Below are 144,179 nucleotides of genomic sequence, written 5' to 3' on the forward strand. Positions count from 1 at the left end.
TATTACTATGATGTTTACAAAATGATTGTTTTCTAAATCTGTTATTTTTTCTATATTTATTACTTGGCATACTTATATAAGGAATAACTTTTCCTTTATTCCCATTTGCTAATTTAGTAAACTTGTGGATTCTTACTTAATTCAATGAATTATAATCCATTGATCTCATCTTTTAATTTGATCTTCAAATGTTCCAGATTTGGCTGTTGGGAGCCCACTCAAAAGCTCCTATGAACTTTTGCCATGGCCATTATGGTTGGAACATTTCTTAAATTTCTGGCACAATGAGATGTTCCAGTATCGCCTTTTACTTTATCTGCCCCGACAGTGGAATCAGTAAATTCTTCAAGGAGCCCTGGTTCTGTTTTGTGTAGAATGGCATTTAGAAACTAGATTAGGAAGATCTGGACACTAAGTATGCTCATCTTGCTACTGGAGGCCACTGGGCTCAGAGGGGCAGGGGAACACAGGACTACCTCTATCTCTAAACCTAGCCTAGGACTTCATACTATACTCCCAAATCTTATCTAACATTAGCAGGCTCATTTTGCTTTTTCTCTTTTCTATATTTGCAAGTCCCTTCTGTAAGTGAGACATTATCCTCAGTACACCTACTCATTTGCCCAGGGTTAGATCCAGAGAAAGCAATTTTGAATTGCTAATCCAACCGCTATGAAACAAAACAAAACAAAACAAAACAAAAACCTACTAACCACTGTTCAGTATTTGTTAGAAGATTTTTGTCTTTCAACTGAGGGTTTGTAGTCAAAACCCTGTATTCAGTAGTGGATATTTTTTCCCCTTCTGGGTACTTACATTATTCACTTGAAATATAGTTAGGCCTCATTTGTTTCTGTTTGTATTCTATTTTAGGTTTCATTCCCTTCCATGTTTGTTAGTTTAACATCATCATCATCACCATCACCATCTTGGGTGAGCATATAAAGCATCAACATGATTTCAAAACTTAACATTACATAAAAAAACTGTATTGAGAGGAGTGTTACTTCCCCTTTTCCACCCTGCCCACCTTGTTAATATACCCTCATTAGTTTCTGGTTCATTGTTCTCAAGTTGAGTTTTGTAAATATACATAAAGACCTTAATATTATTTTCTCTTCTTTTTTACACAAAAGTAGCATACTACATATATAGTCTTCTACACTTTGCTTTTTTAGGTTGACAACAAAGATATCCTGGAAATCACTCCATATCACATATTCTTTAGTTTTTATTTTCAGCGGGATGGTGTACCATTGTGTGAATATATTCTAGTTTATTCTATGAATCTCCTATGTGAGTTTTCCCCCAATATTTTCCAATTACAAACAGTTATATACCTTGTTCACATGTATTTTTGTACTAGTGAGGGTGTATCTTCAAGGTAATTTTAGATGTGGGCAAAATGTAAACTCACTTGTGGTTTTGTTAGATACTGTCAAATTCTCCCATAAGACAGGACATTCTCTCCAGCCATGTATGAGAGTGCCTTTTTTCCTTGTGGCTTTGTCAAGAGAATGTGCTGTCAAGCTTTGTAATTTTTACCCAATCTAGTCTTTGAGAAATGATATGTCAGTATAGTTATAATTTGCATTTTTCTTATAATGTCAGAAGTTGGCCATCTTTTCATATGTTTAAAGGTCATCTAAAAATCTGTGTTTGTGAATTGTGACTTTTGCTTATTTTTTATTGGTTTTCTGATCTTATCACTCTCAATTTTAGAGTTCTTTATATATTTGGGATGGATTGTCGCTCTTTATCTTTGATACCTGTTAGTCATAGTTATTTTAAAATCAGTGTGAATCTGTGGGACTATATTATTGACTTAAATTCTTTTGGGTTTTGGCCATTTGTTTCTCTTTCTTAACAGGCCTGGTAGTTTTTGATTGAATGTCAAACTTTGTGTTTAAAAAGTTGTAGAGACTCTGAATGGTGTTATTTTCCTGCAGAGATGACCTTGTGTTCTGCTGGCTAACAGATGATACTTGGGTAGATAACCTTGATCAAGGCTGGCCAATTTAGGCTTGGCCCTCACTCAATGGAAGTAGACCTTTCTGGGTTGAAACTGAAAGTCTGGGGTCTTTACCTTCCTCCTTGGCAATCCTCAGCACAATGAGACTCCTGTTTTTCCCCTAGATGTTTAGCCTTTGTAGCAGTTGCTTTCTGCTGGTTTCTCTGTCGTATCAGAGCCTGTACAGTTTAGGAGTCAGCAAATGCCTTGAGGGGAATTTGCACTATAAGGCTGATTTCCCTGCAGCTCACTCTTCTCCAGGACTTTGGACTTTCAATTTTTGTCAGTGTTTCCAACACAGCAAGACCACTGCAAGCTTTAGGTTGCTGTTATCTCTTCAGCCTTTATTCCCCACACAGTGAGTTGGCAAATAACCCTGATGAAAAACAGCAGTGGCCAACGCAAGGCTCGCTTCAGTGTGCCCCCCTGTCCCCAGGGAGGCAGCCTGTAAAGTCCTGCTGCCTTGATTATTTCCTCATACCTTCAAAGAGCTCTTCTTTTACATTTTGTCTAGCTCTTATAGTTCTCAAACAGAAGGGTTATTCTGATCCTAGTTATTCCGTCATTGCTGGTAGCAGTAGTCATCTTTCCACTTAGCACATTTCATTAAATTTGTATGGAAATAAGAGAACACAGTCAAATTGACAAAGCATTTTGAAATTGACAAGGAAATTGGCTACTGCTGGGGAGGGTATAAATTCGTACCACCTTTCTGAGGGGCATTCATTTATATCAAAATCCTTAATAATTTATTTGCCCTTTGACCCAGTAATTTTGCTTCTAGGAATTTATTTTAAGGAAATAATCATAGGTGTGTGTGAAGGTTTGTTTACAAAGAAAGATTCCAATCCCATTCAACAGAATTGGAATCAAAATCTTCTATATGTGACATTAGAGAGTTGTATAAATTGTGGTGCTTCAATACAGTGAAATATAATGGAATTCAACATTACAAATGATGTAGGAGAATATTTAAATATATTAATAATCTATTGTTAGGCACAAGAGATTACAAAACAACATGTATTGTATGGTCCAATATAAGAATATTTATACAGATATATAAATGTAAGACTAAAATAATGCACATGGTAGTGTTAACAGCTGGTGTTATTGGATTGCTGTCTCTTTTTCCCCTGTGTTTATGCATATTTTAAAAATTTTCCATAGGACATTATTTTTGTTCCAAAAAAATTAATATATGTAAAAGAAAACTTATAGTCAATAGGTCCAGTTGATAATGTTGTCTAGCAAACATTTTATTTTTGTTTTGGCCTTCTGAGCTCTATCTTTATGTGGTTAGTAGTGTTACAGATTTTGTCAGAATCAGTACCCTCTTTGAAAATACTTTGCAGAACAGAAGACCTCTATACAAATATGCTTTAAATTCCCACTAGTCAAATTCTAACAAAGGCTTCACTGGTTTCTGTCAGTGTGTGCCAGAGCCTTTTTAGTACAGAGTCCTTTCAAAAGTAAATAGGTTTGTGATAAGGACCTGGCTTATCAGGGACGATTTATTTCTTAAATTTTTTTATCCTTTGTTGCCCTTGTATTTGAAGGTACCCTTCAGGGCAGCAATCACCAACGATGGCCTCTTGGGTTTGGAGGATGCTTCCTAGGAATGTCCGTTCCTTGACTACATCATCAGAGAACCAGCGAATTGAGGATTTTTATCGTCACATTGAGGCCTATGGGTACTTCTTGCCCATCCAGACAAGGTGTCAGGACAATGACCAGTACGGTCATGTGAACAATGCTGTGTACTACAGCTACTTCGACACTATTATCAACCACTACCTGATCAGGTAGGCTTGGGTTCTGCAGCCTCACATCCTCATGTCAACCTCTGACGTGCCCTCAGTTGGGAGTTCATGCAGAGCATTTTGGGAAGAGATTCTCGCCATTTTCCTTTGCTAGCGCTCCTCTTTTGTGGAGTCAACTGAAAGTCAGATTATTCCAGAGGCAAACAGGAAGATTGACCTGTTGGTGAGGAAAGTGTTGCCCTGATGCTCCTGCAGTCTCAGGTGTTATTGTATCTTGGTCCTTTGGACTAAACTGTCAGCAAATGTGCAGTCTTTGAATCTCAAATAAGCATCTACACAACAAACCGTGTAATATTCAGACCCTGAAGAACTTGAGCAGATATAACCTCTGTCCTCAGGGCCTTTGTACGAGAAATGCAGCTGCTTCCCCCACTGAGGGAACCTAAGGGGGAAGAAGGAGAGTAAAGATGTTCGTTATAGTCGCTGAATGCCCTCAAGACACGATTGCCATTTCATAGGTATGTTTGCAAGATTGGCTAGTATATATTTGGTTAATATAATTTTTTATGTGAAACATTGCATTGTCTAGACATATCTGCATAAATCCTAGCTTCATCTTGCATTATCTATGTAGTTTTGATCAAATTATTTAACCTCATTGAGTCCTCAGTAAAAATAACTCACGTTTATTATGAGCTTTCTCTGTGTCTGGCACTGTGAAGCACTTTACATAGATTTTTGTATTTCATCCCAAGATAACTCAATGAGAGAGTAGCATATTGTCAGTGCACTGTACGGGCCTCCTGCCTATACCCTTTTGGGGCACACTGGCTGGACTGGCAATTGTCAGCTCCAACATTTAGTTGCCTAAGGACTGGCTGTAGGCACCAGAGCTCCTTTTGCAGCCAGGCCAGCAGTGCAAGGTATTAATGCCTTCTAGAAGCGGCCTTCAGTCACTGATGGAAGGTGGTGTATAAATACTCCAGCTTCCTCACCTCTTAAACATCTTTGATCACTTTATACAGATTCCTAGGCTTCCCTAGTGGGATTAAGCTCCGGTTCCCAGGTTGGTACCTTTGAAAAAGGGAGAGAGAGAAAATTTAAATAATGTAAAACCTACTACTTTAGCCATTGTAAAGTGTACAGATTTAGTGGCTTTTAGTATATGTGTATTCACAATATTATGCAACCATCACCACTATCTAATTTTAGAACATTTTTATCACCACCCAAAAAGAACCCCCATACTTATTGGCAGTCACTCTCAATTTCCTTTCCTTCTGTCCCTTAGCAACATGAATCTATTTTCTGTCTCTATAGATTTACCAATTCTGGACACTTTATATAAATGTCATCATACAATATGTGGTTTTCTGTGCCTGGCTTCTTTCACTTAGCATGATGTTTTCAAGACTGATTCAAGTTGTAGCATCTGTCAATACTTTGTTCCTCTTTATGGCTGGATGATAATCCATTATATGGATATACCAATTTTGCTTATTTACCAATTGATGTTTATTTGGATTGTTTTCCCTTTTAACCTATTATGAATAATGCTGGTAGGAATATTTGTGTACAAGTTTTTATATGGGCATGTTTTAAGTTCTTTTGGGCATATACCAAGAACCAAATTGCTGGGCCATATGTTAATTCTACATTTAACTTGTTGAAGAACCATCAAACTGTTTTCCACAGTGGCTGTGCTGTTTATATTCCACCAGCAACGTGTGAGGGTTGCAAGCTCTCCACTTCCTCACCAACATGTGTTATTATCTTTTCAATTGCAGCCATGCTTGTGTGTGGGAAGTGGTATCTCATTTAAGTTTTGATGATGACTAATGATGTTGAACATCTTTCCATGTGCTTGTTGGCCTTTGGTATATCGACTTTGGAAAAATATCTAATTAGATTCTTTTTATAGTGCTTTTTTCAATTTTATTGAGAAATAATTAACATACATCATTGTACAAGTTTTAGGAATAATGGTTTGATTTCTGTATATTATGAAATGATTATCCCAGTAGGTTCAGCTAACATCCATCATTTCATATGGATACAATATAAAGATAAGTAATTCTTCTTGTGATAAGAATTCTTAGGATTTACTCTCTTAACAACTTGTTTGTATATCATATGTATATCATAGCAGCGTTAACAATATTAATCATGTTGTACATTACATCCCTAGTACTTATTTATCTCATAAATGGAAATTTGTACTTTTTGACCACCTTTCTCCAATGCCCCCTCCCTACCTTCTGCCTCTTGTAACCACGTCTGATCCCTTTTTCTATGAGGCTTTTTTTTTTTTTTAAGATTCCATATGTAAGTGAGACCACACAGTATTTGTCTGTTTCTGTCTAACTTATTTCACCTAGAGCACAATGACTTCAAGGTCCATTCATGCTGTTGCTAATAGTCAGATTTCCTAATTTTTCATTGCTGAATACTATCCCTATATATGATCTAGCAATTCCATTTCTGGGAACATATCCAAAGAAAATGAAAACACTAATTCAAAAAAAAAATCTGCTCACATATAACCAAGACATGTAAACAACCTAAATGTTCATCAATGGATAAATGTATAAAGAAGATAAATGTGCGTGTGTGTGTGTGTGTGTGTTTGTATCTCTTGGCTATATGGAGGCAGATATCTTTTTTAAAAATGTTGAAGTCTTTATTGTATTTTTCTGTTACCATTTATTCCCCTAACACCTCCCCACCCCCAGCAGTCACTGCGCTGTTGTTCGTGTCCATGTAAATACCTTACAGCTCTCACTCACGTAGCAGATTTGCTGTGTTTGGGGACTTAAACATCTTTTTTCAAAAGGATATGTAGAGAACAACTTCCACTTTGAGAGTGCTTGGTTCTCCCCTGGGGGATATGTTATCCTGAATCTTCACACTAATTTTAGGTTGTATGCACCTGTCAGTAATTCCTCCAGAAGTAGCTTACATTTGCTTACCTGTGAATAATAAACTGTCTTTTCAGCACTCATTTTAGCTTTTAGCAGAATGTGTGCTTTATACCTTGAAATCCACAGGAAGGAGTAAAAACAGCATTTGAGGCTCATTGTAATTTCACATCATTTGTTACAGAGGGAAACTTAATAGTGAATTTTCCAACTCACTCCAAGGCCACTCAATCTTTTTTAGAAAGGAGTCTTACAACTCCTTTGGATTCACTCCTAAGAATCATTTCAATGCAGCTGGGACCTAGTGGTATGTCTTAGTCACTTTGGGCAGCTCTAGCGGAGTATCACAGACTGGGTGGCTTAAACAGCAGAAATTTATTTTTTGTAGTTCGGTAGTCTGTGAAGACGAGCTTAGTATACCAGCATGGTTGAGTTCTGTTGAGGGCCCTCTTCCTGGTGTGCAGACAGCTGCCTTTTTGCTGTATCCTCACATGCCCAAGAGAACAGACTCCGGTCTCATTCTCTTCTTATAAGAACATTAGTCCCATCCTGGGGGGCTCCAGCCTCATAACCCCATCTAAACCTAGTTAGTTCCCAAAGGCTCCACCTCCATTGGGATTTATGGTTTCAACGTATGAATTTTGGGGGAACACAGACATGTAGCTCATAGCATGCTTTTGTGGCTTTTGAATGTCTCCCATTCGTGAATGGAACTTCTGGAAAGATGATCTGCAAAAACTGATAGTTGGGTCTTTTATGCAGTGGAGATTGTGGGGGTACAGAAAGGGGTTGGCAGCAACATTTCCTACCAGAATTGTGTCCTGTCTCATGTAAAAATCTCCAGGTATATTTGGAGACACATGGACTCCGAAATTGTGAAAATACCCTGGCAGTTGTGGTCAAGGACTTCCTAGTCGTGACGAAAAGTGAGTTTACCTTTATACTTTTACTAAGAGATGTGAGGATAGTTTAATAGGTTGCTCAGTGGCTGTCAGAAGCGAAGCCAGGACCACATAAAGGTGTGGGAACGCAGGGAAACCAGCCTCATTTCGCCTGTCACTGTGAGGATGTGCAGCTGGTCAAGCCCAAGCAATGCATCCCAGCCAGGCTTGCACGCCCTCCTCCTTCCCCCTGGCTTTCTAAGGATGAGCAGTGCTGTGCATGTGCCAAAAACCCATGGGATAATCAATGAGGAAAATCCTCATCTAGAACTTTCCTTCTCTGAGCAGGGTTTTCTCCAGGAGAGGGGACCAGGTCGCTGAGGAGGGCCTGGCAGGGGAGGATGAGAAAGACAGCACAAGAGACCGCAGCCTGCCCAAAGTTCCCATCACTTTGACACGAGGGAGGGGTTAAGTCATTCTTGAACAGTTTATCGCTCATCAGTTGCAATTAAATATGTTTATATTAAATTATGTTCTGTAATTAATGTAAAATCCTTTAGACTATGCTGTTATTAGAACCAGATGCTGAAGTACCAACAATATTTCAACATGGCTGTGCTGCCTCGCCAGCTGTCTGACTGTAATTACTTTAATCTCAGCTTGTTATCTAATTATCACCTTTGTAAAGGGAAAAGTACTCTCTAATGCTTACTGATTGTTTCAGATGACGATGAAGAGCAGAGAACAGCTGTCAGAGATCGGGGGCCCTACTTATCACAATGAAGGAACTTATCCTGAAGCCTACGCAGGGCCAAACTGCTGAGAAAAGATGTCCCAGGTGGGGACAGGGGACTGGCCAGTGAGGGGAGACAGTTGGTGTGATGGTTAAGGGTGGGGCCCTTTGAATAAACTGTCAGGTGACACCTGCCTCCTGCAGTGATGGCTGGGGGGACAAGTTGCTTAATTGTGTTAAGACTCAGTCACCACACCTGTAACATGGAAACAGTAATAGCACCAGAATTTCTCTCAGAGGACTGTTGTGAAGATCGAATGAGATTATGCATATAAAGCCCTCAGCACAGTGCTTGATGAAATAACTATTCTTCCTTTAGGAAAAAAATCAGTGTTGGTTTTCTGCATTCCCATGACCAGTTCGTTTTCCACATTATGTTCAAGTTCTGTCCTTTTGGGATTGAAATTTACCTTTCCATTGCTTATTCAAAAATGGTTTCCCAAACCAGTCAAGGGTATAAATAAGTATTCTTAGGGAAATCTTGAAGCTCTTAAAAGGAAGAAGCTGTTTTGGGAATATCTTTCAGTGCTTTATGCAGGCATTTGCATATCAACAGTTGCTGTGGTACCTGTAGTTTAAAGCCAGTTCCCTTAGGATGTTTATTAAGCTTTTAATATCCTGCCATGCTTTACCTCTCAGGGGCTGTACCCCATCAGAGGGGCGCTGGCACCAGTCTCCTTGCCCTGAAATAGCATATCTTTCTCACCCATTAGACTGTGAGTCCCTCAAGGGCAGGACAGCACCTTAGTTATTTATATATCCTGAGTACTATATCGCCTTGTTTGGCACATATCTCATCCTCTGTTCCTTGAAAGAACTAAACAAAGTCACTCATTCTTGGGCCACACTGGATCACCCAAGGATTTCCTTTCCCAACAGTGTGAACAAGCACCGCCTCCTGAGGCCGTGTGGCAGGTCTCGGTCTCCAGGATTTCCTGCCACATGTTACTGTGTCCTTATATCAGGAAACTTGAAAGTAGGCCAAGGGGGAGACATGTCAGAGCACCTGAGGGGTCTGACTGTGATGGTGACGAGTCAGCTGTGTCTGGTTTAGCAGCAAACAGACGCAGGAGGCTGGAGCTGGCACACCCTGAGCTGCACCGCCTGAGGAGGGCAAAGCAGAGGGTCTTTAATGTCGGAACTGCCCAGGTGCAAAGAGGGTTGCTTTATGAGAGGGGTTCCCACCATTCATCACAAATGCATAGCTGTCACAAACTCCACAAAACTCTCTTCCATAGAAGGAATGACAAACCAGCCTCTGGAGTCACTCTTGGTTAGAGCATCTTTGGCTATTGAAGGAAATATCCTAGAATGAGAGAAATGATCCAGCAACAGAGACCTTAAAGGAATCTTTGCCTCTAGCCTCATCTCCCATCACTTCCCTTTAGTTTCTTCCTCTCCTGCGATAAACTCCCTATGGTTTCTGGCAAGCAGCCTGCTGATTCTCAGCTCTGTGCCTTTGGTTCAACTGTTGCCTTTACTTGGAATGCCCTTAGTTCTGTTCAGCAGTCGGACGCTTCCTAGCTTTTTCTGATCTTCCCAATCACCACCTCTCAAATAGAATATGTGCCCCTTCTCTGTATTCCCATAGGATCCTGTATTTTCTATATCAGAGGCCCACAAGCATTTTCAGTAAACAGCCAAGTACTAATATCATAGGCTTGATGGGCCATGGGTTTCTGTTGCAACTACTCAGCTCTGCTGTTGTAGCAGAAAAGCAGCCATAGACAACATGTACATGAATATGTGGCTGTGTTCCAATAAAACTTTATTGTCGTTCCCTGCTTATTTTACTTTCTCTGTGCTCTCGTATTTTTATAGCTTGATCACTGTTCTGGCTCTTAATTATGGATTATTAATGCATCATTACTGATTTTGTCCTCTTGTAATGGCATGTCACCCTAATTTGAACTCTGCAAGCTAAAACCTGTAGTGTCTTAGCCTTGATTTGCCCCCCAAAGCAGAGCTGGGACAAGGTCTTGCATACAGGTAGTTTGTTTTAGAAATTCATCCCCAGGAGCAAGACTGGGGGGCTGGAAGGAATGAAGTAGAAGGAAAGCCAACCCAAGTTTACTGAGGCTGATCAACAGTGGGCAGCAGCAGCTGAGTTCCCCTGGGGATCCCCAAGGAGCCATGTAAAATGGACCTCAATGCTCTCTGTCCAAAGGACAGAAATGGGGGGCATATATTCGCTGGCTGCATCCCTCACTGGTCAACATGTTGCCCCATGAGGTGTTAGCCCCCTCTCTTCCACATGTGTGCATATGTCAGAGTCACCGAACAGATTCCTGCAACCTCCCGTGAGGTTGGGGCCGAAAGAAACTCTCCACGCTGCCCAGGCAAGGTGCTGCCAGGCCACTCCTGAGTGCGGCCGGCTGCTGCAGCAATGGCTGGAAGACAAAAGGGACTTCTGAGGATATGAGGCAGCCTAGCAGAGGCGTCCAATGGGCTTAACATTTGTTGCTGTTGCTTAGCACGGTGAATTGCATATGCTGGGAAGCAATGGTTTTAATCCTGCCTGGTTCTGCTCCTTACTCACTGTGTCGTCTCAGGTAAACTACTTAGCTCTTCTGATCGCCATTCCCTCATCTCTGAAGGGGCGATAATCGCACTTACTTCAGAGGCTTGTGTGAGGTACGAAGCCCATGGGAAGCGCCCATGTCATGTGCTCAGCAGATGTTAGATATTAATAGGCACTTAGTAAATACTAAAGAATGTTGAACAGCGTGGCCTTTTGTAAGTTAATGCTTCTATCTTTGCTTATTTTTTTTAAAAACAAAATATATTATTTCTGAGTTGAACTTGAAATACCTTACCACATAAGATGTATTTAAATAAATATTTTTCACTAGAAATAGAAAGTAAGACGGAAAAAGCCACAAAACGCCAGCCTAATACTGCAGCTGCAACTGAAGATGGCAGTAATTGCTGAACTTCCTGACACCTAGGGAAACAAGGGAACAAGACGAGCTGCATAATTCACACTACCTGATGAAAGAAAACGTTATTTTTCCCCAGAGAATCAGACTTTTTTCTCTCAAATTCTAAAAGGAATTTAAAGGAGGCTTGAACAACAAAACCAGAAGAATATAAGGAGCCTGGAAAGAGGGGCCTTGTCTGTTTTGGACTTGACCAGCACTTGGCACATGTGGGTTGCTCAGTGACTAGAAACTAATAGAACCTGTTGTAGGGAGCAGATTTTCTCTCCTGAGAGTCAGCATCCTGCATCTGGTGACTGGTATGAAAGAGTGACTCAACTGGTAAGGTTGGGCGCCAGTGTGGAGAGCGGAGGTGAGCGGGCCTGCCCCTGGGGGCAGGTTGCTTGGGTAGCAGCGGGCAGTAGATATTACGGCTGCCCTGCTTGCTCACAGTGCTGGTGACCTTCCCTCCCCCCTCCCCCAACCTGCCTCTGCCACTTCTCCCCTTGTCCCCCCACCTCTAGCTAAATGAGCAGACTCTTCCCGCAGCTTCCCCAAGGGGGCAGGTGAGAATGGGCTTCCTGTGGCCTCAGCCAGTGTGAGGATTTCCCTGCTGGCATGGCCTTAAGCTGTCCCAGTCGGGCAGGCCTCCCACAGGCTGTGTGTTCAGTTTTGCTGCCCAGCGCAGCATTGGAGACCCCAGGCAGGGCCATACTCCCTTTTCAGTACATTTGCATCTCGGGGCTTCCGTTTATGTTATGATGACTCCATCAGTCTGAAGGCCTCACTTAAAATATTATGATCTGTCTTTTTAAGCCCAAAGAAATCTCATTATAAATAAAATAATCTCATTTGCGGGTGTGTTCTATAACCCACGGGCTCGGAAATGTTCTCGGATACTGCATGCCTGGGAAGTCGGGCTGTCAGATTAATACATTGTGTGAAAATTGGGGCCGGAGGTCACCAGTCTCCTGATATACAAATCTCCCTCTGAGAATCTCATTTCATTCAGACTATCAGTTAGATTAGAAATGCCCTAATTATCCCACTGAAATTAAATTACTTTATGTTAGGGTGATATAATGAATAACCATAAAAAGGATATATACAACCAATCATCGTATTAGTCACAGCAAGACCAGACCATACACTAAACAGACCTTGCTGATTATTGTCAGTAAGTCCCTGTCACACAGAAGTAGGGAGAGGGAAAGAGGAAAAAGGAGAGAGGTTAGTGTCTGTTCACCCCTGGCTGTTCTTGTGTTTTTCCTGGACAGTTAGGATTCCTGCTGTGTTTCTTGCTGAGTTTCTCTCTAAAGGTGCCACCTCTGGTCTTTAAAAGTGAAAGAGCTATGAAGGATCCACTGCGCTCTTGACCTTGTTCACCCCCATGGCATTGGGAAGCCTCATCACTTAGAGGGTAGGACCAGGCATCCATTGCCTTCACCGCCACCACCACCACTACTATTACTACTACCACTACTAAGCTTGGTCTTGGACCTCCCAGCTGCCAGAACTGTGAGAAATAAATATCTGTTGCTTAAGTCACCCAGGCTATGATATTCTGTGGTAACAGCCTGAATTAAGGCAGAACACAATGTACGTTAACACTTAAATCATTAAGTCATCGCATAGGGTGAGCCCTGTTTTCACATAAGTTGAGCCTGTGTTCAGAGAGTTTGGTCCTTTGGGTAGCCAGCTCTTTTCCTCATCTCCAATACACAAGCACGTAAGTACTGACCAGAGATTAAATTTTTAAATTATCATCATTTTTAAGAGCACATGCCTGAACTTCTCTCTTAGGCAGAAGTTATGTAGATATATGGGGTCTGTCCGGGAAAAGTCCAGCCATTGTTAATAAAATGAGAACAGTTTATGTGACATCATGTAACCTGGCAGCCAAGGAGAGTGGACAGGAGTGCTCATGCATGAACAATGACAACTTCACTGTACTGGTCAGTGGGGGCAATAGATGCCATTGAGTGAGCATGTGTACTGTGAGGACATTGCATTCAAAATGACTGAGTGCGTAGAGTTACCAATCTGCATCAAATTTTGTGTTAAGCTTGGACATTCTCCCATGAAAACTATCTGCATGATTCAGGAGGCTCCAGCTATGGGCCACTGGTGATTGGCAGCTTCATCACAACAACACGCCCACTCATGCATCTCATGCAGAATTTTTTGGTGAAACAGTGTATCACCCTGGTGACTCAGCCCTCCTACAACCCAGATTTGGTGCCCTGTGATTTCTGGCTCTTCCCAAAACTAAAATCACCTTTGAAGGTGAAGAGATATCAGACTGTCCATAAGATTCAGGAAAATATGGCAGGGCAGCTGACAGCGACTGGGAGAACTATGTGGGGTCCCATGGTGCCTACTTTGAAGGGGGCTGAGCATTGTTGACCTATGTACCGTGTTTCTTGTATTTCTATCCTCTTCAATAAATGCCTCCGTTTTTCACTTTATGTGGATGGATACCTTCTGGACAGACCTCATAGTTGGAAAGAGATCGCCAGGTGTGCGCTGATGACCCCATTTATTGGAGTCAGTACCTTGTTATTCTCAGTGTTGTCTGTGTTGATGGGTAGTTTCCCAAAGAGGTGAAGGGATATGCTGCCTGGTTTACCAATTTACTGCCCATGTGACAATATGACACCTTAAAAGTTGTACTACTACATACTGCTGCGGTGGAAAGAGTTTGGGGGTGGGAGACTGGCGCCCTGGATTCCTGAGTTGGCTGTGATACTGCCCTTGTGATTGTCAGTGACTCAGGCCACTGCCAGGCAGACAAGGCCCTCAACACCTGCCTTCCTTGATGGGTTTTTGACAAACAGCTCATGGCCCCCTTCTTATGGCCACTGTGCTGCAGCCAGAGAGACATTTTCTAATGGCGTGATACCACCTTCCTACCCTCATTCCTAATAACAACTTTCCCTTGGTATCCATTTGCATTTCAAATAAAGACAAAACTCCTTTGCATGTCCTGCAAAACCCTAGAGGGTATGGCCCTTTTTCAGGCTCCCTGGGTGCTGTGCTCCCCTACGCCCTCTAAACTTAATGTGCACCAGCCCTTTTTCCAGTCCTCACCACACCCCAGCCCGGCAGGGCTCCGCACTGTGCTCTCTGCCTTGAGGGGCCCGCCCTCCCATGCTTAACTCTTCCTTACCTTTGGAGTTCTCAGCGGAAAGATCATTTCCTCTGGATGACTTCTGAATGTCCTGACCAGGTCTCATTCCCCTCTCCCGGACCCTCTCTGTACCGCCACAGTATATAGCATTGTCAGAGTTGCAGATTTTTATTTGTTGGAATAATTATTTGAAATGTATTTCAGTCTCCATCATTTGATTGTAATCACCATGAGAGCCATGTGACTTCGCTTACTGTTGTATCCCAGGGCCTGGCCCATAGTAGGTGCTAGGACATTTTCTTACGTCCACGAATGAATCATTTGGGCTGTCTGGAAATTAGTCAATCAGGCTTAATGCCGAAATGATTCCTGTTTGATTCAGAACTGTAGACAACTGACAATTTGGAAGTGTGATTCCGGTATATTCTGGAAGGGCGCACCCAGAAATCTAAGGTGGTCAGTGAAAACAGTGTGACAGTATTTCTTTGTCAGCTTGACTTCATCATTTCTACTGGAAAGCCTAATAGAGCTCGGGAACCCCATGGTCTTGCAAGGCCTTTTATTTAAAATGTTTGTACCTGGGCAATCCATGTGCAGCTAACATCCCCTAGGAGCCCGACTCTGGTAGGAGGCATGGATGGCAGGTAAACAGCCTGGTTTGGGGAAGGAGAAGACTACTGATCACTTAACGGTGACTCAGTGCACTGAGCTCCCTAATGCCCTTCCCATGTCTGTGAAGGTCGATATGTGAAAGTCGAGGAAAGTTCGGCAGCCCCTGGAGAGCTTCATCCTCTTATGATTCACTGCATGTGGCCGCCTCTCAGCTCTGAACAGAGTGAGGTATGAAGTCATTTCCAAAGCAGCGTCTATGAAATTCCATTACACGGTGCTTTTCAATTTAAGGGGAAAGACCTTTGCGGAAACTAATTTGCAGTTGCTTTAATCACGGAGCTCAGAGACAGCACATCGCTGCAACTAAAAGGGCTCACTGGTTTGCAGATGGCCCCCGCCCCCTCAGCACCTGGATTCCTTCTGCGGTTGTTGCACATCCCCTAATTTTTGCAATTTTTGAGACAAAAAGGAAGTAATTATATTCCGTCTTCCTGGTGAATGTGAATGTGTTGGAATCAGAACCCATTTGAAAATGCTCGGAGTTAAAGCGAATGGGATGCATTCTAGGAAGGGGATCATATCGGGGTGGTTTCCTCTTTCCTGCCAGCCTCTCCTGCCTCCTGGGGACTGTCTTTTGGTTTCCCTCGCTCCCTTATTCACTGATACCGCTAGGATTGTTCTTGACCTGGAGGACAGGCAGGAACCATAGAAGGTGAAAAGGATTTGATTAGGAGTCAGTAAACCGAGGTCTAGTCTCAGTTCTCTTGTTTACCAAATTTAGTCCCTTAGGAAATTCACACTTACCTTAAAGATCACTTGGTGCCTGGAGGGGGGTGGGAAGATGGGGTGACAGCATGTGAGATATGCCCAAAGGTAAGGGGTTGTGAGGGAGTCGGTGATACCTATTTTTCCAAGGTTATTATTGAAGAGCTGTTGCGCAAGTCAAAAGACTTCCTTGCTGACCCAAATCTTCCCAAGTGACTTTCCCAGCTGCTTGAAATTTGGCAAGGGGAGGGAGGAGTTTGAAGTTTTGTGTGTCCTGGAATCTCCTATGAAAATAGAAAAATTCCAGAAAGAATCAGACACTAAATAATCCATTTTTAGTCGTCAACATCGAGCAGAGACTTGTTTGTCAGATAACGATTGGCTTCCTGGGAAGAAGAATAGAGAGAATGAGATATGGTGACAGGTGATTTCATAAGATGGAAATTTTGTGGGGTATTGGGGGAACTGGAGGCTGTTTGAGTAGCTTTATAATGTTGTCCTGACATTGTGTTCAACACAGACTTGAGTAAGTAAACAAGGTACAAGGGTGAAGGATAACACATCAGGTACTGGATTAAGTATTTCATTTGTTAGTGACTACTAGTCACTCTGTTTGGCTGTCAGGAACTGAACATGCTTCATATGACTGCAGGAAACCTCTGCACCACAACACACACATTAGAGGAGCTGCAAATGCCAGATACTGGTTTTCTTTTCTTTTCTTTTTAAAGATTTTATTTATTTATTTTTAGACAGAGGGGAAGGGAGGGAGAAAGAGAGGAAAAGAACAATCAATGTGTGGTTGCCTCTTGTGCATCCCCTGCTGGGGACTCAGCCTGCAACCCAGGCATTTGCCCTGACTGGGAATCGAACCAGTGACCCTTTTGTTTGCAGGCCAGTGCTTAATCCACTGAGCCACACCAGCAAGGATGAAAACTGGTTTTCCAGTCCTCCTTTGCAGCTAGGATGCTAGCTCATGATTGAGGCTTTGCCAATGCACCTGCGCCCAGCCATGACTCAGCAGCGGCTGATGTGTTGAGGTAGGGACTGTGCAGAATCTAATCTGGCAAGAGGGGAGGACCTACCGGCAGCTGTATTCTGCTTGAGATGGTAGCCATGATAATGACTCCATGACAGTCAACATCCAGAGTGTGTCTAGGGGTAGTGGCTGTGACAGAGGTTTCTTTGGGGGATGGGCTCTGTGATGTGATTTCAGGTGTTTTTCCTGGCAACATGGGCTTTAAGCCTGTTCTCCGGCCCTTCCAGAGATTTGTGGGCTCTCCAGAATCCTTTTAACAAATCCCCTTTCTTCCTCAATCAGCCAGACTTCATTTTTGTGGATTGCAATGGAAAATTCTGATTATCACAAATAATATACTTAAGTCCTCACAACAACCCTGTGAGGTAATGCTCTCCTTACATTTCAGGATAATGTAACTGGAATGTAGGTAGAGGAGTCAAGCAAGGCTGAGTAGCACAGCAGATATATTAAAATAAGACCACTGGACTCCAGCATCTGGGCTCTTTCTCCAGCACAAGGAGAGTGTGAGGGATGCTGAGGAAAACCTCGCAGTATTGCCTGCTGAGAGGATTGGGGTGTGACCTGACTAAACCAGTGCAGGAGAAAGGAGTACTGGTCAACCAAGGCCCTGTGCTACCCCTACTAATATATGTGAAGTTCTTTTTAAACTACAGAGGGGGCCATAAAAAAATATGGTATGACCCCACCAGAGCAGTAACTACAATAACAATGACAACGATGGGGTCTGGCTGGGGGATTAAAGGCCCCAGTTATTCCATGGCACATTCCACAGGTGCTGTGAAACAGCCAGTATTTTCTGATTCTTCTCTGACCATGTTTTGCAAAAGAACTGCCTCTTTTGCTTGGCTCACAGTCACAATCTTGTTTTTGAAGATTTGGGGCATCGTTTTACTGCTATAGGGGTTCCTTCCTCCCCAACTCACCCCAAAAACCCTCTCAAAACTCTGAAATTAAACACACACATGGTGAACTTTATGACTGCGATCAAGTATACCACGGTGAGTTGTAAGCAGGTGGGTGCCAAACTGCCACAGCATCAATGAGGGACTCCACTTATTAATTTGGTATTTTACTTGCTCATGTGCTTCTGTAGTAAAAAATTTTTCCTTGAACTTTTTCAATAAGCCGATTCAGGAAGGCATTCATCTTGGAGTGTGTTTCATGATAAAATAACTAACAGTCACAGAGAACATACTTGCTTTTCCTTCACTTTCCATTAGAAATTGAATCCACAGGGTTCATTTAGCACATAGGGTTTATTTAAAAAGAAAGGTCCACTCAGTGGCTAATGGAAAAGCCTGGTTGACGTCTGTGAAATATGCGGGCCAAGCACGCAGCTGAGTGTTTAGGTTGATGGAAGGTTCACAGCTTCTGGCCAGTCATGTGGTGTGGACTCTTGGTTATGCCCCCTACCCTGTGCCTGTGACCAGGTGCCTGAATTTCTTAGAAATATAAAGTTAAGGACAAAAAGTACAAGAGTACAATAGTTTAAAGAGTCGCCTTGGAAAGAACATTTCCTGCAGCAAAGAAGATGGGAGGAGAACAATGTACCGCTGCTATTTTCTGCTTCTCTAGTCCTTTTTCTTAGTCCCGCTGTCACCAGCAAGGGACGCGTAATGGATGAAAAGTGGTGAAGGTTTTGCTGCATTTCTGATATGCTTTGTGAGTGTTTTAATTGTGAGGAAGGAGTCTGACTAGGATGAGAAACCTGTGAAGTGAGAAGATCCTTGTTTTTGTAATGGGGAGCGGTTACAAGCGCAGGTTCTGGAGCAGACTGCCTGGGTTGGAATCATGGCCTACGGGGTAAAGGACTTATGCCTCAGTTCCCTCAACTGAAAAAGGGATTAATAATTGTACTAATCTTAGGGGATTCTCATGCACAGCACATAGAGTAATGCCTGGTGCATACATAGTGCTAAAAAAAGTGTCAGCTGTTGTTGTTATTATTAGCATCATTTCTGTTGTGCTCCGCAGAGAGAGCCAGCCCTCCCCCTTTCCCCGTCACACATCGCTCCTCTGCTCCTCTCATTGGTTTGAGAGGTTCCCTAATAAAATTCCCATTCCTCTATGACAGGAGCCCCTTCTCTAACAATTCCTAAAGGGAGTAGGATACAACAGAAGTACTTGGATTTTGAGAAGGCGAAGAGCTGGTGAGAGAATGAGTGGCTGATGTCACCCCCTGACCTGGGCCAGTTTGCTCCATCGTTTAGAATTTGGGGTCCTCTCCTTCCTCCGGGTGCCTCCATCCACGTGGGAGCAGGAATGCATTACTCTAGCATTCCTGGGGATTCCCTAAGTTTACCTTTCCTGTTGCTTCTCTTTGCATTTGAGGTGTGTGTTCCATTTGTCAAAGGTCTTTCACTGTATGATGTCGCTGGAGCCTCATAAAGACCCCATGAGGTAAGAAGGCAGACATTATCATTCCCTTTGAGGTAACTGAGACCCAAAGAGGTTAAGTAGTGACCAGGGGCACATGGGTAATTAACTACAGAACCTAAACCAGAATTTAAGTCTCTTTCTACTCTTCTACTTAGGTTTCCAAAGAATGGGAGCCATTGTGCTGTACTGAAGTGACCCCCAATGTGGTCCCATATTCCTTTGAGCCCTGGCCAACTTTATTCTGAACAAACTCTGCCTTTCAACGGGCAAAATGCCCTTCCTAGAGAGTTTGCTGTGTGCTTACATGCTAACCTTGGCTTTGTAGGGAAAGAAATGATCAAATATTTTCATAATCAGCATGCTTCAAGCTTCTTGAGTCTAGAAAATAATGTCACGTGGAGGTTCAGAACACTGATTCTGGTGTCAGGGGATCTAGTTTCCAATCCTAGACCTGTCAATGTGCTGTGTCACTCTGTGTAATTTGTTTAGCACCTCTAGGTTTCCATTTCCTTATCTCTAGAATGGGGATAAGAATGAATAGTCCTACCTCCTAGGTTCCCTCTGAGCATTAAATGAGGTGGGGATTATAAGAGAGATAGGAGCAGATCAGGAAGCAGTGGTGTCATAGAGGATAGTTTCCTCAAGGGAAGGAGACTGAGCGGGAACTCTGCTGCAAGGCCAAGGAGGCAAAGACTGGGTTTCTTGACATGAAGTCACTGGAGACATTGACTAGGACTCCGCACTGTTAGAGCATTAACTCCTATGGGAGGTCAGGGGTTTTTGAAAAGTAAATGCCAACTGAAGAGATAGAACATAGACAGCTCTTCTAAGAAACGTTCTTGTGAAGTGTTTAAGAGACAGTTTAAAAGTAATGAGTGGTGTGTGATTGGGGAGATCTTAGGGTTTTTTGTTTTTGTTTTTGTTTATCATTAAGATGGGAAAGGCACCCATATGTTTAGATACTGCTGTGGACACAGTTGAGTGTGAGAGGTTGACTTATAAAAGAGAAGGGATGACTGAAAATGAGTGTTCCCTGAAGGGTAGGAGGGAAAGGGGCCCAAAGCTCTGATGGGAATTCTGGCCAGGACAGGAGGGGTCCCCACAGGGAAGGCAGGAGCAGGCAGGGCACTGATGTCACCCAACAAAGTTAGGCAGTAGAAGCTGAGAGAGGTCCCATAAGCTGGGTTCCTTTTCTCTTTGAGATAGATGATCAAGTTGTCTGCTGAGTGTGTGGGGTGAGGTGGACAGGAGAGGTCAGAGGTTGGAGGACAGTGGAGGACATTTAAATATCAAGGTTGGAGACCAAGAGTGTGAGTTAGATACTGGCTAGGCTGCTGTTACAGGAGACTCCCAAATGCCGTGACTTAAACAAGAGAAAGGTTTATTTCCCTCTCACACAGCAGTCCAGGTGGGGGGTCTGGGATGGACAGGGGAGCTGGGCAGTCTTGAGGGGAGAGCCAGAGCCAGATCATGCAGGGGTTTGCTGGCCTAGTGAGGGGCTTTGGATTTCATTTTAAGGGATTGAAGGTATTGAAAGATGCAGAAGAAGGCAGTGGGTGGACATCATGAAGGGAGTGGGGAGGGCACCAGGGAACCCGTGTCCTCCTCTCTAGAAAGCTGAGAAAGCTGGTGAAGTGGAAAGGGGCCGAGGTCCCTGGACCACCAGGCAGCTGTGGGCCCCCGCTTGCATGTTCCCAGGCATCTGGACCTGTTAATAGGCAGAGACAGGAGAGAGTTTGACTTCATTCTGTGTCCTAAAGTTCTTCTTGCTTTTTGGTCATTTAATCGCCCAAGTTGCTTTATATTTTGTATTAGGTCATCTACATAAGCACATGTGGCTGTGCACACACATGCACACTCATGTACACACACAAACTAATTGGGGCACAAGCTCTGGAATCAGGTAGACTTGGGTTTACACCCCAGTGGCTGCTCCCACTCGCTAGGTGTCTTTGAGAAAGGAATGAACCTATTGCATCCTCCATTTCCTTCTCTATAATATGTGACTAGGATATATGAATAGAATATCCTTCATAGATTTGTTGTGAAGATCACATTAGAGACAGCATGTAAAGCACAGTTCTTGGTGTAGAGTAAGTGCTCAATATATTAAAGCTACCATTATTACCAAGCTTAATAAGTAAATAGCTATCATCATCATCACCACCACTTTACCTTTTACCAAGAAATTTACTTTATCTATTAAAACAAACTACCCAAACATCTCAAAAGGTACATTTGCATTTCAAAAAATTTATTTGGAGCCAGCTTTTCTTTTCTTCTCCAGGCCTGGACCAGGCAGTCTGGAGTCTGCAGAGGAAGTTATTGGGGATGCTTTTCAATGGGAAACCACCTGTCCACCCTTTTGTGTTCTCCTCAGAGAAATCTGTTGTCCTGGGAAGTCTTTTCTTTAGATAGCAACTTGGCTGCTAAAATGAAGCCAGGCTTCTTTGTGTGTAAGCGTGCGCTGGTTCCAGGGCTCAGCGTGGGGGTGGAACAGCTTGCCATTAGCAGGTGATGGTGGAATGTCCCGCTGGCGGCCCCTTCTCCTCCTCTCAGAGCCATGTGAAGCTGTACCGTCTGTGTGTGATCACTTCCACATGTGTGTACATGTGTGCGTTCTCAACACACTCTCCCAAGGATCTGATCTCAAATTTGCTTCCCACCTAGAGAGGCCCTGCAGCTCTGTATCACAGAGAGAATCACCCCCTTCCTGGACCACCTTTCAAGGGTTAGGATGTCCCAGTTCTACCTGAAAAGGGCATACCCCCCCCACCCTGTGCCATTTCCTTCTCTATGAAATGGATACCTGGCTCCACAAACAGCAAGTCATTGATGAGAGCCATTTTCTAGTCTCAGTTGTGCATTAAACGGCTGAGTAGCATTGCCTAAGTCATTTCACTTTGATGGTCTAATGGCTGGAAGTTGTGGGGAACTCAGAAGTCCTTTCTCACTCTGAGGTTTTGTGATTTTACCAGCAGCTCCTAGACTAAAGGTCTTGGTTCTTTTGGCCATTGCCTGTCCCTCCTGAATTATGTTTCTCTCTAGCAATATCATTTCTGCCTGTGTAGTCACATGGTCCACTATCTCCCATCTTTAAAACATTTTTCAAGTCAGGTCCCATGTGTCTGTCCTTAATGTTGGAATTATGGGGGAAGAGAAGTTCTATTTCCGTTGGAGTCATGACGAACTCCCAGCCTGTGGCTATTGGTGGCCATCTTGCTTCTGTAACGGAAAGCTCACCTCTGAATAAGGCCAGGTCCAAGGGAAGTGAGCAAAGCCAAGAGCTCAAGGGAGGTGATTCCTGCTAACATTGTTGAGTACCCAGGTACAGCCTTGCCTGAAGCTATCTACATTTAGACATCTTAGTTACATGAACTGTTTTCTTCTGCTTTATTTGCTTGTTTAAGCCACTGTGGGTTTTCTGTCAGACTGTTCCTTCCAGCTGGCTAAATGGATCACCCTGGATCTGTAACAGTAGGGATTTAGGGCTGCTTTAAGGAAGAACTTCCAGATAACACTGTAAGACTCCAATCTAATGTGGGGATACAAATGCATTCAAGCCACGTCTGTTGAGGGCTGGCTACAGACTAAACCAAATTAATCCTCATGGGATTGGCCCTGTTAAGGTAGCAACTGATGTCCCCATTTTAAAGGGCAAGATTGAGACCCAGAGAAGGGAGGAAAGTGTTCCATTGTGAGGAAGTGAGGAGCCAGACTACACATGCAAATTCTGCCGATCGTACTTGGAGAACCACTTGATGTGGCTTGTCTACAGGACAGAGCTAAAGCACCAGCCACGCCCAGCATACTGGGTGCCTGAGACCTGATGACTGCCATGTGGAAGTTAGAAGACTCACAGAAGCAAGTAGCACTGAAGGAAGGCAGGTCACCACTCATCCTTCTGGCTGCCCCATGCCCAGCACCCCTTTCTCTTTGCTTGGCAATTACAGAGTCATGCTCACGTGATCACAAGGGCCGTCCCCCATCCACAGGCTGGTATTTGGAGCTGCTACAGGGAAGGCCAAGAGTCTTTGCCTCCCCCTACCTGGGGACATCTTCCTTCGGGTCTTGGGAGACCCCACTCCCCACTTGCACACCAGAGATCTTTTCCAGAACATGCAGAGACCCTCACCCAGTTTGGAATGGGATGTATCCATCGCTATCCTTTCCACATCTCCCTTGCAGCTCAGCTCACACACTCCTTTCTCTGCACTGCGGCCTCCTGTGGCTGCCATAGGAGAATGAGCAGACAATAAGTCAAATGCTCAGCACTTGAAGGATGGGTGAGGCAAGATGTGACAGTTGGAATCTTAGACTTCAGGCTGAAGAGGCTGCAGAAGCCCCCAGGGTCCAGAAGCAGTGCTTGGGCCAACATGATTCCCCAGGTTTTTTGATGGATGGAGGCTTCTGACCACAGAGGGTGGGGGCAGATGGCCAGGCCCCTGAGCTGTCCTGAAGGCCCACTGTGTGCAGGCTCAGAGTGCACAGAGAAGAAAGGACAGTGGCCTGCCTTTGGGGTGTTCACAAATTAAAAAACAACAAGCCAAATAGATGGCCAGAGCACCATAGCTCATGAGCTGATTTCATGGGTGAGGGATGGGGGACAGAGGCAGAGAACCAAGTCTGTTGGGGAACTAGTTAAGGACAGTGAATTTTCAACTGAGACTTGAATGCTATATCAGTTACATATGTGTTTGACAAAAGTAACAGAAAACCCTACTAAGAGTGGCTGAAACTACAAATGCATTTAACATTTGATGTTGAAAGATGATGTGAGACACGAGAGGTCTGGTGGTAGTCTGGTGGCCCAAGGATGTCATCAGTGACTAAGACTCCACCTATACCTCTACTGCACTGTTAACAGAATGTCGGTGTTATTCCCTCATGGTTGCACAATGGCTGTTTCCACTTCAGGCATCACATCTCCACAGTTAGCACTCAAGCAAGAAGCAAGGGGTCACCTTCTTCAATGCCCATCTCGTTCTTTTCAGGAAGGAAAATCTCTCACAGAAGCCCCCATAGACTTCCTCTAATATCTCATTGGTCAAAACTGGGCCACAAGTTCTTGCCTCAACCAATCACTAGTGGAGGGAATATGGTTCCATAATGGGCTTAGACGGACCAGATGATTCCTTCAATTTAAGCATTCACAGGAAGAAGACAATGTGCTGTGTGAGCAACCAACACCATTCTGCCATAAAGGAGAAATGCAAGGTAGCTGAGGGTTCAATGTCAAGGGACCAGAAGAGCAAGAGGAGCAGAACATTTAAAGCACAGAGTTATAGAAGACAATACAGGTACTTGGGATTGCTGGTGGTTCATTACTGCAGGAACACAGGACAGGTGGAGAAAGGTGGGCAGGCTGTAGGCAAAGGGCGCTACAGAGAGACTGAGCAAGAGAGTGAATACAGGAGCAGATGGAGAATCACAGGTGTGTAGAGGTCCTCTGTATTTTATGAACCAAGCAGAGCCATTTATGATAGGCAGTAATGTTGTTAATACTCTGGGAAACCTCTGTTAAAATGATTATAATTGACAGGAAAGAGTATACATGACTTTAATTAATGACCTTAATTAATGAATTTGCTAATGGCAGCTACCTGTTCCTAGGTATTAGAACATGCACACACTCAGCCCAGTTCTTCAGACAGCGGTGATGTCACCTTGGTGACACCTGCACCTTGCCTCTTCCTCCTGCCCTCGGCCCAGTCTTCTGGCCCACGCTCCACCCCGCCCCTCTGCTCCCCGCCCTCCACCACCCACCCGCGCCCCCTGGCTGAAACAACCCAGCACTTTGTGTTGTAATTTAAACAAGATGCCCTCCCCTCTGAGGGTTAGGGTGAGGGTGAGGGTGACTATGTCCCAGTTTGCAGAGGAGAAAACAGAGGCTAGAAGTGGACAAGGGGCTTGCCAGTGAGTTGTCGGGGTGGGATTTGAACCCAGAGCCCATCTTTCCCAATCCACCATGCTAACCTATGACTTCAGAGGGGAACATCCCTTCTGACTCAGCCCAGATATTTGCTAATCCTGAGCTTCCTCATGCCCTCATGCCTCCTCTCCATTTCCTGTGGTCAAACCCAGGATTCAGGGCCCCTTCCCGAGGGGCCAAGGGGAAAGGCCCAACTCCTGCATTACAGCCAGGAAACAAAGCTGCCTAGTGTTATCCTGTTGAGGTCCTCTTGGTCAGAACACAGGCCACAGGACCGAGAGTTGCCTCTGGGTCTTTCTGCAAATGTTAGGTAGTGTGAGTATAGGTAGTGTGAGTATAGGAACATAAGGTAACATAAGGTCTGCCTTTCTGCCCTGCAGTCTGGCTCGTATCCCTTTTTCTTCAGAATGACAGTTGCTGCTGTTGGGAGTTACTGTGATAATTTTCTTTATTTTCCATCTAGTTCTTCTGATTAAGTCCAAGTACTACATCTCTACATACTTCTCAAACCAGAGGATGCACAGCCCCAACTCTGTGCAGGGAGGATGCAAAACAAGAGTATCCAATACATCTTTCGGAAGCATCAAGCTTATTGCAAGATTTGGAAGAGAACTTAGTACTTGAATAAGAACTGTTCCCCTCCCACAAACACGGAAGACAAGAAGAGCAGGGGACGGGAGTAGGGCCTCAGAAAAACAGTCCAGTCACCAAAGTTTCCCCTAAGTGGGGGCCGAGCGGCAACCTGCAGTGAGGGCGGCCTTTCCTGTTGTCTCTCGGGGGGCTCAGACTGTCTCCCAGGCTCACTGGGTATTTGGGGTACAGTGCTTCTAACAGCCACGGAGATAGATGCCAGCTACCCTCCTGATGTGAATCCTGTGCAGAGCATGCCGCAGCAGTCTGCACACCCCATTGTCTGGGGGACTGTGTCCTCTTGCCCAGGGGTCCTTGCACACATAGTGTGAGCATTATGTTCTCCTCCCTCCAGAAACTCTTTGGTTACAGCCTCTGGCTGATCTTCCCGCACCATGTACCTGGCCCACCTGGAGCTCAGCATCTTCAAGTTCAACATTTAACATCCAAGGAGTCCAGTTTGACCTCCCCAGCGTCACTGAGGATAGCCCCACCTTGGCTGTCCATAACTTAAATTGGCTCTACACTGTTCCATTTGCCATGCCACTTCTTGGACAGCCTAAGGCAGAGCTTTTTCAAAATGAGTCCAAGAACCTCCGTGCCACCCTCTGCCAGCCCCGGGGATCCACTGCTGCTGGTGCTGTGGGTAGAGGGGGAGCCCTCAGGGCCACACCGGGGGCTGGGCTAGGGGTGTCACCCTTGGTTTCAAGCTTGCTGATGGATTGGCAGGCTCTTTTGCCTTTTGTCCTGACTCCTGGTCCTCAGGCTGCTGATCTGCCTGGCAGAACCTGGAGGGCCCTGGCTGAACCTCCTGAGCTGGGGTGGGACTCTGGCAACTGGGGTCAGGGGAACAGAAGGGCCTTACCAAGACGGCACGGTACTCCACTTCGGGTTTCTTGGTGCTCAGGATGCTACTGTGGCCGTCACGCTGTTACGCCTCTTGACTATTAATAAGTCCTGGATCTGATCCCACTTCAACACCAGGTTCACCATCTCCTCTGCCACCCAGAGATCCTTGTTGTCACAGGGTGGCTCACCGTAAGGCCCCAGTGTCTCCTCCTGACCCATGTTTAGCCCTGGGTCTCTCATGATTTGTTTTAAAGTCCTTCTGTCTCTGGGGAGGAGGGTCATCAATTTCTTTAAGTTGTTTTTGTATTCTAAAGATAAAAAAAAAAAAGGCTCATGGTATTTCCTGCTCAGTATCCACTACCACAACTCCCAGAAGTCCTTTCTCATGACAGGCAGGGTCCCAGTGACCATCTCGTATAGAATCACTCCCAGCCTCCATGGAGCTACAGCAGGGCCATCATGTTTTGGGCCCAGGAAGAGTTCTGGGGTGACAGAAGAGATGGTGATACAAAATGTGTTGAGTTTATTGCTGGTAAACTGAGGGCGGAGTCTAAAGTCTACAACATTGATGTTCATATGAGCCTCAGAGGGCACATTCTCTGGGTTTAGGTCCTTGTGGGTGATTCCCTTATGGGTGCAATATTGTGTACCAGCTGCCAGGAACATAGGAACATGGTTCTTGTCTCAGTCTTGGTCACGCAGCCCTGGTCCTGCAGCTAATCAAACGTGTCCCTTTCACTGACATTGTTTCCTTGGGGTCATTCACCTCAAATAACTTAATTATATTTGGGTGATTCGACACCTTCACGGGTGGACTTCAAGAGCAGAAGTCTCCAGAGGCGGAAGGTGTTACTGAAAAACCCAAATTTGGCTGCTGGCTGCTAGGAAGCCAGTACCTGAGAGACAAGTGTCAGGTGGAAAGGGAAAGTTCAGGAACCCAGAACTCTGGAAAGATGGCAGACTAATGTCCGAAGGCCATCTCTGAAGTTCCAGACCAAACAGAAGAGTTTTAAAAGGGAGGTAGGGGAGGGGAGAATTCCAGGGGACTGAAAGAGAAGACTGTTCTTCTTTAGTCACAGATGACACTATTTCACATGAGACTCCTGGGTGTCAACAGCTGGTGACAGCTACCTTGAAGACATTCTTCTGCAAAACAACCCCGTAGTATAGTTAGTTTGTTGGTATAGTCAGTATAGTTAGCATAGTTAGCATTGTTGCTATTATCATTTGTGTAGTTAGTGAGTCACCTTACGGCCCTCTTTGATCATGAGAAGCCCACGTTGGCCATCTTGAGCTTCCGAACACAGCAAGGAGGGCAGCTTCACCAAGGTGAGGGATGGGGTGGCACATTTTGACAGGCACAGTGGTGGCTGTCAGTCATTAATCAGCAGGACTTCTCTGTAGCCAAGCCCCTTGTGATTTTAATGCCCCTAATATTTTTGGCAGCTATAATTAAACAATTCTTAGTTAGGCTCAACTCCTTTTCTCAAGGATGTAGTCATAAGTTGCTGATGTTATGTATCTTTGTCAAGCAGGTGGAGATAACTTGATGGTGCTTTATGAGGTCAGTGCAAGAAATGAACCAGTCATAGCTGGGGACAAACCACAGTGGTTTTCTCAATTTTTGGTCTCCAGGCCCCTTTACTCTGAAAAACAAGGATCCTAAAGAGCTTATGTTTATGTGGAATATTGAAGACCAATATTTACTGTATTGGAAATTAAAATCTATAGGATGCTTAACAATAAAAACATTTTCATATCACCTTTTACCACATATCTTTTTCAATAAACATTCTGAATGCTTTTGTTACACACACAGTTTTATAGGGGCAGGAGTTCTGAGGAAAACAGGAAAATGATGTGAAGGCTAGGAGCTGCACAGCAGTCTTACTCCCTCCAGGTGTTGGCCCAGGAGATGCTCTGAGGTGACACCAGCTTTTGTTCCTTCTCCCTGCTTATAATGGTTAATTTTGTGTCAACATGGCTGGACCATAGTGCCCAGATATCTGGTCAAACATTATCCTGGGTGTTTCTGTGAGGGATTTTAGATGAGATTTACATGAAAACAGAGGACTTCCAGTAAAGCAGAGTTCCCTCCGTAATGTAAGTGGGCCCCATCTAATCAGTTAAAGGTCAAACAAAAATAGAACCAAAGACTGACCACTCCTGAGCAAGAGGGAATTCTGCAGCAGACAGCACTCAACATCGGCTATTCCTGGGTCTCTAGTCCGACTACTTTTGGACGTGAACTACAGCTCTTTTCTGAGTCTCCAGGCTGTTAACCTCGCCCATCAGATTTTGGACTCACCAAAACTCCACAATCACATGGACCAATTCTCTTAAAATTTCTATATTTATCTAATCTCTTGTTGGTTTTGTTTTTATGGAAAACTCTAATATACTACTCTGCCCCATCCTGTTCATATGTATCCTTCTCCTTGGTTCTGGTTTTTTTTTTGTTTATTGTTTTTTAATCCTGACCTTGAGGATGTGTGTACTGATTGATTTTTTTTTTTTTAAGAGAGAGAGGAAGAGGTGGGATTGGGGGGTGAGAAAGAGAAAGGAAAGAGATATGAGAGAGAAACATCAATCTGTTGCCTCCCGTAAGTGCTCTGATCAGGGATTGAACCCACAATCTAGGTATGTGCCCTGATCAGGGATCAAACCTGCAACCTTTTGGTATACAGGATGGTGCTCCAACCATCTGAGCCACCCAGCTAGGGCTCTGGTTCTGTTTTTTTTCTCTTCTCATTAAACTTGTTTCCTAATGACCATGTAATTCAGGGGAACAATGGCCTGTCAAGCTCATACCAAGGCATGAGAGAGAGACAGATGTGAGTTCCCTCTCACATGGGGTTTGCCTATAGAAGAGGAAGAGGGTGATGCTTAACACAAACACCAAGAATGGACACTCTCAGGCATCAGTGGGGATATCACTTCACTTCATCAGAACGCTAGATCTGGCAATAGGCACAGCGCTAGAGAAGAGCAAGCCTGCAGTGAGACAAACATGAAAACCTCACCTGCACGGTCGAGCCTGCTGGAATGATGTCAAGGAAAAGAAAAGACTTTGGTGTCCGATGGACTCAGACTTAAATCCTGGATCCACTGCTTACTTGTGTGTCTTTGGGCAGATCCCTTAAGTTCTCTGAAACTTCATTTCCTCCTCTGTAAATTGAGGCTTTAATTCAGCCAAGGACTGCTACGAACAGCAAGTGAATGAACACGTGTGAACTGCCTAGCCTGTGTGGTAGGAGCTAAATCAGTGCTAGCTTCTTTATCCTCTTAGATTTACTTGGGCATAGACAGGGGCAGTGAGAGTTAAACCTGGAAGAGAAATTGCAGGAACCGTGATACAAAGTGCATCTTTCTGCCGGGGCCCCCGTGTTCCAGGTTTGCAGGTGTGCGTGTTCATGGCTCTCACTCGCCTCCTGCCATTGCTTCAGGGCACGGACAGGAGCCTTGCAGGCTCTGAGGGAGACCCTTTTGCTCTGCTCTCGATCCCAGACATCACCTGTGTCTCGTCTGCCTTGATCAGAGAAAGGCTGGGTCTAAGGTGTCCTTCCTTCTGTATTTCCCTTGGGGAAGTGGCAGAGACTTCATGAGAATGAAGATTCTACAAAAATGTCAGGAACAAAAAAAAAGGTGCTGGAACCTTGCCCTTCTGTCCTACTTGAAGACACTCAATTTATGGCAGTTGTCCTAACTGATAGCCTTTGAGCAATTTCATTTTGCTCTAGGTGAATCCTTCTCTCTAATTTAAAACTATCAGGCTGTACTTTCAAAAGGAAATTTGCTTTATGCAAGTATCTGGGAAAGTGTAAAGATTTCCCGCTGTGTATTCTGCCTGGTTTCACATTCTTCCAAAACCCACTTTGATTCACAAATGGAGAAACTAGCCTTATCCCAGACCTGTGTTTTCAGCACACCAGCTAAAAAAAAAAAAAAAAATAGAAAAACTACATTGCCTGAGGCTGTGCGGGATTTACAAAGTCTCTGATGCTGTTTTAGTGAGAGGCTGCTGTGATCCCTGGTACTGCTAGGGACCGTGGGGAGGGACAGAAGGAAAGAAGAGTTAAGACATGGCAACCTGATCTCAAGAAGGAAGTTGTTCCCCCCTCTCTATATCTCACCTTTCACCCAGGGCACCCCAGGACCAAGGTGGCTATCTAAGGTATAGTCCATACTGGGACACTTCCAAGAATAAAAGTAGATGGATGCTATTAATAATTGTTTCAGGACTACAGACATAAATGGAGAGATCTGGCCCCCTTACTTAGTGTTAAGGGCCAGCTAGGTGCTTAATAAAGCCTGAATAGGGTAAGTGAATGAAGACCTGATCTCTCTAAGTACTTACATTGGTTGGAATCTAACAAAAATGAGGTGGGGATGGAGTGGAAGGACTAGGACTTGATCTAAACATCAGCCAGACCAGCATCACAGATAGACAGACTCCTCTCCTTACCAATCACAACATGATGCCTCTGGGCCAAGTCAGCCAAACGGCAGCAGAACTGGAATAAATTGCTCCCCAGTTCTGCTCATTAAACAATGAGGATGATTAAAAAGAGCAGGGAGCTTTTGTTGAGCTAAATAAGAGAAGAAACTTTTTGTGCCAGTGTCTTCTAGAAGCATTGGCCATTAGGACCCCATTCCAAAGTCCACCAGCCAAAAATTTCCAACAAGTTTGATGATGCTGTAAACTCAAGACAAGTTTCACGAGTGGCTGAGCATTTCTCCCCCGTTTTTGGATAACAGTTTTTATAAGTGATATTTTGCTTCACAGTCTTGTCCATCCATCAATCCTTGTCCATCCTTCTGTTGCCTTCCCAAGTCAGCAGTGCCTCCTCCCAGCCCACCTGGCACCAGATGTTCTGACAGCCACCAATGTGTGTCCCACGTCCTCCGAGTGGCAGAATGGGAAATCTCAGGCGACATTCACCTGGAAGCGCTTAGCCCTCAACAGCTGCAGCCCCTTGATTACCTTGCCCGCCTCGGCAGCTCTGTGCCGCCACTGTATCAATTGCTTGTCAATTCGGTTTAGCCATGACTTTGACTGACTGGATTGAGGGGAGTGGAAGTGGGGTGTAGGCGAATGGTTAAAATTAATTGCTACATAAGAAAAAATTGAAAGATAATTATTCCTGCTTTCCTGTCAGTGCTCGAGGGTAGATGACCTCATTAACTTGCAGCTTGTACACAATTCAATTACTAGGAGATGGAAAATACATTTTTAATTACCTCGGTGGCCTGTGTACCATTCATCTCCATTTGCACAGCTTTTTTTTTTTTTTTTTTAAACTGTTGTGCTCTGAAGTAGTACCATCTTAGGAAGGTTGTCATAAAAGCCAGTTCCTGGCTCCTATTATTCCTGTTTAAGGTGGGATATTAAATGTGTGAGATTAACCCTTAGATGCCAGGTGAGATGCCAGGCGACCCTTGCCGTGGTAATGTGTTTTTAATTAACTTGTTATGTTAGAAAATCCCCAGCTCCTTCCCAGTGAGAATTTATGAGGATAAAATTATGTCTATGGTTTTCAGTCATTGAAAGGAGAAATTAAGAGCTGCGGAAAGCATGGAAATCAGGAAGGCGGGCCAATCCCAAAATCCAGGTGGATCCCGAAGGAGAATTCTCGTCCTATATTGATGTCTATTATTTCACTCATTGAATAAAATGATGACTTATTTATCTGAAGTGCATTGCTTGGCATACTTTTTTTCTTTTTTAATTCCAGGCAGAACTTAGAAAACTGTCTAAGCTGTGGATGGTTTTGCAGCAGTCTCTGTTACTGATCTCAGGATCAGTTGTGTTCTGGAGAGGAGCTGTCACATCTCTGCTTCTCAGTCTCCTGTCCCCAGAGTGCTCTGGCATGCATTTCCAAAAACTCTGGCATAAGATAGATGTAATACCCCCCCCCCAGATAATGTCATACATGTTGGACCTGCTCCCATGACAAACAGCCATACAACTACTGGGCGGTTGTTCTTTCCCTCTACAAAGACAGAACTTAAAGAGTTTAGTCTTATTATACTCATAAAGTGCCTTTAGTTTATATATTTGGATAGTTAGGCACCATATTTGTAAAGGCAGCTTATTTATTAGTGTGAACACCATGGATATTTTCCATTAATCATGATTGTCATTCATGTGCTTTGTATAATAGGACTAGCAAGTATATGTAGTATATTTTGAAAATTTTGGATGACTTTTTGAATTGACTTGCCATTCCATCTCTTTGGCTGTAGTATTGCAACCAAAACTTGGTCTTGAACCATATAGAAAATACCTAAATAACACAGTGAGACAGATGTTAATTCTGCCAATGCCAATTGTGTAAAGGAGATCCTTTCTTCCTCTCTACCACCTTCTCTTTAGGCATTCATACATGAGCTCAAGAACATACTATTGTATCCCTTGCCCAGCAAGAGTTTAGCCAGACATCCTATTTTCATGGAACTCAAGATCAAGCCGAGCAGACTGTAAATCAGTAACTAACAATGTCACATGATAGGTGCAACACTGTTTTCCATGCAATTAAGAAGGGACTCTGATGAACTTCTCCCAGGTGTTTGGAAGATTTTCTGCTCCAACTGGGCTTGTTTTGTTTCTAGCTCATGGTGCAGAGGAGTGTTTCTAATTCTATTGAATGGCCCGTGGTTATGTCTCTGAAAGATGGGTCCAGAGTTCAAGTGACCTTAAGAAGTTGAAAATTGGGACCTGTAGTTATGAGAAGGGGCCAGGTCTGAAGTGTCACTCCCCTGGAGGTGCTTTGGAATCACTGAGCACCTTGAATGGAGGAGTTGTATAGGTTGTCCATAGTTTTATACAGAGGTGTGCTTTAAAGGCTTAAGAATTAATTTTGCAGGTAAAAAAAAAAGTTTATTTTAAATTTTACTGACATAAAAGATGTATAGTTAACAACTCACAATTAATATTGATATATGCAACACATTTTATTGTAAATCTTATGTAGTCAGCTAATTATCCCAGAACGCTTTAAGTTGATTTTTGCTGAACTCTTGTATCGGTAGCCAACCTGCGGCTGCAACCCAACCATAATTTAACAAAATCAGACTTTAAATAAATGCATGATTACAACTTGATTCAGTAGTTTCCCATGTCATTGATGAATAAGTACAAAATCCAACGTGAATGACCCAGCGAAGACTTATATCAGAAATTTAATCATTTGTCAATGATGAGAGATACTTCTTTAGAGAGGAAGATAATAGTTTTCAGGTACTGGAAGACTTTCCTCAATTTTTTGTGCTATTGACAGCTACAAAGATGGCACAGTTTAAATTTAGTCTATATTATTAACATTTTCTTTATCCCCTCCTTAAATCTAGCCAATCAACAAAACAAGAAACCAAGCCCTGATTTGTAGCATTTGATTTCTGTGCTGTAAACAGTCCCATTATAGCCAATTTCAAACTATCAACAAGATGTCATGGAATGCAGAGTTGGAAAGAGACGTGCAGCATCATACCATTCTATAGTATTTCTACCACACAGATATAAGAGCGTAGTTGGGAAAACGCAATAAATTAATTAGGAAGTGACGGTTTTTGAGTACTATATTTATTACCTTTTAAAAATATAATTTGATTGTCATAGGTGCTACCTATTACCTCATATGTAACAACTTCCTGGATGGTGGTTTTCATTCTAGACCCAGGACATTTTGGAAAACCTCTTGCAATGCCTATACATTCTCTATAAATATTAACAGACTGGTTTCTTAGCAGTACAGAATTGTATATAAAGACTGAAAGCTTTGGAATGAGGCCAGAGTTTGAAACCTGGTCATTAGGGATTGGGCTAGTGACTTAAATCTCTGGGCCTCTGTTTCCTTGTCTGTGAAATGGAAATAATGGTACCTAACCACAGTCATTGAAGGTAATTATTACATGAGGTAATTTGAAGGACGGCACAGAGCCCTGTGTGGAGACAATGTGTAATAAATGGCAGCTCTCGCAATTAACACTGAATAACAGCCTACACATATTAGTTATGAATTGCACTCAACACTTTTTCCCCATTAAATGAAATAGTGGTGAGGAATGGAGGGGTTGGAGGCACATGCTCTGGTGGGTGGGAACCATGTGAGGATCGCCTGTGCTTTCTGGTACCCAGCCTTGAATTCTGTGCCTATGAACCAGCACAAGTCACAGCCAGTGCACACGTGTTCTAGGTCTTGGCATGGGGTGGAAGGAACATTTAAAATTGACTTGTTTTATTTCAAAAGTAACAACTCTTTGTTATTGAAACCTTAGAAAGTAGAGATAAACCAAAGTCACCAGTAGTTCTACATTCATCAATAATCAACAACCTTTATGAACTTTGATGTGTTCATAGATCAATTTTTTCTTTTGTAAGAATTAAATAATGTGACACAACACTATCATTTCTTTTACTTAACAACATCATGAGCATAGTTCATGTTAGTAAGTATTCCTCCAACACTAATTTTAATAGCTGTCTATTGTGTGATTCTAGAAGGTATGTTAATATGTTTACCAAGGGCCCTACTATTAGACATTTATGTTATTATAATATTTTCTGCAGTCAGATATCTATTCTCCAGAAGGAGAATTTTTAAGGTTGAAAGAAAGGTACATTTTACATTTCATGTTAAGAAAAAAAACAACACCTCACCTCTGTTCATTTGAAGGCTCTTCTGGCCTTGTCTTCTGTAGAGGAGGTGGAATTTCAGACTCAGTGGGGCTTTAGCTTCCATTCAGCTTCCTCAGTGATAGAGTCAAGAATTGAACCCTGCTTGGCATGGGGCTGCCTTTTGCCTGATTTGCTCCACAGTGCGGCCGGCCTGGCCTGCGTGTGCTGCTGGGTACTGCCTCATGGGAGTTCTCTCAGCAGCCATGATGCCTGCAAGGTCTTACCTGAAGAGCTGATGCTGCAGTAAACCCTTTCGTCTTGACAGCTTTTTGTCCAGATGTGAACCAGAGTATAAGTAGGTAAGCTTTCCTGTTTGTATACCTAGGTTCCACCCTGAGGAAATAGATTACCTAACCCTGAGGTTGTGATTCTTTCCTTTGATCATTTACTTTTTTTTTTTTTAGATACCTGCAATAAGTAGATAATGCTGAGGAAATATAAAAAGACAGGACCCTGGCCCTCATCCATTCTTGTTGCTAGCCTGAGATGTGCATAATCAAATTAAAATTAAAAATGGGAAGCTCACATGGGGAAATAAATTTGACTTGACAATCATTCAGAACGTTTGGTTTTTAATTTGTTTCAGAAAAATAAACCCATTCTATTCTCAGTGCTTTAGAGCTTCCTCTGGCTTGATACTGCTTTTTTTGAGGAACAGAGGATCTGGGAAGAAAATCATGGTACCTTTCAGGATTCTGAGAGAACCAGCAGGTTTTTATGAGTTTTCAGATGGCGGGATAGCAACCATTAATTGAATTGTGTGTCCAGGTCTGTGCCGGGAACTTACTATACATGGTTGCATTTCATGTCATTCTTGCAACAACTGCTGTCCTCGGTGCTATTTTCTGTCTTAATAGATGAAGAAACTGAGTTAGAATGAGGTAAGACAGAGGGTGAGTGCATTCACTCATTTCACAGATGTTCCTTTCCCAAGCATCCTCACTTTTTAGGCTCTGAGTGAGCAGTGGTTGATGGGACAGGCCCCATTCCCCTACCCTTCTGAAGCACACAGAATAGAGTCCACGGGCAGACCTCTGGCAGAACCAAGAGTGGAATCTGGCTTTGCGCATATAGGACCAATCCCAATGAAACCCCATAGACTAGATTTAAAAAATCATCAGACTGGCCAGAATGGCATTAGCTTGCTCATGGTCTCTGCCAATGCCATGGAATTACAATCTAAACCCACCATGAGTGGCTCCCATAATACCCCATAAAGTGTGGGGACACATTATTGCTTATTGACAAGTGAATGGAAAGGCTGGTGTGAGTTTGCTGCCAAATGTCAATTGCCTAAAATCCAAATTTGCATTAGCATGGGTTTGTGATTATGAAGCTTCACTGTAATTTATCTAAGATTATGAGCAGTTTTCAGAGAAATACAGTCTAGTCAAATGTGTTATTTCTAACAATGCATTATTGTTGTAAGTGTATTCCCCAAATCTCTTTTTTAAATTTTCCTATGGCTGTAGTCTGGAGTTCTTTAACATCAGCTCTATTGCCACTTTAGGCATGATAGTTCTTATGATGGCCAGGTTGTTGCCTTAGGGCAACACATCCTGGTCTATTGGGCACATCCCTGGTCTATACCCTCTAGATGCCATTGGCACATCCCCAGTTGTGACAACCACAAATGTCTCCAGAAACTCTCAAATGTTCCCTGGGGAGGCCAAATCTCCCCTGGTGCCTAGGGTTGAGAACAATTTCTCTAGCCCTAAGGTACTTTGCATTATGAGAAGTTTAGTCAACCAGCAGACGTTTATTGGGTTATCCCATGCTCTGCACAAGGCAGTGGACTAGAAGGCGCTAAGCCCACAACATGATTAAGGCTGTGCTGGGAGGCAGGACTCGTGTGTGAGGGCAGTGAAGGAAACTGGAGATCAGAGAGGGCCCAGGGAGGGAGCAGCACCTGCTGAGGGCGGCATCAGGTGGGTGAGTGTAGTTGGGCCTTGAAGGGTACTGGCAGAGGGCCAAGAACACAGGCAGGAATGCTCATGGCCTCTTTGGGCTGCAGGAGCATTTTGTGTAAAGCACAAGTAGAAGGGAAACAGGTAGGCTGGGATCGGCGAGTCTTGAACGGCTGCACACACTGGAGGGAACAGAGTCTGAGGGGCTCTCGTGGGTAACGGGGGCTTCCTGTCATGATGTGGGGTCTATAAGTGGGTCTTAATGGATCATAACCACTTAAAAAAGAAAGAAACCACTTCCCATTAAAAGGTAGCTCTTAAAATAATGAGAAGAAATGAACAATACCTCAGTACTAGGTACTATACAAATGCTTTTAGCTGGGTTGTCTCCATCCCTCTCTAGAAAGCTGGTATATTTAAAAATAATGTTGACAATAGAGTTGGCTGTGTTCTAAGCACTTTATATATATCAACTCAATTGGTTCTCACAAAGATTCAATGACGCAGATATCTATTATGCTTTCCATTTACAGGAGGCAAAAAAATAAGGCACAGGAGGTTAAGTCATTCATCGCCCAATGTCACACAACTGATAAGTGGTGGAGCAGGGATTTGAACTCAAGTGATCTGGCTCCTAACCACCTTATGGTGTCTTATGGTGCTGGAGATGCAAAGAGGACTTCATGCTAGGCTCTGGAGTCAAAGAGCTGAGAGAGCACCAGGGGAGGCAAAAAAGCAATGAAGGGGTTACAAAACTCAAAGAGGGAGCAATTCGTTCAGCCTGGAGCGGGCAGCGGGCGGTTTGGTAGTGTCTGTCCCAGAGATGGTGCCGTGAACTGGATTTAGAAGAATGAGGAGCACACCAAACTGGAGTGTGGGGAGCAGACTTCAGGCGAGGCCTCACCACGAACAGACATGCAAGTGCCACTGGGGTAGAAAGCAAGAGCAGGGTGCAGACAGGAATTGTTGAAGATGAGGAAGAGGGTGGGAAGTATCTCTGGGCCAGACTGTGGTGTTAAGGAGGCAGGGAGACCTGGCCCCACTGTGCTTTCAGGACGCAGGGTGGGGAGAGACGGAAGGGAGACGAGATGGGAGCCATTATAATGGCCCAGACAAAGGATGGCGGAGGGGGCGTTCTGGTGCTGGGCACAGAGAAGAGGCCATAAAACAGCCATTGAGGACATGCGCCTTATGGAGGCTGGTGACTGTGGATGCACAGGAAGAAGCAATGCTGGGGAGACGGTGGGTCTCAACCCTCACCTGGTTGACTGCCTGCCGGTGCCCCCAGCCTGCCTCGTTCCTATTCAGGGCGCTGATGTCTCACAGCGGTCACTGACAGGACCCACGCCCACCTGGCTCTGTGTCCAGTGCAGAGCCGCAAAGCAGCTTTGTTAGATCACCAGGGGAAAATGGGTTCTGTTTTCATTTCACACATCAAACTTACGGTCTTAGGAAGGCTAGATTTGAGCCTGTGGTCAACCAAGGAGTCAGAGACAGCTTCCCTAGTACAATGAGGGCAGCCATTCAGGACTGGCCCCACTTGGCCCCTCACAAGGCCCCAAGGGAAGGCTTTCAAGAGGACTCTATTGGGGGAAAAAACGAAGTGGAGGTGGGGCGAGGGAGATGTTAAAAATCAGAAACAAAAAATCTCCGGCACAACTCCAGCCACGGCTGTGGAGTTGCCAGGAGGCCAGGTGCTGCTGCTGGAAGCAGGCTTTCCACTTGGCATTGCCCTCCGTCCCGCGGCCGCTCCTGGGCTGGTCCCACAGGGCCAGGCCTCCCCCAGCCGGCACTGTAGCCACAGCGCAGAGAGGCTCACTCAGGTGGTCTCAGAGTGAGAGACAGACAGACATCAGTCAGAAGGGCCCAGGGAGAGGCTTTCTCCTGGCTCAGGGAGTGGTGGGCAACAGGCCTGATCTGTTTCTCCTGGTGTTTCATTTCCTGGTTTCTAAATGTCCTGAGGAGAAACAAAGGTTTTCTCCTGCCCAATTCTGTGCGTGCTTCCCAGGGAAGAAACACGTGCCTGGCGCGTAATGAGGACTCAATAGGTGGCAGCTGTTATTATGGGAGGTTAGCCCTGGGTATTATGAGAACACTGGTGACAAGCCCCTGATTTGAGCTTTGCCCAGAAGAGGGGACACCAGATCTGAATCTTAAAAGATAAGTAGGAACGAGTGAGGCAAGAGAGAGGTGACCTGAAAGCCTCAGCTTGGGGAAAGCTCTGGTTAAAATGCCGCCTTGGAAGCTTGTCTGCCATCAGTGTTAACACTGTGTTTCACGATGGACATCATTAAACATCCTCCAAAGGGTCCTGGGAGTTACGCTTTGCCTTCTGGGGGCTGCAGCATTTGTAAAATAATAAAAGGACTCAACCGCCACAAAAGCAATAAGCTTTGTGGTGGTATTCTGGCTTGTAATTTGCGTTAGACATAATTACATTTCCTAAACATGAAAAGAAATAGTTGTGATCTGCAGAGAGGAGGCCCTAACACACAAAGGCAGGTCTCTCTTGGTTCCCTGACCCATTAAGTGACAATTACAGTACCTGTGTTAAACATCATCTAAGTGAAGCAACTGGCCCCAGCTCGGGGCTGTTAATGCTCGAAATAATGGCATTTCCTCCCTCAGTTGCATAAATGTCAGCATTTATGATTTTAAATAATAGCACATAAAAGCTCTGAAGTATTTGCGGTCTTCCTTTGTCATACCAATTTAGACTCTCAAGTCCTTTCCCTCTTTTATTTTTCCTCTAAGTAACTGTTGACCCACTAAAACAAATGGGAGTAGAAATGACTGCATAGAGCACAGAATTCAGAATAATGGGACTTAATCAAGAATGTAATTTTTTCATATAAAAGTAGTCCAGAGATAGGCAGGCATGGCTGGCATGCCAGCGACCCAGGCGTCTGCCATCCTCTCGCATGACCACCCTCCTAACGTCACCTATGATTTAGGGAAGTTGATGGAACTTCAGCCGTCATGGCAGCAAGGGGGCGGGGGAAGGGCAGAAGGGCCAGTGGCGTCAGCTTCCTCGAAGGGTTTCCTAGGGTCCCTGCACAACACTTTTGTGTGTATCTCTTTATTAGTCTCAGGCCACACCATCTGCAAGGGAGGCTGGCAAATGGAGGCATTGAGCTGAGTGACTGTCACCCAGCATAACGTTGGGGCTCTGTTACCGAAGAAGGAAAGAGTGGGTGCTGGATGGTGGTCGGCCGTAGCCCAGAAAGATAAGAGAGCCCTGAAATCCGGGGATCATATTTGCAATGAGGAGTGGGAATAGCTGTCAAGCCCCATGGTCAGGTTTTTAAAAAATAGTTAAAAATAACTCCTACTGTCATTTACTTTTAAAATAATTTCATTGATAGAAAATTCTAAACTGCAGATTAGCAGGAAAATTACAAGGAAAAGCACCATGACTTCATTACATAGTAATAACTATTGTGAATGAATATTTGGTAAGTACCCTTCCAGAACTTTCCCTGTACACTCACACAGATAACATATAAATATTTTTAAATAAAATGGGATTACACTATAGAAACATATATTCTATACTCTTTTGATTTAATAAGATAGGATGAGCATTTTTTCTTCTGGTATTCCATTGAATAGATACCATAATTCCATTAACTCATCGGTCTATTGTTGAGCATGTTTCCACCTTTTTACTAGATAATACTGTAGTGAATGTCTGTGTAGCTGAATCTCTGAACACATTCATGATTATTTATTTGGCTTAAAGACTTAAATAAGTTGAGCGTCCTGAGAACACACACATTTTAGAGACTTTAGGTGAATATGCCAAACTGTCCACAGGGAGTTCCTCCCCAGCAGGACTGAGGGGAGCCTTTAGGATGGTCAGTTCAGATAATCAGGGTGGACACCTTGCCTTTGTGTCTACGATGAGGAGCTGACAGCTTTGGTAGCATTAACGGCTTTAGCCCCAAACCATTCATTCCTTCTAATGGCAATGAAGCATGCATACATTTATTCTGTAAAACACAAACAAAAAAACAAACAAAAAACAAGTGCAGTAGAGAGGGGAGTGAGTAAATGGGGGGATCAGAGTGTGAACACCCAAAGCACTGACAGAATAACATTGGCCTCTTCTGTCAGATGGTTTGGGAATGCGATGTGCCCAAAAAAATAAACCCAAAAGGGAGACTGAAATCTGAGAATCTGGGCTGTGCCTGTGAGCAGCTTTGCTTGCATTGACCTCAGCCATTGGTGGAAGAAACTTCCCTATGAACATATTTGGCTTAAAATATTTACGTCTGAAGCTTGTGGATTAGAGGAAGGGAAGCTCGCCGGGGTCACCGAGACGTTAAGACGCTATCTCCTCTTTGACAGGGACGGACTCCAACCTAGTCCAGCCTGGTGCCAGTCTGTGAGCCCACCATGGGGTTTCTCCGGCCCTGCTAGCCTGCCCCTCGTGACCCTGACATATGTGAGGTCCCAGACCCCTGAGCCCTCCTGTTTACGAGTCTCATTCCCTGTTTCTGTCAATCTGACGCCAGCCTGTTAAGGTGTCCTGACCCGTTCCTTACTTTGCTGAAGGACTGGGCTTTAGCACCTTCAACTTGGGGCCTTTCCCAGCTCCAGAAAACAAGGCCGCCATGGTCAAAGTACCTCTGAGGAAAGAGATTGAGCTCTTTGAGTCCTTTTAACCATCATTCTCTTCTCTGTCTCATTCCTTGTACCTGTCCTCGTTGCCAGGCTTTCTGGTGAATAAAAACCACTCAGAGAAGATGGAAGAGATCAGGGAAAGTAAAAGGCAGACAGATAGATAGTCAGACAGTCAGATGACATTCAGACAGACAGTGAAAGGCCTTCCTACAAAGGCAAGTAGAGAACGGCTGCTTTCCCACTGTGTGAGGAATAACATGAGGGATACAGGAAGAAGCAGAACCCTGAAACCCTGTTACCCATGAGCTGTGAGCTGCAGGGTGCATCTGTGGTTGAGGAGTGCAGGGAGATTTAGTTCAAGTAACATATTCTGACTCAACCTGACACTCAACCTGTCGTCTAGGAGCTGCCAGTGTGGCAGGGGAGAAGGAAGCCGCCCCAAATGGTCCCAGTGAACTGCGCCGGGTTACAGGAGATGTGAGGGCAGGGGACTTCAGGAGCAGAGGGCAGAAGGAGGCCGACTGTGCTGGGAGGGCCAGATGGCTCCACAGGAGGAGTTTCAGATGAGCTGGGTCCCGAGGAAGGAGGGCTTTGCCAGGTTGAAAGCAGAGGGCACCAGCAAGACAGAAGGACAGTGTGGGCAAGGGTGCGGCGATTGGACACCGGTGGTGAATATGGGGAAAACAGAGTTTTGGAGCCTGGAGCTTGGGAGACACAGAAGGTCACGGCAGGAGCAGAGTTATGGACAGATAATGAAGGGACTTGATTATCTGTTGTGTGGAAACATAGTCTTTGAGGAGGGTGGGGGAAGGTCTGGTGGAAGAAGGACCTGAAGGTGTAGAAAGGCAGAGGAAAGGCAGGCCAGGTGGGATGGGGGCTGGTATGAGCAGGGGCCTGGAGGCCCTCGTAGGGGCTCGTGCAAGACCAGCCTGGCTGGTGGGAGGGAGGTTCCCGTGGGGTAGTGTTGAGAGATGAGGCCGAAAACAGATCCGTGTGGGGAGCGAGGAGGCACTGGAAGATTCTGAGCCAAGAAAGGCCTATTGAAGCCAATGTTTCAGGAGGATTGGGCAGTCAGATGAGAGACTGAAGGCCCTCAGGTCAGCCAGGAGGTTATCACAGAAAGCCTGTGAATCCTGGGAGAAAAGTCCTCTTTGTTCCTGCTTCTCTGGGTCCTAAAGCTGCTCTTACCCCAGAGACTCAGGAAAGACCACCAGAAAGCATATACCCAGACTGCTATTTTAGTTCCCTACAGAAATGGCTTTGCCAATTTCAATGTACAGCTTTGCGCTTGCCTTTAATGGAGTGCTTACATCAGAAGCCCTTGCTGAAGAATATTTCCGTATCTTCCATAACTGAACATACTGGGATGGCTCTTAGGCAGCAACCTTTCTGTAAGTCACCACACAGTCAAATCCTCCCAAATTCAGCACAAAAAAGGAAGCATGTCTATTCAGACAATCTTGTGTGTTACCTTAAGGACAGCAGATAGTGAGAACTACATATCCCAGTGCACTTGGCACTTTTTTCTCGGCTGCCAGGAAGCCCAGAACTCCATTTCCTTTGCAAATATGGTAACTACCTTATTTTATTGCTCTCTGTTCTCTTTCTCATAGACTCCTCTTTTTTATAAAAATTATTGCATTCTTTTTTAAAAATTTATTCTTTTTATATGTGTTTGAATAACGTAAATGCCTCAGCTACTCCTGGGAAGCAGGCTGGGTGTGCAATGTGATTAAATCTTCAATGAAATCATTTCCTTTGCCTGGGGAGGCAGCTCTGTCTATGCGGTTCCATGCAGCCAGAAAGCCTCTCCCCGGCTCGTGTGTGGTTGTGCCCAGCCTGCCTCCTCGTCAGTCCATCCTGGCCACGCTCCTTAGGCAGATACACTCACGCTGCGCTCATCCGCCTCTGTTCCCTGGCCCTTTTGGCTTGAGATGTTTTCTATCTCTTCTATATTTCAAAGCTTTGTGGTAAATAATCAATTCAAACCAGCACCGAGTCTCTCTTTCTGTAATTCTAAAAACCCATTAAATTATATTGTTGGGAGAAAACAATAGCTGTGCTAATCATGCCCTGTGCATGCGCATCTTAATTTCCCTAGAGACCTGAATATGAATTTTTACTAACATGTTAATTTTGTGTGTTAATCAGTAGCTGTAGGCCGAATGAATGGATTGACTATGTAAAACTGTTTGATATTGAAACAACTCCTTTTGACCCCCTCAAATTGGCTTCATTCCCCTAAAGACGGTTAAAGTTAATTAAGCACTCAATAGGTTTATGGTGTTTAAATTAAAATATATTACTCCTCATTGTGTAGTCATCAAGTGAGAAAGACATCCTCCTCCTGGCTGCCTGGCTGGCTAATGGGCTTATCAAAATTCATGATGTAATAAGAAGGCCGACAAGTGCATACGAGACCCTGGCTGTCAGTCAAGGAAAAACACTGACCACCTTTGCCCACTAGAGGGCACAAGAAAGCCATGAATACCTGTGGCTGGGAGATTTGGTTTTGGGAATAAAAGTAGGAAAGGCCCCTTGTAGGTGTTTTTCTCTCATTTGTAAAGGAAACAGTCTCTTATGCTTTTTTCCTTAAAATACAGAGATTTCTCTTGATTTCTGTAATTCGCCTCTTTTATATTCCCTGTTCATATTTTACATCCCTCTTCTGTCTTGGATGTGTGACTCCGTCTTTGTAACAGCAGCATGCGGCAGAAAGCAGCTCACGTGGCTCTCAGAAAAATGAAATTTTGCTTTCCTTAACCTGGATAACTTTTCCACGAAATTTTCATTGTTGAGGGTTGGGGGTGGGGAGGAAGGCTGAGGCTTGTGCATCCTGAGAAAATCAGTGACACAGTGCAGAGAAAATATATAAAATAACGCTTAAGTCTTCCCTCCAGAAAGACACACGAAAGCTATAATTGCGCCTGTTGACTTTCCCTCTGGGCCTCTCAGGGGCTGGGGTAGGGAGATGCCTTTGCAGCCTGCCGTGACAGCACGCATTGAAATCTGGGAGAAGACTTGCTTACTGAAATCTGCCCGGTGCAAGGAGGTGGAGGTAACAGCGAATCCTGCGGGAACATTTGCTCAGATCTGAAGCTGGGCTGAGGCAAAGCTCATCAGAGGTGCTGCGTTATCACATGTGGGACCCCAACCTGGTAGCTCCTCCTCTGTCCAGCAAACCGCATTCTTGACCACTGAGACACTAGGCAGCCAGGGACAGTTATCCAAGGTCACCTTGGGAAACGTGGCTGGTGGTAGGGATGACTGAAGGATTCCAACGTGTTCTCATTAATAAATCTGTAGCTCATTTTTCTTAGACTGGTTTTCAGATACTTATACATTTATCTAGCTATTGAATGTGTGTATATATGAGAGAGAGTCACAAAATGCATGGAACGTACCTCCTTTAAAGCATACGTAGCCATGAGTATAAGACAAGGAGGGAGCAGGGTGATAGGTGAATGAATGGGAATCATCATGCGGAAGTTTAAATGATGTCCAGTGCTTGTAATAAGTTTATACTTGTAGAGATGGGAGTTGGCCCCATGCTGGACTGAAAACCAGTCATGTGAAGAAGCGTTTGAAGGGCGTTGTTTGGCCGTCTTCTATTTGGTATCAGTAATAGCATGGGGTTTTATTTTCAAAATCCTTTTGCTCAGTAATTATTAGTAGCGAATATTACTTCGAGGCAGTGGTTTTCAAATTACGAGGTAGGGAATGGAACTGGGAGGCAGAGCCTCCGCCTCATCCAGGCTGCCCTACCTTTCCGCTGCTTTTCATTTTGGGCCTTCACTTAAGATTTCATTTGGAAAAGAGGCTGCCGCTGCTAAAAGAGAAGAGGGAGAATTTTTAAAGTTCTAGTTTATTGCCTTCTGGTGTACAAAGTTCTTCACTCTCTCATTTGAACCTCAAGCAGGTTTTTTCCCCATCTGTGATCTGTTTCCAGAAAAAGAGTAAAGTTCAGAGAGGTTAAAAAAATGTTTGCATTGTCACGGAGTAAATGGCAGAGCAAGGACTTGAGACTGAGTCTTCAGATTCCGAACTCAGGACTCCTACCCTACAGCAGGGTAGGGTCAGGGCCTAAGATTGGAGTTGGCACATAGTTCCTGTCGGCAAACTGACGTGACACAAAGAGAAGCCTTGAAGGGGTGGGTGCTGGGAATGAACCAACCAAGGGAGAAACCTGAAATGTAATAGGCAGGACAGCGGGAGGCAGCAGAGCCCCGGGAAGGGAAGAAGGTACCCGGAGCCTCAGAGGGGGAGGGGCGGGGCCTTGGGGCATGACCGCAGCTCCGAGCCTTCCTCGCAGCCTGGCCTGTCTGCTCAGGGAGGGAGAAAGGGTCCTGCCACCGGGCATCTTCTTTTATCTGGGGATTATCATCATCAGTTCATTCCTTTAGCGGGTGAGGAAACTGAGTCACAGAGGGCTTGAGCTGGCAGGGAATTCGCTCTGTAAATCTCAGGGCCCACCCGACAGAGGGTCCTGATCTTTCGGTGGGGTAATGATTAACTCTGGGGGTGGGGATTGGGAACTATTGTTTCCTACCAGCTGGGTGTGCTCAGAAACAGGCCCTCCCGGCAGCCTCCCTTCCGAATCACTCCCACCGCCTCCTTTGACGAACCTGTTGACAGGGCCATTCCATTCATTTATTAAGATGCTGCCCCTCCCCCCAGTATGTCTAGCTCTTTCTTAAAGTTAACCAGTAACTGGTCTTTTTTGTTTTTCCATTTCTGTGCGAGGAACCCTTGCAACTATTCCCACGAGGGAGCACTTGTGATTTTTTGTTTCCTTTCTCTTGAGGGTCTGCAGAAACCCTTTCATGTCCCTTTGTGTCCGAGAACTTCACGCTCCCCGCTGCCCCCGCCCCCACCTCCTCCCACTGTGCTAAGCAGCATTGCTGTCCTCAGCGCTCCTGCCGCTGCTCCCACTGGCTCTGTAACCTCCCATCTCTGGCAATAAAACAGGCCAGGGGGACTTAGGGCTCCTCCAGTGAGGTGCGCTTTGGGGACACTCTCTTGGGAAGCTGTGGCAGTCGGAGAGCAGAGATAATCATACCTGAAGTTTGATATTCATTGCGCAGTTTTCTTCCTTTGTGTGGAGTTCTTTCGCCAAACAAACAGCGGAAAGCCTGCGGAACCAATTGGCTAGAAAGGAAATGACAATGAAAGCCGCCCAGACTGAAGTCTTCTGTCAGCACCCATCTAAGTAAAACAGGTTAACAATTTGCAGCAGAGAATCAACGATTTGATTTGCTCTAAGCCAAGGGGATTTTTAGTCATTAGAGTGAGGAAAAAAACATTATTTTACTTTAAGTTCATTCATAACCATCTCCAAACCAAGACTTAATTGCAACATTTTCTCCATCCAGGTCAAAGGTGTTCAATGGAAAATCCAAATTCAAGGCCCTGGGGCTTCCTGTAAGGGTCTGTAGTCCGCAACCTAGGAGCATGCTCTGTTTAGATGCCTCTCCATGTCATCTCTCCTAATTTGTGCACTTAATTGACAGCTTGTTAACAGTTCATTAGGAACACTGAAAACCATGTGGCAAAAACAGATCTATCTCGTGCAGAGGATATGGTCCCTTCTTGGGAACCACTGTTGATGAAATTTCACCACAAACAAAATAACATGGCAGAAAAACGACCCACTGCCTCCTTTCAAGGCAAGGATTTTTTTATCCCTCCCTGCTAAGCTCTTCAGTTCCTGGGACATTGTGTTGTCTCCTGGCTGGGGCTTTGCTCTAGGGATGAGGGCTTGGGGGAACGAATGGGCCTGTGCTTGGGGTGTGCACACAGGTTCTGGGGGCAGCACAGGGAAGACGTCATTATCTGTGAAAAGCAGTCATTCACTTTTAAAGGCCGAAGGGTTCACAGGGCACCTCCGAGCTTCCTGACTCATACTTGCTACTCCTCTGGGTCTCTGGAGACCTTGGATACTGATTTTGTGGTGGTTTCTGCTAGGACCAGTTATAATCCAAGATTCTTTCCTGTAACCCTCCATGGTCCTTCCAGGGAAAGTTAGTCACCCCTCCATCTTTGTGCCCAGGACACTTTTCCTTCTGTTCTATATTATCACATTGTGTTCTCCCTACAGAGGGGTCCCGCTTGCTCTGAGCATCTACGAACGTGTGTTTTCTCCACCCCTGGGTCCTCAGCGCCGTGGCCCCCAGGGTTGAATGGTAGGCATGACTGCCTTTGCATCGCGGTGAAACATTCAGTTCTTGACCCCTCCCTCATCACCCCACCACCTGCCTCACCTCAGTCCCAGCCACCTAGAGGAATTGCATTGGAACATGTGGAATAGTGTTCAGGCCAAGCCTGTGAGTTAAGATAGGTTGGCTTCTACGAAATAAATTCAATCTAATTTCATGCCATCAAATATTTACTGAGTGCCTACTGTGTTCCAGGACTTGGGTACATGGTGGTGAACAGAACAGATACCGTTCCTGCCCATATGGATGTCACTGATTATTAATTACAGTAATTGCTATAGATTATAAACTTAGGAAGAGCATTCCATCTTTCAAATGAATGTGATCATTTGAAGCCCTCTGGAGCAGAAATATGCTAAGGCATACTCTAGTGTCAAGAATTATTCTTTTTCAAAGTGCATCCTTTGCTTCCTTACTTCTGGAGTTCCCCATCCCCTCTTGTGCACATGGTACCATCTTGTCAGCAGAAGGAGCTAACACAGCAAGCTATGAGTTTAAGAAAAAATTATTTGAAGAGCCCTTTGCAGAAATTTGACATTACAGGGTTTCTTAAAACTTCTTACTAGATGTTGAAAGATGTGCCAACCTCATGCTTGATCATGCTTGACCAGGCTTTAATTGTGCAGCCTTAGGGTGCTAGCTGTGACACTTGAGCTTTGCTCCAAAAAATCTTCCTGTAGTTTAGAACTCTTACCAGACATCTATGTCCAAATATTCAGATTTCAACAAAGCCATCTGGGGAAACCCCACCCATGATGGAGGGGTTTGCTTTCTCAAAAGCATTGTCCTGGAAGGGTGTTTCTCTGTTTGAAGGAGTCCAGTGGTTGTGACAGTTCTCTTGAGGGACCGAAATCAATTTTGCGTGATGTAGTTGAAGGTACCAGAGAATTCAGCAGTTCTGCAGTTGAACCCCCACAGGTCAGGCAAGATGAAGCAACAACCTTGGACACATCATGCTGATTGTGGTAGACATTTGTTGGGGCCTCTTCAATATCCACCTCCAGCTTCTCACACTGAGGGACCTTGATTTTTTCCTTTGGGAATTTCACCCCTCTCCATTCTCAGTCATGTAGCTTGGGTGGGATTAACCACTTCTCCGGCTTCTAGGATGGGCCCTGATTGGTCTAAGCCAGTTAGAGAAGCCAGCAATCACTTGTGTTGATTGGTTCAGAAATGGACATATGACCCACTTCTGGCCAATGGCAGAAGGTGAATCCTAGGATTTGTGGGGAATTAGTGAACAGGATTTTTCTTTTGTGCTGGAAATGAGCTCTGCTCCTGTTGAGAAGCCACTTTGAGACCCTAACGTGATTTTGTGGAGCTTCCAGGGACCACAGTGTGAAGCTTGAAGCTTGGGTCAGTGTGGAAGAGTGCAAAGCAGAGAGAGTGTGAAATCAGGTCCCTGGTGGAATTGATGAAGCCCCGCCCGAAGCTGACCCTTTTTGGACTTTCTAGTTAGGTGACTAATAAAGTACTTACTTCCATTGCTTGTTGTTTGGTCTCATGAATTTGAGTTCGTTTTTCTGTCACTTGTAACTTAAGAGTTCCTCACTAATAACGTCACTAATGTCCAAAGTGTCCTATACATTAGAATCAATTGGCCAAACACAGCAACTCTCAAAGACTTTGGGTAGGGCCGCTCAGCTGTGGAAGTATCTAGAGGCTCTTTTTACCCCCTATAAAATAGTAGCTACAGCAGGAATCCCGAGGAGGGGGATGCTGTTAGGGGTTGGGCAGTCTGGGTGTCAACTGTGCTGGTCCAGACTGTGTTCCACTCATTGGGTTTGTCCCATTGCCTGGGATTGAGCACTTAGCCATGCGTGGTAAAGGACAGCCTAAGGACATTCATCCTGAAAATCCCAGGGTAAATTATGGGGACAAATTATGAGTCTGAACATTATTTTACAGCAAGAGGCGATCAGAGAGAATGGGAACATCTTCCAGCTCCCCTAGGCTGTCAGCCCCTAGAGCTACTGTGCCCGGTACAGCGGCCAGCAGCCACCAGTGGCCATTGAAAGATATGGCTAGTCTGAATTGAGATGTGCTGTATGTGTAAAATACATGCAGGATTTGGAAGACATAGTGAAAAAAAGAGTAAAGCATCTCACTTGTAATTATTGATAATATTTATATGTTGAAATTATAATATTTTGATATATTACGTTAAATATAGTATTCACTTTCATTTCACCTGTTTCTTTCTACTTTTATTAACATGGTTACAAATGTGGAAATTTTAACCTTGCCTATATGGCTCATGTTATATTTCTACTGAACTGCACCCCTCTCGAGAGTAGAGAGAGCATTTTATTGGCTTGATATGCCAGTGTCTGGCCTAGTGAGTCTCCCATGTTGTGTTTAAATGAGTTTAATCACGACTGAAACCTGCTGTTGAGAGCATCTGTCAGCAAACACCTGCAACTTGTGTTTTCACTGTGTCAGTGACCTTTCTGTAGATGTCGTATCCTGACCTGGTGAGGTCCCTGAACAAGGCCCACTGCTGAGGGCAAAGGCCAAAGTCTCCTCTGAAGAAGAGGACCACCCTAGAATGAAAGTCCAGGAAAGAGCTGGGCCTTAGAAAGGAATGTGACTTTGGAAGCTACAGAAGGGGACCCTGGATGTCCCTGGACCTCACCCTTTTGGCTCTAGAAATGCCCGATGACACTTCTGGAGTGGGAGCAGGGAATGTGGCTTCTTTTGCACAGAGGCAGGCTGGAGGCAGGTGGGGAAAAGAGTTTAGGAGACCCAGTGGGTGAAGAGAGACTTAAACCCAGATGATCTATGTGTGTGTTACTCTGTGTAATGTCCGTAAGCAAAGCCTGATTGCGTCGCTCTCTGGCCTCCATCGGGTGAGGTCTGCTGCTCTGGGCTGGGCTAAGCCATTTGGTCATAGCTGCAGAGCAGAGTGAGGCATCCCCAGCAGAAGGAGAAGTGTGGGCCCCGCTGTCCCTCGGTGCATTGAGATGCTTGCTGCATGGGACAGCCTGGATGAGGCTGGAATTGCAGCTGAGCGCCAACAGGCACTTCGCTCTCTGGGTTATCTGAATCTGCCTACATTTTAAAGTTTGGTGCAGACTAATGAGTGACCAAGTCACTGCATAATGCTGGGAGCTGCAAAGCCAAGGAATTCCCCAGGTCTTACTCCCCAAAGTGGGATCAGATTTTAATCCTTTTCCTGGATTCTTTATAATTCCAAAGGAGCTCAAATGGACTGATGACACAGGAGAAATGAACCAATTAGGGAGAAATGGTTTGAGCAAAGTTGTTGATTTTTATGAAGGTCCTATAACTTTTCAAATTGCCAATGTGGCCATTCCCACAATTTTCGACAGTGTAGGGCTGGAGGGTGATAAGTTTTATTTGCTTGGGGGTTCTAGGGAAATCAGAACCAGCTATTTAGTATAAAAGTGGTTTTCGAAGTTAAGACATTTCCTGCAAATTATTCTCTAAGTAAACAATTCAGTGTAGCTTGTTAGGAAGATCAGTATGAGGTGGCACTGAACAGGCCCAGAGACTCCAGGAATTCTGGGTGGGGGCCTGGGGTCCACCATCCAAGGGGGCTGCTGAAACTGGCAGCTGTCAGGCTCACTGGCACATTCACTGAATCAAGATCTTTAAGAATGACCCTGAGAAAGATTGACAGTTTAATAAGGAATTGGCATGGATTCTCCAGATCAAATCGAGCGCGGCTGTCATTTTTTATCAATGCCAGAAGACCTAAAATCAACCCTATGCCCTGAATTCATTTTAGAGGTCTATTCTTTTCTTGCCAAAGACTGTCCATCTTCCTTGATTCGGTGTTTTAGTCCCTGTCCCTTTCTCATTCAATCTGTCAGTTTCTAGCTTTACAACTGCGTGGGCACTCTTCCATCTTTACTAAATCCTGTTGAGAAATCTCAATATCACTTTCTGGAAGAAATGACCTTGTTTCCTGATCTTTCACTTACAGCCTCAGAATCTTAACTTACTTCCCAGCCGATACTGTCTTGATCCCATCCTGACACTCTCCTCTCTTCTCCTTGGAGGATGTGGTCTGGTGTAAGCCCAGCACCTTTAAGAATTTTCCCTACTTTCAGGTCTTGATTGCTATTTAGCAGCTGTTCTTTCTTAAATCTCAAGTATCAAGGACATTTTCCTGGATACGGGAATTGATAACGATGCTTAGTTTTTAGCTGCAGCCCAAGAATTTCAGCAGTCTTGTGTTTTTTAAAAAGAAAGAGCTACCTTACCATCTATCTATAACCCTTCACAATTTCTGCTTGTCACACTACGAAAAATGCATGACCAGAATTGGAAGATGTTTACTATGTATACAGCCTTTATTTTTCACTCTTATTTGCTCATGATAATGCTCCCCCCACCCATAAACCCTTACTTTCTTTGTTTTGGAGTTATCAAACTATATACATATTAATTTTTGAGAACTACAGATTCAGTGCAAATAAATCCTGCACTTTTCTTAGTGATTCCAGGTATACTGTTAGTTAGAATGATTGCGTATGTATTCAAATATTTTGTTGTCTAATGTATTGGAGTTGACTGGACTTCATGCTTTTCAGTTATTAATCATGTGACTTGAGCTAGTTTCTTTGCCTCTCTGAGCCTCATTTTACACAGTTATAAAAATGAAGGTTTTCAGAGGTGTATTAGTTTCATATTAGGTGATCAGAAAAATTAGATTTTTTTTCCACCCATTTTCTTAATGCTGAGTTCCCAGAAGCTCCAAGATGAAATACTTACAAAAAAGAATACAAAATTACAAATACAAAATTAGGCCCAGTGCTTTGAAGGGGACCCCAGTGAGGGAAGGGGCCTGAAGCTTAGGCTTCGATTACCTCACATAAATCCACCCCTTCTTCCAACCAGGTCAGTCCAAGCGTAGAAGGAGCGGAAATCCTAGCGACTGATGGACAAGTTAAGTTTAAAGCTTGGCGTGCGTGATTGTCCCTCATCTCCCGGGGCTGAGCAGTTGTCAGGAAACCAGGAATGACAAAGGATGAATTTGAGAATGAGCACCAAGATGTTTTCTAATTATAATGTGTGTTTTATTACACTGCGCAAAATGTCAATGCTAAAATTATTTTTAAGCTAATAAAAATGCCAAGAACTACGACATAATTTGGTTTCTATGTGCAATTTATCATACTTCTATAGATGTATTTCAGTGTCGTTTGTGGTCTTTAAAGATAACTTGCAAACTCTGTGTAACAAAATCGAAGATTTCACTAGAGATCATGGTTTGGGGGCTCATTGTGATTTCTAAGCTACCGGAAATGTTTGTGTAGAGGGTGGAACATAATTGTTCCTGTAAGCTCTTATGTTAACATAAGTATTAGAAGGAGGACTTTAAATGTGCTGTTCAAACTTAGGTTTGGGAATTTATTATTTGGCTATTTTGCTCTTTCTGCTTAAGTTGGTTTGTCAGTTATCATCTCAGTCTTTGGGCTACTTTAATAATTTAACTAGAATAGTTCTCTTTGCAAATATTCCTTGAAGATGATCATACATGGATTCCAAAGTCCAAATATCCAGGTTTATTTTGGGCGCCCTCCGAGGATTTCAGGAGTAACATTCATTTTTCTCTTTTATACGTTCTCCCGGCGGACCGCCTTGCTAAATGCCCTGCGACGGCCACTTTGGCTGTCAGGACAGCTCGAGGTCCTGTTTTCAGGGAACGGCAAAGTCAGGTTGCCCCTTTTCTCCTTCCCTTTGGCGTTTCTCCCTTTGGCCCGTGGCTTGTCTGGATTCTATGGAACAGCAGCTTGTTCCAAACCCCCCACACTCCTGTTTTGCTCTCAGGCTGCCTGCTTACAACCATTGTAATGTACAATTAGCATTGAAGCTCATACAGATAATAAGAGAATCATCATAAAAGCACTAAACAGAGCAAATAACATTTCAGGCTGGATTTAATCCCAAATACCTGGCTTTCTAAAGCAGGACAGTACAGAAACCCGGAAGCCAAGTAAGATAGCACCCCAGTTAGCTGTGGAGGATTAGAATTGTACACACACACACGCACACACACACACACACGCACGCACACACACCCACAGTGGCTGAGTTCAGATATTAATCAGGGATACACACAGAGTAAATATTGTAAATTTGAAGTTAAAAAGGTGCTACGATAAAATGGTAAGCCTTTGGGTTTAATGTAGCATTAAAATGATTCTTCTGGCCTAAAGATGGCAAGAGAGACATTCAGATTGGCTGGAAGAGCAAAGCCTTCATGAAGATGGGACCCTAAGGTCTTGGGTAGGACTTTAAACCAGGGGTCTGAGCTACGATCTTGACCTTGGCCTGGACATTTACATCCTTGTATCAGTTCCCTCTAAAAAAATATGAATAAAAATACGATTGGTCTTCCATATCCACAGATTCCACATCTACTGATTTAACCAATGATGAAACCATATTTTTTAATATTTAAATATTTAAATATTTAATATTTAATAATTAATAATATTAAATATTTAATAATATTTAATAAAATATTAAATATTTTAATATTTAAAAAATAATTTTAAAATATTTTTAAAAAATGTTACATTGTTGCTGACATGTACTATATAGTTAGGTCTATGCTGGTTGTGTCTGTAATGAATATGTACAGACTTTTTTCTTGTCATTATTCCGTAAATAATATGGTATAGCAACTATTTATATAGCATTTACCCTGTATTAGGTATTGTGCATAGGGGGACCCCCAAAAAACAAGCATTATCTTCTAGAGGGCAGGCCTCTAGATGAGTTCCCCTGCTAGGTGAGTGTTCTAGGAACCCATCTGTATCAGAGTGCCAGCTGGCATTGTTGTGAGAGGCTGCATTCAGCTTTGGTGAATTTGTTTTAAGACTCTTTTAATGTGTTTGCCCATTTCATGGTGGGTGATTTTTAAACGCACCTGCCCACACTGCACTGAGTGTTCAGCAGATTTTGAATAAAAAAATGGTATGACCCCTGTGCCCCACCCTCCCTATTCACCCGGTCTTGCTTCAAGTGACTTTTTTTTGTTTGTTTCCTTGGATGAAGAAAGTCCTCAAAGGGAAGCGTTTTGCCGATGTGGAAGAGGTGAAACAAAAAATGACAGAAGCACTAAAAGGCATCAATATCAACAAGTTCAAAAAGTGAGCAGTGGAAAAGACATCTTCATAGGTGTATTGCATCAAACGGAGAGTATATTGAAGGTTAATGAAGTTTAAACATGTAAGGACAAATACACACTTTTTTATAAATAACTTCCGGATTTTTTGGGGTCCCCACTCATAAGTAATCGAGAGACGAAGGTATATGGGAGAATGTGCATAGGTTATATGCAAATACTACATCATTTTATATAAGGGATTTGAGCATCCACAAGTTTTAGAATCTGTGGGCATCCTGGAACCAACCCCCGAACCCCTGCGCCTATACCAAGGGACAATTGTATTCACTTGCATTGCTGAGCAACTTCTACCAAGCATGGTGGGTTGCTCTGCCCTGATGACTCAGAATCTACCAGAAGGTGTTTCCTGGGTGTAGGACCCTAGTGTTTCTGTTCTAACTAATGAGTTCATTTGAGTCATACCCTGGAGTGGGACCGAGGTTTGGAAAGCTTAAGTCACTCTTCTAAGTTCACACAGCCACACAGAGTCTGGTTTGAACCTCTTCCATCGGACTCCGAGTTAAGGATGTTCTGCTCCTGGAGTCCCCAGCCAGGTCTCCTCCTTCCCTCTGGGCTTTCCCGAGGCTCTTATCACAGGGGCAGCCTTTGGTCAGGCCCGGGAGCCCTCTTGAAAAATTTTGTCCTTCAGCCTCTTTCTCCACCGTTCAAGCCATGAGGTTGAGAGGTGTGATGAGGTTGAGCTTAGAGATCAGAGAGACCAATTAGATCTCAAGTCAGCCCAAGAGGGCTGACTTTCTCCAGGTAAGTTCAAGCACCTTGTTTTCTTAAAGACCCAGGGATACTAAAGAAATGCGTGCGGCAGCGCTAGGGGCTGATGCATAAGAAGTGTATCTAAACCTTTTTATCTCTCTTTTTTTGTACAATTTATAAGACAGTATGGAGAGCCGAGAACTGATAATTTATTAATTACATTTACCAGCTGGAATAGCCACCGAAGGGCTCATTTTCTGTCTAAAATAGACACCGAAATGCAGAGATGCTCAATGACCAACCTCAGTGTTTTCATCTTTGCAGCTAAGCCTGAAAAGACTCACAAGTTGGAGGCCACTGTTTTTTTTTCTGAGAGGTTGGTTTTATACTATGGAGAAAAGAGTTCTTCAAGAAAATCTCCTATTTTTACAAAATTCAATCACGAGGCTGACTTGTATTAACAACTTCCTATTCCATTTTTATCACATTTTTAACAGAGCTCAGTAAGAGAGAGATGAAGATGCAGTCCTTCACTTGGAAGGGAAATTGTTTGAAATTCTGCATATCAGTACCTCAAATGCGCAGAGGGGCATTTTTAAAATCCGTAAGTTGGATCTGACTTTACCTCATGGTATGTTTACACCCAAAGTAAACGCAGCTATTTTGCAATGCTTCGTGCTGTGGGGGTGGGGGGCGGCAGGTGAGTGCGTGCGGGAGTGCGTGCTCCTGTGTTTTACACTCTTTCTAATCCCCTAATAAAGCTTCTGAACTTCAGAAGACAAATCACAGGCTTCCAAAGGTTGCTGGAAGTTAATATTCTTGTTTGCTCAATGTGAAGACAGCTAATCCTTCAACACATCACGTTGTGTGTGTTTTTCTACTCACGGTATTCGGGTATTAGTTTTCACAACATTATATAGTTATTACCTCTTTTTCCAGTTTTCGTGGTGTGTATTTTAATAGCAGAAAGGGATTTGCTGATGATTAAAAAGGAAAATAGAGGGAGAAATGTTCTTATTACCTAAAATGATTCTTTACTTGCATAAAGAGGATTCTCTGGGGCTTAACTGGGGAAAAACAGACTGGAGGCAAATGTCCTAGATATTTACAGGTTAAACATTCAACATAGAAGGTTTGGAAGCCGGCCCCTCCGTGCAGTCTTGAGGTGGCTGATTGCTGGAGCACAGAGATGTTTGAGTGACTTCATTTTCCTTGAGGATCGAGGATCGACACTCACAACAGGATAATGTTTACCCTGATAGAAGTGTCGCAGTGGGGACTTGGCGTAATTTGCTGATATGATATAAAAAATAGCATTAAGGTAATTACATTCTGCACTTATAACATTTCACAGGCAACATTACAATAGAAAATTGCACCTTTTTTTGGTCCCCCTTTTTTTTAATGGAATTTCAAGGAAGCTGATGTATTTGATGAACTGTTGCTTCTTAAATGTGCACTCAGTTTATAAATGCATATGCAGTCGTCGGTGCAACCATTTGACCAAAGAGAATGAGAGTAGTAAATGGGAACTGTGTCAACAGGAATGGTAAAAGGTGTCCTTTTAATTGTAGTAGCAGAGTAATGAGAAAGGAGAAGAGCTTTCTTTGACAGTGGCAACTTGTCATAGTAGAAACATATGTCAAAGACATGGGATCTTCCTGTCCTTGCTGTGTGACCTCAGGCAGGTTATTCAACGTCTCTGAGCTACTGCTCCAAAGAATAGGGCTGGACAGATTGATTGTTTATAGACTACCCCTGTTGCAATATCTGATTCCAGAAAGAATTTAACATTTTTTCAATTTATTTATTTACTTTGCAAAACATTTTCAGGGTCATTTTTTAAAATCCTGGGTTTTATTTCACCATAGATGTGACTCCTCCTCCTCCTCCTCCTCCTCCTCCTCCTCCTCCTCCTCCTCCTCCTCCTCCTCCTCCTTCTCCTCCATCTCCTCCATTTTCTTCTTCTATTGCCAAGGGAACAGAATAGCCCTTTGAGTATTGAGGCTCGCTCTGTGTTTTCTTTGGACTGTTGAAATTTTGATAGTGGCTTCTGGCGCAAACCATTATTGATTAAATGTCACCAAAGGAGCCCTCACCTTCATGTATTTCCAGACAGAGTTGGTGAGGAGTCTCCAATGATGCCATTGTCTTAAACCACCCAGGTCACGGCTTTCCTACCCGAGCATTCATCTAGCCAGTCTTCACTGAGCAACTGTTCTGTGCTGACACTGTGCTAGGTCCTGAGCACACACTAGTGAACAAGATACAACCCCCATCTCCTGCAGCTTAATCACAACAGCATGTTTTTAAATGCAAGAAACAGAAATCCACTCCTTAAAGCAAATTAAGGGACTGACTGTATTAGAAGAACTGGATCAACTCTGCCAGCCTAGGGCAGGACTTAGAGCTGGGCGTTGTAGGGACTAGAACAAAAGGCCTTCAGGACCCCGGGAATGCCTCTCTCCATCTCTCTCTTTCCTTCTTCCTGGGGCTTCATGTCTCTCCTCACTGCTGCCTATTTCCTTTGTCCTTTGTCCTTGTCTTTGCCAACCATCTTCTCTCCACACTCGCCTACTTGCATACCCCTCCACTGCTACCCCACAGGACAACTTGGTACACATTAGGAGAAGGTACCCCTTCCAATATACACAGCTTGGCAAGTTGGGTTTCAGTGCTCACTGGCTGCTCTGTTGGATGCTCTTGTAAATACCTAATGGCTCTGCTTGCACATGGCCTTATCTTGGCAAGCCCAGAATAGTATCCTAGGCTCCCAATTCCACAAGACCTTCTAGCTAGGCTCCTCCCAGGTAAATGGCTGTGTCACCATAACCCATATTCGGTTTTCTCAGAGAGAGAAGTTAATTGTGCCAGGTGTCCATTCTTCAATTAAATGGGTGAGAAGCAGACCAGTGATATCTAGGGTTCTGGGAAGAGATACTGTCCATCTCTGGAAAGATACTTCTGCCTGGGCTGGGGCATTCCTCAGAGGCAAGTCACCATAGGGGATGCCTGGCTCCTGAGTCAGATGGAACTGTATGGGATGCTACATGTCACCGCGTCCTGATCATGTGCCGAAATCACTCAGACCCAGGGGATTTGGTGGAGCAAGATGTGGGGGGAGGATGGCCGCTGTCCTCGGTCCAGCATCAGAAAACTCTAGGGTCTGCTGTAAAAAGAGACAAAGAAGTTCATCATATAATGATTAAGGGGTCGATTCTTTCCACATTTTACTCCTGTAATTCTGTCTGAGACTGAGACTCCTGCCATGGGCGTTTCATAGTTGTCTGCCGTCCATATATAACAGTTCTCACTGGATCACCGAGACACAGGCCAAAACGTAAGTCGCAGTGAAAGAAACCCATGTTTGTTGAAATTCAACTCTCGAAAGTCTCTAACCTGAATCTCACTGTCCTGTAAATGTAGGAGAAGCTCTTTTGAAAGGTACAGACATTCATTTGGGGTATCCTTTTACCTCCGCCATCTACAAGGTTTTTAAACAGAGATATTTGTAAAGGTCTAGACATATAATGGAATATTATTTGGTCATAAAAAAGAAGGAAATCTTGCCATTTGCAACAATGTGGATGGACCCTGAGGGCATTATGCTAGGTGAAATAAATCAAGCAGAGACAGGCAAATACTGTATGATCTCACTTATATGTGAAATATAAAAATACTGAACTCATAGGAACAGAGCAGATTGATCTTTTGGCGGGGGCGGGGTGCAGGCTGGAAGGAATTGGTGAAGGTGGTCAAGGGTACAAACTTTCTGTATGAGTAAGTTTTGGGATGTAATGTACAACATAGTGATTATAGTTTACAATACTGTATACTTGAAAGTTGCTAAGAGTGTACATCTTAAAAGTTCTCACCACAAAAGAAAAAACACTATAACTCTGAGGTTATGGATGTGTTAACTAACCCAATTGTGGTACTAACACATTTAGCAACATATACATATATCAAATAATTGTGCCTTAAAGTTACACAACGTTAAATAATTATATCTCAATAACGCTGGGGGAAATTTAATAGTTAAAAGAAAGAGACTATGGTTTTTTGGAGAAAGAATAAAGAGTGGGATGGGAGAAAGCCTCTCACCTTTCAGAAAGGAGACCCTGCTCCTTGCAAGTGGCATCATTCTACATCTTCTCTCCATTTAGTAGCAGAGTTCTTATGTTGGCACTTTTCATACTGAAATAAGGGAAGTGAATATTAATCCGAAACGATATTTATCATTCATGACAGAAAATTCACTCTCTGATCAAATTTCCCTAACATATTAGGAGGAAAAGCCCTTTGCTGCCTCTCACTGGTCAACGTCCTGGCTGCCTATAAGCGAACGGTAATAACAAGCATCTGTCCATCTGCAAAAGGCTCCTTAACGTCAGCCAGTGACAGTGTGAAAATTGAGACTACAATCAAATGTTAAAAGGCCAGCCTCCATCAAATGGACAGTAGAATGAAAGCATTAATCTTGGAACTTCAGAAATGAAAAGACCTTGGGGGTCTTCTAATCGTCTCACTTTTGAGCTATCAGCTCATGGAAGGGACTAGGTGAGTTTTCCTAAGCATGAGATATTAAATCTTTTGTAAGAACTGGACATAAACTAGAATGGAGGAATAATCTGGAAGACCTTCCTTTAGAATGCAACTTATGACAGTCCTTTAAAACTTTGAGCCAAAATCTAAATGGGCTTTGTGGTGTTTTATTTTTTATTTCATTTTGACCCCATATGATAGTGTGTCATTTAATAGGTTAGTTACATTTCTGGAGATTACTGAATTGATTCTCTCTTCTTATTTCGTCCCCCTCTGCCATTGGGGAATTCATTTTCTTGGCTTCTTATTTCCTCTCTTTTTCTGACTTCTTTTAGATTGATGAAGTTTTTCATAATTCCCCTTGTTTATTCCATTAGTTTAAAAGCTACAGCTTGTATTTCTATTCTTCTAAGGGTTATCTTGAATATTTTAAACTACCTACTTCATTGTATATTTGTACAATGAAGTCTCAAAACACTCAGTATTTCTATATTTTTCCTATATATGACATAGATGTTAACATGATCATGTGGCCCCCAAAACCTAAAATATTTACTATGTGGTCCTTTCAGAAAAAGTTTGCACACCTGTTTTGTAGAATAATAGCTTTGTCGGTCAGCAAAAATTCTAGGTTGACAGTTACCATACTTCAGTATTTTGAACATATTACTTTAGTGTCTGCCAGCTTTTATTATTGCTAATAAGGAATTATACTTTATGTACTGCAGTTTTAATATAATGTACACAGCTGTGAATTTTTTTCTTTATATTTACTGCTTGGAATTTGGTAAACATTTGAACCTAAGAAGGGTATGTCTTTGCCATTTCCTATGTTGTACCCCTTGATCTATCCTCCATGTCTCAACTTTAAAAAAAAAAATTATTGGTTTGTTTCATTAAAAATCCTCTCTGTTAGTGTCACATTCTGAATTATTTCCTTAGGACTATTCTCCAATTCACTAATCCTTTCTTCAACTTGTATAATCTAGAGTTCATCCCATTACTTTATTGGTTCAGTGACTATACTCTTTTTTTTTTTTTATTTCCAAGATTTCTAATTGGTTCTTCTTTCATTTATTGGTTTGTTTGCCTTTCATTGCTTGCCCAACTTCCTTGTCTGACAGCTTTGCAATTACTTCCATGTAGGCTATTCTTAATCGGATCTTTGAGACTTTGTTGTACGTTAGGGCTCCTGTTGCATGTATTATTAGAAAAACATAGATCTAGTCATGAGGCAGTGAGCGACTTAATTAAATTCTTACTTGGGAGGCTCTGTGTTCTCCAACTTCCACCATTTTGATAGCCCAGTGGTTCTCAACCAGGGCTGATTTTCCCACCAGGGGATATTTGGCAATGTCTGGAGACATTTTGGGTTGTTACAGCTGGAAGGAGGTATTTGCTACTACTGGCCTCTGGTGAGTAAAGGGAAATATCCACCAGGGATATTTCTAAACATCCTACAATACACAGAACAACTCCACTACAGAGAATTATCTGGCCCATAGTGTTAATAGCACTGAAGGTGACAAACTCCACTATAGGCCAGACAGTATTGCACACTTTTAGCCTCTTTTACAACCAGGGAACCACTACTCAGCTCCCAGCTTTAAGCAACAACGAATGTGGCTCAGTGAGCGTTGTTAATCATTTTTACCCCTCAGAGGTGGGCCTTCCCATTATCTTTGCTGGCTTCCAGGCCCGAGGAGTCAGCCCTACTGATGTTACCTTTATTTCTGAACTGGGCCTTTTATGCTGCTTCAGTTTTCTGCTTTAATATTTTATTTCTCATTACTACATACTTGGAGCAGAGATATTGGGCCAAAGCATGAAGTCACTGAGCCACCTTGGCCCAGTCCAGCTTCTTAATGGGGCAATTCTACATGAATTCATCTTTTTTTTTTGGTCTTCTCTTTTTATTTCTTTTTTAAATAAAATGATCAGATATATGAGTATATATATCCATTCATCCATTGATGGACACTTAGGTTTTTTCCCATGTCTTGGGTATTATAAATAATGCTGCAATGAACATAGTGTGTGTATATCTTGTCAAGTTAGTGTTTTTGTTCCCTTCAAATAAATATCCAGCCTGAGGTAAGTCCTGCTTCCTTTCTGCACCTCTACATTTGGTAAGAGCTGTTGTTTGCAGAGATGGAGGAACTCAAGTTTTGTTTTGGTCGAGGATGGGTTTCCTGAGTCCTGAGCTTTTGCTGTGTTACAAGCACCTGGGCTTCTGCTAGTCCAGTAAAAATGAAAGAAAGACTCCTTCAGGTCTCGCGGCGGTCCCATTGGGATGTCTGCTTGGCTCCTCCTCCTGAGAAGTGCATGACAGGCCCACAATCAGCTACATGTCTGGACAGGCCGAGGGCCCAGGGTAGATATCTTATTCCAACGGGGTCAGTCAGTTTTTTCTCCTAGAAAGTTGGTAGTGTTGTCTCTCTCCAGGGTAAGTCTCTCTCGGTGGCTAAGGCTGTTGACCTGTAAATGTAGCAGCTCTGGTGGCATCTTCCTGCCCTGTGCACTAACAGGTACAGAGCAGTGGTTCTCAAAGTTGGTGCCCAGACTGCCACCAGCAGCAGCATCACCGGGCAGCTGACGCAAATGCAAATTCTCAGGCCCCTTCTAGTGATTTGGAAACCCTGGAGAGGAGCTAAGCAATCCACGTCAACAAGTCCTCCAGGAGATTCTGATGCAATTAAGTTGGTATAGAGGGTGAGGAAGACCAAGGGAATACGAACCTGGGGAGAGAAAGGAGGAACCCCTATGGATGAGACAGCATCCCAGTTCTCCGTTCCACTCTTCCCGAGGCCCAGCCATGTTCCTGCCCTTGGCTTTGGTGAGAAACTTCTACATCCTGAGAACAAAATACACCCCTGACTTACTGTTTTCCCCTTAAGTTGATTGAAGTCAATTTCTTTTGCTTGCAACTGAAAAATCCTTACTTATTCACCTCACCTTTTGACTACATGAAATTCCTGTAGAGAGGAAATTATATGGAGCAATATCACCCCAGCTGTTCAGGAAAAGACTGTAATTCTATCAAGTGCTCTTGGAAATACTTAAATGCTCCAGAGATAGTACCCCATGTTTTTTTCTTATTATCAAGAGCAAGAATGTGTATGCATGTGTGTGTGTGTCTACTTAAAGAAACTTATCTACCAAAAAACAAAATATTCCCCTCTTATCTCTCTGTGTAATGTTTATTCTTCAGTGCTAAAGGGTTGGTGTCTTCTTGAGTTTTTCTCCCATGTGGTTATCCAATGTTAGCCTAGAGTTAAGATAAATCTCAGACAGCTGAGAAATGTTTATCCGATGCCTAGCATGTGCCAGATATTTGGAGGGTCATTCATCACAGTTCCCACATAATCTCCCCTCAAAAATCTTATGGTTTGAGAATGAAGTGATCTTACTATTGTATATTACTATGCAGTGTGATAAGTTCAGGATTAGATTTGTGTACAAGGGTTGGAGGAAACCCAGAAGAAAGAGCGATGAGCTTTCATGATGGTGAAGTTCTGGGAAAGGGGAAAGGAGAGGTGGTGTTCAGGAAAGGCGTTCTGGAAAAAGTTCCACCTGAATTAGGTTTGGAAATATGATTAGGTAGAAAAGGCAAGGAAAAGAGAATGTTCAATTTGTGATTTGAAAGCATCCCAAGGGAAGAATTTGCTCACCTTGTTCTTGATTCTGACTGACTTGGAGGAATACAGTATTACATAAACATTGAAAACAAGGTAAAGACTTCTCTAATTTCTTAAAGCTGCCAGCACTGCGTCCAGTATAGCACTGGTAATGCCTCTTCCTAGACATAATTTATTAACTGGACTTTTAACATGACGTGGCTGAACATAAGTGGCTTTTTAAGGTCATCCATGTAAGGAGAATAGACTATTGGTTTATCTCGTCTAGGAGAAAAATAAAGGTATGAAGGGGAAAAAAAATTCCCTATTAAGTTTTATAATTATAATATGAAAATTCAGTTAATTTCTTTTATCATGGTGAGTCATTAAAGGCTGAGGTAGATTCCCAGCCCTTTGTTTCCAGAACAATCCCCTGGCGGCTTCGCACTCGTCCTCCGAAGGGGCCTGATTAAAGCAGGGAACCTCTATCTTCAGATTACTGCCCTCCGTCATTAGCATTGCGTTATCTTGCTCTTCAGACTGATTTTTAATTTTTACGCTAGCAATTATAAATGATTTACAGGGACATTCATCGCCCGACCTGTCCTGAGCCATTAAATTCACTTAGGTTGAATGGCCTGATGTGCACCTGAAATTAACCAAATCAGTGACATTATCTTGCTGGATTTTGCAGAGGCCTGGAAATAGCGAAGAGACTCCTTTCTCCCCCTCAACTCCTTGGTTTAATGGGAAAATATTTTTAATTGATAAAAGAGGTAATTAGCCAAGGCTAAGGGGTGCACACTAATTGTGCAGTATATCTTGCAGAGTCAGTTTGGCCATGGTTTCTGGAATAGAAGGGAAGGTGACCCAAATGCAGACCTGGGCGCATTCCCACCAGACTAGTTTAAATGAGTTTTATCTCCGTCTATCAGGTGCAGGGAAGGAATCGTGTGGCCTTTATTGGTCACCGACCTTGTGTCAGAAACGAGAACTCTCACAGCTGTCCTTTCCTTTCTGTACTGTTTTGATATAAGGAATGGAAACTTCCTCAGGCTGGCTCAGATGCTATGGAGACTGGATGTCACTCAGTCTAAGGAAGAAGGGACCCGGGGTGGGGGCTTCTCTGATATTTCATTATCATTCGGGAGCCATGACGGTGGTCTTATTCTGCTTCTCTCTTTCTTACAGCATCTATTTACTTCAAAGCTCTCTTTTTTTCTTGACTGGTCTCATCTGCTCTTCTGTTTTGTGCATGGGCCCGAGTACCTGTTCCAACCCCATTCACCCAGGGCCTGCCACCTCAAGCACCCACTACTATACCCTTCTTAAGTGAAATTCTCTGTAGAACATCAGAGCTTTTATCAGCTTGTGGGTTTTCTACCTTTGGGTCAGGTGTGTGTCCGTTGTCCACCGTGGCCAAAAGGGACAGAAGTTGTGGGCAGAACAAGTAGAATGGGGACGAAAATATCTGTTTGGTGCATCTTTAAAACAGACACGGCCCTTCCCATTTTCCAGGTGAGGAAACTGAGGTTAATGGAGGTTAAATTATTTGTTAGAGGTCATACAACCAACAAGTGTCAGAGGCAGGAATTAGGGACAGGTTGGGACTGACCCCAGTCCCCTGCTTTCCTGTGTTGCGCCCACTCTGCAACATTGGTGCTGCTTGTTACACAAAGCATTAGAGCAGAAGATCACCTGCCCTGCCGAGAGCTCGTTCATCTGTCTGGAGGCCCAGTGACCACCTGGGCAGGGCAAACAACACCATTCCATTCCATTCTCTTCTTTCTGTGTTGTTTAGGGGCATTGAAATAGGACATTCCACCCTCCAAAAATGAGAGATGGAAGAGGAGACATCTTGCCACACCTGAACTTTGGAAATAGCTCTGAGAATATTTGGCAGAAGGGTCATAAAAGGTATTTGTAGGGCTGTGGCAGTGAGACCTGCTAAGAGGAGCCGAGAAAGAGCACTTTCCTTACTGCCAGAGGAAAGTGCCTCCATTTAGTTTTGAGCTGTATGACTTCGGGCAATTATATAACCTTCTCACACTGTTTCCTCATCTGTAAAACCTGGATGCTATAGTTACAAAAATTAGAAGAGGCAGTGCGAGTGCCAACAAATATAGTCCCTCACACAGCAGTCATCCGATGAACCTTGTCTCCCTTCCTCCCTGTCTTGTCAAGACACTGAGGCCATGGCCTCTTGATAACTCTAGCCTTGATGTTAGCAGTTACTCTGAGCCTGAGAATCCCCTGGAAAGTTCTGCTAATAAAGGGACTTCAGCTTCTATTTCTCCAGCTTTCCTTCCCTCCTTTGTGTAACAGCACCCTGTTCCTTGGTGGGCAGTGCCCTTTCTTCCATGTGGTTCTGGCAAAGCTACGAATTCAGCACCGCAGCAGGCCTGGGCAGTCACAATATCCATCTGCCTGGCCTCCCTGATTGGAGCAAAGGTGGGCATGTGACTAAGGGTGGGCCAATGAGAAATTATAGTCAGATATTGGCTGGCTGGAGCTCCCTCCCTTTTGGTGCAGTGAGGTAGCTTTGAGTTGTCTCAGTTATGTCTCCTACTTGTAGGAGGGAATGTCTGCCAGAGCAAAGAGAAGCAGAGTTAGAGACAAAGCAGGACTGAGCTAATTTTTGAGAACACTGCGTCAATCCTTGCTGTCCTGAACCCACTCTAAAACTTCCCAGTTGCACAAGTCAATAAATTTTCCTTTTATAGCTGAAGGGATTGCAAAGTACAGATTGGTAATTATGAAATTGTCACAGGGATGCAAAGGAAATATAGTCAATAATATTGTAATAACTATGCATGGTGCCAGTTGGGTACTGGAAATACTGAGGAAACATGTTGTAGAGCATGTGATTGTCTAACTGCTATGCTGTACACCGAACACTAATATAAAATAATTTTGATTATAAACTGTAATTTAAAAAAAAGTAAAGGCACTAATTCCATAAGAAAAAATATACCTTTTCTGCTTAAGCTTTCTGAGTTGATTTTCTATCACTTGTAACTGCAAGAGCCTTGAGGAAAACAGGGACTCAGTTTCCCATAGGTGCTTGGGGGAGGCATGGTTCAGGTCCCAGTGATGATCTCTCCCAGCCATTCAGCCACTGGAGGCCACAAAAGGCCTCTTATAGGAATGGAGCCACCACAGACATGTTCTATTTTCTCTTGCTCATGTTCTTCCAGGAAACAGGTGAGAGCTCTCAGGCCGACTTCTCTTCCTTCCTTGCCTCCCAAGCCACAACATCGGCACAAGTGCAGTGTACCTGACCACCCACTAGTATTATTCTTAGCCATCGCCCAGCACCTCCTGTTAATCTCTGACTGGATACCACTTGAAAAGCATGCTCCAGTTCCTATAACAAAACCACCTAATTGGATTATAGATGCTTGCACTTGCAATTTCATCAGTGCAAAACCATCATCGATGAGATGAAATGTGCTTACTCTTGCAGCCTTGACACAGGAAGTCCCCCATCTCTACCTCTGTGTCCAAGTGTTTGCTCTCAGCCACATCTACAATCTGTATCTATGTGTGGACCCCCAACAAAGCCTCCCCTCTCCTTCTGGTTGGCCTGCCTGGGCTTCACCTGGGTATCGACTGGAATTTCTCCGAGCCTCCTCTAGCCCATTTCCAAACTGATTCTCATTTACAACTCCCCTATGTTTTTCTGAATCAAATAGATGGTTCCCAAGAGTCAGTCTTTAGGGATGAGCTTCAAAGTGCAGTACACTTATGTTTGGACTTCTGCTGCCATTCACTGGTTTTGTGACTCTGGACCAGTCTCTGTTTTCTGATCTGTGAAATGAAGATGTACTAGCATCCCCAGGAAGACTTGAGAGGAGATGCAGATACATTTAGCTGTGACATTTGTCTCCTTCCTTCTGGATCTGTTTGCATCTACTATTTTACATCAGGACTAGGTACTTTTTGAGTCATGTACTGGTAAGTGTTTTTAACAACCAGAATATATGTATATACATTATAAATTTTGCTGATAAAAAGATGTTTGGTACACAATTTAAAAATTATAATACAACATATAATTTTCTTTATTATAAATTCCATATAGACAGTTGGTTCCCACAGAATGTTCCCATTGATCTTTGGCTGAATTCTTCTATCCCTAACTAGCTAACCTATAGTTGCAAATAACAAACAAGTAGAGTTCTGGCATCAATGTTGGTTGATATTTTTGTTCATGGTTTTGAGTAAGAATTATATTGTGAGATAAAAAAGAATAGCTTTTGAACATTGGAAGAATATTTCTTCAACTTTTTGTGCGAGTCATGCTACAGACATCATGCACTTTCAAATTTAATCTATATTATTAACATGTTCTCAAGCCTTTAGTCTAGCCCAGAATCAACAATCTAAGCCCCTTGGGATAAATCTGGCTTCCTTCTTATTTTTGTAAATAAATTCTGTTCAATCACTGCCATGCCCCTTCATTTAGGTATCATCTGTGGCTACTATTGTGCTGTAAGACCTGGGTTGAGTGGCTGCTACAGACACTTTATGGCCCACAAAGCCTAAAAGATCTATTCTCTGGCCCTTTGCAGGAGAAGTTTGCCTATCTACCTTCCCTGGTGATAAAACAATAAATGAATAAATGAATAAAACAATAAATTAATAAATAATAAAAACAATAAATTTGTAGTGTTTGCTGATTTCCATGGTGTAAATACTCCCATCATGACCAGTTTGTTCAAGTACTAACGGATGTCATTGAATGCAGAGTTGGGAAGAGCTGATCAGCAGCCCACCATTATATAGAACTCTTATAGTATTCTTGCTATACACTAGATACAATAGGTATAAATAGCCTCAAGAGCATAGATCATACTAAAATGTAGTAAAAGAATTAAGAATGATGAGTTTTGAGTATTTAATACTTTGTTTTCATAGCAAAGGAAGAGAGCAGGCCCCTTGAAAGAGCATTCTCCCTGAGGAGGACGTGTCAGACTCCATCCCAGAGCCGGAGAATCAAAGGAGAGCAGTGGATAGGGTCCTCAGCCGGCTGTTACTTTAATCCTCTCCAGCCCCATCTGGTGGCTTTGGCAAAAGCTGCATATGTGACTGGCAAAGGGAGTTTTAAGTCAACCTAAAAGAGCTGAACGAACGGCCTCCGGCTGCATCCACATTGCTAGAGGACCCCTCTAAGTCGATGGGACTCAGATGAGTATAGAGTACTTCCTGACCCGCGGAGCAGCAGGCCAAGGAGCACTGTCGCCTGGGGTGGAATGGTGACGGTGGCACCCAGCCATTGGTTCCAGTGGAGCATTCCATGATGTGAGAGTCTTTCTGGTTACAAAGATAATAATACATCCTTCAGGGTAATTTTGAATATAAACTGAGATAATAATATGCCAGGCGCCTCGCAGAGGGTAGGTATTTAATAAGCATTAGTCCATTCTGCTTCTTGTTTTCCCACTCTGTGCAACTCCAAGACAGCTGTACCTCAACCTTATTATCTTGGTCCCTATGTAACCTCACTTACCTCCCAGGTACACAAAAGGACAGGTTTCCAGCCCTGGTAAGTAACTGAGCATTGATGGGCAAGAAGCTTGTGTCGCAGTTAGCTCTTGCTATGTAACAATTCAGTGAAAATAATATTGGTTAAATTTTGCTCATGAACCTTTTATCTTTCCTAGATAGTTGTTTTAATCACAGCTGGGCTCACTCCTGCACCTAGTTAGTTAGTTAGTTAGTTAGGTGTCTTTATCGATCTTGGCTGGACTTTCTCATATATCTGGGCTTTGGCTGGGACACCTGCGGTAACTTGGCTCTGTTCTATGTGGTCTCATCATCCAACAGGCTAGCCTGGGCTTGTCCTCATGGTAGAGGAAGAATCAAAGAGAGCAAGCAGAAGCACTGCAAGGTCTTCTTGAAGCCTATGCTTGGAATTTGCACAGTGTCACTTCTACTGTATTCTATTAGCCAAAGCAAGTCACAGGGCCTGCCCAGAGTCATAGTAGGTGGGGATTATGAAATTACAAGGCAAGAGAAATAAATATGGGGAGGGGGGAACATTAATCAAGGCCACTAATGAATCAATCTTCCATAGAGTCAAAGTTTTTGGTCCACTTGCATTGCACTTTCCCATGCTGGATACACAGAAGAGCCCTAACCAGGGGCCCTTAAGGCTCAGTTTTGCTATAAAATCCCTGTCTCTGCAGGCTTCAGAGGTCATCGTTCTGGGGTTTCAGGGTTTCCTTTTCAGGAGATTAAGAATTTGGCTTATTTTCTTAGTCTTCCTGAACACGAAATACCTGGGAAAGCCCTTGCTAGATTGATGAAAACTCTTGGAACTGGGTATGTCTGCATTTGGAATTTAATTACTTTCAAGGGTATATGACTCACTACTCAAATATGTCCAGTGGAGTCCTATCTCCTCTCCAATTCTCTCCTTCCTTGCTCCTAGGAAATCATCATCTCCTGGTTTTCTTCTCACCCCTAGGACCCTTCAGTATCATTCTTGGTGCTTCCTTCTTTGTGTGCCCCTGTTACACACAAGAGTTTGAAACAAGAGTTTCAGTGTAAGTGGGCTCTTTGGGAGGTGATCTGCGGACATGCCAATAGAGGAGCAGAGCAGTGAGACAGGGAAGTGAAGGAAGCAAGAATAGAGCCTATTACTGAGGAGGGTACTGCCCTGGGCAGCTGGGGCTCCATCCCACTGGGGCCTCTATGAGACGGTGTGGGATTAGTTCTCCCACCTAATGGCAAGGAAGCCAAGAGAATTATCCTTCAACTCCTCTGTGTCATTGGCTGAAGAGTATTAACCCTGGCATTTCTGGCCTGCACCGAGCTCAGGAAGGAAAGGAAGCCCTGAAGGAGAGTTCCAGTAGGATGTCACTGGCACGTTGGAAACAGGGAGTGTTAAGCCGATGTGACTCCTGGGGTCTCTGAGGGCATCTGCCACAGCCCCTTAAATGCAGATTTTGTCCTCTGTTCTCTTCTCTGCCCATACCCAGTGTTCTCCACGTGCAATCTCATCTGCTTCATGACTCCAACACCCAGCTGAATACCAAGAACCCCCAAATCTCTGTCCCCAACTACACCCTCTTCCTCAGGTTCCAGAACCCTATTTCCCACTGCCCACTGCACTTCACCGCCAGGTGTTCCACAGGTATCTTGAAGGAAATTCTCTAAAGCCAATCTCGTCCCCCTTTTCTTTCTAACTCACCCCATACCAGACACCACTTTTATAGTTTCATTATTGGTGGATGACATCACCATCTTTTCATTCTCCCAAGCAGAAAATTTCAGAGTCATCTTTTTGCAACAGCCCAATGATTAGCCCTTTTGCCAGAACTATTTTTATACAATCTGTTCACAACACTCTTCTGAAAAAGTTTCCCGTTATCTGCTGTAAAGACACCTCTTGAAGTACTTGCCTTGTTCTATTAACCCTTGTAACTTACCCCTATATTCACAAAAATGGGCCTGTAACAGTCATATTATCCCTAAGTCTATCCCCGCCCTCACCATCACAGTTAATTGGACAAGCTGCACTAGTTAGAGTGTCCCAGGGATTTTGAATTGAAGCTAAAAGTTCTTGGCTAGAGAGAAAGTATAACTTGAACTGGGCAATATTTCTCCTGCCATACTGATGGGAAAGAGAGAAAGCTGGTCTGCAAAGAAGAAAGAAGCTGTGATTGACATTTTGACCACCTAGTATCTGTTTGGGAGAGCACCTTTCTCTCATTCTCAGTCCATGTAGTTCTGATGGAGCTGGTTTCTTCCAGAAAACTCTGGTCCCCTGGCTACTGTGATTGGGTCAGTGTTGCACACATGGCCCAAGCTTAGCCAATTAAGGTACTCTACTCCCTGGCTACAGTGATTGGTTCAGGAATAGATCTATGACCCAACACCAGGCCAATCAGTCATTATCTGAACTTGAGCTGAAACTTTGAGGGAAGAGGCTTTCTTTTAGTTGTGATTATTAGCTCTATAGATGATTTAAAATTAGAGTAACCATATTTACCACCTCCACTGAAAGATAGTCTCCTTGGAAATGAAGCCAACATAGAAGAAAGTAGAATGAAATGGTTACAGGGTCTTGATGATGTCCCTAGACCCCTGCATCTATCAGTGCCTGAAGTTGAATTTACCCCTAGATTTGCCACTTGTTAAAAAATTAACATACATAACATAAAATTTACCGCGTTAGCCATTTTAAGTATACAGTAACATGGCATTAGGTACATCCACATTCTTGTGCAACCATTACCATCATTCAGAACTGGAATTTTTCATCTTCCCAAATTGTAACCATTAAACAACATTCCGCTCCTCTCTCCACTGAAAACCACCATTCTACTTTCTGTGTCAATGAGAGAGATAGCTCTAAGTACTACATATAAGTGGAATCATACCTTTTTTTCCTTTTGTGAGTAGCTTATTTCACAAAACAAAGTGCCTTCAAGATTCACCTATGTAGTGGCATGTGCCTAGACCTCCCAATGTGGAGAGGCAACGAGTTCCCTTTTTGGCTTGAACTATTTTGAGTTATATTTCTGTCACATGACCAAAAGAATCCTGGTAAATAGAAAATAGATGTGCGAAGGGAATAAAACAAAATGAAAGGTAGGCAAGAGACTCTTTAGATTTCCCGTTTTCAATTCTTGTCTCTTTGTAGTCCTGATTGCATGAAGCCCTTGAGATCTCTAAAGAGAGAGAGAGCAATGTTTCTCTCTTAAATGAGTTAATTTCTATTAAAATGAAAGAATTGTAACCAACATGACCCTTCGTAATTTTTTTAAGATGAAGCTTAAACTTCTCCAGCATCAATAAAGGACCTCTGTCTTCAGGGCCTGTCACTTCCAGGGCAATCTTATTCTTTCTTTCTTTCTTTCTTTCTTTCTTTCTTTCTTTCTTTCTTTCTTTCTTTCTTTCTTTCTTTCTTTCTTTCTTTCTTTCTTTTTTTTAAACAATTTTATTTACTTATTTTTAGAGAGTGGGGAAAGGAGGGAGAAAGAGAGGGAGAGAAACATCAATGTGTGAGAGAAACATTGATCTGTTGCCTCATACATGCCCCAGACCGGGGACCTGGCCCACCACACAGGCATATGCCCTGACCAGGAATTGAACTGGCAACCTTTTGGCTCTCTAGATGATGCCCAACCCACTGAGCAACACCACACAGGGATGAATCCTATTCTTAATCCTCATTGCAGTGCTCACCATCTACCAAATAATCCAGGTTTCTCATGTGCCTCTGTGCCTCATATGATCCTCTCTGCTTAGAATATCTCTCTTTTCCTAAGCAGAGAAATCCTATACAGCCTTCAACACCCTGCTCAAGTGTTACCTTCTGTCGTCTTCTCTGACTTCTTTTTCATTCTCCCAACCCACTGACACCTTGTATTGCAACTGTTTGTAGGTTTCTTAGTCCTTTGACTAAAAGTTCCAAGAAGGCATGGGTTGTGTTTACTTCTTTATATCCTTGGGCCCGGCACAGTTGCTGACAGTGATTTTTTGTTAAATAAATGAATAAAAATAACTTCGTAAGCCTCAGTACTTGATATATAAATAATGCACTGAAGGATTTAAACATAGTTTATGATCTAAGTAGGCTAAATATGTTCCCTGAAAGCTTTATAAAAATATTACTTTTATTAGTAATAAAAATTCAGAGTGAATCTTTAGCCCAGGACAGCCAGATTTAGCAAACATTTCTAAGGGCAGAAATTGAGATTGAGATTTGACCTTATTTGGTCAGATGTAGAACAGCATTTTCTGTGGTCTTTTACTTTGCAGTATGTATTTTTTTAAGGATTGCTAATTCTGTTGGATTATTCCTTAATCTTTATATTCCCAGGTGAACTCAAGAAATGATGGGTCATGACATCATGTTAAAATTTACCTCCTATTGCTTGCTGGCATTGTCTTTCCCTTTCCCTGCCTCTGTCTTTCACCAATTTATTTGAAAAACACATGAAATGGACAGTCCAGCTAAATGATACATTTTGTTAATATGGTGTCTTCTCCATAGATTGCCTTAGATTTATTTATTTTTTGTTCCTGTGGATTTATACAACTTTCTCAGAGTCCCCTCTTGCCTACCATGGCTTTTCAAAAAATTGAGGGCCTTTTGTCATTTGAAAAGTGTCAAGTGTTTGATTTTTTTCACCCCATGCTTTTAAGGTTCATAAGTATAGACTATTTTCTCCAAATTTCTTTGTACACCTAATTCATTTTTCCCTACAAAAATACTTCTTAGAAAAAACAGTTTTGATGATTTTGACATGCTTATTTTGGAAAATTTGGAGAAATTCAGGAAAGGATAAAGAAGAAAAAGACCATCATTAATAATTCTAGAGTCAGAGACTGGTTTTGTTAATATATTGGTATATTATTGCTAAGATACCGGGGAATTTGCCTCCATTGCATTATTTTTAAATACCTTTGTTGAGGTATAACTGATGTAAAATAAGCCGCACATATTTTAAAGTGCACAATTTGATGAACTTTGGCACATTGGCACATGCACATGTGAAACCATCGCTGCAGTCAAGACAATGGACCTCACCCCCACTTCCTGCGAAATTCCCTGATGCCCCTTTTGTAATCTCTCCCTCTGGCTCCTCCCCACCCCCAGCCCCAAGTGACCACTGATCCACCTTCTTTCATTAGAGATTAGTTTGCAATTTTTTTTTTGAAATTTACATAACTGGAATCATACACTATGTCCTTTTTTTGGTCTGGCTTCTTTCATTCAGCATAATTATTTTGAGTTTCATCTGTGTGTTGTGTGTTCATTCCTCTTCATTAATGGGTAATATTATATATATTATGGATGTGCTATATATTGTTTATGGACTAATGGACTGACCTGTGGGGTTTTTTCAGTTATTACAAATAAAGCTGCTATGAATATTCATATGCAAGCCTTTGTGGGATGTATGCTTTCATCTTTCTTGGGTAAATCCCCAAGAGTGGAATGGCTGGGTCATACGATACGTGAATTTTTGACTTTTTTTCCAGGAAACTGCCAAAGTATTTTCTTAAACAGTTGTATCATTTTGCATTCCCATCAGCATTATGTGAGAGTTGGAATCCTCTGCATTCTTGTCAACACTTGGTATGGTTCATCTTTTTAATTTTAGCCATTCTAGTGGGTATGCAGTGGGTATCTCATTATGGTTTTAATTACCATTTGTCTAATGACTAATAATATTGAACATCTTTTCATGTTCTTATTGCCATTCATGACTTCTTTGGTGGAGTGTCTATTCAAGTATTTTGGACATTTTAAAATTATGTTGTGTGTTTTTTCATTATTGACTTGTAAGGGGATTTTATATATTCTAAATCCAAGTCCTCTGTTGGCTAGGCCTGCCTGGTGTTTTCTCTCAGTCTGTGGCTTGCTTTTTCATTTTTTGTAATAGTGGGTTTTGAAGAGCCAAAGGTATTATTTTTGGTGAAGTCAAACTTACTGATTTTTTTCTTGATAGCTTTTACTTTTTGTGTCTTATTTAAGAAAATCTTTGCTAAGCTCAGAATCACTATATCTTCCCCCTATTTTTTTCTTCTGTATGTCTTTTAGGTTTTAGCTCTTATATTTTGATCTATGATCCATTTTTAGTTAACTTTTGTATATGATATGTGGTATGAATCTGAGTTTTGCAAATGGTTCTTCAGTTCCAGAACCTTGAATAATTTTATATCATCCATTAGCACATGTGCTTGGGTGAACTTGTTATCTCTGCTGGGTCATTGAATAGTTTGTGTGATATTTTACAAGTCACGGGATAGTAATTATTGGGCCTACATTCCTGACAAGTTTGTTACACAGATTAACTTGCGATGAGTAATATTGTGCATGATTCTTTTTTCTCTGAAAAGTTGGAAACCTGGAAATCAACCTTGATTCCTCCTTCATCATCAAGGCTACACACATGCACCTCTTAGATCTTCCTTGAACCTTCTGTCTCTTCCCAATTCCTACTTCCGCTGTCCTGGTCAGGCTGGACTCTTCTCACATAGATTATGGCAATGTCTACTAATTGGCACTATCCCACTACCTGGTCTCCCCCAGTCTCACTGCCCTCAGACCTGCCCTTTCTGCTGCCTCCAGTATGAGCCTGCCAGTTTTGTTGATCATCTTATCTTCTGCTCACATTGTATCATCTACAGAGTCTAGTCCAAGCTTTATGTCTGGCATCCAGGCCGTCCATGATCTGACCCTGCATTCCCTCTGGTCTCATCCTCCATTGCTCTCTGCCTGATGTCACCTGCTGGAACACACCCCTTCCCTACCCACTGACTGCCCCTATGCACACACATGCACACAAGCACACAAGCACTCAGACCCGCACGCACATACACACGCAAACACACAGCTTGCCGTTACTTACCTCCATGAGTCCCAACTCCAGCTGTGAGATTTGCCACTTTCCTGTGTCCCCACTGCACCCTGTGTCTACCTCCATGCCCAGGGGATCATTTTGCCTTTATCACGTGGCTTTATAAGTGCCATTTTTGTGTCTCCCACCAGACTGTAAGCAGCTCAAGAAAAGGCACTGTGGCTTCATCCATGTTTTTAAAAATTTTTGTAAGAGTTTATCTGAGCCAAAACTGACAATTGCTGGGAAGCAAGATCACGAATGCTCCCGGCTTCATCTATTTTTATTTCCTGACACCCAGCAGAGAGTCTGGCCCAGATGAGAATGAAGAGTTGTCTGAAGAACTCAACATGATAGCAGGGCAGGGATGACAATTGTTGTGAAGAATTATAGCAGTTTAGTGCAAAAATGGCTGTTGGAAATCATCCAAGTTAGCATTTTCTCATCCAGATTCAGAGTCAGTGACGACAGGAGCTTCCCACCCTTGTCTCCAGAATGAGGCAGAAGCAAAGGGCAAAGGGCTGGAGTTACTGTAAGGCCTTAGGTTTCGTCTTGGCATGGATCAGTAGTGGCGCTAAATTGGGAGATAAGAGGTGGAAGGAAAGGACAGCATCTGAAGATGAGACGAAGATAACATTAGATCTCCCCACAGATTACTTGTTAAAAGGAAAATAAAACTGTGGAGTAGATATGCAACATAAATGTACATATTGCCACTGGGAAAAATGATTAAAATTTTGTGTTATGTATATTTTACCACAATTTTAAAAAATAGACAAGAGAAAAAACTATGTAGTAGAAAAACTGGACAATAAACAATTTTAATCAAATGATCAACATTAACATCACTGATAAAGGACAAATGGGCAGCCTGGTGGTGGTGAGCTTGGGCAAGGCCCACCCACGCTCACGCAACATTCCAGCAAAAATGCTAACTTCGGTTCAACCAGGAGGCGTCATCGGACAGACCCCAATGAAGCGACATACTCTGCAATATGCGCCTGTATTCATTAAAAAATATCAATGTCATAAAAGACACAGGTAGACTGAAGGACAATTCCAGATTAAAGGATGATGACTGAATATAATACCTGATTCTGGACCAGAAAGAAATAAATTTATTTTTCTTTTCTTTTCTTTTCTTTTCTTTTTTTAAATAAAACACCTTATTGGGACAACTGGTAAACTTGCAATATAAACTATAGATTAAAGTATTAGCTCAATGTTAATTTTCTTGAACTTGATAACTGTACTGTGGTTATGGAAGAGACTCCTTGTTTTTAGAAAATACACCCTGAAATATTTAGGGGAAACTGGCATGATAGGTATAACCTACTCCCAAATAGTTCAGAAGTAATAAAAGTTAATGATAAAGCACATGTGGCAAAATGTTAAAAATGGATGACTCTGTATAAAAGATATGCAGGAGTCCTTTGTACTGTTCTTGCAAACTTTTCAGTAAGTTTGAAAAAAATTTCAAAGCAAAACAGTTTTAAAATTGCCTGGGGATTGATGAAATAAATGTTATATCCATACAAGGGCATATTTGGCAGTCATTAAAAATAATAATAAATATATTTATTACCATGGAAAAAAGTTTCTGAGATATAATTCACTGAAGGGAGTAAGTTGCAATAACCATCTTGGTTTTATTCAGAACAAGACAAAAATCTCTTTTTCTAAAAAACAGTCTGGAAAGATATATGCCAAAGTGTTAATTCTGGTTATTTCTGAGGGAATAAAGAATAATTAAAATTTTCTTCTTTTTGTTTATCTCTATTTTCTACTTTTCTATAATGTGCATGCATTAATCATGCAATAAAACTATTTAAAAATCATGAAGAAACAAATGACCAAAAAAGTTTTTAAAGCCACCTAAGTGCATTGAGTGATGAAGACCCTCTGAGATGGAATACAGAAACTAGCCTCTTTCTGGGGCAGAAGGTCTGAATTCTTTCAATTTCAGCATCACATTATGGTGAATAAAAAAAGAAAAACTGCTTGTCCTCCATCCTCTGTCACCTCCAAATATGACTTTTCTAGTTAGAAAGACCCCTGGTATATTTGGTTTCTACATTGTTCTCTACTTGTTTTAAGTGTTTTCTGCTACCGGATTGATTTAAAATAGGTTTTTAAACCGCTGCTCCTGTCTCCTGGAATTTTCTTTCTTCCTTCCTTCCTGTCTTTCTTTCTTTATTTTTTCAAATACATTTGATGGTGGGTTTTAGGGACCCACTGAATGCTGTGGGGGCGGGGGACATCACCCACATTCTTCAACTTCCAGCCTTTCTTTCACCTTTTCTTAGCAGACCCAGGAATGATCACTGTATCACTGGCCTGCATAATTTTGATGGCTTGAAAGATCTAATAGTCACTTTTCAGAGACGCTTTTTTTGAGATCTCTCAGAGAGCAACTCCAGCAGAAGCAAAAAGCACAACAGTTGTGATATCGTTGTGTGGATTTGAAGTTTCTCGCTAATCTTGTCTTGCTTTCAGAGCCATCTCTAATGGTTGACTTCGCTTCTGGATGTCCAAAAAAATCAGATCATCATCTACCACATTTACCCTTAAGACTGTGTTTTCCTGTTAATTAAGCATAATGTCATGGTCGTCTTATTTTTGTTCAAAATGTTTTAATGGATGTGTTTCATGTCCTTCATTTTTTCAGTCTTGAATTCTTCCTCAGACCCTCTACCGTTCAGCTCCTAAACACGGATTTGGAGATTTTGCTTGTTATATGTTGTGCCTCTTGAGACATGTCGGATTTTCTTGTCATTTTGACACTGATTTACCAGAATGAACTTCTCACAAGAACACTGTGGCAAAGAAATCATTCCGCTCTGACAGCAGATGATTTTCATTAGGTTTGCTCAGTTTGGGGACCTAATTCATGCACTTTGAAAATTGTAATAGCAATGATCTGCAGCCAGCTGGGTCTGGGCATTTTTCTAATGTGGCTTGTCAGCTGATTATACTAGCTTTTCATATCTGAAGATAGGCAACCTAGTTTAGAAATAAGTGCTAAGGCAAGATAAATGTAGCGTGGGGTGAAGGCTTATTTAGATATTTGCTCCATCTCATATCTTGCTTGGTTTAATTCTAAGAAATCTTTTGTGTTACTTAGGATATCATTTGTCCTTTGAAATAAAGCCAAAATGTCCTTTAAAAAGCCCCATAAATCTAATCAAAGGAAAACCTCAGTATTCTTCAAGCCATGGCCACTCAAAGGTGAGCTTGTCAGAAACCGTTTCTTCCCATTTTCATCTTAACTGCCTCCCATCCCTTTCAGAAGTAAAACAGCTTAAAAGTTTACTAGTAAATGTATTTGTCTATGTGGTTATTTCCCTTAGGTTTGGAATAATATTTCTCCTGAAATACTTGAAGAATCCAGGCCTACAGTAATCCTCAGATAGAGAGTAGGACGAGACCCCCGGCTCAGCCGCGCCGAGTGGTAGGTAGTTAAGGCAGAGATCAACCTGGAGAGCGTGGTGTGACAATGAAGGACCTGGGGTTTCATTAACAGCCTCAAAAGCTACAAGGAGTCGGTGGAACCCCCGGGCTTTTGTTACAAGTGTTGTGACTCTGAAACACTGCCTTTTGTGAGAGGTGGAAGTTAGCCAGGAAGGCCCAGGTGTTGGTCCTTGGAGCCCCTCCTTGAACATCTCGGGAAGTCGCAGCTTCTGATCCCATTGCCGCCCACCCAGCCAGTGCTCATCTCTCTGCAGTCTCCTGACTGGTGTCCGCATCCACTCCGGCCTTTGCCAGTCCGTGCCCCAGGCTAATCGTGAAATGCAAACATGATCATGACTCTGCCTCCCCTTTAAACCCCCACAGTGGCTTCCCATACTGTTAAACTGAAATCCAATTTACTCATGATCGGGCCCAGCCTTCCGGCTGCCCTGCCGTCCCCCTACAGTGCCTCCTTGGCCTCCTTTCAATCCTCAGGAACTCTCCGCTCCTGCCTGCCTCCATCTGGGTCAGACTCTTTTGTTAAAGCATCGCATGCAACCACATCCCTCTCCTACAGAGCACTTACTCTCAGTTTGTATTGACATATTCATTATTGTCTCTCTTTGATTGAATGTATGCTCTGCCGGAGAAGAGAACCTGTCATTGCCACGTCACTAGCGGCAAACCCAGGGATATGGTTAATTTAGTAAAACTTAAGGTGAAGTCTAGATGGATTTACCAGATACTGTTGAGGAGCTCTAAGCCCTACAAACTGGTAAGCTTGCATCATTGCCACAAAGGGACCAAGCAAACCTCTAATGCACCTCTTGAGTAAATGCCTGCCTATCGTGACAATGCAGTACACATTCTTTATTTATTAGGCAAATTACATTGGCTCAAACTTATTCAGGCTCCATGGCTGGACCCATTCAAGAGTCTTCAAAGCCTTGCTCAGCTCCTCCTCAAAGTTCCTAAAGTGTAACTGTCACCACACCGCATCCATCCTGTCCTTTCCCTCTTGCTTTCCTCACCTGGTTCTCATGTCCACTGACCTCAAAGCCTCCTGAAGGAACAATACAGTGGCCTCTATCAATAGTCCCCTTGTGAGATCACCGGTGTCCACAATCCAGTTTGTTCCGAAGGTCATTACACAAGTGGCCTCCCCAAGATAAAAGAGTTTGACCCAAGACAAATGTCAACCTCTACCACTAGAGGCTAAATAAAACTGTTTACAAAGTTCAGGAAATAAGCCAACCACAATAACAACAAAAATATTTACGTTCCAGCAATCAGCCAGAACATATAAAATATGCACAGCCTTGTTTAATCATTATAAAAATCCTATCAAGTCTGTGTTATCTCCATTCTAGAAATTAGAAAAACTGAAGCTCTGGGACATTGAGTGACTCTTTGATGACACGCAGCAGCGGTGCCACGATTCAAACCCTGGCCTAACAACTTTAGGTCTTACCCAGTATTCTGTCCTGTAGGCCAACATTTATATGTTAAAAAAAGGGCTGATACGGGAACTCACATACAATTAATTTAAATTACCCTTCCTGTGCCTGATAGATTACAATTATTCTATAAAGGCCATATCTAAATAGACTTGACTGAAGATAAATTATTTATGTAAAGACACACAGAGTACATTCCTAAGTTATTTTCATTGATTTAATCTTTTAGCTTTATACATGCTCACACTTCAGGTATTTTCTCCCAGGTCTGTATTTCTAACTAAGGTGTTTCTCCAGCTAACCACATAACTGACTACCACCGCCCGGGCAGGGCCTCCTGGTGCCGACGCCCAAGGCCTGAGCTTCCCTTCAGCTGCCCAGGGACGCCTCTTTGAGGATTCAGCACAGTCGCGGGGTAGTCATGTGGCTGAGCTAATGCTTATTCTTAGTTTCGGGGAGTGGAGGAATGGACTGCATGCCAGAATCCTGCCCTGATATTCCAGGTAACTGACCACAAGCTATGGCCCATTCTATGCTGTTTATGTTGAGTGACAAAAATAGTTTCAGTCCTCTGAAAGCTGCATTTGTGCCACATGCCCACTGCCCTCCTACCTCCAGACCTCAGGAGGCAGCAAGGCTGGGTCCTCGTACAGACCCAAAGGCACCATGTCCTTCATGTGCACACTGCCTCCTGCTCCAGGGGCACCCAGGGCCTGGGGAGGCACCAAGGTAAGGGCTCAGGGCGGGGTCAAGGCAGAACCTAGTTATGAGTGCAAGGAGAAAGGCGGGAGCGTGAGAGAGGGGAGTAATAGGGTAAGACTGAACCCAGGTGTTGGAGTTGGCTGCAGAATCTGGGTAGGATCGTAAGCATCTGATCTGAATCTGAGCCATGGATGCCTCGGAGGTTTATGGGTCTCCAAGTCTGGGCAGGAGGTGAATCTGGGGGTGGGGAGGTTAATGGACCCAGACGAAGGAGCTAGAGTATAGACTCTGTCCCTTTCTAGCTTACTTCATCTCTCTGGGCTTTTCCTTATCTGAAGGGACAGGGCTAGAAGAGCAACTCTTATGGTAGGTATGTGCCTCAGCATCACTTGGGAGCTTGTGAAATTGAGGATGATTGTGCGCTGCCTTGCAGATTGATTCAGGTGGCCTGGGAGGATACGGGGGGCCTGGGGGTTTCCCAGGTTCCCGGGAGATTCCGAGCCTCACTGGTGTTGGAGAGCCCCCGTACTGCCCGATCCCCAAAGGGTCTTCCCACTCCAACATGCCTCTATTCTCAAGTTGACTAAATCAAGAATAAGAAAGCATGGAAGGTAGGCATTCAGCACGTGTGATGATGAGGTGGCATCAGAATGACATGCTTTATCAGTCACCTGTTGCATTCTAAGAAATCATTAATTGAGAACTTGTTCGAAGGCACTTTTTCATTCATAAGGCTGTAAACCTGGGCTCAAGCTTCCCCTCTCCCATATTCTTTCTAGGTGATCTCTCCCTCTCCCACAGTTTAATTACTATCTTTCCCAGAAGTCATAAACGAGAGGCCAGAAAGACAAATCTAGGCAAACCACACATGAAGTTTACTTAGTCTGCCCAGTATTTTTCATAAGTCTGAATCTGTCTGGGGTCAGACTGAGCATTTGCTTCCCACTGACCACAGACCCCCCCATACCTGTGTGTATTACGCCAGCTGCTTCCAACCTTTACCAGCCTAGACACTGATTACAGATCAAAGTTGGTCTCTCAACTCCTGTCTCCAGCTCAAACCTCTTTCTGCTTATCAGGCCACGTATCCAAATGCCTTCTGGCAAGGCAGTCCAGTTTGTGTGCTTAATGGAAGGCCTGGCCTGTAGCGCAGGACTACGTGTCAGTTAGTGACATGTATTCTTATCCCCACAGTGCGCCTCTTCTTAGGATCTCACAGGCAGCCCACCTCAAGCTCTTCAAAATGGAGCCAGCTCATCACTTTCCTCACTTTCTCCATAAGCCTCCCTTCCATGTTCCCTCTCTCCACAAACGAAATCAATAAGTTACTCTAGACTGGGAGACATCTGGGCTCTTCTGTCTCCTTCATTCTGAATGATCGTCAAAGCCTGTGCAAAAATCTCCTGATTCCAGCCAGTTTTCTCTGTCTCTGCTGTCACCACCCTAGTCCAAGTCTTCTCTGCCAGGACTCCGCGTTGGCGAAGTGTTCCGCAGCAGACAGTATCATTTCTATCTAACTCATCGTTCAGTTCTGACGCACAACGCTCCTTTACTGAAAAACTTCATCTTTTCTCTCCTCTGCATACCATCCATTTAGTTGCCTCCCCATTGCCTCAGGAAAGAATGCAAATTCCTTAACAAGACTCCCCCTAGTCTGGCTTCTGCTTCCATGGTCGCCTTCTCTGGCCGGCAACGTTCCAGCCTTCCGGGGCTTGTTATCTCTAGGGTGTGCCCTACTAGTGTCTCTGGCCTCTGAGCCATCACGAATGCTGTACCTCCCCCTGGAAGACTCTTCCCCGTGCTGTTCACTTGGGTAGTTCCTACATTGTCTTCAGGTCTCAGTTCAGCTCTCACTTCTTCAGCTCTTCCCAGATACCCTAGATCAAGTCAGGCCTCCTCCTATGAGCTTGCAGGGCCCTGTGCTTTCCCTGGCGTAGCATTCACCATACCACATCGGGATGGCACCCCCGTAGACGCAGGCTACATGAGAGGGCAGGAACTGTACTGGCTGGCTTGCTCATTGCTCTTTCTTCCACACCTAGCACAGGCTTGTAACATAGGAGGGGCACAATAAGTGAGTGTTGAGGAAAGAAATAGAAAAAGCAATGAGGGGAAGGGGAACCAGAAAGCAAAATAACTAGCACCTTCTTGCCAAAGGGAATGAAACCGGAGGAGTCCGCATTCGTGCTGCCTGCCGCCACCAGAACCAGTAAGTAGAAACGAGCATTGAATCTTTGTGGGCACTTCATTCACATGGTCCGCAATCTGAGAAAATGATGAATTATGTACCTTAAAAGGCCATCTTACACCTCTTCTCAAATCGACCCCTTTTTATAAGGAGAAGAGTATAGGTAAGGGGTTTAGAATTCATGGAAGAAGTAGGTAAGAGGTTTGGAATTCGGGGAAAAGATTAATCAGATAAAAGCTGCAGGCCTGTAATTTTCCTCACACCCTTTCATCTGTTTCCTGGCATCCTTTCATCTGCTGACCAGGGATTCTTTACCCGTGTCCTGGACTGCAGACCTCTCTCCCTGGAGCACAGTGGCTCAGATACCATCTCGATCTGTGCAGTCCTCTGTGGGCACAAAGGTTGAGTCGAATTGCTTGAGAGTCTGCTGGAGTCACAGTGGGTCCCTGGTCATCCCTGTTCTTGGAACACTATTTCTTTCATGCATTAATTACTAAGCTTATTAACTACAACTTAAAGCTAAACAAATGTTCAACTCTTGAGTTCCCCCATGAGGGCAAGGGCGGACATATCCCACCCTCCGCGCCTCTAAAACTGAGAACTCCTGCGGGCAGTAGTTCTCTCTCTCGGTATTGTAGCCTCAGCAACGTACAATGAGCAGGTGTGCAGTGGAGGTTGTTGAATGAACGAATTTTCTAAGGACTTTTGACCAATGGTATAACCAGCCAGAGAATTACTGTTTTTGTAATAAGATTTGAGCAACTACTCGACTTTTTCCAGTGTGTACACATATATAAATACTGATAAAAATTACAACTCCCTTAAAGATGAAACAATTACAATAATTCTCACTGAGTACCCTGTTGTAACCACCAACCACAGCAGATTTGGTTTTGACCTTGCAACCAGGAAGTCCCTACTGACCAAACGTGAATAAGCTGTCATGTAGCATTTAAAGAAAATGTAATTCTTTACATTTGTGACAAAATACACAAAAACACTTAAAGAAAACGCAATTCATCCACTGGGCTAAAATGTGGATTTGGGCTTCATCATCATATAAGCCAGAATGGAGGGCCAGGTGTAAAATTCAGCCATAGAGAACCTGAAGCCGGGCCGGGCCTACCACTTACTGCTCACACATCTTTGCCTCCCACTTATTTCCTCTTCTGGAAAATGGGGAAGATGACACCTGCTTTGCAGGATTGTTTTGAAAACTGAATACAAAATGTAATGCACCCACCATAGCCCTGGCTGCCAGGTGCTCATCGATGGCATTGTTTAAAAGTATCTCTGCTTTTTCATTATTTATAAGTACTCCGGCTGGGCTCAGGGGCACACGGAGCTCATGGAATTCTGCTCTCTCGGTGGGAAGAGGTGCCCTTTCTTTTTGTTGGTGCCCTAAAAGAATGAGGAAAGTGGTGGCAGAGAAATAGGAAAGCAAAGCAACAAAGAAGCAGGAGAAATGAAAATGGGCGGTGCGAGGAGAGGGAATTTAGTTCACCCTGGACCTTGGAGTTCCCCACGAGGGCAAGGCTTTTCTGCCTGTTTCCCTCTCCCCTCTCCGGGGAGGGCAGCCTGAGGCAGGTCCCTAATGAGCGCAAGAAGGCCCTGGTGCCTCCTGCCTGCTCGTCCCCCCAGTGCTTTTTTAAAAAATGAAGCTCATATTCGGATATTTGAAGAATAACATTTTTTCTTATTTCAGAGGCAAATCAAGTTCACTTTAGAAAATTCATATGAACACATGAAGAAAAAACCTTTCCCAAATTCCACTGCTAGATAATTACTGCAACCATTTTGGAATCTATCCTTTCAATTGTTTTTCTGAGCAATAGGTACATAAACAAACATGTTCTTGTAAAACCAATGAGATCGAATGGCACATTCTGTTCTGCAACCTGATCTTTTTCACTCAACAGCTTTCCATGTCAGTAAATGAGTGTATCTAATGTCGTGACGGGTGATCTCAGCGGACACCGAGGGTAGCAGGCCAGAGGCACTCATGGTGCCTCCCTGGGCAGAGACTTGAACCTTGTTTCCGTTTCCCCTCTGTGAACAATGATTCAGTGAACAAGTCTAGTTGAGCCTTTACACAGCCCATGATTGTTGCAACTAAAATGTTTAGACTGCAAGGGGACCTCTGGCGAGGAGGAGGGGAGGGGCAGCCACTTGCCATTTACTTTTTCAATTTTGATTCTGTTCAACCTCCAAATTTATCTCAGTGCAACTTCAATTTTAGTAAACAAACTTAAAAATAAACAAGACACAGTACCTGTCCTTAAAGAGATTACAATCTAGTAGCAGAGATAAGAGACAATAACTATCTCTAACAAATGAGGGTTTTTTTTTTTCCTCTCATTTAACACAAAAGTACCTGGCTTTTAAAGATAAGAAGCAAGAACAAGATGGACATAATTCTATTAATAATAGCCAATGTTTATGAGAACTAACTATGTCTAGGAACTGTTCATATATTAAATGACATATCACATTATATTCATCGTTTAATTCTCACAGTCAGTCTATGAGGTAGTATTACAGTTAGGAATACTATATTCTTATGAAAATTGAGGCAAAAAGAAGTTAAATAACTTGCCCAAGGTAACTCAGTGACAGAGCTGGGGTTAGATTCCAGGCCCTTTGAACTTAGAGCTGCCAAAACCACCGTCATTGGGCTGAGAGAGAATGTCTTATTGCCCTGGAATAAGCATTGTGTTTTAACCTTCCAGGTACTGTGGCCTGAAGACCAGCTTGCTGACGTCCTCCATGGTGGGGTTCATGGTGACCAATCCGTGCACCTTCCACAGACCTGGGGGCTTCCCTCAGGTCGCAGTGGCTGCTCTAGCCATGGAAAAAGTGGGCCATTCCAGCGTGCATTATCGCCTTGCTCTGTTTCCACCTAAGCCCACCCAGGAACCACTGACAGTGGACCACCGTGACCTCGGTGACGGCTTTTTCTTTGGCCACCCCAGCTTGGCACAGTTTGACACTTTGGCCTGTACCACTGGGTCCTCAGTCCTCGTTTTTTTGAATCCGGCCACCAGCAAGCCAATGGGCCTTCCGGAAGACTTCAGGAGGTGCCTGCTCAGGCTGATGAGACCAGCGTCCGCGTGAATTGTCTGTCCGTGGAATTGTGCCTGTCAGAGAATAAAGTTTAGATTATAGCTCAATTATTTCTTTTCATTCCTTAGCATGTATTTTTACCCTTAAAATCACTGTCAATGTCTTAATAGTTTTCATAACAGAGTCACCTAGCTCCACTAATGAAGCTTCTCCTTGTTTCAGGTCTAGAGTAAAGTATTTTTACAAAACGAGGGGCCTCCCTGAGCCCTCGCAACCACCCAGTGAGGAAGGTGTTGCTCTTACCTCCTTTTACAGAAGAGGAAAAAGAGGTTTGCAGAGTGGAAGTGATTGGCCTAAAGACATTCAGCTAGGGAGTCCCTTGGACTCTGAAGCCCATCTAGGCGTGGTCTCTACATTCATCTTAATCTCCAACATCTGAGCAGCAAGGCTGCATACTTCCTGTGGTTTGTGATTACTAATCTGATAAGACTCATTAAAAGTCCTCAGCTTCTTACAGTTAAGAACCACATCCACTCTTTTTTTAAAGATATGAACTTAAAAAAAACAAAAACAAAACACCTTTCTTTTATGTATTTAAAACAACAAATATATCTTTGACAATTTTCTGATAAATCTAAACTCTCCATCAGTCACTAATGCCATGCATTGAAGTTTGAAAGTAAGGGCAAAAAAACATACTCTTTGATGCTGAAACACATAAGGCCCCTACTTTGGTGTAATAATAAAAAGGGTTACTATTTATTGAGCGCTAACTATGCCAAGTGCTTATGATCGTTACTTTATATAATTATACAATTCTTACATCGTCATTTTTCAGATGAGAACATTGAGGCTTTAAAGAGAATAACGGGTTGGGGGAGGAGAGACAGTCACCTCTGCCTTGATCTGGTGACAGGGAAAACTGCAGGTCTAATTAATCTCTCCGGGCCTCAGTTTCCTCCTCTGGAGACAGGACCCTGAATGATCTGTTTCAGTTGGATTCCTGAATCTTTTTTGAATACCTAGAGACTCTTGATCTGCTTTTCCTGAATTTAGTTCCAAATCTCTGCCATATATGAATAGCTTTAGAATACAGTCATCAAGATAAAAACAAAACAAAACAAAACAGATAAATGCTATTCCTTCGTCATTTAATCTATTCAACTTCACCTACTAATAGATCAATTTAAGGTTTTAAAAACACTTCACGCAATAATTTGGAAACTCACAAAGACTATTAACCGGTGGGCTAGTGTTTGTAAGCATTGATTTGTCTGACCTCTGGCATTTGAACTGCTCCAGAAGGTCACCAGGGAGAACTTCTTTAACTTATGCCTCATCTTCGGTCCTTGGCAGTTCTTGCACTTGTGTGATCACACCTCATCTTTGTAGCTACTCTGAGAATTGGGTGATATTATTATTATTATTATTATTCTCCTCCCCATTGTACAGTGAGAACAGGCTCTTCTGCAGGAAGGTGACCTGCCAAGGTCATAGAACTCCAGTGAGGCAGGAGCTAGAACTTGCATCCAGCCAGGCAATTGGACCTGTCTTTCCATGCCACCAACTCTACACCTCATCCCAGCGGTCCTGAGTTTTCAAATACAACGTATGTTGTCACGGATGTTTAAAGGTGTAGGAACACTAGGGGCAGTTTCACCAAGAGGCCCTTAAACTGGAGGCAACATAGAGGGGTGATTAAGAGGGCGGAGTCCTCCTGGACTTGTATCCTGGATCTGCCATTTCTAAGTAGGGGAACCACATAGTCCAGTTTGCCCAGGACAGTGCTGCTTGTCCCAGCATCGTGGCAGGCTCACCGCTAATTCTGAGGGTGCTGGGATAAGAGTAAAAATGGAAAACGGCGGTCTGTGGGTCATTCCACCATTTTCTTCCTACCAAGGGGCTCCACGCTTGTGTGCGGACACCCCAACCTGCGTGTTCAAACTGAGTCCGCCTGCTGTCCCTTGGGCTCGCCTAGGTGTGCGCACGTCTGTGGCTCTGTCTGCCCTCTGGAAAATCCACCCAGGGGCTGCACACACAGTCTCTGGAAGAGGCTTGGACTTATTTTGGCAGGGGATTCTGGGTGCTACAGAAACTTGGAGCATGATCTAAAAGCAAAAGTTCTGGCTCTGAGTGAGCAAAACCCTTTGGCCCATGAACTCCTCAACCCATGAGGAAGATTCCAGCTGAAAGAGGAGCAGAGAGGGTCTCTAAACCCTAAAAGTGGGCGGGCAGATTGCCCAGGATTTGGGGAGACACTGATTAAGACTGCCCCCCCATCTCTGGCAAAGGTACTGTGCTCTGGACAATCAATTATATAGTCACCTAAGTTACGAGTTGGGTAACTTTGGACATTATCATCTTTAGAGTTCTCTCACCTGTAAAATGGGAAAAATAATCTGGTTATCACTGTTTACCAGGAGTACTCTTCACCAAGGTTTTCAACCTACCTCTCCAAGCAGCAGTAGGATTGTATTTCCTGCTCCCTACAGGTTAGATGTTGCCACGTGACTTGCTTTGACCAATGGAAGCGAGCATGGGAGAGAAGAGTCACTTTCAGGAGCGACTATATGTGCTTGTCTCTGCTTAATTCTCCAGTGGACATGGGTGGCTGTGGAGACACACAGCTGAGCCCCCACACCGCAGCTGCCACGGGCAATTGCCCAGAACCACAGCAGACTTCACAAAAGCAAAAATTAAACCTCTGTTGCTTTAAACCACTGAGATGGCGGAGTTGTTTGTTACCCCAGCATAAGCCAGCTTACCCTCTTTCTTAGGAGTACCAACTTCATAGGGTTGTTCCGAAGGTTGCATGGAAAATGTATGTAAGTACTTGGCATAGGGCCTGGTACACAGCTATTTGTGTTTATCACAGGAGAAAAGAAATCTTGTGTGCTCCCACTGCACACATTTCAAGGTAGTGAAGTAACCAGTCCTGACATTCATTTCATTTCATGTGCTTCTGTGGGGAATCAAACGCACTTTTCTCCTTTATGAGGAAAATTACAGCTGCTAGGAGCTCATAGAAAGGTGGGTGTCTCCAGCCCTGGACCCCAGAGCTGCCCTGATAGGTTCTGTGAATAGATCTCCAAGTTCATGTAAATCTGGTGACTTTGGGTACAGATGATGGTCTTTCCACTGCTCAATTTTTTAATACTTCAGTGTGAGCCAAAGCAGCGAACATTATGGCACTCACTGGTTTTCAGTGGGAAATTCTAGCACCATAAACTCAGTTTTAACACTGCGGAGAGGACCAAATCTAGGTGCACGTACTTGGAGGAAGCAGATTTTATTATAAAGGTGGCAGACTAAATCTAGAAAGACTTTTTAAGAAATCCAGCCTGCCATTCCCTCTTACACTCCACAGTGTTTTAGGGCCGAGCTAACAGGTAGCCATGTAGCTGTTGTTTGCTGGGCACTTCTGAGCAGACATGATTTGTGCTGTTGCCAACAGGAAACAATTACAGTAATCCAAGCAGGTGAAAAAACTTCAGGTGTTGCTGACTTTCTAACTACATTTTTGTTACACTCGAATTCATTCGAGAACCTACTAAGAGACAAGGGGTACAAAATGTATGTTCATGTTTTGCTTGGACTGATTTTGGCTCCTAGCAATTAGTGCTTTCAGTTATATTAAGCGTATAAATAATGCTTTGTGACATTACAGTATTTCTCATTACAGATCGATTTTGTAGCATTTGTTCATAATCAGACTTGAAATGTTACCTAGAAACAAAATGTGTTTTCCTTCAAACAGTCAGACCCTATTAGAAATCTAAGGCTTTACAAATCACGATGTTAACAGCTATGTCCCCTAGCTAAGGTTTTCTTTCCTTTAATAGCGTTAAATTCAGCCCCAGAAGCACTAGTCTCTTGGAGGGTTCTCTTCTTATGTGCACTGACTTGAAAGGTAAAACTAAGTGCTCAAAATATATTTAACATCTCACTGTGTATAACTTAATAAATCAACCAATATTCCCTTTTGGGGGAAAAATAATATTAACACATTTTAAAAGTGTTATATTTATAATTAGGTTACACAGTATTATTTTTCTCATTTATTAAAAGACAGGTTTTCATTGCTTCAAAAAAGAAGAGTTATCAGCCTATGTCTAGGTAAGAAGAACTGTTCTCATTTTCTGACCACATCATCACGTACTGTGGGTGAGCTGAGAAATAAAGAAAACATATACCAGATTTGGACATTTGGAGCAGTAAAACTTAGTGTTAAACAGCGGAGATTTTGGTGCCAGGAACATCTGGATTTGAATTTTGTCCCGGCCATTTAATCACTGTGGAATCCTGGGCAAAATTACTTACCTTCTTATTCAGGAAATGTTCACCGTTTTGTTTTTTTTTTCCAGAATTTTTTCCCTGGGGAATATTCTCTTTGATTAAAGCTAACAAGCTCTCATTCTTCAGCAAATAATTAGAGTACTTATTGTAGGCCAGGCTCTATCTTCTAGATTCTGGGAAAAAGCAGTAAGTAAGATGGACCCAACTGTTGGTCTCACAGAGCTTATATTCCAGCTTGGGGGAGATGGACAATGTACAAACAAGATGATGTTAAGTGGTAGTTAGTTGAATGGTGGTCCCCCAGAAGACATGCCTGCCCCTAAACTTGTGAATTTGAACCTACCTGGAAAAAAATGGTCTTTGCAGCTGTAACTAAGGATCTTGGGATGGAAACTTTAAATCTAATGACAAGTATCCTGATAAGAGATACACAGAGACACAGAGAGAGAGGAAGAAAGGGCCATAAGATGGTGGCAGAGATTGGAATGTTGCAGACACAGACAAGGAATGCCTGGAGCGGTCAGAAGCTGGAAGCAGCAAAGAGGGGATTCTCCTCTAGAGCATCCTTGATTTCAGACTCTGGCTTCCAGAGTGGAGAGTAAGCTACATTTGTTGTTAGCTCTTCACTTTGTGGTAATTTGAACAGCAGTTCTAGGGATACGTAATACATATCAAGAGAAATGAGATAGGGATTCAAGTGCACACTACAGCCACGCACTGCATAACCATCACTCAGTCAACAATAGACGCCATACAGGACAATGATATCCCAGTTAGTCTAGGAATGTACTTGGCTTGACCATCTGGATGTGTGTGAATGCATGCTATGTTCACACAACAAAATTGCCTAACAACACATTTCTCAGAATATATCCTGTTGTAAAGTGGCAAATGAGTGTACTATAAACGGTGGATCTGGGAGGCTCCATTGAGGAGGTATCACTTGAGTTACTGGAGGATGTGGGAAATAGTGTTATAAATCTGAGGGGACAGCAAGTGCAAAGGGTCCAACCTAGGAAGGAACTTGGTATGTTCAAGGACCAGAGTCAGTGGGGCTGGCTGGGGGAGGCAAATGGGAGCGGTATGGTGATGCTGAGTAGGCAGGAAGGGACCAGCTCCTATAGAGCCTCACAGGGCTCTGCACATTCTTCCAGATGAAACCGATCCCAGAAAGATCTTAGTTAAAATGACCTAGATTCCGTAACTAGCACAGAGAAAGAAGTATATAGTTATTAAGTAATAGGATATTCTGAACATTCTAGAACTTGGATTTTAAAAACCCAGGCCCTTAATAGTCTTACTCATGTAATCCCATCCTACTATTTAATTCTGTATGAACAATAACATCACAGCACAGATGAAGTCAAACACCACAGGACACAGTAGAAAATCCTCGGGGGGATCCTTTATTTCACTCACTTTCTACTTATAAGGTAGCATTTCAACCTGAAACAGCTGTTTCCTCTAGTTCAGCCAGTGGCTTGGAACACCACCTCACCCTAACTCGATGGAGTAAGTGGTCCACAGGCAGGTCTAAGTGAGGGCCCACCCAGCGCCCCATCAGGCAGGCTTCCGTGGGATCCCACCCCCCATTCCTATCGATGATGAGGAAGTAAGTTGTATTTCTATTCACTTTTTCAAAGATCAGACCTACCTCGTGTATATATCAAGAAAAGTTTCTCAAGTATAACAATGTGTTTGTCATTTTCCTATAGTTCTTCCAATGCCTGACATTCATCTTTCCCTACCTCTAAAATTCCTTTCTTTTTCACATTATCTTTCTCCATTGTTTCTTATTGTAAAAACAAAAACAAAAAACAAAGATCTGGATTTGTTGTGCACATTACCAGGTCCATACAGAAAAATGCACGTAAGTTTTATATACCGTTTACAGTAACAGATCAGAGTACAAAGTCAAGAAGGAAGAGTCTGAAGTATTAGACTTGTTCTGAAATAAGCCTACATAGGACAATACCACTGTAGCTTCATCAGAATTTTCCCTCGCCAGCCATTCAATAGTGGCAAATATAAAAATCTGCAGTTAAAATACACAGCAGTCACTCCATACATTGTCCCCCCAACCCACCCAACTTCTGAATAACTGGGCTTTTTCTAATTTTATCCCCCTTTAAATTCAATGGAAAAAGCTAAAGTCATGTTTTAGCAATGTATTCCCACAGAACATTGTGATTTACTGAGATTTTAATATGCTCATAGAGCAATCTTAATGAAGGAATAGCAATGATTATTTTCCAGTAAATACTGAGTGAAAACCAACTTTAACCCCAATCTGAAGTTATAAATTTGCTGTTTCAGGGACACAACTGCTATAAATTAAACTGTAGCAACCATGCAAGACAATAAAAGAAAGCTTATGACAGCCTGCTCTACATGGTGAGTCTGTATCAAAGTTCATCATGATTCTTTGTGAGGTCTTCTCCATAATTGGTAGCTTGGCTTCCAACAAACATGTTCCAGTTCTCCAGTATCTCCTCTTTAGTTAGCTTCTCATCCTGTAGGAGAGAGGAAAGAGCTGTGTCATTGAAGCTCTAGTAACTACGTTATTTCACTGATTTGCAGCATCTGAAACCTCCCACTTAATAATTAAGAAGCTGCTAGGTGCCTCTTCCATCTACTGTTACTGCACTGCAACAGCCCAAACTAGAACCGCCTCCTACTGTAAAAGCTGTGTTAAAATATACCAGGTCAAGTCCCCGAGAAAGTGAGAAGTTAGAATCCAGCTATGTCTACAGGCAGTAATAGCATTCCCAAAATGGTCCCCGAGGAACTCCACCTCCCTTTCATGACCTGACCGCAGAACTCAACTGTCTCCCCAGAGCCTGGAGCAGTGATGTAAGTGGAAAAAGGCCGGGCTTCTTTCTAAGTCTTGCTTACATATTTATTTGGATGTGTATCCATAGATATTGAAGTGCTGGGCATAGAGCTTGAAGTGGGAGCTTGCCTGAGGATGCCTGGTTTTAATGGGCTGGACCTCCTTGTGCCTGACACATGATGGATGTTGGGTAAATATGTGCTGACTGAATGAATGGATGAAGAAACTTGTCCTAAGGCATCGCAGGGTGTACCTATTTAAATCCATGCCCTGCCCACAGCAAACAAAATTCTGCAATCCTGATGGGAGTGAATGTAAGTCTGTGGCCCAGGGCAGACTATCCAGAAATGTCTCTGCCTAACAAGCTCACCGTGGGGTATCACGGTACTGAGTCAAGTTTACAGGTCTCTAAGGTAGCGCAGGAATAAGAAATGTCAATAAGGCACAGCGTCACAGGCCAGTGCTATCACAAAGAAGCAAACAGAGCCAATCTTATGTAAACTGTCTCCCTTCAAGGATCGATTCCAGAAAAATGTGAAATACCCTGTTTTTGTCCGACTCATACACCAAATGTCTGGCCTCTGCCTGCGCGTGGTCATAGTCTTGAGGGAGGATCCAGTGGCGAATTTCATCTTTGTCCAACTTCCCGTCCTTGTTTAGATCTCGGAATTCATTAAACTGCTCCCGTTCTGACAAAACCCAGTCTGGCTCAGGGCCGTTCTCCTCATGGGAAAACATATCCGCTAGAAAGGAAGGTTGATCTTGGTTACAAAGACAAGTGGGAAGGTATGCCAAAGAACACCTGGCCCCCCGAGGTTATGGAAGGGTGCTGACCAGTCTAGACACCTAATCCAAACATCTGGTGGGCAGTTTCTTGGGAATAATAAGGCAATGATTTATCCACTACAAAGGTCGCTTGGTGGAATAGAAAGGACTGAGCTTAGGAGCCAGAAGATGAAAGATGAACTAGTCTCTTGAGTCCAGTACAGTGACTAGGATTAAGTTACTTAATTCAATGGCTGAGTCTTAAGTTGCTTTGTTTGTAAAATGAAGATGATAATTTACAAATCACAGGGTTAACACGAAGGTCAAATGGGACACTTCCTGCAAAAGCCCTCTGGAACCCATACTAGCCCTATACAAGTGAAACTAGTCATAGAAACTGCCATCAAGCACTTTCTATGGTCCAGATACTGTATAATGTACTTTACATATTCCTTTCCATAGCAATCCTATTAAGTAGGTCTTGTTATAATTCCTATTTCATAGATGAAAATCCTGAGGCCACAGCCACTATGAGCTTCAGGCCGCATAGGAACATGGGCACTCTGCTTCCAACCCACGGTCTCAGCCACCATGTTCCTTTCTATTTGTTTATATCATTTCCAAAGGGCTCTCACATATAGCATTTTATTTCATCCTTATTGAATTCTGTATGATAGATCATTGCCCCTGTTTTACAAAATGGCAGGGAAAGAAGGAGACAAAGTTTATGCATTGTTTGCCAAATCACTAGATCTTCTTGGAAGAGAGAGATATCCTGTGGGCAGTTTCTCTTTAACAGAAACACAGCTTGGAAATATCAAGTGGTACAGGGAGCAGGCGGTAGATGAAGGTAAAAGAGAGCAAGACCCTTGGTTCAGCCACAGAGTAGACCCATACCTGACATCTGCACAGTTTTTGAGAAAGGGCTATCATACACATTAGCTAACTTGAGTTCCATCTAGTCCTGGAAACGTGAATGCTATTGATTCCCATTTTACAGATGAGGAAGCTGAGGCTTACAGTGATTGCATGACTGCCCTGGGGTCACAGGGCTGGTAGGTGGAGAAGCCAGGACTCCTAATTCCAGTGCTCTTCCCACCACACATCACCACTGGGTTCCCACTCATTCCCTCCTGAAGAGAAGCCACTTGCTGGGTAAGTCCATGCAAGGGCCTCTCTGACTGCAAAGTGCTCAGAATTTGATTTTCAGGCAAAATGCCCCCATCTCCCTCTCTGCTCAGTGTAAAGACTGGAATGTTGCTTTCAGGCAAAGCCACTCAATGTTTCAATGCAGAGTTCAGGAGGACTCGAAGGAGCACACACCCTTAATCAAAAGCACGGCCTTGTTAGTCAGTCAGCCTTTTCTGTCGGTCTGATTCCATCCCACTGTCAAGGTATCTGCGGCTCTGAACCTTCCCTCGGACCTGCGTCGGGCAAGAGGAAGGCTCTGCCACTTGCACTGATGAGGGGGCTGTCAGCATGTTAATCCTGCAAAGTCAATGCCACCAAGATCACTTTAGCTGCTGGGGCAAGGGCTACCTATGTGTTATACCACAGGCAGAGACCAGCGTGAGGTTCCTCAGATCAAAGGGAATTCCTAGTGATCAGAAGCGATTGCGCTCTTCACTACCGAAGGCACTAGTTCTTGGGGAAGGGATGGCAAAGTAATACCACCACAGACCAAAGGCCAATGGCACCTTGGGCTCTGATTTTACATTGAAAGCAATTAACGGCTTCTACTATATGTGTGCAAAAATTCTACTTATCCCATCCCTCAAATGATTTGCCAGCTTTCACCTTATTGAGACTTGGGACAATAGGAGGTGTCATGAGAAGGCAGCCATGTTCCCGAGCACTGAAGTAGCAGCTGACAAGGATAAAATAGAAGTTTCCATTTTGCCTGCTCTAGTCTTTTACGTTTGGAGGGCAACTGAGTTGCTGGAAAGGGCTCTAACCAGCAACAGTGGGTTCTGACCCATGTACATTAATTTGATTCATTCAGCCAGTGCTCACAGTTACGTGAAAATGCACTTCTTAATGGTGCTTGTGTGGAGCCCTTCAGAACAAATGCTAGGTATGGTATTCCCAGTGAAACAGCTATAGGATGGGGCAATTCTGCACTCTGCAAAAGGATTTACCTATGAGAAGGAATGCTTTTCTGCAGTCAGCTTGGGCACATAAATAGTTCTGCTGATCGCAGCTGTGTCTACTTAGACCTTCTAGGCTCCGCGGGTCCAGTCTGATTTTAATCTTTCTCTTAAGACTGTCTGCTCTAGACTCACTGTAACTCCCTGGGATCTCCAGTCCCACTTCCCAGAGATAAAATTACACAATGTGCTGACGGGCACCTCTCAGAGCCAGGGAGCCCACTTCTGGCCATTCTTGAAGTAGGGGCCAGCCTTCTGGTCTCTTCTCCACTGAGTAAGGTCTAATAATTCCTCCCTGATATTGCACCACTAGGGATGGTGTGACAAGTCCCTCCCCACTGGGAGGCCACAGGAGTGACACCCACAGATTTGTAGCTGTTGCTCGAAGCAATGTCTGGAGAAAGTAGCCAGACATGTGGGTGGAAGAATGTTGCCCAGATGGGACAGCTGAGCAAGACTCCAGGCTGCACTCACCAATGTACTCATCTTGATCCACAAACCCATCCCCGTTCTTGTCGATGTCCTCCAGAGTTTCCTAGGAAGCAAAGCAGAAACCAGAATGCAACGTGGCTAGGTGCTCTCTGCAAATTTTATAGAGTCCTAACTAGTGTCCTCCGTTGTCTGGCTTTTTTGGCCGAATGCCTGCTGCCTTCTGGCTTGTCTCCTCACCTCCCCAGACATCGATTTCTTATCTGTAAAAAATGGGCAATGGTTTCTGCCCTTCTTCCCCCATCCCATAATTTTAATAGCAGAACACTCTCTTCGAATGAAAATGTACCCATAAGACCAGAGATGCTCTGGTTATATCAGGGAGCCCTGCCAGGCCAACCATTTCCACCCTCCAGCCAAACCATCCCCCGGGGTACCTGTGAGGAACCAGTTTAAGAACCACTGGACCGGATGGTCACAGACATAGATTCCAGGGCTAACTGGACTATGAACACCCAATTGGCATCAGGAAAAAATGAAACTGTGGGCAATGAAAAATTAAAAGTCTATCTGACTTTTGAACGTATTCTGTTCTGTATTTAGTATATTTGACTTCCTAATAGGTATTTTACCAGGGTGAGCATGTAAATGAGTTTACTGTCCATTGTCTTGACAACTCAAAGGCATATAATCCACTGTGGCTAACTCTTGATCTTCATCGTCCTCTGGCAAATCAGTTATCACTAAGTGGATGTTGGGCAGTAAAAAGAAATGATTCTTAGAGCCATTGCCCAGCCCTTAGGGTCTTGGTGGTCATGAGCATGGAGCATGAAGCAAGAGTGGGCCCAGCTACTAACTGGACAACTAAAATAGGCCAGAGCTGGCTATGAACAAAAGCTTTAGCCACTTGTTTCCCAGCACGGAGGCAACTGGAACTGGCTCGGGTTATGTGACCAGGAAACAGGTAAAGGCAATATTTTATTGTCATGGAAAATTAAGACATTTGGGACCCCACAAGATGCGATGGAAAGCAACTGCACTCAGAGGCCTTACAAGCACAGCTGACTCTCAAAGCCTGTAGGATGTGATCTAGTCACCCTCCGAAGGCACCCCCGACCCAGCTAAGGGGAGTCTCCTTTCCAGCCGTGGTTCTTACTTTAAGTTTCCCTTTGGCTGAACAATCCAATGCATTCCATTTCAGAGTCTTTTTCTACTTCCCTCAAAGCTGAAGAATGGACAGAGACTAGCTAGTTTATTCACAAGCCCATTTGCTTTTTCCGAGCACCTACCTATATACTTCCCAGCCTCATCACATCTAGGGGGAGCCAGGGGAATGGAAAAGGAAGGGATGGGTCATTTCCTGGTAGGAGCAGTAAAGGCGGACTGCCTTCTCCTCTTTTCCTCTCGTCTACCAGCTGGCTGCTACCAGGAGGGCCTTGAGGCCACAGGACAGTGGAATACAAGATGCAAGCAGCTTGGCTGCCTGATAGCTTTTAGAGAAGAACTGCCCAGGTGACCCACCTGCCTGGGACCATCTGCACTGGATGTGGTATAAGTAAGAAATACTCTGATTGTGATACATGGCTAGGATTGGGGGCTATTTGTTACAGCACCTAGCCTGCCCTGACTCATTTACTGGGTAGACAGATATTCCAATGTATTTCACTTCACAGTTCTTCTCCAATTCCCCTCAGGATGAAGAATGTTCTCTCTTTGGAAGAAGAGACCAGCTTTTGGTGTGCTCTTCATCCTGGTCTCCTCCCAGCCTGGGAACTTCTTTTATCTTACCAAAACCACAATTTCTTTCATGTGCTCAAACTCCTCTGGGTGGAGAAAGGCAGTGAATTCCTCCCGAGTGGCTGTCAGGTCCCCATCGAGGTCTGCAGCTTTGAACCTTCTCTCGTCACGTGGCAGCATCTTTTTAAAGGTGTGATGATCTGAAGAATCATGGAACTCTGTGGGGTTTCCTGCAGGATGTTGTGCACAGACATTTCAGCCAGGCTGCCGAGGAAGGCATTTCCTCCCAGATCACCCATCTTTCATGCCCAAACAGTACACGTAGGACTAAAGGGCCTGACCTATCGAGTTCCTTGAAAGTTTATTTCAGAATGCCTATAGTAACTGCCCCTTCATACCGCCCCATTATACAGGCCCTACTGGTGTATTATGGACATTACAACAGTGGTTAAGAGCACCGGCTTTAGACCATATTAATGCCATATTGCCCTTTGCTGAATCCTGCTCTCATCGAATCATTCTTTGCTCCAGAACATGCAGAGGCTCCCTAGCACCCACATGTTGTCTAAATGTTTCTACCTGGCTTTCAAGATCTCCCTTAATCTGTCTGTGAATCTGTGCATCGCTGGTCCTTCTCAGACCTGACCCTCTCTGTCTCGACCATGCACCCAGCAGGTCTGCACCCTGTGCTTTGCACACACCCTTCCTTCATTCCCCAAACAGGTCTGTCTTACATCCAAACCCTACCCATCGCTATATGCATCGCTGCACCTTTGCCCTTCCAGCGGACCCACTGCCCCCACTCCTTTCTCTCTCTCCAACTATAAATACATTCTTCAAGGCCCAGCTCCCAAGCCACCCTCTACCAGAAGCCCTGCCCAACTGCTCCAGCCCACTTGGCCTTTGCTGTCTGAAACTCGGCAGCATTGTGAAACTGTGCCATAGACAAGCTTCTTCTCTGCTTTGTTCTGTGTGTGGCCCTGAGATTGTAGCTCTAGGAGGCCAGCAACCTACGTCATTTTTCATTAGACCCTCAACCCCTGCCACTACTCACCACCTAGGACTTCACTCAGAGTATGCAACCCAGTAAATTCCTAGTAAGCAGAGCAGGATGTTACACAAGCAGGTTCTACTTAGGAGGTTGTGACATCCCCCTGAAGTGGGTGGCTGTGATGAGGGAGCAGAGTCTCCTGCAAGAAGCTTGCTTTGTGGGCCCAGCTGTGTCATCTCTCCTGCAGCACCTCTTACCTAGGTAGTAACCATAGGTAGCTTGTTTGTATTCTTCCCAGGAAATTTTATCGTCTCTGTCCCGATCGTAATCCTTCCAGACTTTAGCGACATTATCATAGATGTATCTTTTCTGCACCCGTTTGATCCAGGTTTTCAGCTCTTCAGTGGTGACAAAGCCGTCCCCATCACTGTCAATTCGATCAACAATCTTCCTGTTTAAAAAAACAACAACACAAAAAACCCCACAAAGCTATTATCAAGGTTTGTGTGATCTTGATCCAGAAAAAGATCAAATGCCTACAGAATCTAAAATGCATCAACATAAAATCAGTGATCCGATGGTGCTGGAAAGGATCTTGAAGTTTATGTTTTCCGAGTGCGAGGTGCCTTTCCCCCTACCCAGTGCCAATGGCAGACACTACTAGTAGATCGTGCCCCTTCATCCTGAGAAATCTAGATATGTCCTCAGAATCCTTCTCAACACAGTGCCCAGCAGATGGACACAACCAATTGATAGTGCTGATTTGTAAGGTGAAACTTAGCAGTCTTCCCTGACACAGTACCTAGAGTAATGGAAACTCTATTTCCATTAGGCTGAGAGAAACTGAATTACTTTTCGAAGATCACACAATTGGGATAAGAACTGGCTCAAAGTCCAATCTAAAAATTAGAAAATTCCATGGAAACCAAAAGATAAATGAGTTCTTTGTTTAAAACAAAACATTCCCTACTTTGGACCCAAAGACTTGAAACTTAAAGCAGGAGGACACCAGATCTCGTTGGACAAAGCATAAAATATTGAGGATGAAAGAGCTCTGACATCAATGAAACTTATTCAAGAAACTTGACCAGCTGAGCAGCTGCAGGAGCCTGAGCCCCCTGCTTGTAGGGTCAAGACCCTTATGTCTCTTGCATCTCCTGCTCCGCAGCTGGCCCAGGTTCTGGCCATTTCCCACTGGATTTCACCGAGGTGCCCCAAACCCCAGTCCAGAGCACAGGTCAGGCTGGTAATTCACCAGAGTCCATGTGTGGGCCAAAGGCTCCAAACTCGGGACTCCGTCCCTGTAGAAAACCTCAAAGATACAAAGCTATTTCCAATGTTTAAAAAAGTTTAACCTTGGTAGTCCATGGACTTGGGAAGAGGCCATGTAAGCTGATTAGGGATTTGTTTCTTTGCTTTGGACTGGAATCCTATTGACACAGTGCTAACATTTTCTTACTATGGACAGAAGCTGATTGGCCGTTTCTCTTTGATTAATTAGATATAGGAAGTGACTTCACTAGGACTTACGTCTCCATCTCTTACCCGGATACCTGGGTAGCCCGAGCTCTTCCTTCTCAGGAAGGTGTAAACATTACTGACAGAGCTAATGTATCCTCTCATTTGCAATTGTTCTGGGTCTCCAGATGGAAAGACTAAGCCTCGGGTATCCTCAGGCTTCCTTCCAGGGGACCATGAACAGACACAGCAGAGTTCTTAAAACACTGCAGTGTTCAGCCTACCTGCCATGTGCCAGGCACTGCTCCAACACCAGGGACATAGAGATGACATGCCCATCAGTTATCCAAAGCCGCTGAGGAATGGAATCTCAGAGCAGCAGAGACCTAATGTCAGATTGTGAAGAACCTTTTTTTTTTTTTTTTTTTTTTGTGGAAAAGAGAGCATCTAATCTATGCCAAATGAATGTCTGGGGCATAGTCAGCCTGACACATAATAGGAGTTAATGAATATCTGTTGGAACAATAAATATGATCTAAACCTCTGTCTTACAAAATCTCAGGAGTGAGATACTGGGGAAAGCAGCTATGATGTAGGAAAACCCATCCCTCCAGTCCAAACACCGTGAGCCTAGTCCTGGGTGACACTGGGCAAATGTCTCTGAGTCTCGGTTTCTCCAGCTGCAAACTGGAACACTTATTTTACCAGGAATGTCGCGAGGAATAAAGGAGATGCATGTCTTTCCTCACAAAAACTAAAGACGATAAACAGGTGGATGGAAAACGCAACAAACACCTGGCAGGTAAAAGGAACGAACACAGCGCCCATGCCAAGCCTGCAGCAATCTGGAGATCCCCTACCAGCTGCCAACAAGATGCCCCACGCTGCTCCAGACAATGACTGCCATGTGGGAATAATGGTCCGTGTGCCAGAAATCGAGGTCTAGATGTGAAATCACTCAGATTTTAAATGCTGGCAATTAACTTTTACTTTTTCTAAGTTTTGTCACTGCACACAGCCCATAGGTGCCCACTTTGCAGCCCTCTGGCCCGGGTGTGTGTCTCCAGGGACCTAGAGCTGTCACGTTTTCCAGGACCAGGTCAGGTGGTAGTGACAAGCCTGCCCAGGTTCCTCGTGAGCCCAGACCTGGATTTATGAGTTTGGACAGGGAGGTGGCTTCTTGCGCTCCTCCACCCACCCCTGCCTCTGGCCGGGATTTACCTTGCAAGTGAGCAGTACATCCACTATGCACACGGTGGCTCTAGCCAGAGACCCAGATGTCCTTTGTGAGTCTTCGCTGTCCCTCTCTCCACCCCCACGCTGAGCCAAGAGTGAGCACTGCCAGTTCTCCCTCCCACATGCTTCTGGGTTCACCCTCTCCTGCCCTCTGGGCCTGCAAGCCTGGTTCAGGTGCTCACGGCCACGGTCCTTCACCGGACTCCCCGCTGTGCCTCAGGTACGGTCTCCTCCCCATTGCTAGTCTGCCTTTCCTAACGAGAATTTAGGGTGATGACATTTCGACAACATACAGAGTAACATCTAATCTCCACCCCTCAGAGGCCCTTCCTGCTCTGCTCTTGGTTTCCCCTCCGCTCTCACCGCTCACTTCTTCGGCCCTATCCCTTTAACATCCCAATACCGCTCATCCTCCAGAATGGGTTTCAAAACCTTTGGAAGCGGGCTGTTCTCTCGTCAAGAAGCCCTTTCCTTGCCGGTGTGTCTGGCAACCTCTGAGTATTCCCACAAGCTCAGATTCATTTCTAAACCACCAAGCCTCTTTCTCCAACCTGAACCCGTAGGGGCTCCTTCTTCTACGTTGGCTCACTACAGTTTTTACATGCCATTGCAGTGATTATACTAGTATCTGCTTGTGCCTTATTTCATTTTAAGTAGTTTGAGGCCTAGAGCATACAAAGGTTTTCTCTCTGCATCTGCCAGGCATCTAACAATGGTAGCTGGCATATAGTGGCCATTCAAATGTTTGTTGCAGAAATAAACAAATGAAGCTAAGGTGTTCACACAAAGATGAAATGCAGACCAACTCCATCAGCCCTTGCTCTCACCAACAGGCTTACCCGTCTCAATGAAGGCATTAAACTGGAAGACTGTAGGACTGCACACTACAGAGTTCTCTACTCCAGACCCCAACCCCCAGAATAAATCAGTTTTCAAGTGCCTCAAAGCAATACAATAGACTAAACTCATCAATGGCCCCCATTGTTAAGTCTCAAACAAGAAGAGAAAGTACTTCTCTGCAAAATAAAAGGTGATTGTTTGAAGGTGACTTTGAAATTCAAAGATCTTTTTATCAGACCAGGCAGATGGTGCACCTACACAATAGGTACAATGTAGCCTCACATCCTAACCAATCCCATTGGCCTCGGTGGCCCCCATCAGCACAGGGATGGCAGTGTTCTTTTTCATGTAGCAGGACATGAAGATCTCCACCCCCAGGAACCAGATTCCAGGAGGCCTAATGCCCAGTAGGCAGGGCTACTGGGACCCTCCCCAGCCCATCCTCTCTCAACACCGCCTGCGGATTCCAGGTACCTTTGCACAATGCCCCAGTGTCTCCCTAGGGAATGTGCGCAGGGCGCACGGATACGTCCCAAAGTTTTGTTTCCCAAGTCTGCTCCTGACTCAACTGCTTTCAACAGTGAAATTTACAGTCCACCACACCGCCCGCCAGCTTTTTGCCCTCAGCTGCCCAAGGACTGGGTTCCTCTGCAGACAGCTGCTGGAAACACAAACTATGGGACCAGTTTCCACTCCCACCCCCCATCCCCTATTCCCAAATGCCCTTCCCTTCTTAACGACAGGATTTTTATATCCCTACATCAGATTTACATAAAGATTAGTCAGAAGAACACCCCTGCCCCAGTCCAGGGACACAGGCCAGGAATCAAGCCTCTCCTTCGTCTGACCCCTTCATCTTTTATCCATTTATGTTCATCCTTGAGACCTTGGAAGTGTCTCAAGTGCTTCTGTTTGGAAATGAGGGGAGAAGAGAGAAACTGGGAGGGTGGGGAAGAACTGTCACTAAAAGGCCACCCTCGACAAACTCTTCTTTTGTACATTCTTAACCCTCCCTTCTGATGCAACCACGGGGAGGGGGCGGGCTCTCGACGTCCTGGCTCCTGTGGCTGCCGCTGCCACGTTCTCGCCTCCCTGCGGGAAGCCACCGTGGCCCCGGGGCGCTGTCCACGGAAGGGTCCGGCAGGCGTGCAAATTTCGCCTGCCCCGCAGCCGCTCCCAACTGGACCCCGCCCTCGGATCCGTGCGCCGATTTCGCTTTCGATTCGCGGTTTGCGTTCCGCGTGGCTCCCGCCCGGATGGCCCCGCGGGCACCTGCAACGCCCCCGAACGCAGCCCGGGCTGCGGCCTCACCCCAGCCTCTCTTTGCTCTCCTCCGAGGTGAGCTGGTCGAAGGTCTTAGAGTCCTCCTTGCCCAGGAAGGCCTCGTGGTCGTACTGGAAGCTCTGGTTGTCCTCGGGCGGCCGCTCGCCCAGCTCCGAGTCTGGCCGCACCACGCGCTCCTTGCGCACGGTGGGCTTGGCCCGCAGCGCCCGGGGAGCCAGCGCGAAAGCCAGCAGCAGCCCCAGGGCGAGTCCCAGGAGGCGGCTGCGGCCACCGCGCGCCATCGTCGGGAGGAGAGAGCAGCCCGCTGGGAGGCACGGAGCGGAGCAGTGAGAGCAGCGACTAGGGGAATGGGGGCTGGGGCCGCGGCGGCAGGGAAGGGGGACGGGCCAGCCCCTCAGCGAGCGCCCGCCCCGTGCCAGAGCGAGGGGCGCGCCCCGGGCTGCGGACAGGGAAGCTTCGGGCTGCCGCGCTCACGCGCCCATTGGCCGCTGGCCTGCGAGGGGGAGGCCCGGGCCTCTGAGCCACGTCGCCGGCGGGAGTGGTGGGCGCGGGGTTCGGGTTTCCTTTCAGCCCCTCCCCGCGATCTCATCGCGAGGGGCGGGCCCAGGCATGCTGCGCTAGGGACTGGAGGGTTCATGGGAAGACAGGGAAGAAGTTCTTTGTCGAGCAACAGATGTTCGGGATAAAATTCCCTCTCTCTTTCTAGTTCCGGAGAGCTGAAAGGAGGGAGGCACTGCGCCTCTCCACCTCAACTTCCAGCTAGGAGCCCTAATCGCAGCCCAAGACCCCTTGACCACAAGATGAGCTCTTAAACCAAGTTCAGCCCTATTTAACCCACACCGGGAATCTGGTTACAGACGCAAGAGACTGGAAAGAGATCACAGTAGGCAAGTTTCTCTAGGAATGAGGGTTGCAAACTCAAATGTTCAGGAGGGACAAGCAGGTAGTACCGGTATGACCGAAGGCCCATCTAAACGGAGCAGCCCTGTGCCCTCCGGCTGCTAGGAGGAATGCAGACCCAGAGCTGGTAGATAGTCCTGTTTCCCAAGGAAATCAGGATTTCAGATGCTTATGCTTTCATTTATAATGACGGCAATTCATGCTACAAAAGCACCACACGACCCAAACAAATCTTGTCATTGAATCTGGAGTACAGCCACCAATAGGAAGAAGTTCTGTGGAACTTTCTGCAGTGATGGAAATGGTCTATATCGGGGTTGTCCAGTAGGTAGTGGCCTCTGAGCAAGCTCAATATGTAGAGTGACCAAGGCATTTGAAAATATAATTTCAATTTAAACTTACATAGCCACTGGTGGCTAGTGACTATCATATTGGACAGTGCAGGTCTAGAGCAACAATTCTTGACTTTCGTGACTCATTGAAAGCTGTGGGCCTTCTTCCAGAAAAATGCACATACAGTTACTGGCATGGATGTTTGATTAAAGTGTCAGAAGATTCTTGGATCTTCTGAAGTGCCACTCATGAGCCCCAGGTTTAAGAAGCCCTAGAAAACTAAAGCTGTGGTCAAAGAGCGCATCCCACAGCCCCTGGACAGCTGTCCTCCCAGAGCTATCCTGCACTCCTTTTTCTCCCCACCGCCACCTCCTCACCGCCTTCCCTGGCAGTCTAGAGAAAGCCCCTGGTTTGTGCCTCTTGCCCTCATATTAAGGACATCTGGACATTGCCACCAGCAGTATAGATGCAACTACCTTTTGTATGACAGCTTCTTTTAATCAATTAGCAAATGATCGTTGTGTGCCCACCACAGCCTAAGTGCTAGACTGGGAGCTCAGTCCTCAATGGGCTACTACACAACCTTGGTCTCTGCAGACCTATAGCGTATGTGAACATTCATTCATTCAATAAACTGAGCACCTGCTACCTGTCAGGGCTATGCTGGGTATTGGTTTACTTAGTAGCCACAGATTGTAAATCAGCATAACAAGTGCTCCGAGAGGAAGGCTTTCAATATATAGGGGTACAACAGAGAGACAGGGCCCAGACTTGGGGACTGATTGGGGAAGGCCTCCTGGAAGAGGGGATATCTAAACTGAGAATTAAGGTGAGTAGGATGAGCCAGACAGCAGGTGTATGGGTATACGAAAGGGCAATAAGGTCCTGTGTGAGCTGGCAGATAGGAGTGGAGTTTGAGGAACTGTACTTGTGACCCTGTACCCCAGTGAGTCTTGGGAATGTATTCCTGTTTTGAGCTGACTTTTCTTGGGACAGTAAGTGCTGTGCTTATGGACAGACATGTCCCACTCTGCCAGTCTAGAGACTTGAATTTCTAGCAATAAAGCATTACTTTGGGTGTGTAAGAGCCCCCTATTAAAATGCAAGTGCCTTGAGGTAGGTGGCTTAGTATCTTCTGGGCACATCAGGCAAGCAGAATGTGAATTGTTGAGTGGGCGTGGTTGGGCGGGAAGGGAAAAGAGAAGCAGGAGGAGGCACAGAGAGACCAGAGCCAGAAAAAGATGAGGCTCAGGAGGGGAATGGGACAGTGGGTGGTGATTGGAGACAGTCTTTGCTTATTCACAACGTTGCCACAGGCACTCAGGGCCTCTGGGATTGATCCAGACTTTCAGGAACGGGACGGCACCTCCTTTGCTCCTGCTCTAGTTGGCTTTCTGCCAGACGCAAGTGGTTTCCAACAGTTAGATTGTTCCATAGGTAGCCTTGGCTCCCATGGGAATTCCCAGGGAATTCCAGCAGGGCTGTGACTGTGAAACAGTTTATACATTTCCTCTTGGGCTTGCCTTTGTATTTTCTTTCTTTGCAGTGTCATCCTAGGAGGGTTAAACTAGTCCTCTCAACCAAAGAATCAGGAATAGTGACTAGTACTACTAGTCAAAGTACTACTAGTAGTACGAGTCAAGGTATTTACTGTGCAGTTGCTTCCTTTCGCTTTTAGAATTGCTTTTTATTTCTCCCTGTGTGTGTATATAGCTAAGTACAATATCATCTCTGAGCTAATCTTTCTTCTTGATGAGGCAAAGGAACCAGAAGCAAGGGAGGTGACATTTAGCAGCGGGTTGACCCAGTGGAAAGGAAAAGCAGATTTCTAATAGCTGAGTTGGTCCGTTAGGGTATGCTCATCTGCTACATGTGGCTACAACAAAATCCAACCAAAGTCACTAAAACCCTAAGAAAACTTAATCATCTCACCGAACAAGAAGGCTTGAGTCAGATCGGTTTCAGACTGGTTAATTCGATTGGCTTGAGGACATCATCAGGGACCAGGTTTTCTGACTCTCCGGGGCTGGAAGATAGTTTCCTCTGAAGCACACGATTTGGGTTCTATGCAAGAAGAGTGAACCGGATGGCTGTGTCTGCCAGAAGGAATCATGTGGAACTATTTTGATATTTAAAAGCACTTTGTTCTTCCTCCTTCTGTTACAGAAACAAGCCCCCCCGGGGGGGAGCATTTTGTTACTCTTGGTTCTTTATGCCCGCTTCCCTATTAGGAAGTGTGGCTCTCAATGCGAGTTTCTTAAAAAGGAATTATTTAATTAAAAGTTATTCAGGTTTAGAATAATGGCAGAAGTCTGCTGTTAAATCTCATGCCCTTTAGAAACAAAGAGACACCCATAAACACACAGCCCTGCCCTCCCCCTCTGCCCAATCGGTCGGGCCAGTCTCAGAGCGCGCCAGTCAGAAGTAACGCCTTCCAGAAGTAAAAAGCAGAAGTCGGCTGCTCACTTCTCCCGTCTCCCGGTTCCTCCCAGGAATCCGCGCTTGGCCGGGCAGGTCTCCCAGCACCATCCGCCGTGTGGCCACGAGCTCTAGTTCTTAATCCAAAACCACGTGGCACCTCCTCATGGCCGGGGGCCAGAGTCCTTTCACCCCTTATTAACATGAGTCCCGTATTGTCTCCATCCTACGTAGTGGCCCACCGTCTTGTTTCAATCCCAGCCCGGATCCTCCTCCGTAACCCCACTTCTGACTCCACCCACAATCGCCTACACCTGCTAGCACGCCCATATTTTCTGCCTTTCTTGGCTGCCGTAGTTAGTCCGGGCAGGTGTGGCCCCGTGTGTGGAGCGAACCATCCCCAAGCTCTCGCACAGGCATTGTGACTGGGGTAACCTACCTTCCCAGCAGCATCACCGGCCCAAGGCATGCCCATCTCCCCGGCCCAGCTGGGCAGCTATGAAGCGAGCCAGCTGTTAATGATATGCAAAATAACTTTTAATCTCTGTGCTGCTTTGGGGCTTCTCATCTTATATACCCTGTTACACTTCTACTTCTCCACCAAGCAAAATTACACTCACTCTCAAGGCCCAGCTCAAATGTGCTTTCTCTGTGAAGCTTTCCCATCCAGCTCTAATCAAATGCATTACGTCAGGATATGAGTATATGCCCAGAGTTTCTTTATATCTCATGCATAACACTTTTCACAGTCTGCTTTGTATTAAAAAATGTGCCTTAGTCTTCCCTAATTCTGAATTCCTAGAGAGGAAGGACCACCTCTCATTCATGTGTGTGTGCATACATCCAAGCACTAGGCCATGTATTGCCTTCTCACAGAAGTCAATCCTTATAAGACAACTTTGCCAGGAGGCCAGGAACCACACCTTTCTGGTTCACCAGTGTATATTCAGCATCTAGCACAGTGCTTGGCTCATGGGTACCCAACGGATATTTTGAATAAGTAATAGCAGGGTAGCTACGAACGTTTGCTTTTCTGGTCAAGATGGAGTAAGAGAGGGTCTGGATTTATCTTCCCATTTGGAACAAATAAGCAAGCCAAAAAACAGACATGATATATGAAACAACAGTTTTCAAGGCACTGGACACCAAGCATCAAGGACATTGGAAATAAACAAGGCGAGTCTTATGATTGTCCCAGTTTACTGCTTTGGTAGAGTTCTGAGGCTGCAGTGCAGGGAGAAGAAACTAAGATGAAGCGTGGCAAACTTCCTGAGTTGAAAAGAGGAAGGTGACTGTCTAGAAAGACCAAGTCAACCACAGTTCTTAGGAGACAGTACCAGACAGCACATAGCTGCAAGAGAGGGAGAGCCTGTTGAATGTTCAGCAGCTCAATGATCAGTGCATGCTGGGAGGCCAAGGAATGGGCCATCTGAAAGGATCAGAAGAAACAGTGAGTGCCAGAAACAATGCCTGTTCCCACCAGCTAGATTGGAAAGTCTCGTAATTCCTGGAGCAGTGGTTAGAGTACTCAGGCAAGTCTTCCCTTCATGGCCGGGAATAATTAGCCCTAGACTGAGCACTGCTCCAGAAAATGCCTACGGAACATAAAAGCAAGACCTGAAAAGGCCAAACTGTTTTCAAGTAACTGTACTTCCTCCCAGGAAAAAAACTAAAGAAAATGTATAGGAATGTAAAACAATATCCGATACCCAAGAAGGTAAAAGTCACAATTTCTAGCATCCAATCAAAGATGCAATAAGGCAGGAAAACACGACCCATAATGAGAGTAATCAATGAACAAAAACTGGCCCAGACTAACACAGTTATTAAAATGAACGGGGAAGAACATGAAAACAGTTACTACTATTGTAGTTAATATGTCCAAAAAGTTCAGAAGAGACATAAATTACGTAAATACATAAGTTACAGAAATACATAAATTCAAAGTTGAGAGATTAAAATGTGATTATCTATGATGAAAAACTACACTGCATGGATGCAAAGGAAAACCATTGTTTTCATTTTCGTCACACACAATACTCTCTGCATACTACTACAACACTTCACTTTGGACTCTTCTGACCATCAAATGTGTGTGTGTGTGTGTGGGGGGGGGTGTTCCTACACCATAAGGTAATTTGGCAACAACAGCAGGATGTTCTACAATTTAATTCTGACACTATCTACCCAGAGATAGCATCAGGTCCCACAAGTTAAGGGTTTAGTCCCACAAGACTGACCCAATTTCAGATGCTTGTCACAAATCTAGATTGTTACCTGTGTTTCTGACCTACTAGCTATAGATTGGACCACCCCCAAACTCAGGTCCAGTAGAACTCAGGAAAACATTTCACTTAGTCGATTACCAGTTTATTCTAAAAGGATATAAGCTAAGGACAGCAATCAGACACTTGCATTACAAAAAGAAAAGGCAACTGTCAGGGTTTATACCACAATACTCACATGTTTGTGGTGATGCTGGTATAAACAAACCTGCACAGGAAGTCCTATGAAAATATAGCACACACAGTTACAGTAGTAAGCTATACCACCAAGGTTTGTGTAAGTACACCCTACGAAGTTCACACAATACCTAACAATGCATTTGTATCATTGTTACATGATAACATTGTAATCTGGTCAGTAAGTGGTGCATGACTATATTTACTCTCCTTTAAAAGACATAAAATTATATACAGTAACAATTATAATGTATTGGGTTTGTAATAATACGTAGATGTAATAGGTATAACAATAATAGGGAATAGTTATATAGAATTAATATTTTGATGTCTCACTGGAATTAGTATGTATATCTAAAGTAGATTCTGATGAGTTAAGATGTATAATGTAAGCCCTAGCACAGGGACTAAAGAAATAACTAAAAAATACATAGTGAAAAACTCATTTAAGGAATGAAAATGTTACAGTAGAAAATGTTCACTTAATGCAAAAGAAGACAGTAAGGGAAGACTGGAGAAACAAAAGGCAGGAAAAAAATGTTACCAGGTGGCCATATGGCTCTACAGTTAGAAATTAAAGACTCCAGGAACAGTAACTGAAAGGCTATATAGGTAAGATACTTTTCCTTTTTAAAACTTTAAAAATATAATTGCTCTAACAGTATATCATGGTATTTATGACATGAGAAAGTAAAATGCACAATAACACTCATATAAGTGCCACGAGGAGAGAAACAGAAGTATACTGTTTTAAGGTTCTTAGAGTATACCTGATGGAATATAATATCACTTAACAGTGGATATGCTGAAGGGGGTTTTGCCAGCCGCCTAGAAATTCACCTGAGCTGTTTTGCTAATGGGTCTGTATAGCATGAACCCTAGTGAAGGCATGAAACATACTCATTTGTAGTGTTGCCTTAAATCCATGGGTCTGAGAAACATGGGGACAGTTGTCACCAACTTACCAGAATTGTCTGTTGAGACTCCTGGAGGACTCTGTTCTCATGTAGTGAGAATATGCCTGCATGGGCAGGTGAGGCACCTTCTGGGCCTCCTTGGTTCTGACGTGTTCTGCATACAGGGCAGTGGTTCCGGATCCAAGACATAAACTGCATTGGGCCGTGGCCCTTAGAGAACCAGGGAGTTTAGGAGACTCCCCCCCACAGTTTCGAAACAGACTTTACTGTGAAGCGTGTCTTTCATGCTGTTATATCTGTACCCTGTCCCTGGAGGGCTGTAAGCATTGTCATTTGGGGCCAGAGAGTTTTCTTTAGCAATTAACCCTGTTTAACTTCCATTGTAGTGTGGCTGTATGTTCTACCCTAAAGCAACACAAGAATATCAAAGCAAAGGGTTATAGCTGATGAACCAACAAAAGTCATAGAATGCAAACATAAAAAGTACTGAATGAATTCAGCACTAGTTAGAAAAAAGAGAAAAAGTGGAACCCAGAACAAATAAGACAAATAGAGAAAAAGAGCAAGATGATAGACTTAAACCCAACCAGGTTAATAATCACATTACAGGTAATTCGTATAAACACTCCAGTTTAAAAGACCGGGATTGACAATTGAATTAAAAAAAAAAAAAAAAGGCAGTACCAATTTATATGCTGCCTACAGGAAATACGTCCCTTAAATGTAAGGACAGAAAGAGACTAAAAGTAAAAGATGAAAAAATATTCATATTGATGCTAATTGAAAGACAATTGGAGTTACTATATTTGCATCAAAGTACATTTCACAGCAAAGAATATTGCAAAGGATAGAAAAGTCATTTTATGTCACAGAGTCAACTAAGAGAACATAACAATTCTAAATGTTTATGCACCTAATAGCAGAGTTTCAAAATACATGAAGCAAAAAAGATACAATTATAAAGTCAGAGAAAGGAATAAAAAAAGAGTGGGGGGAGTGGAGGGGAGGGGGAGAGAGAGAGTCCTTTCTGCCTTTGGAAGGATTAGAGTGAAGGATTAGCTCATAAGGTATCCTTGACCTGCCTTAGGGCATTGAATTTCTTATTCTGAATATATGAAATTTGATACCCTGTTAGTAGGAATTTAGAGAAAGTTCTCTTTTGTTTGTGCAAGGGCTATAACTAAGCCCTGTAGGCAGGAAGTTACTGGGGGGTGGGGGGGAGGGGGCGGGTTCTACTCTGCTCATAGTTTGCCCAAGCCTTGTCTCTAGGGGAGGGAACTCTAAGGCTTCCTTGGCTTTGATGGTGGGTTGGGAACATGGGGTTCTTTCAAACTTTGGGGCTGCTACGAAGCCACCTCCACCTACAGAACTTCTCTTTTCAGGGTTTGCTGGTGGGATTAGAGAAATGTGTTCTGCTCCTGCAATCCCCAGTGAATTCTGGAAAAAGCGGAATTTCCAAGTTTCCGACACAAGAAGCTGCAGGAATAACTAACCAATGACCTTATCCTCAAAAAGTTCTTGAAAAAGTTTTAGGATTGTTCCTGATAAGCAAGAGGATAATCAAACAAAATGTTATATTCTACAGCAAATATTTTTTGTTCCCTTTTAAAAATTACACAAGAGACACATGTTCTTATAGAATAACTATGAAACTCAGATAAACAAAAAATAAAATCACTCCAAATCCTACCATCCAGAGATAACCATGTTAGCAACTTGGGTTCATTTGCAAGTGTAGACATATGTATTTCACGAAAATGGTGTCATATTCTATACCTTGTTTTGCACCGTGCTCCCTGTTCTGCAATTTGTCAGCCTGTTGTGAAGATTAGCACATACATACACAGCATTCTGAATGGCTACATGGCATTGCACCATTCTTCAACTGTTGGAGGTTTAAACAGCAATTGTATCAAATATCTATGCACTCAATAATGCTATGTAGTGAGCAAACAAAAATCTCAGTGGCATACACAAATAAACATTTGTTTAGTTTACAAGTTTGCGGTGGTGCAGCTCATCTGGGCTCGCTTATTTCTTTGCAGTCAGGTGCAGGTCGCTGAGCAGCCCTCCTCATTTTGACTTGCTCTTTTGTTGGGACTGGCTGGCTACTGGCTCCTTTAGGACGGCCTCAGCTGGGCAACCAGGGCAATTCTGCTCTATTCCAGGTGAGTAATTCTCCAGGAAGCTAGCCCTGGCATGCTCTCATGGAGCAAGGGCTACACAGAAATATGCAAGGACTTTTTTGCAAGCTCCGCTTCTGTCATACTCGCGCACATCCTGTTGCCAAAGCAAGCCATCTGGCCAAGTGCACAGAGTAGAATGGCCCTGCACAGTTATGGCCAAATGACATGAATACAGAGAGGGGCGGAGAATTGGGGACTTTTTTTTTTTTTACAGTGAATTCTTGCACAAATATCTTTGATGGTTATCTAATTATTCTGTGAAACAAATTCCTCGAAATAGAACTGCTAGGTTAGAGTAAACTCTGAACATAAGCTACCAAAGTGCTCTCCAGAAAGGTGAACCTATCTACATGCCCATTAACAGAAAATGAGAGCAGATTTCTCTGTGACCAGGATGTGTAGAAAAATAGATGACTCAAACTCTGGACACTCTAGCAGTCTGTGTTTAAGTTACATCAGGTACCCCAAAGGTTCATAGACATAGACAAGAAAAAAAGAAAAAAGGTTATCTTGGAAGTTCCAGGAGAGGTGCCCTAGTGTAGGCTTTTGGGAATGCATGGCTTAGTCTAATGCATTGGAAAGACTCTAGGACAATGTTCAGGGATGGAGAGGATAACCGTATATCCTGGTTTTCATGGAAATGTCTTGGTTTACCCTGTTGTCCTGGCTTAATGATTAAGTGTGTCCCCTTTTACTCTGAAAAGTTTCCCATTTTGGACTATAGAGTGCATGAGTCTCCTCCATTAGACCGAAAGCACTGTGAGGGCAGGGACCACGTCTGATTTTACTCGCTGCTGTATCCTGAGAGCCTAGCTCCGTGTCTGGCACATGAATAAGCTTTCAAACCAAAATCCCCACAATCATGAGTTACATGAGTGACGGAGTGTGAGATCAAAGAGAATGACTTTAGTTGATGGAATAATCACACAAATCAATGTAGAAGTCAGCGTGGCGGATCCTGCAAGGGAAAAGTCCACGGGACTAAGAGCATTTATCTAGTCCAGAGATTTGATCTTATCGCAGAAGTCAGGGAAGAATCCGAGGGGAAGAAATGCTTCAGCTGAGTTTGGAAGGAAATGCAGGCTTGACCTAGAGAAAGGCCTCCTCGGGGGCAGGTCAGAGCATGCAGACAGACCCTGATGGAAGGAATCAGGTACAGACAAGAAGAAGGAAGGCTGTGGACAGGGAGCAGATAGAAAGGTTGGTAGTTGGAAGAGGGCGTGAGATAAGGGAGAGTTTTTCTAGAACTGATCTCTACCACTGTAGCATATTAAAAAAAAAATACTAGTTATGATCTTGTTTGAATTCTGATTTGAACAACCCAACTATAAAAAGACATCCTGGAGACAATTGAGAAATGGATTATGGGTTGAGTATTAGATGATACTAAGGAATTACTGTAATTACTTAGCCTTAATAATGGCATGGAGGTTATGTTCTTTTAAAATATGCCCTTACCACCTAGAAATGCATATTGTGATCACCTGATATGTGGGGTTTGCTTTAAAATGCACTGGGTAAGGGGTAATTGTTGAGGCTAGGTGATGGGTAAGTGGGGATTATCATACTACTTTATTTTTAATATATTTGAAAATTTTTATTTAAAACACTTAAAAAGCTGTATTGAAACGTATTCTTCATCCTATTAAGGATTTATAGACAACAATCAGGTTAACACTCAGTTGTGCTAGCCGGGTATAGAGTAAGTTCCCACTGATGCAGTGATATTAGAGGGAATTCCCACACTCATTTTTTACCCTCGTGATTACTCTGCAACAGAAAAAAAAAAAAAAAGAGCCAAAGGGAAGGAATCAGCTGAGGAGACGTGACTGTCACACCCAGGAGAAAGGAGGTAGTTGATAGTGGACGGTTCTGAGAAGGACCGTGAGGTGAGATTCGGAGGGAAGGGCGGGGTCAGGGGAGGTTGCGAGAGAGAGAGAGAGAGAGAGAGAGAGAGAGAGAGAGAGAGAGAGAGAGAGAGAGTGGGCGCGCACGCGCTGGCACCTGGAGGAGGAGAGAATTCTCGTTTGACAACCTCTAAATCCTCAAAGAATTAGATGTGAGGTCAAATGCTGTAAGTTTTCAGGATTGGTAATTAGGAAATTACAGTTCAAAGAGAGTGGAAGAGATTTGACAGCTATTGAGATGGATGAAGGATGAGTTTAATGGGGGACCCCAGTAGAATTGCCAGAACATTTAAAATGAGAGGATGGACCAGAGACCCTTAGGTGGGTCAGGAGAACAATGGAAGGAAATGCCAATAGACTGGGAGGAAAGAGAAGCCTTGCTAGTCTGCCTGCACGGATGGTGTTGAGGAATGAGCCTGCGGAGATTTGGACTCAGTAAATGCAGGATAGGGACCACACATCTGCATGTGTAGGAAAAAAAAAAAAAAAAAAGGTCCAGGTGATTCTAGTGCAGGTGCAGGTGGTTCTTGGACCATAGTTTGAGAAACGCTGCCCTTGAGGCTGGAGGAGTGAGGCAGGCTTCAGGCAGGAGACCTGCTGTGTTCTGTGGCTGAAGCCTGAGGGCCGACTGCAGAACTCGGGGCTGTTAGTTGTACCAGGGGGCTCTGCAGCTTCCTTGGCCCAGGGGGCCGCAATTTGAGGGTCCCATTTGTCCAGTGGCGTGCCCTTCCCAGAGTCCTGGGTGGATCTCTAACACAAAGGTGGGTGGCCATCACAGGAACCCAGCCTGTGCATGCCCCAGAGGTTTCTTATTTTGTGGACTGTGAGTACTGGGAGTACGGGGTGGTGTTGTTTTTGTAACTTTTGATTCTAGAAATAAAAGTGGGCTTTTAAAATCAACCAACCAACCAACAAATCAACATGGTGAAGGTTGACACATTTGGGCTAATTGTTTTCCTTTTCATTTAGACTTATTTCCCTCTGAGTGTGAGGTAGCACTTTCAAGTAAATCTTCGGTAATTCCCAGGCATAAAGCAATTGCCTTCATTTCCCAGCAGGACATACTAAAGTGGGCTCATTTGTAGAGAGGATGGGAATAGCAGTTTTTACAGCTTAAGGCCTGGAAGAAAACTGCATTTTTTTCTGAACATCACAATCCACTCATGCTTTAAAAACGTGTTTCAACCTCAAAAGGACTCTGAGAGTCTGGGATGTGCTAACAAAAAAAATGTATGAAGACATATCTTATTAGCCAATTTATCTGTAATCAAGATAAACTTACCTCTTGTTTCTCCCCTCGCAACTTCCTCAACCACAGCCCCACTGTGTTGCCTGGATGTTAAACAACCAAGCCTGCTCTGAATTAACAGACATAGCAGGAGTACGGGGAGAACTGCTTGCTGTTTTTCTGGTCTGCACTGTGATTCTCTGATCGGAGCTTGCAGTCGCAGAACGAGGGAGAGGCGGGTGCTCGGGGAGGGGAACACAGACAGAACAGAGGCCTGGGGAGGCCAGCAGGTCATGGGGTCGCTGCCTGGGCAGCCAGACGAAGCCCAGCAGAAGCAGGCTGGCTTGGGACGGGGAGCTGGATTAGGGAGGCTGAGCATAGGGGCTTGGTGTGGTGCCTGGGGAAATCCTGAGCCATTTAAAGGAGTCATTTAAAACTGACAGACAAATTGGTGTTTTATGAAGATTAATCAGGCAGTGATGTGCAGGATGAGATAGAGTGGGCGGGGATAGTGTGTGTGTGTGTGGGTGGGGGGGAGAATGAAGCTAGGAGAATCAAGATTCTGCTTTGGGCCAACAAACACCTGCTGAGCGCCTACTGTATACCTTGCCTTATGCCAGGCCCCACTTCAAGGGTGCTCCCTCTCAATGAATGGAACCAGGAGCCTAGTGCCTTTCTTGCCACATTCGGCCCTTTTTGTCCCCACTTTATCAATTCATCCTGTCAGTTCTGTGCCTCTTACACCTGCCTGTTCTCCTTCAGCCCCACTTCCTCTGTCCTGCATCAGCTGCCGCCACCTGTCCCTGGATTTTGGGTCTTCCTGTCTCCAGCCTCCCCTTTCACTCCTTCCCTACAGGCAGCGGTTGGAGAGTGGGAACGGCCTTCCTAAAACACATCGAATCAGGCCACCTCCCCCAACAGAAACCCGTCGGTGGGCTCCCGGTGGCTTTCAAGGTTTAAGTCCAAATGCTGCAGCAGAACCAGGAGCCCTGATGTTCTGATCCTTCTTAGCTCTCCCTCCTTCCCGGCCTCTTGCCTCCCCAACTTGGATTCTCAGAATTCGAAAATACTTTTAGTACCTCTAAGGGCTCATGTTCCTCTCTTCTTCCTTGGAGCAATAATATCCTCCCTTCCACCCTCTGTGACTTATTCTTCAGAATATGTTTATAGATCCCTTCCCTCCATAAGCTCTCTCTGGCCCGCAGCGCCTCCTGGGCACTTTCAAGGCCCGCCTCTACGGCTATGCCAGGGCGGACTGCAGTGTGAGGCGCTGGCCTTTCTGCAGGGGACATTTAAGAGGGCAGGGCTGCGTCTCCTTCCTCACCCAGCGCCCTCCCGACACCTAAATTTGCTCAGTAATATTCATCCAATGGAAATGGATAAATGTACAAGACCTGGATGGTGGGCATGTGAGGAGGGAGAGGGTTGGTCCCATTTCACAGATTAAAAAAAACAACACAAAACTGAGGCTCAGAGAGTGATTTAATAATTGGTCTAAGGCTTCTCAGCATCCCCGCCCAGAATCCACTTCAGGGTTGCTGATTTCCCACCCAGGGCTCTCTCTCTTCTTTGCCATCACAGAATAGAGCTCACCAAAGGGAAGAGTCCTGTGTCGTCTCCTCAATTCTGGCTGGTCACTCGGATAGCTTTGCACTGGGGCCCCTGCAGAAATGAGTGTGACATCAGGTGAAGAGTCTCTGCCATGTCAGTAAGGGATTTCAGAAACAGGAGCCCTATCAGATTTGCCGATTGCAAAGGGCTAGAAGTCCAAATGAACCATTTTCTGACATAATTTGACCATGCATTCACTGAAGTTATTATTCAAAACACGGGTCCTCCCTGTTTCTGAAAGCTGAAGGGTCTGGTTACATATATTCACTGCTGGGTTGTTGTTTTTTCTTCATTCCCATAAATGTTCTTTGCCTACTTTTTTTTTTTTTTCCTTTTTGATTGACTGGAATAAACGCACTACAGAATGATAGATATTGTTCATTTAACTCTAGCATTTACTTTTCCCCTAAACTAGTGCTCTGTTCATGATTGAACAGACTTCCCCCCCATTTAGCACCCATGTAAAACATCGCCAAAGATTGGGTCTGCAGCTCGGATATCGTTTTCGCGGCAATCTGTTCAAGCTGCGGCGGGCACGGAGCAGCATGGAGGCTCTTAATGAAACGTCGGCAGATATTAGGGTTTTATGGACTGGAAAACAGTACAAATCAAAACGCTTTGCTTACTGTTTATCTGTTTAGAACATTTTTATTTTCTAAACCCAGCAATGTTCATCTTTTTCATCCAGCATTTCGGTTTGGTTCTTTACATATTGATTTTCCCGTTCACTGGCTCTCCGGGATGGAGTCGGAGCTCTCAGGTGTGCTGTCTGTAAGGAGGGGTGGGGACCCGGGGCGCCCGGATGCGGGGGACATTCTCCTCTCTGAGACGCCTCAGCCCCGGGGGGCGGGGGGTGGCAGGAGAGGGCAGGGCTGGTGTATAAAAAAGACCCCTATGCCTCCCTTTCCCTTATGTGGTCTCCCCTCCTGCCAGCAGGCTGGACCTTTTGATATGAGTTCCTTCCTAACATTTACATGCAAACCTCACAGCAAAAGTAGTGTTCTTTTCTTACATTCTCAAAGGAGATGTGATTGACAGGGCCCCAGCAGGAAACAAAATCCGTCCCAGATGGTTTTTGCCCAGGGGTCGGCAAATTATTTCTTGTGAAGGGGCAGATAGGAAGTATTTCCGGCTTTGCTGGTCACATGTAGTCTCTATTGCAACTGGCCACAGATGACCCCTAAATCACTGGCATGACCGTGATCTGGTAAAACTGTGTTTACCAACATGGACTGGGAGGAGGGCATTTGATTTGTGGGCCAAAGTTTGCTGATCCCTGATTCAAATGAGGAGACTTTAAGGGACCATGTACAGCTATATGGACAGGGAATGAACCAGGGGCCTGGAGGTGACCGAAGACGACAGCAGCGGGAGGCTGTTGCTCCCCCGAGGGTGGAGGGGGCTGATGGAGAAACGGCGTGACTGGCGCCCAGGGAGACCCTGGAGCAGGAAAGGAGAAGGAACAAAATCCCCCCACCTCTTCCTCCTCCCTCTCTCAGAACTGCCTGTGGCGCCGCTGTCCGATCCAGTTAGCGGTCTGGGGGTGCAGTCCACAGGCAGTGGCGGGTGGAACAGCGGGGGGACAGATCTGGAGGGAGAAGCAGCAGCATGGGCGATGTGTCTTTGGGGACTAACGTCTTAGAACCCACTTCTTCTGGGAGTGAAGAAAACTTGACTGGCCACATACCTTGACCTGACTTGGTTCTAGAGCACTAATCCTCCCCCACAACCCTGAACAAGGTTCTGCAGCCTCTGGTCCCCATGATAAGTGCAGGGATGGGCTCAGGGTATCCAGGCGCCGAGCTTTTGTTTGAGCTGCTGGGAATGATAAGCTTTCTTTTTCTGGTGGATCCACACCTAGAGCTTGGGCAGCTGACTGCCCGTGTGGCGAGGCCCTGGCGAGGGGAGAGCCTGTGCTCAGTAATCACAGGGGAAAGCAGAGGGCCTGGGGGTGGGGAGAAAGCCAGGCCCTCACGCTGCCACCGAGCCCCTGGATCAAGCTGTACCTGACACGAATGCTCCTTTCTCAGTTAGGCGAGCGGATACACTCCCCTTTAACAGAGACCGGCTTTCTCTTTCTAGCAAGTGGAAGAACCCTGGCTAGGAGAGAATGTCCAGATTTATCTCTGGAGCCAAGGCCTGCCTCCTCACAGCTGCATGGACTCGCGCACGGCACGTGTGATCACCAAACCCTGCCAGAGACCGAGATGCTCCCATGTGCATGGACGTTGCCGTGTGCGTGCAGCTGCATTTGGGCATGGCATTTATTGTTAGCATGTACATTTCTCAGACACAAAGATCTTTCTTCTTTGAATATCTGCATGCCGTAGACCTCGTATGTCACAAAGACAGCAACTTCCTAGATAATTACATAGGTATGGTGAAAACCATGGCAACCTGGCAGTTCTGACGTGTAATGTCATGCAGATTGCTGTGGCTCGGGGACGCTGATGTTAATATCGTATCTGCCCAGGTCTGGGTGGTTTTGTGGTGACTTTTCCCTTTGCTGGAACAGGGGGTTTCCGACCGCGCAACATCTCCCAGCAGCCTGTGGTTCCCAAAGTTTTGAATTTTATGGTCCAAAAAAATGTCCAAAATGGAGAAGTGACACAGTCATCAACTTTATTTTGCTAAGTGAGAACATTCTCCAAAAGAGAGAAAACAAACACTACCACCTATTGTTACCATTATTTCACTAAAGAAACGGCATTTCGCATATCTGAAAGGATAGAATAAAAGTGAAGACCTTGAACAGAGCACATTTGTCTTTAAGAAAAATGTACAACTTTGGGGACACTGCATCTGGCGGGACACTGTGCTTGGCCAGGACGCCTGGACGAGGGGCACGCAGGGCCTAAATCCAGTCCTCACTCTGCTTGCCAAGCTGTGTACCCTGCACGGGCTGTGCCCACTTGGATAAAGGGGCGCTTTTTTCTTCACACAAAGGGGCTTCCCACTTGCCAAGCTGTGTGCGGACAGGGCTGCTTCTGCCCAGAAAAGGCAACCTTCCCTAATCTGTGCAAAACACTTTTGGAGCTGGCGGTGGTCCCATGCTACATTGTTGTACTTTAAAATATGGCACTGGGGGCTGTGCTTTGACCAGCACCTGGCATGTTGTAGGTGCTCAGTAAATACAGGTTCAATGAATGTTAAAGGACTGACGGGGACTCCATCAGGGAACATTCCTCGCCTGATTCATGGTGGTCGTTGGAGGAGGATGAAGCAGGCTAGGATGATGGGAAAGCAAACAGTGAGGAAGGTGGAGAGTGTGTTCAAGAGGAAAGCGTTCAGGAGTAGAATGGAATATACAAATATCGAATCTTAATGCTGTACAGTGTACACCTTAAGCTAATGTAACGTTACATGTCAAGGATGCCTCTGGAAAAGAGAGTGAAGTGGAGAACTTGAAAATGAAGAAGACAGTTATTAAGTGGAATAACCTGTTTCTGCCTGGCCATCGTCTGCCCTTTCACTTGACCAGGAGTTCGGGAGGATAGCCCCATTGTCCACTCTCTTTCAGATCTGCTTGTCTGTAGGGAGTATATGCTGGGCTCTGCTCTTTGCTGAAGGGTAAACATGGCAGTAAAAGCTCTGCCTCAGTGGGATGAAGCCTGTGGCTTTTCCATGATTGATGCCTATTCCAGCAGGACATGTCTGTGTAGACCTAGGGTTTGGCATTGGGGACCAGTGGTAATGGAGCTCATATGTGGCCAATGAAATGTGAGCAGAAGTGATGTGGTCGCTTCTGGGTGGAAGCTCTGAGAGTCAAGTGCTTGCTGTACTTGTGTCTTCCTCTTTGCCATGACAATTGCCAATGTTCCAGATGAAGTCCGTTCTAACTCCTGGGTCTCTGAATGAGGATGACATGGAGCAGACCCTCAGTCAGTTCACAATGCACATGTAATGTGGATGAGAAAGAAGCCTTTCTTTTTATCAGCCTCCAAGATTCGCTGGTTGTTTGTTACTGCAGCATTAGCTTCCTGTACTGACTAAATACAAGGCGTATTGTTCCTGCATGTCTAAGCCACTCTCTCCAACAGTCTGTCAATAATAGGTTGACAATGACATCTCCATCTGTCCTACTCCCTTTTCCCTTTTCTCAAATCCTCATGGGATAAAGGCTATCATTTGAACTCTGTTACACCCTGATAAAAGTTCAGTCTATGGAATGCCAGGTAATAATTAATCCTGCATCTCAGTCTACAAAAAGGAAGGTTGGAGCATCAACAGAAAATGTATTGGAGAGTTCTGATGTCGTGAAGTGAGTGGAAGATTATTTAGATAAACGGATTAATCTGATTGAAATGGTTCCCAGAAGTAAATGTCAATGAACCAGACGTGGTAATTTCTTGCTCATGAAGTAGTGTTAGTATGCATGTGATTTGAAGTCTATGTTAAAACACATGCATGAGATTGCCTCTTGGGCTGTGGGTGGTGTAAACAGGAGATGGGGCCACCATGAGAGGGAACTGTTGGGGTCAAATGTGGTTAGCTGAAGCTGGATGACGGGCCAGACTCAAGGTTCCTAGAATGTAGCTGTGAATCGCAAACAGTAAACCCAGGCCAGAAATACGTCTTTCGTGTCAAAATGACCATCGGCTATCTGTAAACATCTGCTGGGCAAATTCCTAATGGCCTCTCTGTGCCTGAGGTTCTGCTTCAGCGCTTGAGAGTGACAACTGGCTGCTGCCTTCGAGGGAAGAGTTGCTGTCTTAGGATATGTGTGTGTGGCAGGGGGCGGGGGGTGGGAAGGTGGGATCTGAGGGCAGAGATAGTTACCTTGTCACAGGAACATTTCCCAAACTGAGTTGCTGTTAAAATGTGCTTTAAAAAAGGATTCTGCGATTTAAAAACAAATAACCAAGGAAATACTGAGTTAAAGAAGTTTCTCTGCCATAGCACTTGTCAGAGGTTCTAACATGTTAACGTTCATTGAGACCCTCCAGAAGAGGCTGTCGTTTGCAGCCTTCACAACCTCCCAAACTTCTTTTGAGCACAGAACTCAGACATATAGACAGACAGACAGACAGACAGAGGGAATGGAGGGATGCAGGGATGAAGGGTTGAAGGGATGGGAATGGGTGTAGATGTATAAATATATTCAGCATTTCACTGGATTATTTGTAAATAATGAAAGTATTAAATGAACGCATACATATATCTTTGACTGGATAAATAGACCTCCCTTGACATGAGCATTTACAGTGCAAATTAAATCAGCTAATTAGATTAAGATGCTTTGGGGTGCAGGAAACAGACTTAAACAATAAGAACGTTATACTACATAAGAAATCTGGGTGCAGGGGATTTCAGGATTGGTTCATTCAGCAGCTCTACAGTATGTTCATGATTCAGATTTTCCTGTCTTTCTGCTCTGCCTTCCTTAGCACAAAGGCGATGTCTTCCCCTGATTGCAAGATAATTGCGCTTGTTTCTTGGACCAGGTGGGTACAATCTTCCACAGAGTTGGAGAAAGCCATTTCCTCCTGGTATCTCCTTTTTTAGGAAGAAAACTCCCCCACTAGCTCGTGGCAAACTCTCCTTTATGTCCACACAGAAAGGTTTGGGTTGCACACCTGTGTCCTGAATGTAATGGAGAGGGGAAGGGGAAGAATTGGCATTTTAAGTCTTCACTGTGAGAGGTGGGTCCTACCAGCAAGGCTGAAACTGGAAGAGTCAGCTTTCATGCTGCCTGTCACTAGCAGAATCAGTAAGTAGAGATGAGGACTGAATCTTTACAGGCACTTTATTCAGATGGCCAGTGATCTGAGATGGCAGGTTGTATAACCTAAAAACTGTCTTAATATCTCATCACAAGTAGACCTTTTTATAAAGAGAAAAAAACGGTAGGTAAGAGGTTTGGGAAAAAGTTAATCAGATAAGAGTTGCAGTCAAGCTGTGATTTTTTCCTAGTACTTCTTTATCTACTAATCAACAATTCTTTATCTGCGTCACTGCTGTTCCTTCCCTGGAACACAATGACTCAGACGCCATCTCAATCACGTGCAGACCCCCTGGAACAGACAGGTTGAATCACCTGTAGACCTTCTGGTGTAACGTATGTCATATATTCTAGTTCCTGGAACAACAGCTTTCTGCATGCATCAATCACTTAAGCATTTCAACTAACATCAAAGCTAGAGGAACTGGCTTGTGTAATTATGGAGGCTGAGAAGTCTGAGATCTATAACTGGCAAGCTGGAGACCCTGAATGCTGGTAATGCCATTGTAGTCTGAGTTCAAAGGCAGGAGAAGACTGACGGGCAGCTTGCAGACAGGCAGAGAGAGAATTCTCTCTACTCTACATTTTTGTTCTATTTGGGCCTTCAACTAATGGGATGAGGTCCACCCACATTCAGGGAGGATAATTTGCTTTACTTAGCCTACTGATTCAAATGTTAATCTCATCCAAGCACACCCAGGATAATCTTTAACAAAGTACCTAAGTAACCCATGGCCTGGCCAAGCTCACACATAAAATTGACCCTCATATTTAGGTAAGTTCCCTCTTTATGCCTCAGTCACTTCATTTGTAAAAGGGAAAAAGGGAAAAAACTACCACGTTGTGTTCTGGGGAGGGTGGAGGATGGGAGGTAGGGGGTGCTGTGAGAATTACATAAAATACTTTTTTACATATTTAAAGTACTTGGCACAAGATCTAGCACATAATTCACTCTCAATATAGATATTTACTATTACAATATTGGACTCGTTGTAATAGTAATCATCCCAATTTCACTGACTCGTTCTCTCTTGTGCTGCCAGGATGCCAGCCCCCTACAAACTGCTGCACAGCCATGGTATTTCTGTCCTACCTCAGACCCTTGCAGATGTCAGTTGCCTGCAAAGTCAACTTGAGGAAGAAGGATGATATCCACGCAACAGGTGCATCCCTGCCAGTCTCAAGATGGCAGCCTTGAGGATTCCAGAGCTGCGTTCTGAGCAGAAGTCAGCAAAAAGCCCTCCAAGTTGAATAAGATCTTCCATAACTCCACCCCTTCAGTTTCTTCTGCAGCCCTTCTCTTCCTAGTTCATGCATTTATTGAGCATCTACTAGTGTGCCAGAGAGTGGCTCACAGATGGGTGGCAATTGGGCTGAACCAAGGGTGTGTATTGAGTTGGCATTGGAAGGTAAGAGAGTAAGGGGCAGTCTGACTCTTCCCCAGACCCAGGGTGCCAAGAGGCCACAGTGCTCATGCTCTCCTGAAGCACAGGCAGCTGAGGGGGTGAGGGTGGCCAGGGGAGGGAGGCCTGGGTGATGATAGTCTTTGAGAGTAAGAGCCGTTGCCTGTTTGTATACCTACCCTCTCCATGGAATCTTCTGCCGCTGGCCTCAGGCCCATGTGCCATTTTGGAGCAGAGGCAGACAAAAACAATTAAAGCTTCTCCTCGGTTTCTCTTCTGTCTGTTCTCTTCTTGGATTTTCTATCCATGTTTTGGTCTGAAAACACCAGAGGATGAGGAACTGAATTTTTTTCCTCCTTTTACCTCAAAAAGGGTGTATGTTTTAAAGGAAAACTGTGGTTCTGGTGTGATGCCAGTGATGTTAACACTTAAGTGGGCTGCACTCTAATTCAGTGAGCACCATAAAGATCACCTACCGCTAAAACAGCCCTTGAGGATCTAAAGGCCCATTTGTGTAGTTTTGTGGATCCCAAGCTATACAGCTTAATGCCCAGCACAGCAGTTTTTCTGTGAACAAGGGAACAGATTGCTTTTCATTGTTAGAGCACCAGAGGAGGTATTCGTCTTGTGTTTAAGGATCACAGTGAAAGCAAAATAGTTGTTTCTTGTTCTTCGTTTTATGTTAGCTAAGTGCAAACTCTTTGCATATATTTAAGTAAGTGTGTGAATGATGTGAACCCATTGTAAAAGCTGTTGCTGATAGATAATATGTCAGCCAGTTGTGTGTCATGGAACATTCTAAAAATCCTTTACAACTATAACTATTTTCCCCACCCCAACATCTCACTTTAGAAAATTTCAAACCTAGAGAAGAGTTAAAATAATTACATCATGAATAATGAATACTTCTATATCCTTATTTTAGATTTATTAATTGGCAATATTTTGCCACATCAATGTTATCTCTTTTTCTCTAACACACACACAGGGTGAGGCAGAGGTGGCAGGAAGTGGATTGTGAGCTCTTAGAATGAAGAGTGGGCCAGGCCTTTTGATATCCCGCCCAAAACAGAGGGCGTCCAATCAATACTCAGTGGGCCCCAGAGTTAGTGTGGAGCTCATGCTTTGGGTGGAAAGGGGTGACCACGTCTCTGGGGCAAGGTTCACAGAGGTGAAGGAGGTGAGGGGAAGGAATGAGGGCATGGAGAGAGAAGGTTCCATGCCAGCCTCCATGGTCTTGTGTGTAGGCTCCAGAGAGGGGATACAAAGAGAAAGTGGAAGAATGGTTTGTCCGCATATTCTTTGAGAGACCCTGGGAGAGGAACGCAACTGTCCTTTGGAACTGAGGAAAGTAAGAGAAGAGATCACTCCACCATGAAAGTGGCCCAGCTATAGTTGGCACAACTTAACCTCAAAACCAGCAGAACTCCTTCCCACCATCTGGAAAGAACAGCAACAGTGGGTGGCGGCGGTGGGGGCGGGGAGGCAACACCTTCCCTCGGCTTTGGAGGCCATATGGGAGCGGAGAGTCCTTGTGCGGACAGTGTTTTGAAGACTTTGTTCAGGGTTTCCTCCAAAAGGCTGCAGGGACTTAGAGGAAGGAACCAGAGGGCATGCTGCGGTGCAGAGGCAAGCCAGAAAAACGCATGCCACTCAATGACAATGACCGCCACATCTGGAGAGCATCCTGCCATATGCAAAGCACTATCTCAGTCCTACATCTCCCCAGCAGAGATGATTATTCCTCTTTCACGCATAAGAAAGCAAAGACTCAGAGAGGTTAAGGGACCGATCCAAGCTCTGTCATGGTGGTGCCAGGACACACTGGGTCATCATTTCAGGGTTCCTGGCTCTCAGCGAGCTACTCTTAATCAGAGTGGGATGCAAGTGAGGTGCCTGGGGTGCGAAATGTAAGGAGGCGAGGCCCTTAAGGGTGAGGGGGCTGGGGCACAGAACTTAAGCACTGGGCGCTCGCTCCCGGGGTCATGCAAGTGTACCTTTGGCCTCCTGAAATGTTGTCCCTGGATACCTTGTTTGCCTCACCCACATCCCATTTGCTTTAGTTACTTGTCCCTGTCCAGAGGTGGAGGGCTTTGCCAACGAAGCACACGGCTGGCATTGCCCCCAGGTAACCCTGGCCCACGCTCGCCCATGAGCCAACCCGGGGCTTCGCCACAGGCTACGTCCCTACAGAGAGGGAGCCTAGAATTTCAATCTGTTCTTGCAGCCAGGAGATGAGGAGAGAAGGAGACTGTTGCCACCAGATATGCCAGGCATCACAAACAAACAACAAAAAAGATTCATGTGTTCAATGGAGCTGAATTTTAATTGATACTTTCTCAAACTGTGGTTCTGAACCAACATCCCGCAGCCCCCAAAGATGATGAAGGGGGTGAGGTTTAACGCCACAATTAGCAGACAACCCCACAACAAATACAGTAAACATTAATCATATTAAATATTGAACGCAGACTTTGGTACGCTTGAAGAGCAATGGGTTCTTTAAATTTTATTTTACAGAAGACAAAGCAATGATTGTGGAGGAATTATTCCAATGTCAGCGCTGAAGGGAAATAATGTAACATTCTGGAATTTATATAAAAATTACAGCTTTGTTGTGTTTCACACTATATATAGTAATTTAATCATTTGCAGCTGATTAATTTCAGTGAAGGAAAATGTAGCATTATGCATCCCTAATGGAGTTCCAAGGTTTAAACTCTAATCGGGAGTTGGGCACAGTTTAAGTCTAAATTAGCAATTAGCTCGGGCAATGGACATTTAGGCTGAAATGGCGTCATCTGTTGACATGCACTGAGTCAACAAGAGAACAGCAACAAAGATCATCAGAAAAATGCTTGCCACAGAACACTCTTTGCTGGGTTAATAATTATCATTCCTTACATTAGCAGAGTGCTTTTGCACTCTAGAAAACATTTTCTTGTACATTTATTTCATTTGCTTTGGTCTTCATCTGGGTCTGTGAAGTGGGTGTTCTTGCTCTGTTTTAGGGTGAGGAAACGGAGGCTCTGAGAAAGTAAGGGCACGCTGCGGAAGAACACATTGTGGCAGGACTTGAGCCCAAGTGTGCTGGCTTCAAAGCCTGCATTCTTTCTACCTCAAGATATTTTCTGGGGAAATTCACTCTGTCATGAGATTGTCCAGAGTAAAATGCAAATGTAATAAAGATACTAACAACAGTGAACCGTGGCGACACCCTCCATATGTCTCCAGCGCTGCGCTGGGCACTTGGCAGGTGTTGGCTCAGTTAACCCTGAGTACACCTATGAAGCCGGTACCGTTAGTATCCCCTTCTAGAGATGAGGTTCAGATGAGTTAGGTGACTCGTCCAAGGGTGCACTTGGGATTGAAAACCTCGCTCTTTACCGTAACGTTTTAACTCCTCCCAAAGATGGTCCTTAAATTCCAGGCGAAAGTGTCTCAGCTTTGGAGTCCATTTGGGACTTTGGTTGCGAGGGCACATTTTGGACCAGGAACTGCACAGAGGCCCTGTGCCACATATCTTCACATCCATTCCTCCTTCTTCACCCTGCTCTGTGCCAGGAATGGGAAACGGAGTGGGTCTGTTGGGTCTGGCCAGTGGGAGCAATGGCAGGATATAGGAGGGAAAAGGGAGAATGGGGCCAGAGTGTTTATTTTTCTGGTTTCCTTATTATCATGAGCTGCCATGGTAGATGTTGGGAACCATCCCCCCTGGTTTCAGGGAATGTGGCCTCGCCAACAGGAGAGAGGCCCCAAGGCAGGAGTTGAGCAAGGAGACCTTGGGAAAATAGGCCACTGAGGAGAAAAAACCTGTCTCCCTTGCAGGGGCGCAACCCCTGCTTCCTTCACATCAAGGTGTTTGGCCCCGGAAGATGGCCGGTTAGTCAAAGATGGGTAAAAGCCCTCAATGGCAGGGGCAACCTAAGACAGGCACAGTTGCATAGGGGCCATCAGGGAAGGACTTGCAGGACACATAGAAGGGGAAAAAGACCCTTACCCCTCAGCTTTGATATGGCCAGAGTCCTCATTCAATCTGAAAGCAGTCTCCTTATCTCTTGGTGGCTCTGCCCCGCCCACCTGGTTTAGGCTTGAAACAATACTAAAGGCAGGTACTGCCCTAAACTGAATCATGCACTTCCCAGGGATAATTAGGCTTGGAAAAGGAATTCATTGAAGCCTATGAAACTTACTTTGCTAAGAATGCCCTCGAGTTATTGAGCACTGCTGTTTGGGGTTGAGCACAGGTTTCAGGGCTGAATGGGCGCCACCCTGTCTACCAGACCCTGACCTAAGGCATCTCTTGTGTTCCTTTAATTGTTATCTATGATCTCTATTTGTTTTCTGTAAACATAGCCTTTTGACACTGACTGATGAGCTTTACATCCGTGCTGCATACCCCTGTGTATATGGTTCTCAGTAAAAGCCACTTTAAGAGTAGAGCTCAGGGCATTCTCCACTAGAGGGAATCGCCACCACTTTCCCTGGCAGACAGAGAAAAAAGTATCTAGGATGACTTATTTTATTTCCCCATCTGTGACAACCTGGAGCGTACTCTGTGGGACACGGTCCTCTCTTCCACCTCAGCTGGCACCCGAACAGGGATCTTCAGGACCTGTGCCGCCTCAGGTAGGGTTGCCAAGAGTTGGTTGTGTCCTTTGCCGAAGTCATAGATCCTGTTGCATGGCTACACTGCCCCTTCAGGCCCAGAAGTGGTCATGGTACCCCTGTTACCAGCCCTGGGGCCCTGCACTCTCCTTTCTTGCAGTTTCTCTTCAGTCTAGCTTCCCTTTGACCAGTGAATGATGCACAGAAGACCCACCTGCTCCCAGTACAAGCAGGCAGAGGCTGCTTTCAAGGAACTGGACTGAAGTAAGGATCATTTGATATATTAAGCACCCAGAGAAGGCCGAGACAGGAATAAACAGCTGTAGCCATGTGACACTCTTCAAGCAAATCGAGGAGTACGTGATGTGCCTAGAACCTCCAGGCCCTCTGCACATACAAACTACCAACTCCTCATGCTGTCCCCGCATATCAGGGCTCTTTGGATGTAAGCAGCAGAAACTCAGCTTAAATTGGCTTATGCTATAAACTGGACTTATTACCTGCACCGGGTTCTCACTCCAATGGATGCAGCCTTGTCAGCAGTGCCCGACTGACAGAAGAAAAATTGAAGCCACTCCCTTCAGATCAAAACTAGGGATCTGGAGAGAGATTCACTGAAACAGCTAGAGTCCTGGCAGGAAGCAGAATTTCTGGGATAGTTTAAATAGAGATTTTTAATGAAGGGACTAATTGAAAAGTGTGGAAAGGGTTAAGTACGAACAAGAAACATTGAGGCAGCCAGATTGGAAGAGGAGGAAGCTGTTCCTGTCCTAGGGCTGAAAGCCAAGGAAAACAAACATTGCTGCTGGAGCCACAGAGAGCTGCGGTGTGGAGCGTGGCCAGAGGCGGGGCCAAGGGATGCAGCTACTGCCAGCAATGAGGGCCGAAGCAGGGCCGGGGTGGGCACCCTGACCTCTGTCTTCTGCCTTTCAATATCTTGCCAGCAACAGGCTCCCATGGGCCACACCCAACCAGAAACCCAATTGCAAGGTAACTGGGTGGTATAGGGTGTTAACCTCCTGGGGTAGAAAATAGGACAATTAAGGCAGAAAGTGAAACTCAGGAGACAAAGGGAAAATAACCTGCAAGGTCACCTTGTCTTTGTGGGGGCTGCAGGGTAGGACAAGTGAACACTCATAAGAGTATCTTGATTTTACAAGAGAATTTCCTAAAAATTCTGACTTCAGTGAAATAATTGACTGAAATAAGGATCATCCCCAGATGCTAAAACCATTGAGGGAACAGTTGTTTGGCCATCAGGATATTTACATGATCCCAAAGTATTCTCCCAAAGATTATTTGTTAATTATAAAAAGTAAGGCATCTTCACAATGGAGAGATATGCCAGGCAGCTGCATAACCAAGTGATCAAGCTTAGCTTCACTGGGACTCACTGACGCCAGGTGCCTCCTCATGGGATGTAACGAGAAGTTCTATACAACCTGACCTTGACCGTATTCTGACCAAAATGTTTAAGCTGAATCTAATCCAGAGGAAATGATCGGTCCAGTCCAGATCACAGGGCATTCTATAAGACAACTTGCCTGGACTCTCCAAAAAAGTCAATGTCCTGAAAAGCAACCATCACAAAGTTAGGGTTACAAAACAACGAGTGCACAACAACTCAGACAACTCTCACAAACAGCACTGAGCCAAAAAAGGCAGGCTCACAAAAGAGTATATAAAATATGATTCCATTACATAAAGTTAGTAAATAGACAAAACCCATTTAGGTATTAGAAGTCAAGACAGTGGTGACTCTTGGAGGTGCCCCTAAGAGAGAATTCTGGGAGCTGATGGTGTACTGTTTCTTTATCTCAGTGCATGCTACAAGGGCAGAGCCACTTTGTGGAAATCTGTTATATGTAGCTGGGTTCTGCAGGCCTCTGCTCTGGTACCAGGGCCAGGGTTCTTTCTGATCGGGGGGTGCTCATGACAAGCTGGTTGCTAATTTATGTGAAGATCACCCAGGCCCTTATATCCAGCTAGTCACACAGTTGTCCCCCAGAGAGCCTTCTAAAAGATCTGTGTGTTGGGTCTCCTTTGAGGCATACTGGAAAGACTTCGAAAGTTATTTTAGTGATGGAAAATTTTGTTTCTGGTTAAATTCCCCATCAATCTACAGACTCCAGTTCAAATTGTCCATCTATCCCATTGTTCAGGAAACAATGATGACCAACACGTGCTGAGTACTGAGTAATGCTCATCGCCAGGCACTGCGCTAAGTGTGCCACGAGCAGATCTTTGAATCCCCTGTGCAACACTGCGACTTGTAAGGCATGATGCCTCTGATCCCCTTGGCTGTCTGACACAAAAAGCAACTATATGTCAAGGGGTTTGAACCCAGGACCCAGGTGAATGCCACATGCAGGCCATAATGAGGATGAAGAAGAATAAGAATTAGTAAGTGAAAACTCTGGGACCCAGCAGGAGGAGCCTGCCAGCTTTTCTCTGCCAACCTGAGCTGTAACAGTGGGCCAAAATGTCCATCATCTTTGTGAGCAAAGTTTGCTGTTCATTAAAATCCTCTAACTAGAGAGTATTGTGGATAAGGAAATTTCTTGCTTTTTTTTCTTTTTCACATTTGAGCTCAAAAATCTTTGTTCTTTGGGGTTTGGACGAGCTTCAGATTTAATCCTATCCAGAAATGCCCACCAGAAACACTGATCTGAATTTATGGAGTGGAAGTAAATGAAGGGAGGAAGAAAAACAGCATCTCTTTGCATTTTGCATTTCTGACAGTGTTGTCTCCCCTGGTGCAGGGACAATGGAACCCTGGGGCCAACGATCTGGATGAGGGCAGCCCCTGGGTGGTTTCTTCCAAGTGCTCCCCTCCCCACCAGGGAACATGTCCTCTGCTTCATGGGCAGCCCTGGTCAGAACCTAGCACAGCACCTGAGGTTCTGTTAACGTAGCAGTGAGACTGCCAGAAGCTGACATCACCGTTGCGCCACCTGCTGGAATATTAGAAAAAGAATCAAATTCTTGGTTTGGCTGAAACTAGTAGCTTCACAAACCTATTTGTCTTTTAATACTTCTCATTTTGTCTTATTACACAAGTTACACAGGTTTATAAAAGACAAATTAAAAGAAAATACAAAAAATATAAAGACAAAAATTACAATTCTGTCACCCAGAGATTACCATTTTAAATATTTTTGGGTTGTTTTTCCAGTCTTTTTTCTAGTTAGATATACATAAATACCTATACACTGTTAGTCTCATTTAATGTACATTGTCTTATAAGCTGATTTTAAAACTTAACAATATGTCTCAAATATCTTTAAGTATCATTAATTATAACCTGCAACATGACTGTTGCTTAGCAGTTTTTTATATCTCTATCAGAATTTTAGAATCTCTTGCTATCTGTTAATTACGATGTTGTCTATGCTTTGAGGTTTTACTAAGTCTAGTTTCCTCTCTCCTTTCTTTTTTTCTCCTTCCTTTATTTCTTCCTTCCTTCCTGTTTTTCTTCTTTCTTTATTTTCCCTTCAGTGGAAAAGGTCTGTAGCAGATGTGTGGGATAATTCCTGCAGTATCTCTTGCCTCCCTCGCCCTTGCATTTGGGGAGCTCCAGAGACTTCTGCTATGCCTGACTCTCCCATCCAGGTGGGCTCTGCTGTCCTGACCGTAGAAGACGGAACACTCTACATTCTGAATGGAGATGGACAAGAAAGATAGGGTCCCAATCCAGTGCCTCCTCCAGTGTCTAATAAAAAAACCCAAACAAACCAAAACAAACAAACAAACAAAAAAACCCTGACAATTATCGATCACTTACTCTGTACCAGCCTGGCTCCAGTCTAAGAGCCCTACATGAACTATCCCAGGTAAGCATCACAAAACGTAGCACTTCTTTCTTTCCTTTCGCTGGACAGCTGAGCACACCACGCTTGAGAATAGCAAATGAGCTTGCCCAAGATCACCAGCTATTAGAGTCCCAAATCTCAGTGTGCGGGGATTGCCTAGTAAAAGAAAAGGAAACAAAACAAAAATGATTCTCAGCTTCTCTTGAAATATCGGAACATCTGGCGCCATGGGCTTTTGCTCCCCTGCAGCAGCAGCGAGCTCCAGCTGAGCAGTGGGGCCCACATTACATCAGCCTAGACTCTCCTGTCACACCGTCCCCACCTTTCATAGTCTCCCCGCGACAGAGGAGGGAAGTGGACTGCCAGCCACACTGGGGGCGGGGTGAGGGGCGGTGCTGGCCTCATCTAACAGAACAAGAAGCCTTGCAGAAACACAGTGACAGGCTCCGGGCATTGCCTGCCCGGCTCTCTCTGTTTGAGAACTAGGATGTATCTCTGGCTGCCCTGAAAGCATCTCTTGTCTCTTCTACCCATGGGTGTGGGAATGGATTATGAGGGTACCAGGCCAGGAAAGGAGGGACATCATTATAGATCTGGCTGAAATGGTTGCTCTGGGTGCCATTACCAGAGCAATTGGCTGTAGGAAGCCATTAGAAGTTCCTAAGCAAGGAAGGACATTGGGACGGTGATGCAGGAGCTGAATTGGATTTGGGGGAACACTGGAGGCGAGGAGACTGGTGTTGTGACGCCTGGCCCAGAGCAGGTGCTCATGTGTGCTGAGTGAGTGGCCTTGGTGAAAATGACAGCAGCCTGAACCAGCAGAAGGGCAGGATGCATGAGGTGGATAGAGGATAATACGATCATGTGACGCCAGTGCTTGGGAATGCCACACCGCATCACATTCAAGGTGGCAGTTACGTCTAGGGGCTGGGAAGGGGCTGTGCTCAGAAAAGGGATCGAAGAGGTCTCAGCCCCATTGACAATATTTTATATATCAAGCTTGGTGATACGTGATCCTTTACCTCTTGTAAGTCTGAAATATTTCATAAGAAAACTTGTCAGAGATATTTTAGAGGCAGAATAGAAAGGGTTGTGTTTTGGAACCCTCTGCATGTGCAACCCCCTTCAGAGATCTTCGCGTTTCAGCAGAAGACAGTTCATTAACATTGAGGAGAGAATGTCTAATGGAGGGATATCTAGTCCCAGCAACCTGCAGCTGGAAGAGAGATTTTCAGGGCGAAGAAGAGTCTTTGGGCCTCACCTGCAGTCACATAGACATGACTATTCTACCCAGTGGCATACAGGGCCGGGCTGGGGGGCCTCGGGAGGGCGAACTGCACCGACCCTCTGGAGGCAATCGCCCTGGCAAGCCGGCTGGCGTTTCCTCCGAGGCCACCCAAGGAGCATGTCAGCAGCAGCCATTTCAATAGCCACACTCCTCACCCCAAAATGCCCGACTTCCCTCTGTGAATTTCTCATATTTTTTTAAAGCCAAGATGAACATGCTAATCTCCTTTCTCCTCTCCCTGCCTCACATCAAGCCCTGGTGCACAGCCTTGCATTATTCATGAAGGTTTACATTAATCAAATGCTTCAAAGTTTCATAAAGTTTCTATTTTGGAGCACACATTCTTTGTAGAGTTGGCACTTAGTGGACAATGGGATCGTGTTTTGGAGGTTCTCCAGCATTCTTAATTCCCATCTGCTTTATTTGCTGCAGCTGTTTGATTTCTTCCCCAGAGACCATAGCTTGGAATTCTGCAGCGTGTAGACTGTTTTCAAATAAATGCAAGCACCAGGAAATACTTTTTGGATTGAATGAATGCAAAAAATGTTGAAGTAGTTACACACACTTGGTTTGGTTTGTCTTCTTTGCCTAGTGATATCTTGTGATGTCCATATGTATGATATTTTTTTCAGAAAAGCTACCTACTTGCCCTCCAGTATCTACGCTTTCTTTTTAACTCAAAAATTGAACTCCTAAATTTTAGGTGAGCCAGGTAGGATACAAACTACATTTCCCAGGTTCTCACAACACTCCCTTGCAGTGGCCACGTGACCGACCAACTTCTGCAATGGGGTTTAATGGTCTCGCCTGTGGTTTTAGAGTAGGGGCATGACCCCATTTCCCCTTCTGCCTTCTTGCCCCCTGGAATGTTCTGTCATGGCTGGAGCTTGGACAATAAGGAGGAATCAAGGTGCCGAGGGTAGTGAGACAACAAGATAGAAGTCGCTGAAATTTCTAAGCCTTGGAAGGCCTTACCAGCCCTGGACTTCCTAAAAGGGAAAAAACTACCATGTTGTGTTCTGGGGAGGGTGGAGGTGGGAAGTAGGGGGAGTGCCGTTACCCGAACTGAGCTAATCCCTACTAATTTACTCTTTAAAGAGTCAAAGCCTCCTGAAAGTGTTTTAACAAACAAACACTTTAACAAAGAATATCTTACTGTTTACTATCAAAGGTCATAAGTGGACAAGACTGACCCCAAGGTGCCGAGTCCAGGAAGCATAAAGAACTTCCTGTATAATATCAGACCAACTTGCTCCCGGTCTCCTTTTGCCGATATCCGTAATCCCGGCGCTGATGGCCTGGATTGCCCAGGGATGGTCCCAACTGGACTAGAAGAAAAGAGAAACCGACTCGGCTAAGAAAGAACAATGATGCCCCCAACACCGCTGAGTTGCAAACGGTAGAATAATGTTAGATTACTGCTATTATTCTCATCATAAGAGCATGAGAATGAAAATCACCAATAATTTCACTATCAAATTATCATTTTTGATCTATTTTCTTTTAGCTTTGTCAACGCAAATAAAGATGTTTGTCTTTTTCATGAATGGTAGCATAGGAAATATATTTTTATAGCTTGTCTTTACAATGTTTTTAATATAATAAACATTTTCATGTATCATTATGAATTCTTCACAATGAATGAAGATATGATTTTTAATCATCTTTATTCCAGGCCATCATATGGCTCTCCTCTAACGTACTGTCCAATCGATGCCTTAGGCATGAGTACATTTCCACCCGCCCTTGCTCTTAACTTCCCTCCCCCTCTGTCTCTGTCTCTGACTCTGTCTCTGTCTCTCTCCCATTATAAATAATGCTGGCACGAACATCCTTGCAGATAAATGTTTGCACCCATCCTGCTTTTTTATTAGGGGAAGTTGCTGGTACTGGAATGTGGGAGGACTTAACCACGGTGGCTGCTGTCCCCCCCTTAAGGACCCATGTTGATGTGGGTGGTATTTCACTGTCTCATCTGCTTGGGCCCCTCAGCCAGGTTTCCAGGACAAATAACCCGTTGTCTGGTTTTTAATCTAAATGATAAGACAATGTGAATATTTCTTGTTCTGAAATATTCACAGGTTTTTGTTTTCATCTTCCACTACTGCAAGCAGTTAAAAATACAGCTTGGAGAAGTGGCATTTTTATTTCAGAAAATGAATTGGTAATTTATTCAAATGAGGCTGGGTAGTTGTTTTAAATTATTACCTTATGCAAACCTCTAATGGAATGAAGTCAGTTTACATCTTAAAATAACCTTTAATATTTGTACAAGTAAATATCTTCATTTGACGATAATGGAAATTGTCAGAATTTTCATTTTCTCACCGTTTGGCTCACTCACAATGGCCGTCAGACAACCAAATGATACGACGCAGAGACTGCTAATTGTTTCAGCAGAAGACAGTGTTTCAAAGGTAAGGGAAAGGAGGTGCAGTCACTAATGAAGTTTTATTATCAGAACATAGAATTAGGATTGTGACAAGAGACAGTGGTGGCAATGACATGTAGTTAGAGTGTTAAAGCTGTGGAGTCTCTCGCTGAATTTCAGGGACAGAAACAGCAAGAAGGCTAGACTGACGGACATCCTCAGATGAAAACAGATCAGGTCCCAGCTTCTCTGGAGGGAAGGAAAACCAAAACTAAGCAAAAGCAAGCAAGCAAACAGACAGGAAACAAAACACAGAGCGAGCCAATCTGTGATCTATAAAATAAGCAAGCGCTCTGTAAGAAGCTTTGGCATATCTGAATGATGAGGTCGGCATACTTGGGTGTGTTTGTGCTCATGAGAAATGAGGTATGGATAGCTGGCTCTAACAGGTTACAATTCTGCTAAGGATTCCAGGTTTGAAATATTGTTTTATCAGGGATTTCTAATTATTTTTGCAGAGGAAGGGGAAGGGAAGTAAAGAGAAGAGAGGAGAAAAGGAAGGAGAGGAGGGTGCATCTTCATCCAAATTGGAGCCCACAACTATCTTTGCTATATAGTTTTAATGTAATCCTTCTTACTCTTAGGTGTACACTCAAGAGAGCTGAAAACACATGTTCATATAAATCTGGCACATGAGTATTCGTAACGGTATTATTCATCATAGCCAAAAAATGGAAACAACCCAAATGGCCACCAAATGACAAATGGGTAAACAAAATGTGGTATGCCCACACAATGGGATATTATTTAGCCATCTAAGTACTGATACATGCTACCGCATGGGTGAACCTTGAGAACATTTTGCTATTTGAAAAGAGCCAGTCACAAAATAGCACGTATTATAGGATTCCATTCATATGAAATGTCCAGAATAGGCAAATATTTAGAGACAGAAAGTAGATTCATGGTTGCCTAGGGTTAGGGGGGCTGGAAAATTACTGCTGAGAGGTGCAAGGTTTATTTTTGGACAATGAAATGTTCTAAAATTGATTGTGGTAATAGTTGCATAATTCTGTGACTATACTAAATGCCATTCAATTGTACACATTAAGTGGGTGAATTGCTGCCTGTGAATATCTTAATAAAACTTTACAAAAACAACAACAACAAAACCAGACTGACATATGGGAAGGTGGGAAGTTGGTCCAGAAGCCATCTGTATAATTGTCTAACTGCAGTGGGTTTGAGTGAGTGATGCCTTCAAATTGCAGGATTAGTATAGAAATGACCTGTATGTGCTAGTTTTGTGTAGTTTTGTTGCTTGCTGTGGTTGTGGTTGCTGCTATCAAGCCACAGAGTGGTGAACCAGACTGAGGTACCCGCCAGTAAAAAAGCCAGCCGTACACACACACAGGAATGGTCTTCCCCTCGCCTCTTGCACATCTCACATTCCATCCTGGACATTGTTTTATAATCACCAGTTATTTCATAAAATGTAGGGCAATGTAAAACCACCTCATTTCTGTGGTGGTGGTGATAGTGGGAAGGGATTCAAATCATTTCCTCTTTCCAGATCCAAAGAGGGTGATCTAGTACAACTTTGGATGCCGTCCATGTTAGAACCTGATTTTTAGACCAAAATATGAGGTAGCCATGTAAAGCAATCATGGCAAGAAGGAAAGGAACTCTCTCACTGTTGTGCATTTGGCATGCAAAAAAAAAAATATATATATATAGTGTTTGGCTTCCGAGTTAAAATCTTGAATGGGTATTAGTAATTGCTATGCTCCTCCACCATCTTTCTGATTAGGTGATCTTAATAGTCAATAGATTGGCAAATAGGGTACAAATGAGGGCTATATTTATATTAACTACCAAAAAGAAATACTTTACTTTTTCATGTTAAAGCAGCAGAATTTCTCCTTTAACTCTTATTAATTGTACTCTTGTACTCTTGTTAATTGTTGAGGGGGGAGTGTTAATATTTATCGATAAAATTAAATACAAAAAAATATAAAAATCTAAAGTTGTATGTATCCATATCATAGTAATCTCTTAAACAAGTTCAATGTCTCTAGCCTCTGGGAAAGGCACGGACTGAAAGTGGAAGAGAGTGTAGAGGTGACTCGGCTGTGTAAATGCTGTGTGAACCTTGGCAGGTTGCTTAACCTCTCTGAAGCTTAGTGTCCTTGGCTCTCCAATAAAGATCACAATTCTTGATCCGCTGTCCTACATATGTATATTATTGCTTGCCCTGTCCATAGACCCAGAGAGCCAGTAATTCATGGTTTGCTATTAAAAAAAAATAGGGAAGGATTCAGACAACCAGATTACCTCTTCCAGAAACCTGAGCTAAGAGACACAGGTGCTGGTGGTTGGCGGGGTGTGATGCTGAGCAGTCCTAACAGCTGCCGTGTGGGGCCATGTATGAGATGAGGAAGGGTGTAGGGGAACCGGTCAAGAAAGAGAGAAAAGTGTGGGCAGAATCGCTTAGAGAAACAGAGACAAGGGAGAGAGACCACGTGGCTCCTGGAGGCTGAGCAGCCCTTGGGTCTCAGCTTCCCCATTCCGGTTCGTCTGACCCTGGGTACACTTCGGTCGCTGTCCTTGGAGCCTCTGAGCCTCTAAATGTCTATGCTGAACTTCACTTTTACTTTGAAAAAGTTTGAGTGTGTGTTTTTGGGGGAAAAAAAAAAGGGCTGTGTGTGGTATGGACTCATTTAAAACATCTTCGTCGCTACCTTATAGAATTAGATCAAAGATCAAGCGATTTCCCCTAATTAAATGTGGGCAGAAGCCATGCATTTTTAATATGTGTGCTATTAAAATATTTGCTTAATTGAACTGAAATGGATAAGGTGTGTGGAGATACTTTGAAAACTGCAAAGCACAATGGCAATGGAGAGCATAAGCGATTACTAATCATCTCATTTAGATTTTATGAAACCTCCATTGGTCAATTTTGTGTGTCTGGCACAATGAATAAAGCCAAAAGAAATAGCTAAAATATATAGTGTTCCCTTCTTCATCTGAGCAACCTAAACGTGAACCCTCTCGTAAAGCGAAAGGAAAACTGGAGTTCTTTTCAGCCAGCAAGCAAGGCAGACCCTGTCCAGAGCCGACCTTCGGGTCCCTACAGCAGAAAGCACGTCTGTTCATTCTGTAAACTTTCTAACACAGAGCCGCCAGGTTCTGATTTTCTATCTCAGCCAAATTCCTGGCTCCTCCGCTGGAGATGAGCTGCAGCAGGAAGTGAAGGGCTGAGTTTATCAGGTTCCCAAGTCTCCAAATGGGCATGACGACAGTAGCTAAAATCCCTGTTACTGAAGAAGGGCTTTGGGGGGTGCCCAGTGTTCCAGGCCATCTCTGTTGGCCAACTTCACTGGCTGTTCTGCTCTCCCTGCCTAACCTCCAGGCTGTGTATTAAAATGTGGAGAAAAAAGAGAAGACCCAACGAGTCAAGGATGAAAGAAAAACAAAGGGATGAATGAAAGGGTGGACTCCTCTCCTCATTGTGTGGCTACCTACCATGTCCAAAACTGCGGTGGTTTTCGTTTTGTGGGAGAAGAACTCCTAGATGCAGGGGTATTACAGAGGGCAGGATACATCCAAATTGGTGCCTCTCAGCTGACTGACCCCAAGTGCTGTCTTGGGTCCCCTCGTGGCTCACTGCTCTGTGCCGGCCTCGGCACGGTTCAGTCCCACCTTCCTGTCACCATATTTGATAAGGCGAACGCAGGTGTCAGCGAGGATGGAAAGGAGGGACTACCTTTATAATGTCTGCAAACAACCTCTCCCCATTTCTGACACAACCTTCTGGATTTTAATTACTCCCCGAAAGTGAGAGCTATCCCAGGATCCTTCGGTGACATTTTCCAGTTTCCTGTCGGCTCCACTTATGAGAAACAAATGGGCTGGCTGGCCTCCCTCTAGATTGAGTTTTTCATGAAGTCATTACTTCTGTCACGGGGTGTATTTTCAAATTGAAAAATCTGAAACAATAAATGATGGTGAAGCAGTTAATAACTGTTAAGAAATCACATTTGGAAAATTGCATTTAAGCAATAACCTTTCTCCCTGTAATTAAATGACAGAAAGGTCCTGGTTTTAATTAAGTCAGCAATTTATAGTTATGAAGCTATACTTCACTATGCAGATTAGCAAATGATAGGTCACAGAACACCCTGAGTGCATTTTGAGTGGGCCTGATATGGTAATTACTCCACTGTTCAGTGGTGACCACATTGAACCGTATCTCTAGATGAAACAATTTTCTTTTCCTTGCTCCATGATGTATAACTAGGATGGGTAAATGTACCACGAGCACTGCCTTGCGCATCTTTAAATTAAAATGGATTTTAAATGAGGGGGCATGAGCAGAGAGAGCGTGTTTGAAGAACGGCACCGGGAGTGAATGGGCCACTAGTCAATGCCTGTGAGCAGAGAATATATCATTGTTTTACAGGGCTTTCTATCTTGTGCCTGAGTGTTTGCCGCAGATTTATGAGGAAGTAAAATGCTAATGTTAGTGTATTTATAAACATATGATGGGGGTTTCATCTATAATTTATTTGCCGGCCCTACTCTCTGCCTCCTTGGAAAGGAAAATGAAATGCTATGTTGGACAGCCAAAAGGGTCATTAATACCGGCTTTCACATTTTATTTAAATAACCCCAGCTCATATTACACACTGATGATCACATTGTGAGATGTTTTTTGAAATGCTTATTGTGTCTTGTCTCCTGCCTGCCCCAGCCTCTGGCTGCGGAGTTGCAGCAGTCACCAAACGGCTTCAAGTGAACCTAGTGGGAGTCTGTTGCGGGGGAGGGAGGCTTTGTAAGAAGCGGGGAGGGTCTCAGAAGGAAGGAAAAATCCAACTCCTGAAAGCATGTCTTTTTTCATTTCTCTTAAAGTTTCACAAACATCTGAACTCTAAGAAATGACTTGTTTTCGGGCGTTTGATTTCTTCTTCAAATCCCCCGTTTTCCTGCCTCTCTTCCTCAGCGCCTATCTGTCCCCAGGCCCGGGAGAAGGCAGGCTGCGGGGGAAGAAATTAGAGTGTCCACAGGCAAGCACACGCCGCGCGCGGAGGGGGCTGAGCTGGAGCGCCCCCTTGCCCAGAACGTCTGCGTTGGGGCAGTGTGCCTCCCAGACAGAAACGGTGGCTGTCCTGTTTATCACCTCCGTGCCAGGCCCTCTGCTCCCCCTGCTGCACATACAAGAGGTGAAGCGAATCAGATTTGATGTAAACTGACCGGTAAGTCCCTGACTGTGACACAGCTAATAGTGATCCACTAATACTGAATTCCCATTCCAATGAGTCAGAAGCAAATCAGGAGTCTCCCAAGTCCAGTGTTTCTTATTTAAAAATATTGAATCTTCTTGGAAGAAAAAGAAAAAATGATACAGAAACACGTCCCACTCATCCTTCCTTGGGCGTTTTGGAACCCTAGAAGAGGGGTCAAAATTATTGTATTCCCAACCCTCACCCAACATATGGAGGGAAACATAAGGTTTTTCTCAATATCTTGAGGGTGATTCTTGGGGTGGCTCAGGTTTTCCACCCCAATCCTGAACTGAATTCCTGCTTTTGCGGCATTTTGCAGCTCCTCTCGGTTTTGCCTTCCATGCCTACCCGCTCCTTTTCCGCTCTGGGTCGCCCCGTTGGGCATCATCCCAGTGTCCTTCCCTGGGGTACTCCTGGCCCAA

The 144,179-nt window shown here is 44.2% G+C and overlaps 2 protein-coding genes across 2 annotated transcripts; one reads left to right on the top strand and one right to left on the bottom strand.

Moving 5' to 3' along the window:
- The first annotated feature begins 3,598 nt into the window (after positions 1-3,598).
- On the top strand, positions 3,599-87,338 carry LOC129080669 (uncharacterized). Its single transcript, XM_054586183.1, has 2 exons — positions 3,599-3,816; positions 86,954-87,338. Exons 1-2 carry the CDS (start codon positions 3,599-3,601, stop codon positions 87,336-87,338), a joined length of 603 nt encoding a protein of 200 aa, XP_054442158.1.
- A 6,017-nt stretch (positions 87,339-93,355) lies between these two features.
- RCN1 (reticulocalbin 1) lies at positions 93,356-105,685 on the bottom strand. The gene is made up of 6 exons (XM_054585962.1): positions 105,331-105,685; positions 100,743-100,936; positions 99,546-99,724; positions 97,803-97,863; positions 94,960-95,159; positions 93,356-94,096 (listed from the first exon to the last, which is right to left on the bottom strand). The coding sequence occupies exons 1-6, from the start codon at positions 105,582-105,584 to the stop codon at positions 93,989-93,991; spliced, it is 996 nt and encodes a 331-aa protein (XP_054441937.1). The 5' UTR covers positions 105,585-105,685; the 3' UTR covers positions 93,356-93,988.
- Between the last annotated feature and the right edge of the window lie 38,494 nt (positions 105,686-144,179).

The sequence above is a fragment of the Pteronotus mesoamericanus genome, unplaced genomic scaffold, assembly GCF_021234165.1.
Source record: "Pteronotus mesoamericanus isolate MK-2021 breed Mesoamerican mustached bat unplaced genomic scaffold, CSHL_Meso_final contig_90, whole genome shotgun sequence".
In the NCBI taxonomy this organism is placed as follows: Eukaryota; Metazoa; Chordata; class Mammalia; order Chiroptera; family Mormoopidae; genus Pteronotus; species Pteronotus mesoamericanus.

Coding starts and splice junctions, on each gene's coding strand:
- LOC129080669 (XM_054586183.1), top strand. CDS start 3,599: ATGGCCTCTTGGGTTTGGAGGATGCTTCCTAGGAATGTCCGTTCCTTG. Junction 3,817..86,953: donor ATCAACCACTACCTGATCAG/GTAGGCTTGGGT, acceptor TTAACCTTCCAG/GTACTGTGGCCTGAAGACCA.
- RCN1 (XM_054585962.1), bottom strand. CDS start 105,584: ATGGCGCGCGGTGGCCGCAGCCGCCTCCTGGGACTCGCCCTGGGGCTG. Junction 99,725..100,742: donor TACCTATGGTTACTACCTAG/GTAAGAGGTGCT, acceptor AACATCCTGCAG/GAAACCCCACAGAGTTCCAT. Junction 95,160..97,802: donor GGATCAAGATGAGTACATTG/GTGAGTGCAGCC, acceptor CTTCCTTTCTAG/CGGATATGTTTTCCCATGAG.